The sequence below is a fragment of the Suncus etruscus genome, chromosome 14, assembly GCF_024139225.1.
Source record: "Suncus etruscus isolate mSunEtr1 chromosome 14, mSunEtr1.pri.cur, whole genome shotgun sequence".
Taxonomy (NCBI): domain Eukaryota; kingdom Metazoa; phylum Chordata; class Mammalia; order Eulipotyphla; family Soricidae; genus Suncus; species Suncus etruscus.
The window spans coordinates 64001435-64123330 of NC_064861.1; the positions used below are offsets into that span (position 1 = coordinate 64001435).

The 121896-nt window shown below is 40.1% G+C and overlaps 1 protein-coding gene across 1 annotated transcript; it reads left to right on the forward strand.

Moving 5' to 3' along the window:
* The first annotated feature begins 14093 nt into the window (after positions 1 to 14093).
* Positions 14094 to 121683, forward strand: NFAT5 (nuclear factor of activated T cells 5). Its single transcript, XM_049786327.1, has 14 exons — positions 14094 to 14166; positions 70825 to 70950; positions 87842 to 88400; positions 95941 to 96133; positions 97587 to 97777; positions 100637 to 100809; positions 106117 to 106251; positions 106376 to 106428; positions 107516 to 107648; positions 108032 to 108115; positions 114112 to 114260; positions 117116 to 119603; positions 120989 to 121232; positions 121333 to 121683. The coding sequence occupies exons 1-13, from the start codon at positions 14094 to 14096 to the stop codon at positions 121222 to 121224; spliced, it is 4593 nt and encodes a 1530-aa protein (XP_049642284.1). The 3' UTR covers positions 121225 to 121232; positions 121333 to 121683.
* Positions 121684 to 121896: the final 213 nt, after the last annotated feature.

Genomic DNA, 121896 nt, shown 5'->3' on the forward strand with positions numbered 1-121896 from the left:
CCTCTACCACAATATCATCACCACCATGTTATTTTATTAGAGTTGAGGAGCCATTATTACTTCCCAAAGCCCAGAGTGTATAGTACAGTTTACTCTTTATGAGTATACTACCATTAATTACTCCTGTTGCAGTGCTCTGGGGCTGCTCCTAGTAGTGGTGGGGAGCCATATGGCACCAGAGATTGAACCCAGCCTCTCACACAGAGCTGGTGCTCCGTCCTTTGAACCATCACCCAGGCCCTCAAATTACTTATTTTGAAGGCTCAGTTTCAAGTTTCCACATAGTAATAAACTACAAGACAAAAGGAATCTAAGTTCATAAAATGAGAGATCCTTTTCACCATGAGCCACAGAATGAAAGAAATTTTAGAACTGGAGGGAATTATTTAATCTCAGTTTTTGAAGGGTGTTTGTTTCATATATATATATATATATATATATATATATAAGATTTGATGAAGGATTTGTTACAGTGGTTTCAAATCATTACATCTTATAGTTAGGTTTGGTCTTTGGGACAAATGCAGTTTTAGGAAAGCTTGAAATTTTCAACAATGCCTCAATTCCAATTTCAATATAATTACTGGAACATCTGTGTTATAATATTACACTTTACAAAGCACTGCTTACAACCTACCTCATTTTCTTCTTATGATAACTCTGGGAATGTCAAACAGAGCACTGGGTTTTGGAGTGATTAGGAGATGAATACATTCATGTCTGGAGCAATAATAAAACAGAAAGGACATGTGCCTTGCACACACAAAACCAGGTTCGATTCCTGAGCACAGAACCAGGAGAAAAAACTGAGTATCACCAGCTAGCCTAAACTCCTCAACCCTCAAAAGAGGTTTACATTTAATAAAAGTCATAGTACATGCTAGGATCATGGGTGGAGGGAGGACAACACTGGTGGTGGTGGGAATGGCCTTAATTCACTGTCACTATGTACCGTAAATATAACGTGAGACTTGTAATTCACATTGGTCATAATAAAAATTATTTTTTACAAAAGTCATAGTACAGACTACAAATAAAAGGTATTAGTAGTTTTTGAGCTTAACTAAATTTAATAATACTTTTTCCGGTTTAGTGTAGGAAAATAATCAATGGGACAAATTTGCTCAGGTATATTTTTTTTCTCTTTTTACTTATTGGGCCACATCCAGAGGTGTTCAGTTCTTACTCCTGGCTCAGCCCTCAGAAATTACTCCTGGTAGTGTATGGGGTACCATATAGATGCCAGGACTCAAACCCAGCCCAGCTGCATGTAAGGCATATGCCCTACCTGCTGTACTATAGCTTTGGCTATTCAAGTATAAATTTTTTACGGAGGTATTTGTTTTTGTTGTTGTTATTTTTTTTTTTTGGCAACATTTGGTGACGCTCAGGTGTTACTCCTGGCTATGTGCTCAGGAGTTGCTCCTGGCTGGGGGACCATATGGGATGCAGAGGGATCGAACTGCGGTCCGTCCTAGGCTAGCGTGCACAAGGCAGACAATGCCTTATGGCTTGCACCACAGCTCTGCCCCCCCCCACCCCCGTTGTTATTTTTAATAGATAGCACATGCTTGACTATGTGGGATGATGAAATACAATGGTTTCATTTGAGCTATGTTTTGTGATCGGCACTTCTGCAGTGTTGTGTAGAGTACTGTATTTCCAGGTTCGTGATGCTGTGAGGATATATTTAAACCATCACATTACATTATAGTGTATAAGCCCTGGAACTGCAAGGCAAACACTTTTTAGGTCCCAAAATAATGGTAAAGAGGTCTTGTGGATATAGTTCACTCTGGCCTATATCATATATTTTTTTCTTCTTACTGCTTATCAGAGTATAACTTATTGATGTATATATGAAGAAATAATTAAGAAAAGGCTATAAGCACAGATAAGTTCCAAGGATGTTCATGTTAGTGGTTTTAACAAGGATTTTTGAAAAAGAAATGAAATCAAATACCAAAAGTAGGAAATGATCTAAATAAAATTAAACTATAAATTGTCTGTAATAGAAGATATCTCTGCCATTACCTACTATTACTAATATTTATGCATATGAATGTTCATAGTTAAATAAAAAATTCAGGATTATTGTATGCAAAAGAGCTAATTTTGGTAGTACATGATGCAAATGTGCATGGGAAATTTTCAGAAAGAAATATATACATTGTGATCTTCCCTTTGTGATATTTTTTTCTTTGAAAAAAATCCATATGCTTATTTTCTCAGCTATTGTTTCTGGGTTTTACAATGACTGTGTGTATGTGGTATAAAACGCCCAGTTTATTTTTTATTTTTAAAAAAGCCAGTCAGATCTTTATAAGGTGTTGGTAAATATGTTACCTACTGCGTTCTGCCAACTTAGAGAGCAAAGGAAGAGGAAATGGCTGTGTGCTGACTTTAATTTAGACATAAGCAGAATTTCCTGAAGGTAGTAAGACCTTTAATCTGTTAAAATGGGAAGGGGCCTGAGTGAAGCAATTAGGTGAAGGGAACTGTGTGAAGGGCTGACTCCTGAGGCTGAACTAAATGTACCCATGGTAGAGAGGATTTAAAGGTAGAAAATAAAAGACTTTCTCAAGCTGGCTTTCCAGGATACAAATCGCCTTGGTAATGATGCTGAGATGCAGTTACTTAACAAGCATGTCTTGAGGACAGAGGAAAGAAGAGAAATAAAAAAAATGAGGATTTCAATTATTCATTCATCCATTCATTGCTCAAACATTCCCAATCGCTTACTACAAATCCAGCATTGCCCATGTTAGGCTATGCTCTTTATAAGCTTATAATTTTTTTTTTTTGAGGAGAGAAGATATGGTATCATCTGAGAAGAACTAGAAGCTCAAAGGAGAGAAAGCATGGAACTTAGTTCAATAGCAGAATGGATCCAAGTGCCAAGGATGTAGCTCTGTGGTAGAGCATTCGCCATGCATGTGAGACCCTGAGTTTAATCCCTGGCACTACAAAAGAAACGAACTAAAACAAGGAGCCAAATAATTAGTAGTGGAGTGCATATGTCCTCTGAAGATGGAAATCATAAAGTTTTAAAAAAATTCAGAGAAAAAACAATGCTGTGATGCACAGTATGATATCACACATCCACATTTCATCTCTGAGATGTATCTTTGTATGGCAGTTGTTGGGGTGGGGTAAGAGCAGTGCCAGGGATAGAATCTAGGGCTCCCACACACCAAGCATGAGCTCCAACCCTTTGAGTATTTTCCCCAATTCCCCATTTGTTTTAGATTCTGAAAAATGTATGTCCTTTCCTAAAATCAGCTCTTTTTCTCCAAGAAAGGATATAGTAAAAATAAATACACATGCACACATATATATAATACACACATATATAAAGATAACAATATTTTACTATTATGTGTAATAATAGTCTATAATAATATATAATATATAATAATATAATAATTGTCTATAGCAGAATCTGTAAATGTCTATCCAGTCTCTCTTCTTTCTCCCTTCCTTGCCATCTGACCCTAAGCTGTGTTCAGAATGTCAGTGTACCTATCTTTTAAAGACCCACACAACTTCCTGTCTTCTTTCCAGATAACCCATTTCTAGCCTATGATCAGTAAGAAGCCTCCATATGGATTCTGCAGTGATTTCAGTCATCCCCTAGGCCCTTTTCCCTTCTTTCCTCCTTTCATGTTGAATCTCACCTCCACAACTGCTTGAAGGTGGCTGCTGTCATGTAAGTGTGAGAAGGTGGTTGCTGTCATGTAAGTGTAAGAATAAGGGCCTCCTGGAAAACAGAGGGGAAGGCCTATGAGCCTGATGACATCATGGGATTGTGAGTAGAGCCCTGGATTACTTTATCCAGACTTCTTAAATGAAAAAAAAAAAAAAAAAAAAAAAAAAAAGCCTTTAAGCTACCAGTGTTTGTTATTGCAGCCAAACACAATGCCTGCCTGATAATCTTTCCCACTTACTTCACCTAGAGGAGACAAGAACTTTTTCATAAACCTGGGAAGATTGTGTCAAGTTAAGACTTTCTCACTTTGAAGTGACAGAAGGCCCAACCCCTAAATTCTAAAGAAATAGGGGAGAGAAGTGAGAGGGGATTTGTGTGTGCTATCAACTAGGGCTCAACTAATGCAGGTTCTTGTTGACTCTCTTCCTATCTCTTCAATTCTCCCTTTCCTCAGCCAGGATTTTTTTCTCTTGATGGCAAGATGGTACTCATAGCTCCAACCTTACCTCAGTCAGGATTAAAACCAGAGGGAATGCTAAGACTCCTCTATAGAAAAAGGTCAGACCCCTGAGAAGCAGAGAGACAGCCTGCTGACATCCCAATTATTCTTGCTTAGGAGGTGCCTTGAATTGGCACGTACAACTCCTAGTTCTGAGTCAGTCCACTTTCTATTCTACTAAATCACCTCGGGTAGATGCAACATGAAAAGGTATGTGGAACATCTGTGGGAAATATGCTTCTATCAGATATCTCCTTGGATCATGTGAATTATTGCATTATTATTCTTTGGTAACTTTTAATTTAATTTTTTAATAGGGACCACACCCAATGGTGCTTAGGGGCCACCAGAGTTTGGCACATGCTAAACATGTGCTCTGATACTTGAACAATCTACCTGGCACTGTCCTTTGGTAGTATTTGGCCACTAAAGTATATATGAATACTATAGAAAAACCTCAGCTTTATGTAGAGTACATTAGAACTCATTGGATATCATATCTGAACACAGCCCCACATACTGAAAATCACCTTAAGTTTGGACCTTCAGTTGACTTGTTCAGGAACTTATGCCATTCTTTTTCTTTTCTTTTTTTATTATAATAATTTTTATTTTGGCCAAAGTGGATTACATATCTTTAACAGTAATATTTTAGGTACACATTACCATTGAATCAGGGGAATTCCCATCACCAAAGTTGTCCTCCCTCCACCCCCATTCCCAGCTTGCATCCCATATCACCCACCCTTACCCCCTGGGCTGCAGTATAAGTGGTACCCTTCATTATTTCCCCCTCAATTTGAGAGGCGGAACTAGATGGTTCAAGTTATGTACACCATCCTTTTTCTTTCCCTCTGGAGGAAAGTTGATTTGTACTCATGCTGTTCTCTTCCTAAATGTTTCTTTCCAATTTTCCTTATTCCTCTAGCATAAAAAAGGGTATTTAATAACTACAAAGAGTAGACAAACCCCTTGTTCTATAAGACTTCTTTTCACGCTATCAGAGCAGAGTTAGATCAACATATTTTGTATCTGGCTTTTGGTCCTTGGTTGAGCCTTACACAGTAAATTTTAGGTACATTATTACTCAAGACTTCCATGTCAAATTGATTCTCTTAAACACATTATGACGCTACTTTTTCATTTCTACAAACTTTTGTTCTTTTCAGAAGAATTGCTGACCTTTAGGATTCTTGAAATTCTTCCACATTCAGTTATGATGAAACTAAGCATTTAAAAGGCTTAAATGTTAATGCTCAAGAATGTTTGGAGTGAAAACTGGGAATGCCATGCTCATGTAGATTGGTTTCTTATCAATTTACTCTCTTACTGAGTTTCAGTGAGTTGTATTCACTTGGATTTCCTACCAGTATGATGTAAGTCTAGGATATTTCTTTTCTGATTAGAGATTTTGTTTCCATTCCAGGTAATGAAGAACTCTTCTTGGGTGATTCATGTTTGGTAGTATTTGCTTTTCCATTATACCTAGCTCTCTACTTTTTTTTTTGTAAGTTAAATAATCATTCTAACCATAGACAAAACTATGGTTTCATTTGTGCTTTTCAAAACTGTATTTTTTTATTCTTAGACGTTGATTATTGTTTCTTCCACTTATCATTTAAACAGTTCCTAAGTGCTTTTCATTCTACTTCCATGAAATTTTATTTTGTGTGGGATGGGGCTAGACCTATAACTGTTCACAGGGCTTACTCTTGGCTCTGTGTTCAGGGATTATTCCTAGCAGTGCTGAAGGCACCATATCTTGAACCAGGGTCAACCATGTACCATGTGCAAGTATGTCCAAGTATCAAAGTATCAGAACCTCCTTGTGTTCTCTCTCTCTCTCTCTCTCTCTCTCTCTCTCTCTCTCTGGCCTCTACTTCCATGAAGTTATATATGACTTCTTTCCCCCATTTTTTTCAGACTCTTCTCTTTAAGGTTTCGTGTACTTCACTTATAATCTCCAGGGTCTATTTTCAGGCTCTCAGTTGCCAATTTACTCTTCATGCTGCCACCTCTGTTACTTTCTTTTATTTCATTTAACTTTTTTTTTGGGGGGGGGCCACACCCGTTTGACGCTCAGGGGTTACTCCTGGCTATGTGCTCAGAAATCGGCCCTGGCTTGGAGGGACCATATGGACGCCGGGGGATCGAACCACAGTCCTTCCTTGGCTAGCGCTTGCAAGGCAGACACCTTACCTCTAGCGCCACCTTCCCGGCCCCTCATTTAACTTTTTTTTGAAGTTCAGCAGTTTTATTAAAAGGGAAGGAAAAGAAAATATGTTTCAGGGAAATTATGGACTTCTCCAGAAACAGAAGAAAACTTGAAATAAAAGAAAATAATTATACAATTATGCAATTATACAACCCAAGTTGTAATGCTATCTGTTCCAAAATGATGTGATCAATTTGTTGGGATGCTATAAATTTCAGAATGAAATGCTGTCACTGTCTTTTAAAATATAGGTAATACAGGGGTTAAAGTGCTGCCTTGAACACTTAGTTCTCATCCATCAGGTATGGTTCTCTGAACACCACCAGGAGTGACTGCTGAACACAGAGCCAGAAGTAAGCCCTGAACACCATTGGGTATGGTCTCCAAATAAAACAGTAATAATAATAGCAATAACAATAATAAAAACATAGTCTAATTAGGCCATTTCTTGACTCAAAAACTTTTAAATGAATCCTTGGTACCTAAGTTCTTGGCATATTTGAAGACTTTCTCCTCTGCCCTTATTTTGTTTTGTTTTGTTTTGTTTTGAGTCACTCACACCTGGCTCTGCACTCAGGAATCATTCCTGGGGGTACACAGGAGACCATGTGGGATGCTGGGGATCAAACTCATGTCAGCTGCATGTAAGAGCCTTAACTTCTGTGCTACCTCTCTGGGCCCCCTGACCCTTTTCTTGCCTTCTAGTTTCTTCTTTTATTCCATTAATCTCTGTACCTCATATTATATTCTTATTACTAATATCAACAGGCACTTTGTTGTCACTTTTTCCTGCCTGCCTGCTAAAATATGTGCTCAGCACTGAGCATTAGTTATTTGAGGCCAGGGTAGGCTTTATTTTGTTCTTTTTAAAGACTTTACATTCAAGTGTTTACAATACCTTAGAGACTCCTGTGGTAAAATTCACTGCAATGATCATTTATCAAAAGTTTGAACTTGATGCCATGGGAATTCGGAGGTGAAAACAACTCATATTGCTTGAAAGGGTTCAGGATGTGTCCATATCTGAGTTTACATTGGATGAAAAAGATATCTGAACTGGACTTGGAAGGATAAGTAGTAGAATATTTGCAAGCTAAGACATTGAAGGAACAAGTAAATGAATAGTCTCTGAGATTCATATTTTAGAGCCAGATTCTAACACCTGTAGGTAGATCCATATGGGGCAGCCTGCATTTTGTTCTTCACCTGAAACAAATACTTCCCAGGCATCATATGTTATTTCTGAAGTCATTCTAGTTTATCCAATAACTTCAACTTAGCTCGCCAATCCTAGGCTTAGTTGTGGATGAGCAATTCAACAATTTTATTGTTGTTTCCCTAAACTAAGCATTGAGTCATAATCCTCAGCAAAGCTGAAAAAGACTTGGTGTTTCTTTGACCACCTACTGACAAAGTCCAGTGAAGCCCAGGTATTTCACGGAATATTTGTATCAGTACATAATGGCTGTGATGCAGCACAATGTAAACATTTGTCTATCAGGACTTTGCCCTGTCACTGTCTGGGCTGATGTAACCACTGTAGGTAAGATATTGAGATTAGAGTGAAGAAAAATCAGCGGGAGGGGGGGAGGGTAGATAGTGGGTAGGACAGACTGGGTACCATTGGATGACATTACCTCCATTCCCCATCTGTCTGCAATGAAAGCTAAAGAAGGGATTTTTTTTTGTTTGTTTGTTTGTTTTTAACTTCTGGATAGCTGTAACTGAACTCTAGGACTTGTCATAATGTATTATTTTCACTCAACTCCCGCATCAGGCTGCAAAGTGACTTCATGCATTCACTGTTGTCATATCTCTATGTTTACTGTACCTAGCCTCGTTTCTGCTATTCATTTCCAGAATGAGGGGTGGGAAGAATGGATGTGGTACATTTTTCCATCTTATTTCAATTATGTATATTTTTTTCTTAAAAAAATTTGGGGGGGCCCGGAGAGATAGCACAGCGGCATTTGCCTTGCAAACAGCCGATCAGGTGTTGGTTCGAATCCCGGTGTCCCATCTGGTCCCCCGTGCCTGCCAGGAGCTATTTCTGAGCAGACAGCCAGGAGTAACCCCTGAGCAATGCTGGGTGTGGCCCAAAAACAAAAAAAAAATTTTTTTTTGGGGGGGGTGGGTTTTGAGGTCACACCCAGCAGTACTCCTGGATTTGCAGTTAGGAATTACTCTTGGCAGGGCTCGGGGTTCATACATGGTGTGAAAATCAACCACATGCAAGGTAAGCACTCTCCCTTTTGTACTATTACTCTGCCCCCCCTTTCCTTTGGAAATCTTATGAAAATAAAGACATTTTTCCCAAGAAAAGAGCTGCATGTAGGCATGAGCTTGAAAATATTGTATTGTGTATTGTATACATGTTCCAAAAATGATAGGTTCATTAAGCAGTCATGAATTTCAAGGTAAAATGTTCTAAAGGAAGAGAAAGGGTAATAGGACATTGGAAAACCACCTCTAATCCAGGGCCAGACTGATATTCAATGACGTGAAGCACATGCTTGATTTTTTTTTTTTTTTTTTTTTTTTGGTTTTTGGGCCACACCCGGTAACGCTCAGGGGTTACTCCTGGCTATGTGCTCAGAAGTCGCTCCTGGCTTGGGGGACCATATGGGACACCGGGGGATCGAACCGCGGTTCGTCCAAGGCTAGCGCAGGCAAGGCAGGCACCTTACCTTTAGCGCCACCGCCCGGCCCCACATGCTTGATTTGTAAGAGGCCAGATTTGATATCTGAGCACCAAGTGGGAAGTAGACTTTAGCATGGCTGTATGGCCATGTAGTATGGCCCAACTCATCCTTCAAATAAACTCAAATATATATTTATATGTATATATCTATATATATAAAATTTTGGGGCCACACCAGGTGATGCTCAGGGGTTACTCCTGGCTATGTGCTCAGAAGTCCTCCTAACTTGGGGGACCGTATGGGATGCTTGAGGATCAAGCCATGGTCAGACGTAGGTCATCCACATGCAAGGCAAAGGCCCTATCGCTGAGCCATCACTTCGGCCCCTCAAATTTATATTTTTGTCAAACTAATGTCATGGTCCTGGTGGGACTGCTGGTCTCAAATATGATCATCAGACATGGAAAAGGTGAATATAAGGTGGTGGTATCAGGCCAGTGTCAATTAGGTCTTGTGTGTGTGCCTGTCTGACCTGCTCAGTCTTGGAATAATCAAAAGCCACCTTTTCCTGACTTGATCATCTCAAAGTCTTCTCTTTTCTCTGTTAAAAGTCTTTTTCTTGAGCTACCCTTTCTTTTTCTCTGGCACGTACCTCTTTTCTTTCAGTTCATAAGCCCTCCAGATTCAGGCTAAGATTGTACGATATCTCAGGACTTCAATTATTCTAGATCCTGTGGGACTGAACTGGTCTTTGTAAGACTTCAGATGAACACCCTGACTCAGATCAACTCACAAAGAACAGAAGTGCTTCTTCAAAGCGAATTAGGTGCCTGGTGATCAGATTTAGACACTTTGAAAGATACCAGGGCTGAGAATGTTCTAAACTCCCATGGCAAAACTTCGGAAATGAATTTCACCTTCAGACATATTTGTTAGAACAAGTTCTAAGTGTGGAAATCGAAGGCACATAAACAAATAAGAATCTGGTTACCATTTCCTCACTAATGTGGTCTCTGCTATTTCCCACCACTATCAATTCTCCATTCTTATTATTAAGGAGTGCTTCCAAGGTGGAGCAAAGATAATTTGCGGTCTAAATTTTTTTTTGTGTGTGTGTGTCTCCGACTTGAATCTTTCTGGAAAATTTCCTTTCAGTTGTGTTTGTTTAGCAGGTTCTTTACAAAATACGTGTGACTAAAATTATTTTAACAGCCTTAATTGTATTACAATGACAAAGATTCTGTAGATCTTGTGACAACACATTCCTCTGTTCTGTATGAGTTTATTTAATTCCTTTTCAAAGGTTGATATTTGAGCCTCTTTCATTTAGAGTAGATCCAGCTAACACAATTTACTAGGTGCCTGAACAGGTCCAGGAGGGGTTAAAGACCACACCACCAACATAAAAATTACCACTCTGTTGCATAAGATATACACAACCTTATGGCTGAGTCTGAGTTCTTGTGAAATTTTTAATCAAGTAACTAGGGAATGTGATATATGGCTGGGAAGTGATATAAAGGAATTCTATAAGCTAGTAAATCTGCTTCATGTTTTGTTCTACAATTCTATTGTTATTTTCAATGAGAGGAAATTTCCAAATGTAACATGCTTAGTGTTTTACTTTTTGATTGTAAACAGAAAGTTTTATGAATGTGTATGCATGAGTGATGGGGTGTTTTAAAACATAATTTTTAGGGGCTAGATAGTACAAGAGGTATAAGGTTGCCACGCTGACCCCTTGTAGGTGACTCTGGTTGCTATGATCCTATATATATATATATATATATATATATATATATATATATATGGTTCTATATATTCCATATATAGAATTTTATTTCAGGTGTGTGTGTGTGGGTCACACCTTGCTGTATTTGGGCTTACTCCTGCCTCTATAGTCAGGGATTATTCCTAGCGGTGCTCAGGAACTATATATGATGCCAGGGTTTTAACGGGTTGGGCCCTACTTGCTGCGCTGACTCTGACCCATGTATTTATGTGTGTGTGTGTGTGTGTGTATCTTTGGACTATTTCAAATATCAAATAAATAGGGAAGTGACTGAGACTTTAGTGACCACAAAGGGAAATATCACTGGAACGAGGGGGTTAACAATCAGATAGCTAACTTCAGTGACCTTGAGTTTAAAGATTCATATCATGATATTTTGTGATCAGAGCCAAACAAATACTATTGGCTAATACATTTGCGTTTTCAGTCACTGAAATATTAAGAATGATACATGAATAGGGGAAAAATGAAACTAGGTATCTATACTATTGCAAAGCATGCCTAGGAAAACCACCCAATTTCAACTACGCAATGGAAAAAAAAAAAGGTGAGGGTGTGTGTCTGTAAACGGATAAAGAGGGAGGTCAGTAGATTTTCAAACAGTCCTTTCGAAATAACTGCTGCTTAGTGCAGGACTTGATAGGTGGGATGTGAGTCCAGAGAATCCCCATTTAAGGGATATCAAAGACTGGGTGAAACCTCACTTGGGGGTGAGGAGGAATACTTCAGTTTGTTCTCAGCTAATCAGGGATCAACTTATGAGTAGAGGTAGAAGGACAAAAAGTCACAACAGGGCAGAGAAGTGTTGAGGGAAAGGGGAAGGAAGAGGCCTAGTCAATTCTTGACTTCTCAATTAGGGTCAGAAGACTACTGGGGATTTCCTCTTCTACCCTAAATTCGTTGAATGATCACATAGGTCTGGGGAAAAGGGATGCGAGCAGGGTGATTCATCCTACTTCTTTTTTTTTTTTTTTTTTTTTGGTTTGGGGGCTCTGCCCCTTGCCATGCAATTTCCTCTCCTTACATTATGAGTTGACTAATGGAGGGAGGAGAGGGCTCGGAGAGGTGCTTGTGCTAATTCAAAAGCCTGGACCAGTTGGGCAATGTAGGCTTGGAATCTTCTCCCAAGGAAGTGGGGCTCTAAGCAGTTATGAAGGGACTTCCCATGGGGCTTGTTAGGACGAAGTCCAGCGACTTGGAGATCTGAGGGTCGTTTCCTATTCTGCTTTGCCATCTTGGGGTGGCTCTGTTATGCTTTCTCACTTGTGACAGGAAGAAAATGTTCACAGGGTTGATTAATTGCTACACTGAGTGCAGCAGGGATAATTGGGCAACTACATCAGATGTGCAGATGGAAAGATAGGAAACCTCTGATGACACAAGTTTAAATTCTAGGTCTTCAGGTAAGAGCTTTGCAAAGTACCGCACCCTAGGGGTACTCCCAGTCGACTCCTATGCTTTGGGTTTATTGTCTGACAGCCCCAAACTCCCAACTTTATTGGGGGAGGAAGCTATAAATTTTATATAGAAAAAATAGACATTATATAAGGTAAAAGATAGAGTACAACACACTAATTTTTAGGATCTGTAGCCATATTTGGAGTGGGGGCAGGGAGATAATCCAAAGCTATTTCAAATAACTACAAAATGTGGTCCAGGTGGCTGCTGGCATCAATAGTCTGCAGAAGATTCAACTTATTTACCCAGATGCCTATCTTGCACTTTTTTTTTTTTTATCAATATCTTAATAACTTGATTAGAAAAATCGTCGCAAAAGCTCTATGAAGACTCAGGAAACAGTCTGCAGTATAAGTGAGGATTTTCAGTTTTTGCAATGGAAACTTTGGGCCCAGGAACAGAAATGCAAAAAACTCAAATGACATGTGTCCTTCCTCCATCCTGGCCTGGTCTAACAGGGTTAAAACAAAATTTCCTTAAAGCTAGAAGCATGATGCTGAAGTTTGGTTTTTCTCCACCTTTTCTCCCTTTTAGAACAACCAATTGGGCTTCACAGAACCCAATTTTCAAATGATCTTCTACTTTTTTTGCTCCGAAGAAACCTGGCCTCTCTAGCATCCTCAGAAAGAGCCTTTTTTAATTTTATTATTTAATTTTATTTTTAAATCTCTAGAGGACATAGTGGGGCTGAAGGCGAAAGAGAAGGGAGAGAAGAGAGAAACTTTAATTGACCAAAGGACAAAAACAAACAAACAAAACCCAACCAACCCCCTAAATAAAAACCACCAAAAACTAGTGGTTTGGGGGAGCTGGGCCTGCCATTTCCTAATTAAGAAAGGAGTTTGACAGCCCTTTGGCCAGCTGCATTTTAGACCCCAAAAGACTGGTGACTGTCCCAGTTTCAAGCCTGCGTGCCCCTCAAGATCCTGAGGAGGTTGGGGGGGGGGTCCCCTAGGGCTACGCGTGGACACCTCAGCCCCAGGGGGGGGGGTCATCTTGCACCTCAAGTCGTTTAGCCCGGCATGGGGTCACTGAGTGCAAAAAAAAAAAAATCCCTTTCCCCCCCATCAGCGGGGCCACCTCCCAGCCAGCCAAAACAGCCAGCCAGCCAGCCTCTCGCTCAGGGCCGGCGGGGCGCTTTCCCCGGCTCGGGCCGCGGCGGCAGGAAGCGGAGCCCGTGTTGACGCTGTTCCGCGAGCGCGCCGCCCCGCCCTCCCCCTCCGGCGCCGCGGCCCGGCTCGGCTCGGCTCGGCTCGGCTCTTCCCGCGCCGGCCCGCCCCTCCCGCCGCGCCGGCCCGCCCCCCCCGCCTCCGCGCCTGCGCCGTGGCCGCCAGGGGGCGGGGCCCGGATTCCTGACAGCGGCGAGCGGCGAGCAGCGAGCAGCAGCAGCGGCGGCGGCGGCGGTGGCGGCGCCCGTCAGTTGGGGCCGAGGAGCGAGCGAGGGAGCGAGCGAGCGGCGCGACACGGACCCGGCGGCGCTGTCCCGTCCCGTCCTGCCCGGGAGCCCCCGCGGGAGTCGCCGGAGCTGCCCGCGCCACGCCGCCACCGCCGCCGCCGTGGTGTGCGTCGCCGTCGTGGTGTCCGCGCTCGGCCCGGGGCGCGTCGCGGCCCTCGAGGAGCCGGGGGCGAAGCAGGCGGCGGCGGGTGTCGCGCGCGGTCCCGGGGAGCAGCCGCAGGGCCAGCAGCAGGGGCCGGAGCCGGAGCAGGAGCAGGAGCAAGAGGAGGAGGAGGAGGAGGCGCCCTCCCGCCGCCCTCGGGCCGGGCCGGGCGGAGCTGCGATGCCCTCGGACTTCATCTCCTTGCTCAGCGCCGACCTGGACCTCGAGTCGCCCAAGTCGCTGTACTCGCGAGGTGAGGCCCGAAGAGCCGCCGCCGGGCTGGGGCCGGGGCCGGGCGGGCGGGCGGGCGTGGGGGCGGGGAGGCCGGCCCCGGGGATCGGGCGCTCTGCGTGCGTGTGTGCGGTGCGTGGGCTCGCGTTGGGGGCTTTTGGGGCGCCGAGGAAGCGCCCGATCTTCTTCTCCCCTCCCCTCCCTTCCCCCCGCCGGCCCCCCGAAGTCGCTGCGGCACCCGCACCCCGGCCGGCCTTCGCCCCACCCCGCAACGAGCGAGCCAGCGAGCGATCGAACCAGCGAGCGAACCCCTGCCTTCGCCCCGAGGAACCCCGAATCTTCCTCCTCCTCTCCCCCTCCTCTCCCCCTCCTCCTCCTCCTCCTCCTCCTCCTCCTCCTCCTCCTCCGTCGTCGCCCGCAAAGTTGCCCACCCCTAAGCCAAGACGGGGTGCGGGTTCCCCCATCTGCACCGCCACCACCACCATCCCGAGGGGAATTGTTTTTGTTTTGTTTATTCTTATTTATTTGTTTGTTTATTATTTTTGATCGGAGGTTCGGCCCCCCTGCTTCCCCCCTTCTCTCTCTCTCTCTCTCTCTCTCTCTCTCTCTCTCTCTCTCTCACACACACACACACACACACACACACACAACACACACACACACACACATTCACCCCCAGGGCCTACTCCACTCCCTCCCTCCTTCCCCGGCTTGGGACAGTTCCCCCCCCCTCTTCTGCACCCGTCCTTTTCTTCCCTCCCTCCTTCCCTCCCCGTCATCTCGGCTGGAAGGGTCCTGGATTTTTTTTTTTTCTCCTCCTCTGTTCCCTCCCTCCCTCTCCCCCCCTTTCCTCCACCTCCCATCGCCTTCTAATTACTTTCGCTCTCCTCTCTTTGGCAAAGATGGGGTGCTCTCTCCGGATTACTTTGAGTCCTTTCCTGGCCCCCTGGGGGTGGTGGGGGGATCAGCTCCGCCCCAGGCGCTCGCCTGCCCTCTGAGAATTTTTTTTTTCTCGCCTCTGCCTTTGGAGGGTTTGTTTTTGGGGCATGGAAAACGGGAGGTGGGGGTGTGCAGAGTGTAGACACATACAAACACAACACACACCCCAGAGGTGGACCTAGGGCGGAGATGCATCCACCCACCCACCCACTCCCCCCACGTACCACCTTTTCAAACTCTTCCTCCCAGGATCTTTTTTATTTTTATTTTTTATTTTTTAAAGGGCCTCCCCAGGATCGATCTGCTGAACTTGGGAGCCGGCCGATCTCTTCTGGGGTGAAATTCCTATGCTGGACACCACAAGAATGTGTTAGGACAGGTTTCCCCCGTACTCGGGCCACCGACCCAAAACGCCTTCCTTGGGCGCTGTTCAGCCCGGTGGCTCGCTCTTTTTCTTAGCTAAAAAATTTTTTTTTCTTTTTGAATTATTTTGCTTTAAACCACGGCGAGTGGGGGCGGGGGGGAGGGAGAGAGAGAGGGAGAGAGAGAGAGAGAGAGAGAGAGAGAGAGAGAGAGAGAGAGAGAGAGAGAGAGAGAGAGAGAGAGAGAGAGAGAGAGAAAGGTATCAATTAAGTTGTGAACTAGTCATTTCATCATAGAAAAATAATAGAAAAGTGTTGTGCTTTTGGTGAACCGACTCTCCTTTGCCCGAGAAATTCAGAGACCTCCCCATTGGTTTTGTCCATCCATCCATTCATCCATCCATCCACCAATCCATGCATCCAAGGATTCTAAGAGGCTGGCAGGAATGGGGGCGTGTTGGAGGGGTCAGTGGCTTCTGAACGTGTTGGAGTGACTTCAGTGAATCAGAGTTGCCGTGGTTTGGCTCTGGACGGTGCAGGACTTTATAGACTGCCTGACTCCCCGAGTTTGTACACAGAGCCCCACTTTGTGACTGTAGCCATTGTCTGCTTTGCTCCGATGACTGTAGCTGGCAGTTACCAACTTGTGTGTTTTTTTTCTTTTCGGCAGGTATTACCTGAACTAGTTTAGAAAGGTGGTTAGATTGGAGTGTCTGAAGGGAGAGACCAAATCAAGAGATGGTTCTTTGAAGGGAAAACTGGCACAGTTGGGTGCTAAAAATAGTCATGGTTATTAACACCGTCTATGCAAGTAATCGTCAGATAATTTTCCATGAAACAAATACTTTATGAGAATCGAAGTTAGACATACAAACCGAAGTCGCGAGCGCCAGTTCAACTCAGTCAAGTAATACAGAGTAGGGTCACAAGTATGGGTTTTAAGCTCTTATTTTTATCTTTGGTTTCTTTTTTTTTTTTTTTTTTCCCTTAAGTTCAGCTATTCAGCATTAAAAGTGCTTAATGCTATTTGTGTTTTTCAGATTCTCTGAAGTTACACCCATCACAGAATTTTCATAGAGCTGGACTCTTGGAAGGTCAGCAAAGTGCCATTTTAAAGCTTATTGTGTGAATATGCAAAGGCTTTCTCTGAAATGGACTTTAACTGAGAAAGTGTGAAACTTTGCAGACTCATACAATGTAGTTTTCTCCTAAAGAGCCTGATCCTTCTTTTAGAGCAGCCGAATGTTTCAGTTCATTTCGTTGCTACATTTGATGTGCTTGTTGTTACCTTTTGTAAATACTTTAAGGGGAAAAAAAAACCTTCCCAAATCATTAAAAATTATGTGTTGGGTGTTCTGCTTTAGAATTCCAAGTCTTAAATCTTGCTTTGTACAAACTTGACTGTGAAAGGCTCAAACATTAAGACCCAGAATATAAATAAAAGGGTAACACTAAACACTAATTTGAAAAGCCCAGAATTGCATATGAATACTTCAAAATGACATTTATTACAAAAATAATAATGTCATTACTGTTGCATTAGTGTTAGCATAAGGAAAGGCATAATAAAGATGAAAAAGATTTTGGAAATGTTAATAAAATGTGTAGAGTAATTTAAACAGTTGATTTTAACAGTTGACCTTTACTTGGGAAAGCCTTATTTTGTGTTTGTGTGTGTTTTAATCATTTAAGAAACAAAAGAATATTTGTCTCATATTCGAAGTTTCTAGACTTGATTTCGCATAGATTATCTTTGAATCTTGTAATTCTGGAATTAGCTAGCAAGGATATATCTATTTCCCATTTTAGAGATTGCAGCCTAAGGCAGCAGTAAATAGATCGAGGGGAGGTAGGGAAGGCACGGGAAAAGCAATTGTTAAGAATAATGCTTTTACGTTTTGGCTGGTGCTATTACAAAAAGCTGCTACTATAAAATATAAGTAATGAGTACTTGAACATTTGTAATCTACTTTTAAAAGGCCCTAAATATTTGTCTTGTCTGTAGATATTTGACTTCATATAGAAAGCACAGAGGACAAAAGTGGGTTTTTGAAATTTAGCTCAAGTTTGAATACCAGTTTAGCTACTTTTAGTTTTGTGCCCTGGACTAAGTGATTTTTACTTCCTATGCTTTATTTATTTTATTCCTATAAAATGTATATATTTTAAATTTAGTGAGCTAAAGTGTTTGAAAATGCCGACTGTGGTTGTCTGCCTTAGTATCAGCTAATATCTTAGGTATACTTTAAAGCAGGGGGTCTCAAACTCACGGGCCGTTTGTGGCCCTCTGTACAACATTTTGTGGCCCTGCCCTAGGGGAATCTTTTTTCGTTTTTTTTTTTTTTTTTTTTGTTTTAGTTGTTTGGGTCACACCCCCCCAATATTCAAGGCTTACTACAGACTTTGCACTCAAGGATTACCCGACTTTGCCTCCTGCGGCCCCCAGGTAAATTGAGTTTGAGATTCCTGCTTTAAAGCCTATAAAAGGTTTTTAGATTAATTTTTGATTACAGTTATAAAAATCTCGAGATATGTATTAGTATAAAAACCAACTACAATTTGAAGTAAGGAAGTTTTAGAACTTTTTCCTAATGAATCAGATTTCTGGTTTTAATTCATTTTTTTCAATTTGTAACATGTTGTGGAGTCATATTTATCTGTACAAACCTATCCATTTTGTGGCAACAAACCAGAGTCATAATCATAGAGGCAAGGGGGGGGGATGTGTTAATTACATTAGCAAGTATTTTTAACAAGTTATTTAAAGTAATTATTTTATACATATTTACATGCTGTGTTTAAGTATGATGGGAGGATACTCAATTATTTAAACTAGGATTCCTCTTTTCAGAGTATATATAAATGTAAAATGTAGAATTAGCAAGTATGCCATGTTCTTTTTTTATCTAGATACTGGGTATAATGAAAAACTTGAATATTTATTTTATGTTTCTGTTTGTTAGCCTTTTATTATGGGAATTTTATTTTATTTACTTATTTATTTTGGTTTGGGGACACACCCAACTGTGCTAAGGTTTACTGATCCTGGTACTTTGCTCAGGGAATCACTCCTGATGAGATTCAAGGGACCTTAAGCTATGCTGGGATTGACCCTGCTTGGCTAATTGCAAGACAAGTTCTTTAGCTGTTCTATTGTCTTTTCAATACATTAGTATGAGTATTCTGGGCTATTTTTTGGGGGGTGGGTGGGCACATCATGCAGTGCTCAAGGTCTGTGCTCAAGAATTACACCTAACCAGCTTAGGTCACTATATGGGGTTCCAAGGATAGAATCTAGGCTGAATGCATGCAAGGCAAACCTGTTGTGCTAGCTCTCCAGCCCCTATTACGGACTTTTAAAAGAATAATCAAAAGTAGAATGAAATAAATCCTCTGTATCTATATGCATTGTCAAGCTTTAGCTTTTAGTAGATCTAATCTCACTTCTTTTATTATCTCCCCAAGCAGAATGATTTTAAACAAAAATACCATATATCATATTTTATATGCAATAACTTGTGTGTTACAGTGATTTATAACTTATATTTTAAAGTATTTATTTTATTCCAGGAAATAAGTATTCTAATTTATCTGTATCTAAGTCTCTCATGTTTCTCTTTCCCACTTTTCAAGATATTATAATAGGAGGTTAGTTTCTGGTATATAGTGTACTTTGTAATCTATGTTAACATCAAAGGTCATGATGTCAGACTTAAGTTCAAATCCTTGTTTTGATGTGTATGGCTTCAGTTTAATCATTTAATCCTTTTGTGCTTTAATTTTTCCAAATTAAATGTGGGCAGCATTTTCATCATACATAGGTTATTTTACAGATAACTTTAGGCATATTATTTTTTAAAATTTTTAGGTTGTTTGGGCCATACTTGGTACAGTACTAGGGGCACTTTCTGGCTCTGTGTTGGGAGTGGGGTGGTGGGGCCCATGCCATTCTGAATATTGAAACTGGATTGGATTTATATAGACTAGTGTCTATACTAGCTATATTTTCGTTCAAATTCTGAGACATTCTTATTTCATTTAAAGTATTTAATTTAATCCATAGCAAATTTTCAAATGTTAGCTGAATTAAAAATTTAAACAACTTTGTGTAGTGGTTACTTATGCCTAGAATTTTATACACCAGAATCACTGAATTGTCACAACAACCCCTTGAGATGGTTCTTTTTCTTTCTTTTTTTTTTTTTTTTTGGTTTTTGGGCCACACCCGTTGACGCTCAGGGGTTACTCCTGGCTATGCGCTCAGAAGTTGCTCCTGGCTTGGGGGACCATATGGGACACCGGGGGATCCAACCGTGGTCCGTCCAAGGCTAGCGCAAGCAAGGCAGGCACCTTACCTCTAGCGCCACTGCCCGGCCCGAGATGGTTCTTTTTCATAACAGATGAGGAACTGTGGCATAGGGGCTCTTTTTAACTTAGAGTCATATAGCAATAAATTGTAAAGTTAAGATTCTAGTTCAAGTAGTCTCACTTAGAGTTTATGCTCTTAATTAGTATGCTGTGCTAATTTCCTATGTGAAGTAATGCTTAATATTTATATTTGTATGCTTGACACCAGCAATCTGCTAACATATAAAAACTCAATTCAGGGGCCAGAGCAGTAGTAGTAGCAGGTAGGGCGTTTGCCTTGCAAGCAACCTACGTTTAATCTCTGGCATTCCATTTGTTCCCCTAAGCCTGCCAGGAGTGATCCCTGAGCACTGCCACGTGTGGCCCCGAAATCATAAATACATAAAAATTCTTGGATCATAATGAGGAGAATTTCATTATTATACAACTTGTTAAGTTTTGTGGGGAGAGAGGCCCATATTTATTTGTGCTCAGAAATTATTCCTGGCTCTGCTTTCAGGGATTACTCCTGGAAGGCCTCAGGAGACATATGTGGTGCCAGGGATTAAACCCTGGGTCAACTATATTTAAGGCTTTACCTGCTGTTGTACTCTCTTCACCCCACAGGGTTACATATTTTTTTTTATAGAAGACACACTTACAAATTTAAGTTCTTTCTTTAGCAAAAGACTATGAAGTCTTCAACTGGGTGTTATTTAGCTTTAAAAATAGATTAAGGGGCCAGAGAGATAGTACAGGAGGGTAAGCTTTGCACATAGTCTACCTGAGTTCAATTTCCAGCAGCCCAAATGGTCCCCTGGGCACCTCTAGGAATGATATCTTAGTTTAGAGTAGGATTGGCCTAGAGTAGGAGTAACATATGAGCATTGCTGGGTGTGGCCCCAAGATAAAAACAAAAACCAACCCCCCCCCAAAAAAGAAACCAAAAAAACCAATTGCAACAAACTTCTCTTCTACCTTTTCTTTGATCAGTGGTGGGTTGTTTCTGTTATAACTTTTATTTAATATGATTTTCTAACAATGGAAAAATGATCAAGTTATTTAGCACAATTAATATACAGGTATTAAAATCATGTTTTTAAATAAAATATTATGAAGATACAGTTTTATTTAAAAAAAAAGCTCTTGAGAGAAACTGTTGAAATTGTATTAAAAATAGAATAGGAATGGGACCAGAGTGATAACACAGTGGGTAGCGCTTTTGCTTTGCATGTGGCCAACCCGGGTTCAATTCCTGGAATCCCATATGGTCCCCCAAGTCTGCCAGGAGTGATTTCCGACCGCAGAGCCAAAAATAACCCCTGAGCACCCTGGGAATGGCCCCCAAACAAACAAAAATAGTACAGAAAAAAAAATCAAGGATCAAATGTATTTTATTTTTCTACATATTTTTTTTTTTGCATTTCCCCTACCTTTTAAAAAAGAGATAGCTTATATATAATATGTATATATAAAAAATAGTGTATAGGCAGACATTCTTATTTGAAGGCTAGGGCACTTAGGGGTATCCAGAAAGAAAGTTCAGCAACACAGAAAATGATACCTTTTTTGTTTTTTGTTGTTGTTGTTGTTTTGTATTTTGGTGATGCTCAAGAGTTTATTCCTGGCTCTGCACTCGGGAATCACTCCTGGCAGGCTCAGGGGACCATATGGTATGCTGGAGATCTAATACGGGTTGGCTGTGTGCAAGTCAAAATGCCCTACCTGCTATGTTATTGCTCTAGTCCCCCTGAAAATTATACCATTTCTTATGTCCATATTTTAAAGTATTTTTGCATATATTGTTTCATATATTAAAAAGATGAAAATAGACAAATATTTCTTGAAGTATAAAGATATAGGGCTGGAGAGAGTACAAAAGAGTAAACAAATTTGCCTTGTCCCCAACCAACTCTCGTTCTGTGATCCCTGAGCACAGTGTTGAGTCATGAGTAACCCTGAGCACCTCAGGATATGGCCCCGAATCTTCAAAAGGAAAAAAAAAAGAGCAAATATAAGGGTTTAAAGCAGAAAACCAATAAAAATATAAATAATTTATAAAATATAATAATAACATAACTGGTTTAAGTTTTTTAAAAATTTTTTTTGTTTTTTTGGGTCACACCCAGCTGTGCTCAGGAGTTACTTTTTTTTTTGGTGGTTTTTGGGTCACACCCGGCAGTTATTCCTGGCTCCACGCTCAGAAATTGCTCCTGGCAGGCACGGGGGACCATATGGGACGCCGGGATTCGAACCGATGACCTCCTGCATGAAAGGCAAACGCCTTACCTCCATGCTATCTCTCCCGCCCCTCAGGAGTTACTTCTGGCTCTGCACTTAGAAATCATTCCTGCCAGGCTCGGGGGACCATATAGAATGCTGGGAATCGAATCCAGGTCCCTCCTGGGTCAGCTGTGTTGCAAGGCAAATGCCCTACTGCTGTGCTATCTCTCCAGCCTTTAAAATGCTTTTTAAAGCATGACTTAAAAGATTATAAATTAGGGCCCGGAGAGATAGCACAACGGTGTTTGCCTTGCAAGCAGCCGATCCAGGACCTAAGGTGATTGGTTCAAATCCCGGTGTCCCATATGGTCCCCCGTGCCTGCCAGGAGCGATTTCTGAGCAGACAGCCAGGAGTAACCCCTGAGCACCGCCGGGTGTGGCCCAAAAACCAAAAAAAAAAAAAAAAAAAGATTATAAATTAAAGAACTGGTTAAGGAATAAATGTGATGCAGTTCTACTGGTATGAATGAAATATTTAATGCTGAAAGATACTTTCTTTTTTTCGGGGGTGGGGGAGAACCACACCCTGTTTGCTTAGGGCTTAATCCTGGCACTGTGCTCAGCATTCCCTCTTGGCAGTGCTCAGGAGACCATAAATCTTGCTAGGAATCAACCAGGCTTGGCTGCATGCAAGGCAAATACCCTTATCTGCTCATTTACTATAGGTCTGGCCCAAAACTAGAAGATTTTAAAAGGAAAATATAAAATATTAAAACAAGGGGAAATAAACTTTTTTTTTCAGTCTTCATACAGCATCATGTATTTTGCAGTTCACAAGTAGAATCCTAAAAAGTAGTAACTTTTTTACTGATTTTATGGAATATATCTGAATTGCTCTTATACTAGATTTACTTATTTCTCTTATAGGATTTGTGTTAGTAGTTAGGCAATTAACTTTTTTATTTCTTTAAGTTTTTATGGTCCCATTTGGCTGTGTTTCTGGACTTATTCATGGCTCTGTACTCAGCTATTACTTCTGGTAGTGCTCATGGAGCCATATGTGTGGGGGTATTTAAACCAAGGACAGCCATATGCAAAGCAAATGTCTTACTTTGTACTTTGGCCCTCTCTTTTTTGTTTGTTTTGTTTTGTTTTTGGGCCATACCTGGTGGCGATCAGGGGTTACGCCTGGCTCTGCACTCAGAAATCATTTCTAGCAGGTTCCGGGAACCACATGGGATGCCAGGGATTGAACTTGGGTCAGTGCCGGGTTGGTGCAAACAAGTCAAATACCCTACCACTGTGCTATTGCTCTGGCCCCTGGCCCTGTAACTCTTAAATAATGAAATGTATACAGAGATCTTAGAATTCAAAGGATTTCTAAAAAAACTATTGAATATTTAAAATAATCTTTGTCCTTTGTTTTTTGTTTTGGTAACACTTGTAGCAGCTCATACTCCATGGTTCTGAGCCCAGGGATCACTCCTGACAGGCTCTGATATGAGTGACTGCCAGGGATCAAATTTGGGTTGATCAAATTGGTTGTACATGGCAGTGTCCTACCTGTTGTACTATCCCTTTCACTCCTAAAAATAATCTTTTGAGTTCCTTTTTTGTTTAATTGCTGTTAGTCTCTATTGCACATGTGTAGAAAAAGATATTCACGCCGGATAGATAGCACAGCGGTAGAATCTTTGCCTTGCACACAGTCAGTCCAGGACAGATGCTGTTTCGATTCCTGGTTTCCCATATGATCCCCTGAGCCTACCAGGAGCCATCTCTTTTCTTTGTTTTTTCCTTCCAGCCACACCCGTTTGATGCTCACAGGTTACTCCTGGCTAAGTGCTCAGAAATTGCCCCTGGCTTGGGGGGACCATATGGGACGCGGGGGGATTGAACCGCGGTCCAGATCCTTGGCTAGCACTTGCAAGGCAGACACCTTACCTCTAGTGCCACTTCGCCGGCCCCAACCATCTCTTTTTGTTGTTGTTGTTTTGTTTTTGTTTTTGTTTTTGGGCCATACCCGGTGATGCTGAGAGGTTACTCCTAGCTATGCACTCAGAAATCTCTCCTGGCTTGGGGGACCAGATGGGACGCCGGGGGTCGACCCACTGTCCCTAGGTTAGCACGTGCAAGGCAAACACCCTACTTCTTGCATCACCGCTTCAGACCCCAGGAGCGATTTCTGAGCACAGAGCCAGGAGTAACTCCTCAGCACTGCCAAGTGTGACTCTTCCCCCCCATAAAGATAATCATATACAGTACAAAAATTATATCTAGCTCATTCCAACTGTTTTAGAACCTATTTTTCCTAGCATTTGTTTTTATCTTTTCCTAAACAGTTTTTTTTTGTTTGTTTGTTTTGGTTTTTGGGCCACACCCGGTAACGCTCAGGGGCTACTCCTGGCTATGTGCTCAGAAGTTGCTCCTGGCTTGGGGGACCATATGGGACACCGGGGGATCGAACCGCGGTCCGTCCAATGCTAGCGCAGGCAAGGCAGGCACCTTACCTTTAGCGCCACCACCCGGCCCTCCTAAACAGTTTTATTTATATTTGTAATTGAAATTTTATTGTTTATTTAACAAGAGGATAATAATTTATGTTTATTTGATTTTTATATTGTTATTCAATCTTTTTTCCAAAATTCCCTATAAACTTTAAAGTGATAGGTAATATAGGAAAGTATATCTATATTGCATATAAAAATAACTTTTTACAAGAAAAAGCTTACTTCAAATTGTGTTTTCTGTTAAGAATAACAATTTGAAAAAAAAACAGTGAAAAATTAATTTAAAATATCAGCTGGGCTTAATTATGTAGTGTTATGGAATGGTACTATTAATTAGAAATCAAAAAGATTGTCTTCAGGCTTTGGGATGTTGTTGCTCAGTGACATTGTTTTTTCTTTGCTTGTGTGAGGTCCTGAGTTCAGTTCTGGCACCATACAGGCCTGTTAACACTGCAATGCCCATTAATACTGCAGTGGGTGACTCTTAAACTCTTAACAGGGAGTAGACTGCTGGAAATGGCCCCAACAAACAAAAAATAAGACAGTCTTCATTAGAGATGTTGGTTATTATAGTTGCTTTCACTAATATTTAATTTCAAGTTACATAATAATTTAAATTTTTATTTGATGTTGTCTTATTAAAAACCAAAGATAGGGGCCAGAGCAATAGCGCAGCGTTAGGGCATTTACCTTGCATGCAGCTGACCCAGGATGGACCTGGGTTCGATCCCTGGCATCCCATATGGTCCCCCAAGCCAGGAGTGATTTGTGAGCGTATAGCCAGGAGTAACCCCTGAGCGTCACCAGGGGTAGCCCAAAAACAAAAACAAAAAATAAAAAAATCAAGGATAACAGTATTGTAAATCATGATGCCTAAAATAAGTTAAATATCCAAGCTTAAAAAAATGAGTAAGATACAATACACTAATTTATGAACAATACTTGAATTAAAAAAAATATATTTTTTCTTTTCTTTTCTTTTTTTTTAGTTTTTGGGCCACACCCAGCGGTGCTCAGGGGTTACTCCTGGCTTTCTGCTCAGAAATAGCTCCTGGCAGGCATGGGGGACCATATGGGACGCCGGGGATTCAAACCAACCACCTTAGGTCCTGGATTGGCTGCTTGCAAGGCAAACGCCTCTGTGCTATCTCTTCGGTCCCGATATTTTCTTTTTTCTTTGGTTTTTGGGCCACACCCGGCTTTGCTCAGGGGTTACTCCTGGCTGTCTGCTCAGAAATAGCTCCTGGCAGGCACGGGGGACCTTATGGGACACCGGGATTCAAACCACCCACCTTTGGTCCTGGATCGGCTGCTTGCAAGGCAAACGCCGCTGTGCTATCTCTCCGGGCCCGATATTTTCTTTTTTTTTTTGGTTTTTGGGCCACACCCGGTGGTGCTCAGGGGTTACTCCTGGCTGTCTGCTCAGAAATAGCTCCTGGCAGGCACGGGGGGACCATATGGGACACCGGGATTCGAACCAACCACCTTTGGTCTTGGATCGGCTGCTTGCGAGGCAAATGCCGCTGTGCTATCTCTCCGGGCCCGATATTTTTTTAATAGGTATTTTGTTTATAGATTCAGCTTCCAAATATATGTAATATGAGATTTTTCATTAGTACGTTTTTATTCTTGATAACTTATAAATACTATGCTTTTGCTTTCACTTTTAGTAGTATTTACTTGACATATAAGTGATACTGATAACTGCTGCCAGCCATGAATATTTCCATTTAGAAATACTATGGCTAGTTCTTTTTTTTGGGGGGGAGGGGTCACACCTGGTCTCCTGGCTCTACGCTCAGAAATCACTCCTGGCAGGCTCTGGGGACCATATGGGATGCCAGGATTCCAACCACTGTCTTTCTGCATGCAAGGCAAATGCCCTATCTCCATGCTATCTCTCCAGTCTTTAGTTCTTTAGTGAATTTAATACTTGTGAGTCCAGGGATCAGACCTGGACCTTTGGCAGTCCATCGGTCTTATACATAGTGAGCTAAGTTGTTGAACTCTTTTATAAATTTTATTTTAATTTTAAAAATATTTAAAGCAGGGGCCAGCGAGGTGGCGCTAGAGGTAAGGCGTCTGCCTTGCAAGCGCTAGCCAAGGATCAGGACCATGGTTTGACACCCCCCACCCCTGTCCCATATGGTCCCCCCCCAAGCCAGGGGCAATTTCTGAGCGCTTAGCCAGGAATAACCCCTGAGCATCAAATGGGTGTGGCTGAAAAAACCAAAAAAAAATATTTAAAGCAATTTTTTGTAAAACGCATGAAAGGAAAAAATATTGATAGTTAAAAGAAGAATACATCTCATGATATTGTAAAAGGCCAAATGAAAACTAGATAGTACCAACATGATATTAATAATTGAAACATTTTATTTGGATTTTTGAGCCAGACTTATTGGTGTTAAAGGATTTCTGGCATTGCTTAGAACCTTCTGCAACCCATTGATCTACCTCTTTTAGGGGAGCACACCTGATGACACTCAGGGGTTATTCCTGGCTATGTATACGCTTAGAAATTGCTCCTGACTTGGGGGATCATATTGAACAGCAGGGAATAGAGCCGCTGTCTGTCATGGGCTAGCGCTTGTGCCACCGCTCTAGCCCCGATCTACCTCTTTAGTTCAGTAGTTAAAGAATATTTTTAGCAAGTAACGTATACTTGTATTTTACATATTTTTAAATATTCAATCTCAACAATTTTATGAGGTACTATATATTTTATATATGAGCAAACTCTGATATGGGTGAATCTGATAATTTTCCCAAGAAAATTAGGACAGTTTTATCCCAGGGTTTTCGATTAATGTGTTTTAAAAGTACAAACATTTAATAATCTGCTTTTTGGGTTTTTTTAAATTTTTTTGGAGTGTCACACCTGGCTGCGCTCAGGAGTTACTCCTGGCTTTGCACTCAGAAGTTGATCCTAGCAGGCTCGATGGACTATATGGGATGCTGGGATTTGAACCGAGGTCTGTCCTGTGTTGGCCACATGCAAGGCAAACACCTTACCACTGTGTTGTCGCTCCAGCCCCTAATAATCAGCTTTTTATATTTTGTTTATACATTTTTATTTGTTTGTTTTGTTTTTGGGTCACACCCGGCAGCGCTCAGGGGTTACTCTTGGCTCTGTGTTCAGAAGTCGCTCCTGGTAGGCCCCGGGGACTGTTTGAATTAGCTTCGTGTAGGCAAACACCCTACCGATCTCTCTGGGCCCAGCCTTTTACATTTTAGGCCCCAATAATGTGTACAACTGATTAGGAGACATAATAAGCTTACTTTATGTAGGATTCTTTAGTTTATTTCATTCAGTGAGAAGGATTTTATACTCAAAAGGAGAAAATCTTACCTGACTTTGGATGTCATTAAAGATACCTTAAGATTTAGCTGAAGCTACCTACCTCTGTCTTCTCGAATAATGATATGCAGAAATGAAAAGTAGGGAAAGGCCATTTCAAAGAAGAATTGCTCTAGGAGTGAGGGATTCCATGGAATTATCGATTTCCTTGACACTAGTTTTATGGAAACTCAGAAACCGTTGTGCCCTATTTTTGCTGATATATTTCAGAGCCAGATTAAAATTGAGAGAAGCAATAAAGAAAAAAATTTCCTGAAATTTCTGTTACATAAATGACAATGATTTCAATTCTGAATTAGTCCCCATAAATGTGAAAAATAATGTACATTTTCTTTTTCTTTAGAGAACATTATCTTCAGTAGAGATTGTTGTTATTGCTTAATAATAGTTACAAGAGTGATCAATGGAAATAATGAGGAATTTGAAAACTACGAAGTGCTGTTTGAATAGCGATAATGCTATTAACTTCAAATTCCCACCCCCTTGCCTTAAACCCTTGATTTAAATCCCCTAGTACTGTGTATTCCTTATGTGTATTACTGCTTGCATCCCTTCTCTCCCCACAGCCCTTTGTTTTCGGGGTCACACCCGGCAGTGCTTAGGGGTTACTCTTGGCTTTACAGTCAGAAATTGCTTCTGGCAGGCTCAGGGAACCATATGGGATGTCAGGATTAGAACCATCGTCCTTCTGTATACAAGGCAAATGCCTTACCTCCATGCTTGCTTATGTTTTTTTTTTTTTTTACCTCCCTACCCTTGTTTATGTTTTTCCCCTCCCCTTGTTTATAGGGTGCTTATGGAAGCATGCTCGTGTGTTAGTTCTGTGCGTGTGCGTGTGTGTGTGTGTGTGTGAGTGTGTGTGTGTGTGTGTTAGTTCTGTGCCCAGGAATCATTTCTGACAGATTTGAGGAAACACCATATAGGGTACCAGGGATCAAATCGGGGTGGGCTGCATGGAAGGCAAGTGCTCTGCCCTCTGTACTATTCTTCTGGTTCCTGGTAGTTCCTCTATACCAGGTATAGAGGTTTACTGTGGGATATTTGTTGTTGTAGTTTGTTTGTTTGTTTGATTATGCCCAGCAATTCTCAGGGTTTACTCCTGGCTCTGCACTGAAATCACTCCTGGCAGTCTTGGAGGACCGTATGGGATGCTGGGGATCCAACTTCGGTTGCCATGTGCAAGGCAAAGCACTCTACCCGCTGTGGTATCACTCAGGCCCCGGGTTTTTTATAAATTTATGCTTTTGTGTATTCATCACAGTCATAAGACATTTTAATCACTCCGCTTTTGTAGTCAGTTCTTCCCACTCCATTTTCTTGGAACTGAACTTTTTTTACTTACTGTAGATTAAGATTTGCCTTCTCAGGGGCCAGAGAGATAGCATGTAGGTAAGGCCGTTCATGCAGAAGGTCGGTGGTTGAAATCCTGGCATCCCATATGGTCCCCTGAGCCTGCTAGGTGTGATTTCTGAGCATAGAGCCAAGAGTAACCCCTGAGCGCTGCCGCCGGGTGTGACTCAAAAAAAAAAAGAGAGAGAGAGAGAGAGAGAGAGAGAGAGAGAGAGAGAGAGAGAGAGAGAGAGAGAGAGAGAGAGATTTGCCTTCTCACTGGAATTTTATGTAAATAGATTTTTACAATGTGTACTTTTCTCTGTTAATCACTAAAACCTAAAAGGGAAAGCATTTATAAAATATATTAAATCATGGGCCCGGAGAGATAGCACAGCGGCGTTTTCCTTGCAGACAGCCAGGAGTAACCCCTGAGCACCATACCCAACATGTTCAATGGACTATCATTCCTGGTGTGCTCAGGGGATTATAATGAAGTTCCAGGAATTCAAAAGTGGAGTTGGCAGGATGTGAGGCAAGGACCTTACTCTTTTTACTATCTTTCCTACTTGGCTTTTGCCACTTGAATTAATTCTTCGGCCCTGAAAATAGAAAACCTTTAAAAAAAGCTTAAGAAGGGGCCGGAGAGATAGCATGAAGATAAGGCATTTGCCTTTTATGCAGAAGGTCGGTGGTTTGAATCCTGGCATCCCATATGTCCCCTGAGCCTACCAGGAGCAATTTCTGAGTGTAGAGCCAGGAGTAACCCCTGAGTGCTGCTGGGTGTGATCCAAAAAAGCAAAATCCCGGTGTCCCATATGGTCCCCCAGTGCCTGCCAGGAGTAACCCCTGAGCACCTGCCGGGTGAGACCCAAAAACCAAAACCAAAACCAAAAACAAAAAAAAAATTTAAAGTGCTGTACAGCTTGGACTATCCAAGAATAGGAATTTTTTTGTTTGTTTTTGTTTTGGGGTCACACTCAGCAGTGCTCAGGGGTTACTCCTGGCTTTATGCTCAGAAATTGCTCCTGGCAGGCTCAGGGAACCATATGGAATGCCGGGGGATCGAACCTGGACTGGCTGGGTACAGAGCAAATGCCCTACCCACTGTGCTATTGCTCTGCCCTCCAACAAATGCACATTTCTTTTTGTTTTGTTTTGTTTTGTTTTGGGGCCACACCTGGCACTGCTCAGGTACTCCTGGCTCTACGTTCAGAAAAAGCTCCTGGCAGCCACGGGGGACCATATGGGGTGCTGGGATTTGAACCAACGTCAGTCCTGGGTTGGCGGCAAATACCCTATGGCTGTGCTATCTCTCCAGCCTCAGATAGAATTTTTTTTTTTTTTGGGCCACACCCGTTTGACGCTCAGGGGTTACTCCTGGCTATGTGCTCAGAAATCGCCCCTGGCTTGGGGGGACCATATGGGATGCTGGGGGATCGAACCGTGGTCCATCCTACGCTAGCGCTTGCAAGGTAGACAACTTACCTCTAGCGCCACCTTCCCGGCCCCAGAATTTTTTTTTTTTTTGGGTTTTCGGGCCACACCTGTTTGATGCTCAGGGGTTACTCCTGGCTAAGTGCTCAGAAATTGCCCCTGGCTTGTGGGGACCATATTGGACACCAGGGGATCAAACAGCGATCCTTTGCAGACACCTTACCTCTAACGCCACCTCGCCGGCCCCAGATAGAAATTTTTGTTTTTGTTTTTGTTTTTTTTTGTTTTTTGGGCTACACCCGGCAGCGCTCAGGGGTTACTCCTGGCTCTGGGCTCAGAAATCGACCCTGGCAGGCACGGGGACCATATGGGGCGCTGGGATTCGAACCGATGACCTCCTGCATGAAAGGCAAATGCCTTACCTCCATGCTATCTCTCCGGCCCCAGATAGAAATTTCTTAATAAGTATTTTTTTCTTTTCAGGAATTAGATGTAGAACATGGTCATGTGTTTGTTGCTTATAGTTTATTACAAGAGATTATATGTGTTGGACTGGAGTGATAGTATGGTGGATAGGGCACTTGCCTTGCATGGAATGACCTGGGTTTAATTCCTGGTACCACATAAACTCCCCTAGCCCAGCCAGGAGTAATCCATGAGTCCTGAACTAGGAATAAGCCCTTGAGTACCTCTGGTTATGGCCCCAAAACATCAACCTCCACTACAGAAATAAAAAAACAACAGGGTGTGAGAAGAGAGAAAGATGTAAGTAAACACTGATAAAAGTTCACTTCCTAGCAAATCATGTTTCTTCAAGCTTTGCTGGGAAGATCCCCAACAAATATCCCCAAACATTGCTTGGACCCTTTAATGCTCAAAGTACATAAATAAAAATAAACTGGGTAATGAAGTAGTTGAAGAATAAATTATCATTAGTTAAATAAATTGCCACTAAATAAACACTAACATATATGGGCCTTTTTCTTCACATGGGCTTAATTCTTTTCTCATTCATCTCTCTCTCTGTCTCTCTCTCTTTCTCTCTGTCTCTCCCTCTGTCTCTCTCTCTCTTTCTCTCTCTCTGTCTCTCTCTTGTTTCTCTCAGTCTCTCTCTGTCTGTCTCTGTCTCTCTCTCTGTCTCTCTCTTGTTTTTGGGCCACACCCATTGACACTCAGAGGTTACTCCTGACTATGTGCTCAGAAATCTCTCCTGGCTTGAGGGACCATGTGGGACCCTGGAGGATTGAACCATGGTCAGTCCTAGGTCAGCTGCATGCAAGGCAAACATCGTATTGCTGCACCACCGCTCCGGCCCCTATACATCTGTTTTAATGCCCCACTATACTTGATTACTGTAGTTTTGAAGTTTTGGCATTGGCATAGTGTCTTTCAATTTTAGTCGTCTTTTACAAGATTAGGCCATTTGGATTTCTTTAACATCTATATGGATTTTTTATTTTCTCAATTTATACCAAAAATGAGCTGATTTTAATAGGGATTATATTAAATGTATAAGTGAGTTTGAGGAGTATATCATCTTAGTATTAAATTTTCCATCTATAAGTCTGGGATTCTTTTATTTAGATCTTCTTTAATTTCTTTTTTTTTTTTTTTTTTTTTGTTGTTTTTGGGTCACACCCGGCAGCGCTCAGGGGTTACTCCTGGCTCCATGCTCAGAAATTGCTCCTGGCAGGCACGGGGGACCATATGGGGCGCCAGGATTCGAACCGATGACCTTCTGCATGAAAGGCAAACGCCTTACCTCCATGCTATCTCTCCGGCCCCGAGATCTTCTTTAATTTCTTTCAATGATGTTTCATAGTATTTTGTTTTGGCTTGATTTGGTTTTATCCTGATATACTTGAGTAACTCATGCCTCTGAACTTGACTTACTTTTGGTGATGTTTGGAGGACCATATGGGATGAGGGTATTAAACCTGAGTCAGCCACATGCAAGACAAACACTTTTTTTTTTTTTTTGGTTTTTGGGTCACACCCGGTGTTGCTCAAGGGTTACTCCTGGCTGTCTGCTCAGAAATAGCTCCTGGCAGGCACGGGGGACCATATGGTACACCGGGATTCCAACCAACTACCTTTGGTCCTGGATCGGCTGCTTGCAAGGCAAACGCCGCTGTGCTATCTCTCCGGGCCCAAGACAAACACTCTTAACTGCTGTACTATTGCTCTGGTCTCTGTTTTGTAATGTTTAGAGAAGTGTTAAACCTCTTTTAAAATTTTTATTTTAACATATATTCTTTTTTTTAGGGGCTGGAGTGATAGTACAATGAGTAGGACATTTGCCTTGCATGTGACCAAATCAGGTTTGATCCCTAGCATCCCATATGGTTTCCTGAGCCCACCAGAAATAATTCTTGAAAGCAGAATCAGGAGTAATCCTGGAGCATTATAGGTGTGGTCCAAAAAACCAAACCAAAACAATTTCATTTTTAGTTATAGTTTAAAAGTGTTAGTAATATAACAGTTGAGAAAAAGTGTCTTAAAACTTTGTGATTTATAGGGCCAGAGTGGTGGTGCAAGTGATAAGATGTCTGTCTTGTCCGAGCTAGCCTAAAACAGATCACAGTTCCATCCCCTCACGTCCTATATGGTCTCAAAAGCCAGGGGTGATTTCTGAGCACATAGCCAGGAGTAACCCCTGAGTGTCACCAGGTGTGGCCCCAAAACATAAACAAAACAAAAAAAAAAAAGGATAAAAAAAAAGAACATCTAAAGTTTAGTTTTATTTACAAAGTATGCTGATTGTAATTTTATCAGAGCAATTAATAAACTGCATTCTCATAGTGCCTGACTCAAACATTTTATATCTGAAAGGTGCTTGATATTAATGAGTGAATGAGCGAATAAATGCATACCCCTTTCAGAAAGTTATAGTTATATACAACCATGTATATAAAAAGCTTCAATTTTAAACAAATGCATTATAAATATTATAGATGGAGGTCCAAGCTTTTAAAGAATTTGAGCAGTTCACTCTGTGAACACAAAAACTTAAATAAGATAAAAATACTCAAGAATGTTCTTTTAAAATTTGAAAATAACAGCTTTAGTGCAAAATTTATCATTGTAATACAATGTGTAAAAGTTCTCTGTTCTCATATTGAAGAAAAATCAATCATTGAAGAATTGCAGAAAATAATGGAAGGAAAGTCTATAATTGGTTACTTAAATTAATATGTAACAGCACCATCATAATTGTGGAAGCTAGAGTTGTCAACTTAGTTTTGTGATATAGATGATGTCTGTTACCTTTTTTCAGAAAATAAGGGAGGTTTATTTTGGGAGAAGTTAAGTCTGTGCTTCATAGAGTGGAATAACCAGCTAGTGTAAGGTGATTGTAGAGTGGAAATCGACCTTATTAATAATACCAACTCTGCATATTAGCTTTCTCAATTCTTTAGCTTGGGACTTTCTCTGGGATTTCAGATACCGTATTTTCCGGCGTATAAGACGACTTTCGAAACAAAAAAATGTCAACCGAAAATCGGATGTTGTCTTATACGCTGAGTATATCCCGAAAAATGTTTCAATATGCCACTAAACGAAAATTGTCTGAATATTGCCACAAAACGAATTTTCCAACTCGATCCTGCACCAATCACTGCAAGGCTGCTCGGACCGCCTCTCTAACTCAGCCAATCCAAGCAGGCTTTATTTGCATGCAAATTTGACAGTGTTTTGGACCCGAATCTACACTGTAAAAAGCCTGCTCAGATTGGCCAGAGTCAGAGAGGAAGTCTGTTACAGTATAACCTTTGAACCTTTGCTTGTTGTGATTGGCTCACTGTGGTACATGAGCACAGGAACACATGCAGCACATGCAGCACAGGAACGTTCTGTCTGATACAGCGAATATAGGCCTAAACCTATGTTTTAACTGCAAAATTAGGGGGTTGTCTTATACACCAGAAAATACGGTAAGTAGAATGTGGAGTATATGTGTAATAGAATGTGAGGATCAATTTTCTTAAAACCCATCCCAAATACTAGTAGATGGATCTCCTGGGCCACATAGGTATCCAAAAGGGTTAATGTGTGCATGTCTTGAAGACCTGGCTTTGGTCCCTGGGACTGCATGACCCCTCCAAGCAATTCCAAAAGTGGACTCTGAACACTGAACTAGGAGGAGCCATGAGCACTTGGGGTTTTTCTATATGACCTCTCCTCCCTCAAATTATATTAATTTTATATTAATTAAAATACACTTCTATTATATTATAAATTATGCCATAATTTATATATTATACATTTATGTTTATATTATAAATTTATACCATTATTTTAAACTTATTCTAAGTGTCAAATTCAGGAGCCTGAGCGATAGTATAGAGGTAAGGTGTTTGCCTTGCATGAGGCCAACACAGGACAGACTGGTTGGAATCCCAGCATCCCATATGGTCCCCCGAGACTGCCAGGAGTGACTTCTGAGTGCAGAGGCAGGAGGAGCCCCTGAGCGCTGCTGAGTGTGACTCAAAAACAAACAAACAAAACAAAAAACCAAGCAAGAGTCAAAATCACTTTTGAAAGATCACTGGAGAGATTGGAGAGATAGTAAGGGGTTTAAGATGCTTGCTAGCCTTGCATGCAACCAACCACAGTTTGATCCCTGGTATGACATATGACCCCTTGAGCACCATTGGGAGTGACTTCTGAACACAGAGCTAGGAGTAATTCCTGGGCACCATTGGGTATGGACCAAACCCTCCCCACTAGATGTTTTAAAATAAGAAAATGTATCAGGGCCATAGAGATAGAGCAGCAAGTAGGTTGCTTGCATTGCATGTAGCTAAGCTAGGTTTGATTCCCAGCATCTCATATGGTCCCCTGAGCACTGCCAGGAGTACAGAGCTCAAAATACCGAGTTTTGCTGAGTGTGGCCCAAAAACAAAAATTTTAAATTAATAAAAAAAATGTCACTGGAAATATGACTAGCCAGCAGCATCCTGAAAACAGAGCCTGGAGTAAGCCCTGGGCACTCTTGGGTGTGGGCCAAACGTTTTCCCTCCATAAGTTTATTTTAAAAATATGTCACTGGAAGATATTTTTAAAAATATCACTGGAAATAAAACTACAGTATGATCCAGAAATCTCCCTTCTGCACATATATCCAAAAACCATAAAAGCATCAACTCAAAAAATTAAATCACAAGCAATTTTTTTCAGCATTGTTTATAATAGCTAAGAATGGAAAGAATAAAAGTGGTGGTCAGTAGATGACTGGATAACACACAGAGACTATAATTTGACTATTAGTTATAGGAGAGACTACATTTATACATATACACAATGAAATAGTATTCAACTACCAAAAAAGATTAAAATTTTACCATTTGTAGGTATCAAAAAATGAACAAACTCAAGGGGATTATGCAATGTGAAATATATCAGAATGATCAATAATCCATGATATCAACTCTAATGCAATAAAATTGATGGACAAAAATATAAATTAGAAATGATAATTGTTGATACTGGAGTAGCAGAGGATAGGCATGGGAAAAATGGAGAAAAATTTATAGGGGTGTAAGAGAGGGTTCGAGATTATTATTATTATTATTATTATTTGGTTTTTAGGTCACACCCAGCAGCGCTCAGGGGTTATTCCTGGCTCTATGCTCAGAAATCGCCCCTGGCAGGCACAGGGGACCATATGGGATGCCGGGATTCCAACCACTGTCCTTCTGCATGAAAGGCAAACGCCTTACCTCCATGCTATCTCTCTGGCCCCGAGAATATTTTTTAATATGCACAGAACAGGGTCCAGAGGGATGGCATGGAGGTAGGGCATTTACCTTGCATGCAGAAGGTCGGTGGTTCAAATCCTGGCGTCCCAAATTGTCCCCTGGGCCTGCCAGGAGTGATTTCTGAGCATAGAGCCAGGAGTAACACCTGAGCGCTGCTGGGTGTGACCCCAGAACAAAACAAATATGCGCAGAACATATAAATTGGGCCAGGAAGGTAGCTCACTGGGCTGAAGTCAGTGTTTTGAATTTTGGAATTAGGATTTGATCCATGGTACCATAAAACATTGCTAGGGATAGCCCTCAAATAATAACCACAACGACAACAAAAATTTGAGTGTGTTAATACAGAAATAAGCAATATTATTTATAGGTTGATGTTTTCTATTTTAGCCTTAAATTTCTTTAGGTCTTAAGAGTTTTTAAACATCTAAAATGCCCATTTCAGGGGATGGAGCAATAGTATAGTGGGTAGGGAATATGCTGAGCCAGGTTCGATCCCTTGCATCCCATATGGTCTCCTGGGTACCTCTGGGTATGACCCCAAAACAAACAAACAAAAAACAAATAAATGAAACACTAATTTCCACAGCTGCACTTGTTTTAATTTCATTGGTATATAATAACTGGAATCACTACTTTTCTTAGATTTTATAAAAATAGTGCTGGGTGGGGCTGGAGAGATAGCACAGTGATATCACAGCACAGCTGCCTTGCACGCAGCCAATTCAGGACAGACAGTTGATCCTAGTATCCCATATGGTCCCCTGTGCCTGCCATGAGTGATTTCTGAGTACAGAGCCAGGAGTAACCCCTGAGTGCTGCTGGGTATGACCCAAAAACAAACAAACAAACAAAAATATTAGTGCTGGGGATCAAAGCCAGTGATCCAAACATGCAAAACTAGTCTTCTTTTACTAAACTGAACCCCACCCCCACCCATCCTGACGAATACTGTTAACTTACTTCATGGTACTGGTCAGTGTGTGTGTGTGTGTGTGTGTGTGTGTGTGTGTGTGTGTGTGTGTGTGTATAAATTAAAAGTTTGTAACTTTTAATCACCTTCACTCAAAACCCCATCCTTTTTCTACTTCTTGTGAACTACCAATCTCTTCTGTATCTGTAAATTTAACTTAAAAAATTTTTTTTAATAGTCCAAACTCACTGATGCTTAGACAAGACCTACAGGTTTTATGCTCAGATCAGTAGTAGTCAGGTACACCATGGTTAGATGAGGGAGTGCTGGGGAAGTGTCAGGGATTAAATCCTGGGTATTGTACATATCAAGCATATGCTCTACCAATAGAGTTGTTTTTTGGATTTTAGTGCCCTTTTTCTTAGAAAGTAAGATTCTATACATGGGGACTGGAGAGATAGCTTAACTTGTTGAACACATACTTGAATTAGGAGGCCCTGGTACCAGTGAACCAGAGGGCACTGTTGGGTGTTTGCCTATCAACACCCCAAAAAAACAACAAAATAGATTCATCATACATGTGAGATTATATAGTATTTGTCTATTTTTGTCAGGCTTACTTTACTTAGCACAGTACCTTTGGAATTCATTCATGTTTTTCCACAGGCAAGTTTCCTTTTCTTAGGGGTGGGGGGCATAAGCAGCAGGGGCTTGGATTCTTGGCTCTGGGATCAGGAGTCATCCCTGACAGTGCTCAGAAGACAATATGAGGGTGCTAGGTATTTGAAGCTGGGACAGCAGCTTGCAAGACCAGTGCTTCTTACCTCCTGTACTATCTCTTCAACCTCATGGTTTCTTTCTTTTTGAATGACTACATAAAAAAAAAACCATTAATAAATAGAACCGATATGATTTTGTTTGCTAGGACAGCTATTATTTGGGGGGGGGGGGTTGAGGCCACACCCAGCAGTGCTCAGATGTTACTCCTGGCAGGATCAGGAGACCATATGGATTGCTGGGAATCAAACTGGGTCAGCTTCATGCAATACAAGCACCCTACCTGCTGTACTATCGCTCCAGCCACCTCCGCCGCTTTCCTCTTTGGATCTGACAACAATTACAAATATATAATTTATAATGGCAATAAGTATATTTAAAAACAGTGATTCTTTTTTATTGTAAAGCTAATGTTACAAGTAATTTGTGGTAGCATTTGGAAAGACTTTCACTTTAACATTAAACAATATTATTTTTATTGTCAGAATTTCATAGTTATTGTCTTCTGTTTCTTTTTTTTTTTGTTTTTGGGCCACACCCGGCGTTGCTCAGGGGTTACTCCTGGCTGTCTGCTCAGAGATGGCTCCTGGCAGGCACGGGGACCACATGGAACACTGGGATTCGAACCAACCACCTTAGGTCCTGAATCGGCTGCTTGCAAGGCAAACGCCGTTGTGTTTTCTCTCCGGGCCCCTTGTCTTCTGTTTCAACATGTGAATTTCTTTTGCTTGGGCCCCTTGTCTTCTGTTTCAACATGTGAATTTCTTTTGCTTTTTGTTTAGGATCTGAAATCTTTAACATTAAATATAAACAGAATGATCTAAACACAGATTAGTGTCTTAGATTTTGGATAATTTAAAAATGTTTGTACCAGCAACTTTGTAGAAAATTCATCAAGTACACACATTCATCTTCAGATTGGAAATTTTTTTTACTATTAATTTGTTTGATTATTCCTGTAGATTTTTGGAAAGCCAATGTTTATACTTAATAGTAGTAAGAGAATTGCAAGTTTTCTGATAAATGTAACAGGAGTGTGGCAGTGAGCCAAGAACAGGAAAAGCTGCATTAATGAAATGAGACATACTTCTGTAACTATGGAAACTATAAAATGTTGCTAAGTGTCAAAAAAGTATTCTCTTTGTATTTGTAATATTAATTGGATGTTAGTAGAGGTTAATGAGAACTGTTGCTAGTTTGTTAGATAAAATTTCAGTATAATTCCATTCACCAGAAGAGGGCCTCTATAAGCGTCAGTTTTGTATAGTTCAGTATTTGTTTTGTGTGAACAGTAAATGCTTAATTAGAGGCTTGAGAGATAGTACAGCAGGTAGAAGGTTTGCCTTGCATGTGGCTGACTCAGGTTCAATCCCTGGCATCTCATATGGGTTCTCTAGAATCCACCAGGAGTAATTTCCGAATGCAGAGCTAGGAGTAATCCCTAAGCACCAGTTTTGGCCCCCAAACCAAAGTAATAGAAATGCAGTGCTTAATTAATTTATCTTTAATTTATTAAGTACTAAAATACCTTCTTGTTTTGCTTTGTTTTTGGGCCACACCTGGTGGCACTTGGGGGGTCACTCCTGGCTCTGTGCTCAGAAATCGCTCTAGGCAGGCTCGGGAGAGCATATGGGATGCTGGAGACGAACCCAGGTTGGCTTTGTGAAAGGCAAACACCTTATTAGAGATTAAATTAAAGCCTAGATATAATTCAGTTAGTAGAGATAAATTAACCTTGACCAGAAATTGTATGTTTTCTAATAAACCAGTTAGATTTTAGAAAATAGTGTCTTAGGTATAAATTAGGCTCTTTAGTAATTTACAGTTATTTTGAATAAAATGATTAATACTTTTCTTCATAATTTCTTGATTGATACTTGACTAGCTTATAGGCTTAATATTTTTTCTAATTATATATAGAAAAACCAACTTATTCCTAAAATATTTAAGGTTGAGGCATGTAATGAGAGTGCCTACAATAAATAATTTGGTGGTTGTAGTGGACTCTGGAGTGGCAAACATCAGAAGGAAGGTGATGGTTAATTTAATTTTATTATTTAATTTCTCATTTTTATTAAAGCGCCCTCACTTAGCTAAAAATTGTTAACTTTTAATCTTTTCAAAAAACAAACATGCAAACTTTTGGTTTTATTGAATTCTCTGTTCAGTTCTCTATTTCATTTCTTTCTACTCTTATTTTCCTTCTCACCTGTGCTAACTTTGGACTTGTTTTTTTTGGAGGGATCACAGAATGAGGACAGGTTTGTGCCAAACCTGGCAATGTTCAGTAACTATGCTGCTCTGTGCTGCATGGTCACTCTGAGTTGTTGGGATGTGGAAGCATCTCATGTTGCATGGTCTGCTGTGGACAAGGCAAGAGCTTTAATCTCTATACTATTTCTTCAGCCCATAGTGTCTAGTTTTGTTTTGTTTTGGTGGGTTTTTTTGGTGTCTAGTTTTTATTTTATTTTGTTTTTCTTTGGGGCCACATCCAGCAATGCTTAGCGGTCATGAGTAGTCAGAGCTTGGGATTCATATGTTGTGTTAAGGATCAAACCTGGGCTGATTGCATGCAAGGCAAGGGCCTTATCCTCTGTATTATTTTTCTTTCTTTCTTTTTCTTTTTTTGTTTTTGAGCAGGGGTTACTCCTGCTCTGTCCTCAGAAATCACTTCTGACAGTGCTCAGAGGATCATATAGGATGCCTGGTATTGAATCTGGGTAGTTTATTACCTTTTTTAAATAGTCTCTTCTTTTTTGATGTTATTTGTTTTTGTTTTGGTGTTTTTGGGTGATACCTGGCAGTACTCAGTGTTTACTCTTGACTCTGTCTTCAGGAATCACTTTTGGCAGGCCCAGGGGACCTTTTGGGATGCTGGGGATCGAACCTGGGTTGTCTGCTTGCAAGGCAAGCACCCTACCCACACTGTACTAGCTTTCCAGCCCACTTCATAGTAAGTTTCTGACTTCCATATTAGAAATCATTGATATCCCAGTTATCTAAAGAAACCCCTATCTGGATATTTGTAGATCTTCTCTATAGACAATTATATATATATTTTAGGATTCTGGGTATCCAATCCAAGTTCTCATACTTGTGAGGCTCACACTGTAGCCCCCAAACAAACAAACAAATCAAATGGAAAAAAAATACCTAAACTTTTATACTACTGATTTTTTTAATTTGTTTTTGGGCCTACTAGCTGGTCCTCAAGGATTACTCCTGGGACTGGAGCAGTAGCACATCGGTAGGGCACTTGCCTTGCACACGGCCCACCCAGAATGGACCCAGATTCGATACCCGGCATCCTGTATGGTCCCCTGAGCACTGCCAGAAATGATTTCTGGGGACAGAGCAGGAGTAACCCCTGAACACCACCAGGTGTGGCCCAACCTCCACACCCCCCAAAAAGAAAAGGATCACTCATGATGGACTTGGGATTTTATGGGATACCAGGGATTTAAATGTTTTTTATTTTTTTTGGTTTTTGGACCACACCTGGCTATTTTCAGGGTTTGCTATTGGTGCTCTGGGGACCAAATACAGTGATGAGGATTGTACCTGGATCGCTGAGTGCAAGGCAAAATAGTGCCTTATATGCTTATTGGTCTTGTCTTTATTTTGAGAAACCTCATTGTATTATATGGATCTGCCTTCATTGCCACAATCTGTTTATCCACTCTCCCATTGATGACATTTAAGATGCTTCAAGTTTTTGTTTTTATTAAAATGTGATAGAACACATCCTTATATGTGCATTATTTTGACATTGAACATCTAATCCAGTTGACCAAGTGCTACTGGCACTAGCATTTGGGTCTTCTACTGCTTAGGAGTTCCTTCCCTACCCACCCCTCAAAGAAGTTGTACCAGTTTCTATTACAATGTCATTTTCTTTTTTTTTTTTTTTTTTTTTTTTTTTTTGGTTTTTGGGCCACACCCGTTTGACGCTCAGGGGTTACTCCTGGCTATGTGCTCAGAAATCGCCCCTGGCTTGGGTGGACCATATGGGACGCCGGGGGATCGAACCGAGGTCCTTCCTTGGCTAGCGCTTGCAAGGCAGACACCTTACCTCCAGCGCCACCTACCCGGCCCCTACAATGTCATTTTCAATGATCAATCATAATTTCCAAAAATCTTTGTTAGTATCATGTATTACCTGAAAGCTTTCCACTATTGGCAGTCTTAAGTTTTAATTTATTTGTAATTTTGGAAATTCTATGCTTCTGTCTTTTAATTTTCTTTTTGATTTTTTGGCCTATACCCAGTAAGCTCAGGGGTTACACCTGACTGCACTCAGCAATTACTCCTGGAGAGCTGGAACTATTTGGGATGCTGGGGATTGAACCTGGTTCAGCAGTGTCAAAGCAAGCTGTACTATTGTTGTGACCCCCTTCTTTTTTTTTTTTTTAAGGCATACATCGAGAAATATATGTCATTAATTTCATATATATTGCTTCCTCTTTGCCTCAGAATTGGAGACTTGCTATTTCTGAACTTGTACTTGTAGTCAAATACTGTACTGTGGGGCCGGAGAGATAGCACAGCGGTAGGGCATTTGCCATGCACGTGGCCAACACAGGACAAACCCTGGTTCGATTTCTGGCATCCCAGATGGTGCCCTAAGCCTGCTAGAAGCGATTTCTGAGAGCAGAGCCAGGAGTAACCTGAGTGCCGCTGGGAGTGACACCCCTCTCAAAAAAAAAATACTATACTGTACAGTATAAGTGCCATAATTTTTGTGTAGTATCTGATATATTAGTGTAAATATAACTCTGAGGTATAATTGCTCATCTAAGTTTGCTATACAATTGTTTCTTTAAAAATAATTATTTTAGGCTGGTCTTTTAACTTTCTGAATGGAGTGATTTACTCATGCAGTAATAGTAGTGTATTTACTTGGAAGTTAGAAACTGGGCAGAATTCATTTCCTACTGAAAAATTAAAAAAATGTATCTTGTTTGTTTTTGGAACACACCTGGTAATGCTCAGGGATTAGTCCTGGCTTTACACTCGAAATTACTCCTGGCTGGCTCAGGAAGCCATATGGGGTGTCAGGGGAGAGCCCAGGTTGGCTACATGCTAGGTAAATGTTCTACCCATTGTACTATCATTCCAGCCCAGAATGTAATTTTTACAAAGCAAAATGAATGTCAATTTTATTTTAGTTTTTGTGAGGACTCATGAAAATGCCAAATATAACTCCATATATTTTTCTAGTTTATATTAATGCCCAAGTGAATACACTATAGTTTTCCATAAGATGACATAGAGGTTAGGCGTTTGCCTTGTATGCCTTGTATGCAGAAGGTTGGTGGTTTGAATCCCAAGCCTGCCAGGAGTGATTTCTGAGCATAGAGCCAGGAGTAACCCCTGAACGCTGCAGGGTGTGACCCAAAAACCAAAAAAAAAAAAAATAGTGTTATTAACATACACTTACTAAAATGAATAGATGAATTTAAAAATTAACATAGTACAAGTACAGCAGGTAGTTCACATAACTAACCTGGGTTATTCTGTCCCCTGTGGTTCCCTGAGCACTGCCAGAAATAATTCCTGAGTGCAAAGCTATGAGTAACCTCTAATCATCACCAGGTTTGGCCCAAAAACAAACAAAAAGACAAGCAAACAAATGAATCTTGGCTTAAAAATGGTCTACCCTGGGACCAGAGAGATAGCATGGAGGTAGGGCATTTGCCTTGCATGCAGAAGGATGGTGGTTTGAATCCCGGCATCCCATATGGTCCCTCGAGCCTGCCATGAGTGTTTTCTGAGCATAGAGCCAGGGATAACTCCTGAGTGCTGCTGAGTGTGACCCAAAAAAACAAACAAATCTATCCTGGGGGCGGAGCAGTGGCGCAAGCGGTAGGGCATTTGCCTTGTGTATGCTAACCTATGATGGACTGTGGTTCGATCCCCTGGCATCCCATCTGGTCCCCCAAGCCAAGAGCGATTTCTGAGCACATAGGTAGGAGTAACCCCAGAGCATCACCAGGTGTGGCCCAAAAAAACAAAAAAGGGGGGGGGGGGGGCTTTACCCAGCACCTTGAATGCTGTCAGGAATGATCCCTGAACACAAAACTGAGTCTAAACTCTGAGCATGTTCTTAGAATTGTAGTAAAAATGTCATTTTTACTGTTATATTTCTCTTTCTAGATGATGTAAACTTGTACATGTAAGACAGAAGTTGAAATGCATATGCCAAATTAATTCACCTTTAGTTTTTGTAGCACAGTTACATTTTTAACAAAGTAAGTTTGAGATTACACTGAGGGAATATAAAACTAAAGTGGTGGTGTATAGAATGAAGTGAAGAAAAGGAATCAAATTAATGGAGCAAAATGGTTAATTGAGTTTGAGATTTTATTATAAGAAACTTGCATTTTGTAGTATATAAGTTCATATAATTTAAATATAAAACTTGTATTTTAGGGCTGAAGAAACAGTAGGTGTGGACAGGGCACTTGCCTGCATGTGGCTGACCTGGGTCAGGAGTGATCCCTGAGCAGAGTGGGTGTGCCTCAGAAACAAACAAGATCTTATTTTAAACTCTTTTCATGTCAGAAATATTTTGTGGGGGGAGGGGTCACTCGTGGCTGTGCTCAGGGATCCAACCTGGGGTAAGTGTGTGTTAGGCAAGCATCCTTCCTGTTGTACTATCTCTATTACTCCCTCATGTTAAATAGTTTTTCTTGCTATTTTTAGTTATAGTTATTGATGGGCTGGACTTATTCCAGTTGTTTTATTTTTTTTTTTTTTTTTTTTTTTTTTTTTTGTGGTTTTTGGGTCACACCCGGCAGTGCTCAGGGGTTATTCCTGGCTCTGTGCTCAGAAATTGCTCCTGGCAGGCACGGGGGACCATATGGGACGCCGGGATTCGAACCGATGACCTTCTGCATGAAAGGCAAACGCCTTACCTCCATGCTATCTCTCCGGCCCCTATTCCAGTTGTTTTAGTTCATTTAGCATTTGATTACTTAAACAGGTTTGGGAAAATATTAATACTCTTTCATTGAAATTACTAAGAACTGGAATTGAAGCTCTTTTATTTCTAGTATATACATCAAATTTTATTTCAATTTGATTTTTTGGGGGGAGTCATATCCAGCGGCACTCAGAGGTTACTCCTGGCTCTGCACTCAGAAATCACTCCTGGCAGGCACGGGGCACCATATGGAATGCCGCGTGCAAGACAAATGCCCTACCACTGTGCTATCACTCCGGCCCCAAATTTTATTTCAATTTGAGAAGTTAGTTTTCACTATAACTGACTGATATGTTATAATGAACAACAGGTAAGATTATGTTAGATAAGAGTGGGCAAGTAGATAGTTTACACTAGTCTTGTATCATATTTAGTGCAGAATTTTGTGGAACACTTTATATTATTATTCAATTTAATCTTTTTGACACATGAGAAAGTTTTCATTTCTATTTTATAGATAATAAAATTAAAACCACAGATAATTAGAAGAATTGGCCTTTGTTTTGCTTTGAGGCCACATCCAGAGGTGCTCAGGGCTTACTCCTGGTTTTGTTTTTAGGAGTCATTCCTGGCAGTGCTCATATTCATTATGGTGCTTAAAGCATGTGATTAGGGAAGGAAAGTTAAGTAGGACAGAAAAGTATAGATCTATGAAAGATTAATAAGGGCCGGGGCCGGGCGGTGGCGCTGGAGGTAAGGTGCCTGCCTTGCCTGCGCTAGCCTAGGACGGACCGCGGTTCGATCCCCCGGCGTCCCATATGGTCCCCCAAGAAGCCAGGAGCTTCTGAGCGCATAGCCAGGAGTAACCCCTGAGCGTCACAGGGTGTGGCCCAAAAACCAAAAAAAAAAAAAAAAAAGATTAATAAGGGCCCTGTATAAGAGACAGAATTATTAGAGTTGGGATGGGAAGAGGACCGTGAATCACAAAAAGTCCAGTAAATGTGATAGAAATGTTATCATCAACAAAAGCATTTATTTGGATAACATATTAACCATTAGCATATGGTTACTACACATTTCTTGTGCTTCCTATGTATCGTAAAAGCCACATGAGCCTGATTATTGAAAACCAATAAATCTATACTCTTCGTCATGATGATCCTGTAAAATTCCTTTAGCTCTCAGATTCTCTTGCTAGCTGGCACCTTCAATCTTATGTCTGAATCAATCATATGTCCAAGGATACCAAAAGTAGATCTTTGAACTAAGAAAGGTTTACTCTTGCTAGGCTTTAGTAATTATTGTTGTACAATAATTAAATCATTCATACACTGAATGGGGAAAATAGCCATTTATTTATTGCATTTCATGCTCAATGTCTAAAATAAAGGGGCTTACCATTGTTAAAAGGGCAGAAAGTCACAATTTCAGCATAATTAGTAAGAGCTACTTTAACACAGATATTTCATGCTGAAAAGTGAGGCAGCATATGATAGTTTAGTTTGAGATATGGTGAAATTAAGTGCTTGTGGGATGTTGAGCATCTCAGTGTGCACCAAAATACTGCTCTAGGTGCAGAAGATACAGACATTAAAAAAAAAAAAAAAAACGAAGAAGGGGGCCGGAGAGATAGCATGGAGGTAAGGCGTTTACCTTTTCATGCAGGAGGTCATCGGTTCGAATCCCGGCATCCCATATGGTCCCCCGTGCCTGCCAGGAGCAATTTCTGAGCACTGAGCCAGGAAAAACCCCTGAGCACTGCCGGGTTTCACCAAAAAACCACAAAAAAAAAAAAAAAAAAAAAAAAAAAAAAAAAAAACGAAGAAGAAAAGTCCCTGCCTTTGATGTTTTATATTCTGGTGGTTGGAAACAGACAATAAACAAATAATTATCAAATGTTAGAGGGTAAGAATAGGCAAATCCATAGAGACCAAAAGTAAATTAGAGGTTGGCTAGGGACTCAAGGGATCAGAGACTATGCTGACAATGGGTATAATAAGTATAGTGGATGTAGCTAGAAGTAATGAAAGACTGGACATATATTTTTTAGGAATAGTAGACAGAATTTGTTTATGAAAGGGATGAAATAAGAGAAAAAGAAGTGAAAGATTATGAGCCAACTTTTTTTTTTAATGATCAGTTATAAGAAAAGATTCTATAATGAGACTGCAGAGTCAGCCTGGTGGGCTGGTAGATGGAAGGGAGTAAATGAGATTGACTTTGGTCATATTAAGGATAAAAGATCTATCTAAATTTCTTTTTTTTTGTTTTTTTGTTTTGTTTTGTTTTTTTGGGTTTTGGGCCACACCCGGCGGTGTTCAGAGGTTACTCCTGGCTGTCTGCTCAGAAATAGCTCCTGGCAGGCATGGGGGACCATATGGGACACCGGGATTCGAACCAACCACCTTTGGTCCTGGATCGGCTGCTTGCAAGGCAAATGCCGCTGTGCTATCTCTCCGGGCCCTCTATCTAAATTTCTAAGTGAAGATACTGAAGCACTTTTATCTGTGGACCTACTCATCAACATATAGATATTGCATGGGTTTTGTTTATTTGTTTTCTCTTTTTTGGTGTGGCATACTCCCTCTGTGTTCAGGGCTTACTCCTGGCTCTGTGCTCACGAATCACTCCTGGTAGTGCTGGGCAGGGGCATATGGCATATGAGGGATCAAACTCAGGTTGGCTGCATACAAGGCAAATGCCTGACTGGCAATTCTGTTGCTCTGGCCCCAGGATTGCAGACTGAAGTTGAAATTAACTATCAAGCAAGAAAACTTAGGGGCTGGAGAAATAGCACAGCGGTAGAGTATTTGCTTGCTAGTGGCCAACCCATGACCGACAGTGGTTTGAATCCTGGCATTTCATACAGTCCCCGTGCCTGCCAGGAGCAATTTCTGAGCAGTCAGGAGTAACCCCTGAGCGCTGCCGGGTGTGGCCCAAAAACCGAAAGACAAAAAAAAAAAAAAAGAGAGAGAGAGAGAGAGAAGAGAGGAGAGAGAAGGGAGGGAGGGAGAGAGGAGGGAGGGAGGGAGGGAAACTGGAGAAAGACCAAGCATCATAAAAAAAGAAAGTAGACTACAGAGCCAATAAGAGAAGAAAGTGCTTCAGAAAATAATGGGGAGAGAAGTTTCCAGAAAACAGGAATAGCCAGTAGTGGCAAAAATTGTAAATGGGTCAGTTAATAGGTAACAGTAAGAATAATAGAAACAGAAGCCAAATAGTAACAATATATTTGAGTAGAGGAACTGAAGGAAGGTGACTAGTGAAGTCTACTTCACTTCTATTAAATGTAGTTGTGACAAGAAAGAGAAGTGGAAGCTGAAAACTAGATTCCACAGGACTAGAAATCTGCATGAAATTCCTGCATTGAAGAGAAAGAGAAACATTTAATTGATAGAAGAGTTTAGGAAGACTTCAGAAAGGGAAAGTACATACAGGATTTCTTTTCTTGAACCTAAAGGACAGAGGAAAGGGAAAAAAAACTGGAAGGGGGTCACACCCAATGGTGTTCAGGGGTTGTTTCTGGCTCTACATGCAGAAATTACTCCTGATGGTGCTTGGAGACCATATGGGTTGCCAGGGATGAAACCTGGGCCAGCCATGTGCAAGGCAAGCTATCACTCTGACTTAGTAAGGACATTTTATATGTGGCCAAGAAGGAATAGGAAATTCATGCCCTGTAGTCTGGTTTGTTTGTTTGTTTGTTTTTGAAATAGAATTATTTGCTGGGTTCAGTGGGAAGACTGAAATGTTTGGGGTTTGCCGTTGAACAAAGAATGGGGTCAGAAGACTGCAGCTTGGCATCTCTGGGTTTTCAGTGATTTCTTCATAATTTGAACACTTGACAGTTGTCCCTTTTAATTTATTTGAAGCGCTATTTTTTTTGTTTGTTTGTTTTTTGTTTTCGTTTTTGGGTCACACCTGGCGGTGCTCAGGGGTTACTCCTGGCTGTCTGCTCAGAAATAGCTCCTGGCAGGCACGGGGGACCATATGGGACACCGGGATTCGAACCAAGCACCTTTGGTCCTGGATCGGCTGCTTGCAAGGCAAGCACCGCTGTGCTATCTCTCCGGGCCCAGAGGGCCTGGATTTTATCTTTGGCGCACACACTGAAAGTTTGGCAAAAGTGTGGAACAGGAACAAATGTTATGGGAATCTGCTTCAAATTTTTATGACTACTATTATATTGGTGGTTATTTTTTCACATTTTTGTATACTCATCTACTTACTTGTGCATTTCTGCATAAATGGGTTATTGTATATCCAGTTTTCTCAGCTATAAATTTATTATTTGTAGTAAGAATAAATTATGTTTAAATGTACTGGCTCCTTATTGATGTGCTCTAATATTTTTACTTTGTTTTGGGACCACACTGAGCACTGTTCAGGTCTTACTCCTGGTTCTGTGTCCAGGAATTACTCCTGCCAGTGCTCAGAGGACTATATGCAGTGCTGAGATGCAGTGTTGAGGATTGAATCTAGGTTAGTCCCAAGCAAGACAAGAGTCCTCCTTGCTTATACTGTGTCTCTGGCTCAGTTTTCTTTTTCTTTTCTTTTCTTTTTTCTTTTCTTTTCTTTTCTTTTCTTTTCTTTTCTTTTCTTTTCTTTTCTTTTCTTTTCTTCTCTTTTCTTTTCTTTTCTTTTCTCTTCTTTTCATTTCTTTTCTTGTCTTGTCTTGTTTTCTTTCCTTTCTTTCTTTCTTTCTTTCTTTCTTTCTTTCTTTCTTTCTTTCTTTCTTTCTTTCTTTCTTTCTTTCTTTCTTTCTTTCTTTCTTTCTTTCTTTCTTTCTTTCTTTCTTTCTCTCTCCCCCTCCCTCCCTCCCTCCCTCCCTCCCTCCCTCCCTCCCTCCCTCCCTTCCTTCCTTCCTTCCTTCCTTCCTTCCTTCCTTCCTTCCTTCCCTTTCTCTTTCTCTCTTTCTTTCTTTCAATGTCTTTATATAAGCACCATGATTATAAACATGTTTGTAGTTAGGTTAGTCATAACAAGAACACCCCCCTTCACCAATGCATCATTCCCACCACCAGTGTTCCCTTTCTCCCTCCCCCAACCCCCTGCCTATATTCGAGACAGGCATTCTATTTTTCTATTATTCTACCAATGTCATGATTGTTAGAGTAGTTATTTCTCTAACCATTCTTTGTGGTAAGCTTCATATTGCTTTCTTATTTTTATTTGATGGGCCCCAAAGAGGTGCTCAGGAGGTTGGGGGCTTCATTGGCTGTTGGTTTGCTGCAAGGGCTTGAGAATCTGATGCTTCTTGGCCCTGCATAGAGATAGATACCCAGGCCAACTATGGCCACAAGCAGCAGTGTTCAGGTGTCTCCAGAGCTACAAATTGTGATGCTCAGAGGGACTCCATGATATCAGAAATTGAACCAGGTACCATAATCATTGAACTGTCTCCTAACCCCAATATATTTTTATATTTTAGGCCACACCCGTTTGATGCTCAGGGGTTACTCCTGGCTAAGCGCTCAGAAATTGCCCCTGGCTTGGGGAGACCATATGGGATGCCGGATTCGAACCACTGTCCTTCCGCATGCAAGGCAAACACCCTTTCTCCTTGCTGTCTCTCTGGCCCCAAGTTTCTAAATTTTTCTGTTATGTTTTAAGGTAAATCTTTAAGACTTGCATCTTTTGCCGGAGAGATAGCACAGCGATGTTTGCCCTGCAAGCAGCTGATGCAGGACCTAAGGTGGTTGGTTCGAATCCCGGTGTCCCATATGGTCCCCCGTGCCTGCCAGGAGCTATTTCTGAGCAGATAGCCAGGAGTAACCCCTGAGCACTGCCGGGTGTGGCCCAAAAACCAAAAAAAAAAAAAAGACTTGCATCTTTTAATTTTTTTTTTTTGGTTTTTGGGCCACACCCGGTGACGCTCAGGGGTTACTCCTGGCTATGCGCTCAGAAGTCGCTCCTGGCTTGGGGGACCATATGGGACGCCGGGGGATCGAACCGCGGTCCGTCCTAGGCTAGTGCAGGTAAGGCAGGCACCTTACCTCCAGTGCCACCGCCCGGCCCCGCATCTTTTAATTTTATCTTGAAAATGGCACACTAAAATATCCTCATGTTTTATGTCTACAACCAAATTTGTCCACAAATACAGTGTATAGTTAAAGGATTCTAAAGTAACATTTCAGTTTGTGAAATGAAAGAAATTAAAATATAAGACCTTTCCATTGAAATATTTTTATAAGTAAATAAAAATAATTTCTAGGCATTATTTAGCAAATTACTTTATATTGAAATAGCAGTGTTGTATTTCAAAAGTAGGATTTTGAAGTGATTTTGTGTTTACCTTTTCATATTTCCCATAATATATTCTTTTGTTTGGGGCAATACTCAGCTGTACTCAAGGGCTACTCCTGGTCTGTTTTTGTACATCACTTCCAGTTGTATGAGGGACCATGCAGTGCTGGATATTGAACCAAGGGACTCCATAAGCTAATAGTAATCTATCTATCCTTTGATAAACCTTCAGTCTACTAATTTGTTCTTCTTCCCTTCTTCCCTTCCTCCCTTCTTCCCTCCCTTTCTCCCTCCCTCCCATTCCTTTCTACTACCCTCTTTCCTTTCCTCCTTCCTTTCTTATGTTTATTTTGGTTTTGGGGTCACAATGGTGGTACTCAGGGGTTACTCCTGGCTCTACACTCAGGAATCACTTCTGGTAGACCTTGGGGGACCATATGGGACACCAGGGATTGGACCTATGCCATCATCTTACACACCATGCTGTCTCTCTGATCCCACATAAATCTGTTTTAAAATGTATGCATTTATCATGCATTACAGTTATAACATTTATAACAAAATTTATTCTTTAAGGTCTGATTCTGTGATATGTAATAATTCTAGGTTCCAGTCTTTATATATGTTCCATTTTTTTTCCTTCAAAGCTAGATGCTGTAAACCAGGTAGAAACCTGTTATGTTTGATGTGTTATCAATTGAGCTACCTGAGCCCCCCATATAGATAACTTTAATTTAAAAAAAAATTTTTTTTTGAGATTTGAGCAATTAACTTCTAAGTGCTAGCCCCTCTTGGGGATGGAGAAACTTACTAGTTAATAAATTTCAGTGTCATTACTATTATTACTAACAGACCAGGGAGATAGCTCAAAGGGCTGGAGTGCAGGCCCAAAGTTGATTTCCTGGCACCCCTGGCATTATATTATGGAGACCCTCTTAATATTTAGCATTAGATATATTATTGATAACCATAATTAATATTAATAGATAAAATTAGATTAGTTTTCTCTAAGAACGTGGGTCATTGGATCTTTACATTATCATGTCAATCCTCAGAACAATTTTAAGAAGCGAGGACAAATTAGAAATAACTTGTTTGGGAGTACTTTGGAATTCATATGATACCAAAAGAAAAGCTATCTTTCATTTTCCCCCTTGATAGATTGATCTCTCTGGATTATGTGTGAAATTTGATGAGATAAATATCTATTTAAAGCATCTAACACTGCATTCAAAAACCTAGTTAGTGCTAATCTGTTAGTTGTCCCCCCACCCACCCATAGGCAGAGTGGATTTTTGAGTTAGGTAGCATATTCCACCTGGTGGTCAAATAGGGAATTGTTCTTAAAATGTGTTTATTGAGTTGAAAATAAAATATAATCAGAATCTTAAATTTTTTTTTTAACTTTTGGCAATATTAAGGGGTATAATACCACCATTTTCAGTATTTCTCTAAGGTTCAGTACCACTTCCCCCACTTTACCTTAGCAAACTCCTTTTTTTTTTTTTTTTGGTTTTTGGGCCACACCCGGTAACGCTCAGGGGTTACTCCTGGTTATGCGCTCAGAAGTCGCTCCTGGCTTGGGGGACCATATGGGAAGCCAGGGGATCGAACCGCTATCCATCCAAGGCTAGCGCAGGCAAGGCAGGCACCTTACCTCTAGCGCCACCGTCCGGCCCCTCCTTTTTTTTTTTTTAAGCATGGTTTGTGTCTCTGTGTTTAAAAAGTGTTGAATGCTTATAGGTTTTCTTTCTTTCTATTCTTTTCTTTTTTTTTTTTTCTTTTTTTTTTGTAGGGAGCCACACCCAGCAGAGCTTAGGGGTTACTCCTTGCTCTATGCTCAGAAATCATTTCTGACAGTGCTTGGTGGGGGACCATATGGTATGCTGGAGATCAAAGCCAGGTTGGCTACATGCGGCAAATGTCCTACCCACTGTACTATTGCTCCAGCCCCAGAATACTTATGGTTATTATGTAAACAGTTACCTTATCTCCACCAAAGTGCCAAGACCCATGACCATTGTCTGTATATTATCCAGTCCATCGTCCTTTATATTGTCTGTTGTTCTCCTTTATACTTTCATTCTTCCCTCTTGGTATTTCCAGTTCTATAATCTAGTGCCAAAGATTTGCTATCATTTTATACTTTTATGTCTTTGCCTCATATATATATATATATATATATATATATATATATATATATTTGCCTCATACAGCAGGAAGCAGGGAATGTTGGGAATTGAACTTGGATCTCCTATGTACAAGGCATTATGCATTGAGTTCATTGAGCACTCTGCATATAATTCATTGAATTTTTTCTCCTGCCTCTGTTAATTGTAGTTTTACCTTGTTTTCCTTTCCTTAAAAAAGTGAGGTAACTAGGGCCAGAGAGATGGCATGGAGGTAAGGTGTTTGCCTTGCCTGCAGAAGGACGGTGGTTTGAGTCTTGGCATCCCATATGGTCCCCCGAGCCTGCCAGGAGCGATTTCTGAGCTTAGAGCCAGGAGTAACACCTGAGCACTGCTGGGTGTGACCCAAAAACAAAACAACAACAACAACAACAAAAAGTGAAGTAACTTGGCCTTTATGGAAAAAATATGGAGAGTCCTCAAAAAACCAGAAATGGAGCTCCCATATCATCCAACTATACCAGTCCTATACCCTAGGAACACAAAAATACAATTCAAAAATCCCTTCCTCACATCTATATATTTTTCTTTTTTCAGTTTTTTTTTTTGGGGGGGGGGGTCACATCCGGCGGTGCTCAGGGGTTACTCCTGGCTGTCTGCTTAGAAATAGCTCCTGGCAGGCACGGGGGACCATATGGGACACCGGGATTCGAACCAACCACCTTTGGTCCTGGATCGGCTGCTTGCAAGGCAAACACCGCTGTGCTTTCTCTCTGGGCCCCACATCTATATTTATTGCAGTGATATTTACAATAGCCAGAGACTCTGGAAACAACCAAGATGCCCTTCAACAGATGAATGGCTAAAGAAACTGTGGTACATATACACAATGGAATATTATGCAGCCGTCAGGAGAGATGAAGTCATGAAATTTTCCTATATGTGGTTGTACATGGAATCTGTTATGCGGAGTGAAATAAGTCAGTGGGGGAGAGAGACACAGAATAGTCTCACCCATCTATGGGTTTTAATAAAAAGTGAAGACATTATTGTAATAATGCCCAGAGACAATAGAGATGAGGGCCAGAGGACTGGTTCATAATATGAAGCTTACCACAAAGAGTGGTGAGTGCAGTTAGAAAAATAACTACACTAACAATTATCATGACAATCTTTTTTTTTTTTTTTTTGGTTTTTGGGTCACACCCGGCGGTGCTCAGGGGTTACTCCTGGCTGTCTGCTCAGAAATAGCTCCTGGCAGGCACGGGGGACCATATAGGACACCGGGATTCGAACCAACCACCTTTGGTCCTGGATCGGCTGCTTGCAAGGCAAACGCCGCTGGGCTATCTCTCCAGGCCAATCTTTTTATATATATATTTTTATGTTTTAATTTTTTTTGTTTTTGTTTTTATCGGCCACACCCGGTGACACTCAGGGGTTATTCCTGGCTATGTGCTCAGAAATTGCTCCTGGCTTGGGAGACCGTATGGGATGCTGAGGGATTGAACCACGGTCTGTCTTAGGCTGGCATACACCTTACCACTTGCACCACTGCTCCAGCCCCTGTCATGATGATCTTAATGAGTGAGAGAAGTAGAATGCTTGTCTCGAATACAGGCAGGGGTGGGGAAGGAGGGAGTGGGCGCATTGGTGGTGGGACTGTTGCACTGGTAAAGGGGGTGCTCTGTTTATGACTGAAGCCCAACTATAATCATGTTTGTAATCATGGTGCTTGAATAAAGATTTTATATTAAAAAAGAGAGAGAGGGGCCGGGAAGGTGGCGCTAGAGGTAAGGTGTCTGCCTTGCAAGTGCTAGCATAGGACGGACCTGACCGTGGTTCGATTCCCCGGTGTCCCATATGGTCCCTCCAAGCCAGGGGCGATTTCTGAGCTCATAGTCAGGAGTAACCCCTGAGTGTCAAATGGGTGTGGCCCAAAAACCAAAAAAAAAAAAAAAAGAGAGAGAGAGAGAGAGAGAGAGAGAGAGAGAGAACTAATTATTTCTGGCAACGGTCCTCAAGTAGTGAGAGTAGTGAGTTGGAAGTAGCCCCCAGCATCACTAGTTGTGGCTCCAAATCAAATAAACAAGCAAAAAAGCACCAACCACATTAATAGATATTACTATCTTTTGAGTCTTTTTAGTTTTTGTTTTGTTTTTGGGCCACACCCCTTGACAATGAAGGGTTACTCCTGGCTCTGTGCTCAGAAATCGCTCCTGGCAGCTCGGAGTACCTTATGAGTTGCCAGGGATCAAATCTGGGTTTGTCCTGGGTCGGCTATGTTCAAGGCAAACACCCTACCACTCTGCTATTGCTCCAGCCCCATTTGTTGAGTCTGTGTTTCAGCTTTGAATTCTGTTACATGCAACCAATCCTGCTCATTAATACTAAAAAACATTAGCTTGACTATCAAAAATGCCAAGACCCTGCAAGATCTACCCTTCATTATCCACTCATTAATCTTACCTCATTTAGGCAAAGGTACCCTTCTGAGTATGATATTTTGCCCCCTTGTGCATCTTTTTGTTATTCAAATGTGTCATATCTTTGTCATATCTTTTACTGCTGAAGGACTTTTGTACTTGTGTTATTCCTTCATATAGTGAGCTCCAGATCCTTCTGATCTGAGTACTGATTTTTTCATACTGTTGGGAACTTCACAGTGAAGCTTTCTTTGACTATTTTCTCTTAAAGTAATTCCCACATACTCTTGATTTTATATTTTAGGCACCATGATTTACAGTACTGTTAACGATAGGGGTTTATATATATATTACAACCTCAAATCTACCCTTTCCCTTGACCCCTCACCATGATAAGCTCAGTTTCTAGCTAGACTGATTCTCAAGCTCTGTTGTTGCCTTTTTCTAGTTATTTTTCCCTCACTGTGTTTTGTATATCTCACCTATGAGAGAGATAATCTTGTATGTGTTCCTATCCTTCTGTTCATCTTCATTCAGCATACTACCCTCCAATTCCCTTCACATAGTGACAATTGCATGATTTCATATTTTCTTATGGCTGTTATAGTATTCTATTGTGGTTGGTGGGGTGAGAGTACACACCACTGTTTCTTTATCTGATCGGCTATGTTTGAACTCTGTTGTTCCATGTCATTTCCATATTTTGGCTACTATAAATAGTGCTGTAGTGAACATAAAATACAGGTGTCTTTTCTGAATAGTTTTTGGGCTCTTTCTGTAGATGCCAAGTGATAAAACTACTGGATTATACGAAAGCTCAATTTTTAGGTTTTTTTTTAAGTGCCCATATTGTTCTTTTTTGGGAGAGAGTGGGAGGCTATACACCTAGTACCAATCAGGGCTTACTCCTGGCTCTGCATTCAAGCATCACTCCTGGCAGGCTTGTGATGCTGGGGATTGAATCCAGGTCAGGTTGGCTGTGTGCAAGGCAAGCACCCTACCCACTGGACTATTGCTCTGCCTTGAAGTGTCCATATTGTTTTCCTAGAAGATTGAACCAGTGAACATTCCTACCAGCAGTGGATGATTTTCTTCCAACTTCTGTGCCAACCTTGGTTGTTTTTGTTCTTTTTGATGTGCCTGAATTATTCTTTAGTGCAGATCCTTGAATTTTTCCCAAAGTTTACGTTCCACTTTGAACTTCTAAAAATATTTTCTTAATTTCTGTCTTTTCATTTTAGAAAAGCTCAAGGACAAGGACAGTTTTGTCATGTTCAATTTTGTATCCTTGACTCACAGTAAATTGCTTTTGAATGGATTATTAGCAACATTATCATATCAAATATGCACCCTATATTGGACAGTGCATTCTAGACATGTTATATACATTATTGTTAGCATTCACAACCCTAGAAGGTAGACAGATATTACTGCCATATTATATTTGAGACAAAGTAACTTGCCCAAAGCCACACAGAAATGAAGTGATAGAGCTATAATGAAAGCTCTCTGACATGCTGCTACCTACCTTTTACTTACTGGACAAAATATTGGTATCCTGACTACAGCGGTTGTACTGGTTTTTAGATTAGTGATTAAAGACATTTCCAAGGAACCTGTGGCTTCCTTTTCTTTTCCGCTTATGTAATATACTAGTTGTTTACTATATATAGTATTGCATGATTACTATATATAGTATTGCATGAAAAGATATCATGGAGGTAAGCGTTTGTCTTGCATACAAAAGGACTGCGGTTCGAATCCTGGCATCCCATATAGTCCCCTGAGCCTGCCAGGATCAATTTCTGAGTTTTGAGCCAGAAGTAACCCCTGAGCGCTGCCGGGTGTGACCTAAAAACCAAAAACCAAAAAAAAAAAAAACAAAGTTATTTAAGAAATGTTCTCCCGGGCCCGGAGAGATAGCACAGTGGCTTTTGCCTTGCAAGTAGCCGATCCAGGACCAAAGGTGGTTGGTTCGAATCCCTGCGTACCATATGGTCCCCCGTGCCTGCCAGGAGCTATTTCTGAGCAGACAGCCAGGAGTAACCCCTGAGCACCGCCGGGTGTGGCCCAAAAAACAAAACAAAAAAGAAATGTTATCCCGAGTCTGAATTCTTTAATTATTCCATAAAATGTAGTTGATCCTTTTTAGGTATAATAAAAGGTTTTCTTATCTGCCTAACACATTTGTTTCTAGAACATAATCATTGGCAATTGTAAATAATTGAGATCTCTTCTAGAACACAATTAAGTTATCTCAATGAAGTAAACTTTTTACTTACTCCTCTCATATTTATTAGGGTCTTCTCATTTTTTTCTTGTGCTTTTTTGTTTGCTTTCTGGAGGCCATACCTAGCTGTGCTCAGGGTTTACTCCTGGCTTTGCACTCAAGAATCATTCCTGGTGGACTCAGGGAGCCATAGGTGGTGCTGACATTGATAACAGGGTATACCAGCAAGCACCCTACTCACTGTACTATTTCTCTGATCCCTACATTGAATTCCTTTACAAGTTTGCTTCATTTTTTAAGGCTATTCCCATAAAACTACACTCATTCCATTTATCTTTCTCGCTAACTCTTTATACTTAGTCTCTTTTTTTTCCTACATATAATATCATTGTCTTGGTACTGATTTAATAAATTATTTGTGTACCTACAGAATGTTTTATCTAACTGTTAACTGTTTGAAAATAGATCCCGGTCACTTTAAGATCTGCATCTTTGCACAGAAAATGAATTGTTAGAATTAAAATTAGGGTGGTTGGGCCTGAGTGATAGCACAGAGGATAAGGCATTTTATGAGTGCAGAGCCAGGAATAATCCATGAACACACCTAGGTGTGGCCCCAAACCAACATTCAAGTAGTGTGGGATTTTTATTTATTTATTTATTTATTTGTTTATTTATTTATATTTTGGTTTTGGGGTCACACCAGGCAGCACTCAGGGGTTACTCCTGGCTCTACGCTCTGAAATCGCTTCTGGCAGACTCGAAGGGCCATATGGGATGCCTGGATTCGAACCACCATCCTTTTGCATGCAAGGCAAACGCCTTACCTCCATGCTATCTCTCCAGCCCCGGGATTTTATTTTTGTTTTTTGGTGAAATAAACTCCTGCGTTACCTTGTAATTCAAGGTATGCATCTATGCAGTTAACACTTATGGGCCTAGATATAGCACAAGGTTTAAGATGCATACCTTCCATGCAATTTATATTGATTTATTTCCTGGCACCACATAGTCCACTGAACATTACCAGTACTGTCCTGGAGGCCCCCAGCACTGCAGAGTTAGCCTAGGTATTCAAAACCCAAGCAGCGCTGAATCCTTTCACTGAACCACCAGGCCAGTTGACTAATAATCTCATGCAATGGTCCTTAGACCTTGGAAGCACTGCTTGAATCTTATTTTTATTTGATAGGGTATTACATAGATATGTAAAGATTTTGTTTTACTAGTTTTGTTTTGTGGAGGGCCCACAAATAGTGGTGTTCAGAAGATCAAATGTGATGTCAGGATCAAGCCTGAGTCTCTTGTATACAAAGAATGCATTCTAGCCAATTGAACTATTTCTTTTTTTTTTTAATTTTTATTTTGAAAAAAAAAAAAAAACAAAAAAAACAAAAGGGGCCGGAGAGATAGCATGGAGGTAAGGCGTTTGCCTTTCATGCAGGAGGTCATCGGTTCGAATCCCGGCGTCCCATATGGTCCCCCGTGCCTGCCAGGAACAATTTCTGAGCCTGGAGCCAGGAATAATCTCTGAGCACTGCCGGGTGTGACCCAAAAACCACAAAAAAAAAAAACACATTTTTTTATTTTGATCATATTGGCTTACATATTTTTCACAGTAGTATTTTAGGTACATATTAACATTGAATCAGGGAAATACCCATCACCAAGTTTGTCCTCCCCCATCCCCATTCCCTTCCTGCAACCATATGGGCTGCTAGAGTAGGTGGTCCCCTCTTTGTCTAGCTTACTATTAGTGATCATATATCTGTTTGGTCCTGGTACCCTCCCTTGTTTCCCCCTCTTTTTGAGAGGTGGAGCTCAATAATTCGAGTTATGTGGTTTCGTTTGAAGGAAAGAAAAGCAATAGAATGGGCCCGGAAAGATAGCACAGCGGCGTTTGCCTTGCAAGCAGCCGATCCAGGACCAAAGGTGCTTGGTTCGAATCCCGGTGTCCCATATGGTCCTCTGTGCCTGTCAGGAGCTATTTCTGAGCAGACAGCCAGGAGTAACCCCTGAGCACCACCGGTGTGGCCCAAAAACCAAAAACAAAAAAAAACAAAAAAAAAAAAACAAAAAAAAAAAGAAAAGCAATAGAATGAAGTAAAAAATAAGAAAAAAAAATCAATTAAGCTGAAAATGGGCAGAGTCCTTGCAGGGGTCCTCAAACTTTTTAAACAGGGGGCCAGTTCACTGTCCCTCAGACCATTGGAGGGTCTGACTATAGTAAAAACAAAACTTATGAACGAATTCTTATGCACACTGCATATATCTTATTTTGCAATGAAGAAACAAAACAGATACAAATACAATATGTGGCCCGCGGGCCATAGTTTGAGGACCACTGTAAGAGGCTTTCAACCTCAGTTTGAGCGAGGACATGAAAAGGTAATTGAAACACCACATCAATACTGAAAGAAATACCAAATTAAATATCCAGTGAGCTACAGCAATAAAGACAAGCACCACACAATAGTCTCGGTTCTGAAATCAAACCATGCCGGATTCAACTATTTCATTGCCTCAGATTTCATTATTTTAGTTTAAAATTAATGATTTTTAAATATATGATTATATAATCTGATTGTTAGGCAATGGCACAGATTCTATTCAATATTAATTTTATAAATATTTAAACTATAAGTCATAGTATACTTTATACTGTATTCTTTATAGGTTTTTTGTTTTTGTTTTTGTTTGTTTTTGGTTTTTTTGGGCCACACCCAGTGACGCTTAGGGCTTATTCCTGGCTATGTGCTCAGAAGTTGCTCCTTGCTTGGGGGAACTATATGGGACACGGGGGGGGGGGGGGGGGGGGGGGGGGGGGGGGGGGGGGGAGGGGGGATCAAACCAGGGTTCGTCCTGGGTCAGCTGCGTACAAGGCAAACATCCTTAACACTGTGCTATCGCTTCAGCCCCGTGTATACTTTATAGTTTAAAAATAAATGTCTGGGGCTAAAGCAGGTAGGGTTCTTGCCTTTTACAGGCCAATTCAAGTTCATTCCCATGTGGTAGCCCAATCACTGCCAGGAATAATTCCTGATTATAGAACCAGGAGTTATTCTTGAGCACAGCCAGGTGTGGCCCCAATTCCTCTCCCTCAAAAATATGTATGTTTACATTTTTCTAATGCTATGTTCCAGAGAAAAATGTCAGTTTAGTTATGGTAGAAAATTAAAGAATATGGGAGCTTCCTTAGTTCTCTTCATTTAGAAAGTAGTGAGCTATCACAGAATAATTTCCACTCAGAATGGAAGTCCATAACAGATTTTTTAGTTTTGTCATTAGTGTACCCTCAGGATTTAGGACCATAAAGTAATCAGAAGTATTTAAGTGAATGAGGTTGCATGAATAATGAATGAAAATTATTGAATTATTACTCATTTGATAACATGCAATATTATTGACTTTTATCACTGATGCTATTTATTGCTTTTTAAATTATCAGTGTTTCTGAAATAATAGAAAAATTACAAATTTTCCTAATACTTATTTCACAACTTAGAATTATTACCCAGAGGGGCCGGAGAGATAGCTCAGCGGCGATTGCCATGCAAACAGCCAACCCAGGACCTAAGGTGGTTGGTTCGAATCCCGGTGTCACAAATGGTCCCCCGTGACTGCCAAGAGCTATTTCTGAACAGATATCCAGGAGTAACCCCTGAGCACCACCAGGTGTGGCCCAAAAACAAAAACAAAAAAAAGAAAAAGAATTATTACCCAGTAACTTTATCAAGTATCTTGATTAAACTCAGCAAACTTGTATGCCTTTTTATATGTAAGGTAGTGCTAAATTTTCTCCCAAGAATGTATGCCATTATTTCTGCCCTTCAGCTTATTGGAGAGAAAGGAAATAGATATAAAGGTAATTGCATTGCAAGAAAAAAAATGCATAGGCAAATTTAATTTTTATTATGCCTGTTTTTCTCAATCGAGCATTAACTAACTGGATTAATAATTTTCTATGCTAGTTTGAGGACAGAGTGTTTAAAAAAAGAAAAATAAAGCAGATAATGACTGGGAATATAGTTCAGAGGGCTAGAGCACATACTTTGCATATGGGATCCCTTTATTCCATCCCCAACACCATCTGCCCTCCCAAACATCACTCGTAGCCCAGGATGCTGCTAGGATTGGCCCGAACCAAAATAGTAAATAAATAGGACCAGAGACGTAGTGCAGTGGATAAGTTTTTGCCTTAGATCTAGTGACCTGGGCTGAATCCCTATAACTCTCAGAGAAATCCTTGCGCACCATACGGTGTGCCCCTTCAAAGTAAATAAAGTATATAAGTACCTCAACTATAAGTATCTCAACTTTTCTCAAAGTAAAATTTTTTTCAGATTTATTCTTCTATTTTAGGAAGTAATACTTTCTAGCTAGAATTCCTATGAGCTTCTTAGTATTCTTTTTCCTCTTCAACCCCCTGTTAATCTTCTTGTACTCTTCTTTTTTTTTTTTTTTTTTTTTTGGGGGGGGTCACACCTGGCGGTGCTCAGGGGTTACTCCTGGCTGTCTGCTCAGAAATAGCTCCTGGCAGGCACGGGGGACCATATGGGACACCGGGATTCGAACCAACCACCTTTGGTCCTGGATCGGCTGCTTGCAAGGCAAACGCCTCTGTGCTATCTCTCTGGGCCCTACTCTTCTTTCTTAACCCAAACAGCTTTTCTGTGTAGACATCCTCTGTTGCTTGGGTTCTTGGAAGGCTATATGGTGCTTAGGATCTAACCTTGCCTGCTTTGAATGTATGTTCGTTCTCTCTCTCTCTCTCTCTCTCTCTCTCTCTCTCTCTCTCTCTCTCTCTCTCTCTCTCTCTGTCTCTGTCTCTCTCTCTGTTTCTCTCTCTGTCTCTCTCTCTGTCTCTCTTTCTCTCTCTCTCCCTCCCCTCTCTCCCTCTCTCCCTCTCTCCCTCCCCCCCTCCCCACCTTCCTCTCCCCATCACAGGGAAAAGGTTATAGTTGGAATTAAAAGCCAGACCTTATAATTCTTGAACACTACTTCTTTATTGTTTATTTTTGGGCCACATACAGCTATGTTTATGGATTACTGCAGGCTTTGTGCTCAGGAATTACACTTGGTGGGCTCAGAGGACTATATAGGATGCCAGGATTGAACCTGATCAGCCGTGTACAAGGCAAGCACCCGACCCACTGTACTATTGCTCCTACCCCTGGACATTACTTCTGATTCTGCTCAGGAACAATTCCCAGTAGTGCTCAGGGGACCATGAGGAGTCAGGAATTCAACTAGTGTCAGCCTCATTCAAGCCAAGGACCTTAACCCCTCTACCATCTCTCCAGTTCTTCTATGATCTCTTCATCTTACCTTCTTGATCTCATTCTCTGCTTGATTCATCTTTTTACTCTCCTTATGTTCTGCCTCTTTCTTGTTCTCAAACCCCCATATATTCCTTTTTTGTTTGTTTGTTTTTGGACCACACCTGGTAGCACTCAAGGCACTCCTGGCTCCATGCTCAGAAATTGCTCCTGGCAGGCTTGGGAGACCCTATGGGATGCCAGGGATTGAACCCTGGTCTGTCCCAGGTCGTCTTCATACAAGGCAAATGCCCCACTGCTGTGCTGTCGCTCTGCCCCCCTCCTTATTTTTAATGTGGTCACTGTGAAGTTACAATTTTTTTGTTGTTGTTGTTTTATTCGGGCCACACCCCGTTTGATGCTCAGGGGTTACTCCTGGCTAAGCGCTCAGAAATTGCCCCTGGCTTGGGGGACCATATGGGACACCGGGGGATCAAACCGCGGTCCTGATCCTTGGCTAGCGCTTGCAAGGCAGACACCTTACCTCTAGCGCCATCTCACCAGCCCTGAAGTTACAAAATTTTTATAATTGGGTTTCAGCTATACAATATTTCAACAACAATCCCTTCACCAGTGTTCACTTCCTCCCACCATTTGTCTCCCGCCTATTAGTCTGCTTTTAATAGAGGTGCCCATTAAATACATTTTTTTGCACTGTAGTTTACTGTACTGTTGCTCACAGGGTTTTCCTACTGACTACCAGTTCTTTATTTACCAGTTCATTATTTGCTTTGTCTTTGGGTATTCGTTATTCCACCATGATGTTTCTTTATATCCACATTTTTTAATGCTTATTTTGACTTGGGGCCCATACCTAGCAATGTTCAGGGGTTACTTCTGGAATCAGGAATCATTCCTAGTGGTACTTGGGGAACCATATGGGATGATGTGGGTTGAACCAGATCAGCCACACTTGTACTATCACCCTGACCTCTATATTCCACACATGAGAGAGATTATTCTATGTTGTTGTCTTTCCCTCTGGCTATACTCAGCACTACACTCTGGAACCTTCCATGTAGCAGCAAATTTCAGGACTTTTATTTTTCTCCTTGGGGGTTCCATTGTGGATATGTACCATTGTTTCTTCATCCACTCATTTATTCTTGGACACTGGATCAGCCCACCATAGTTCTTTACCCTCTTTTGGTTCTATACTTTTTCGTCTTCCCCATTAATGTTTTCTTCAAGCTGTATAAGAAACTGTATATTGAAACGCCTGGGTAAGGCTTTTCCTCTCTCATATATACTCTCCAGACTTCTGACACTCAGCCTGGGTCTTCCTTATTTTTGTTGGACCCAGTTCTTAAAGCTATGTTTCTTCTGAGACAGCTTTAAACTTTCTTAGGAAATAGCATCAGCTAAAAATGAAAGGAGTTGTGGGACCAGAGAGGAAAGTGAAAGTACTACCTTCTAGGAAAAATGCTATATTTAATTATAGAACGTAAGTTTTATTCTGCTTTATCTTATTTTAGATTACCGTAAAACACCATTTAAAGAAAATTTTAATAAGATACAATCAGGAGACGAGCTTTCATGGAGTTCTGGATTTTATCCCAGCACCACATGGTTTCCTGAGTATTGCTGGATATAGCCTACCCCCTAACAATATGCCCCCAATTTCTTCACTACAGTCAGGAATAAATGATACAGTCAAGTAAATATGACAGCAAATTAATAAATTGACTTAGAGAATATTCTTGGACTTCATAATTTTTTAGAAACCAAATATCCAGTAGATCTGCAGCCAGTATATTTTTCCATTGGAGAAGCCAAGTATGATGACTGTCAAGCCTGAAGAGTTTTTCACAGAATAAATGCTGTCTCTTCAAATGCAGAACTATGTTGGCATTGTGGAACTGACACTTTGTTTAGAATGTTTGACATAACCATATCCTTGGTATGGACTACCTTATTAATAGAATTAATAGAGGGATGCAGAAGTAAGGCAGTTCATTCCTAAATCACATTCTAAGACATTCTGAAAATCTTTTAACTTTGTATTTAGAAACTTTATTTGATTATTCTGGGCTTTGGTGGGGGGGCATGCTTGGCTGTATTCAAGGCTTACTCCTGGCTCTGTACTCAGGGATCACTCTTGGCAGCTTGTGGGTAAGGGGACATTAGATTTAGGGCCTTTTTGTTGTTATTATTCCGTGACCACACCTGGTGGTGCTCAGAGCTTACTCCTGGATCTGTGCTCAGGGACCACTCCTGTCAGGGTTTAGGGGACCTTATGGGGTGCCAGGGATCAAACCTGGATTAGCTTTATGCAAAACATATGTCCTATCCATTCACTGTAGTCTCACTGACCATTTTATTCCATTTTATTTTTAAGGTACACTTAAAGATTTTTATTTCTGTATTTTAGTATTTAATACTAGAAACATTTATTATTGAATAGTAACTGTACTAGATATTAATTCACTTTTTTATGGGCCACCTGTGGTAGTACTCAAGGATTCCTCCTTGCTCTTTGCTTAGCTGTTATTCCTGGAGGTGTTTAGGGGACCATATGAGATATTGGAGATCGAACAGTTATTGGCCACATGCAAAAGCTAATGCCTTTACCCTTTATAATACCACTCCATCCTCTAATACATTTTTTCTTAAGAATCTAGGCCAGGGACTGGAGTGATAGTACAGCAGGTAGGGTGTTTGCCTTGCACATGGCTGACCCAGGGTTTGAGCCCCAGCATTTCATATGGTCCCCCATGCCTGCTAAGAAAATTTCTGAGCTCAGAACCAGGAGTAACTCTTGAGCACCACTGGGTGTGGCTCAAAAACTTAAAAAATAAATAAAAGGTTAAAAGTATCACTTTACCACAAATATTTCCAGTTAGCTTCTTGGCAGTTGAACAAAATCTAATTTATAGAGCTTTTTTATATTGTTTCTCTAGCATAATTTTTTATTACTAGTTGTATATAACTTAATTTTGTTGCCTAAAATAAATAAGTAGTTTTCAGAAAAAAAATTGTAAAGTAGTTTGGCTCAGAGAGACAATTGTGTTTTGTTTTTTGTTTTTTTTTTTCATTTCTGGCCTTAAAGCAGATATTAAATGTTATTAGCTCGACAAGGATGGGTGGGGATAAAAATTCCAAAAAGGATAGTCCAGAATAAGTACAGTGGCTCTTGCTTTAAATGTGGGTGATCCACGTCTCTCCCCAGCATTGCTTATGGTCCTCCAGACACTGGTGACAGGGAGTGTTCTGTGAGAGCAGAGCCAGGAGTAAGTCCTATGCACCACTAGGTGTCGCCCCCACCCAAAACTTTGAATAACGTAATAAATACAAGGTAGTTTAGCTACACCTGTGAGTATACTGGACTACTACCCTGAGCACTGCTAGAGCTCTTTGCTCAGGTCATTTCTGCTGGTGTTCAGGAGATCATATTTGTTTTCTGAGGACCAAATCATGTTAAGTCACATACAGGGCGGAGGTGCCAAAACCCCTGAACTATCTCTCCAACCCTAATATATAATAATTAAGAGTTATTGAGTCCATTGGTACTGAGTAGCCAACAGGGCTACATCTTGTATCACTAGGAGGAGTGAAGAAATGGATCAAAGGGACTATTTGTTACTGGATATCAAACTTGGATCCTAGTATATGCAGAACATGGGGTCTACCTTAAGCAATACACATACCTGATCCCCTAGAATTTTTTTAAAAACAATTTTTTTGGGGGGCATGGAGCACTAGTACAACAGGTAGGGCACTTGCCTTGCACAGCTGACCCAGGTTTGATCCCTGGAACCCCATTTAGTCCCCTGAGCCCACCAGAAGTAACCTGTTAGCACCACCCAATGTAATTAAAATAACAATAACAGCAACAAAAACCCCAGATTATTTATTCCTTAAAACAATTCTGTGAGACTATGCACCATCCATCCATGTATAGTCTTTATTGTTTATATAACTTAATGTGATTTTATATATATATATATATTTTGTTTGTTTGTTTGTTTGTTTTTGGTTTTGGGGCCACACCCGGCGGTGCTCAGGGGTTACTCCTGGCTGTCTGCTCAGAAATAGCTCCTGGCAGGTACGGGACGCCAGGATTCGAACCAACCACCTTTGGTCCTAGATCGGCTACTTGCAAGGCAAACGCCACTGTGCTATCTCTCTGGCCCCGAGTGATTATATATTTTAGTAAAAGGAATGCTACCCTGTCTCATCTCCTTTTCTTTCGATCAAAAGGAAACTTGTCTTAAACTTCTATCATTCCCTTCCTTTGCTTCATCACATTTATTTTTCTTTTTTCATACAAATCTAATTGTTTTATTGGTAAAACCTCCCTCACAGGATTGTTTTGCAATTAAGTAAGGAAAATGTATATGAAGAACTTTGCATGGTAGCCCTCTACCTTCTTCCACCCCCATACTCAATAATGTTTGGTGTAATTGGATTATAAATATCGTTTGCCGTGAGGGACAAACAGGAAAAGTATGTCTTCTCAACTGCTTCCTTCATTTTCTTTGTGGACTCTTAGGGAGGTGGGGAGGGAATGAATATGCTGTTTTGAAGTTCTTTTCATCTTTTTTTTTTAAAACTAAGCAGTTTCCAGAATAAAGCAGTAGAGAAACAGGATTGAACAATCAGCATTTAGAAGACTCTTCCACTAAGAAGGAAAATAGTAGCTGCAGTATTTTTTAGCTTCAATATTAAGTTATAATTTTTTCTTTTCACTTTTACTATCTTGCACCCTCAAGATAGGATTTCTGTGTATTTTGAACTTCATGTGTTGTAGTGAAATCCTCATTCCTTAGTAATTATTATTTAAGGATAAAGGTTCAAATTGACTCAGAAATAGTAATGTCAATAAGTCAATTTAATTTTACTAAATGACTAAGAAAATACTGCAGTCGGGGCCGGAGAGATAGCATGCAGGTAAGGTGTTTGCCTTTCATGCAGGAGGTCATCGGTTCAAATGCCGGCGTCCCATATGGTCCCCCGTGCCTGCCAGGAGCAATTTCTGAGCCTGGAGCCAGGAATAACCCCTGAGTACTGCCAGGTGTGACCCAAAAACCACCACAAAAAAAAAAAATATATATATATATATATAGCAGTCATCCTGTTTTTACATTATATATATTCTCACAACATTGACAGGAATTTGTTTAATATCTGAAAGTATTCATTTCTTTTCTCTTTTCTCCCTGATTTCCCTGTGCTATTTCACCAATAAGAAATTATAACTGGGGGTAGAACAATAGTATAATGGATAAGGTACTTGTCTTGCATTCAGCTGACATGGGTTCAAACCCTGGCATCCCATATAGTCCCTTGAGCCCACTAGGAGTAATTCCTGAGTGCAGAGCTAGGCGCAGTCCCCAAGCACCACCAGATGTGGCCCAAGAACTGGAAAAATAAAAAAAGATTTTCATCAGTTATTTTACTGAATTTTGTTTTCAACATGAAAACCTGCAGCATTTTTCCTTAAAAAGCAAATTACATTTTCTAGTTTTTTGAGGAGTGTCCATATTGTTTTCCCAGAAGGCTGAACCAGTCTGCATTCCCAGCAGCAGTCAATAAGAGTTTCTTCTTCCCACATCTGCGCCTGTACTGGTTATTCTTATTCTTTATGATGTGTGGTAGGCAATCTTTACTCCTGGGAATAGACCTTAGTGACCCAAAAACAATGCAGGAAAGGCATCTGCACTCCTAAATTTATTGCAGCACTATTCACAATAGCCAGAACCTGGATTCAAGCCATCTGGGAAGAGATGAGTGGATAAAGAAATTGCAGTACAGCTATACAATGAAGTACTATACAGCTATTAGGAAAAATGAAGTCATAAAATTTGCTTATACATGGATAGATATGGAAAGTATTATGCTAAATAAAATTAGTCTGAGGGAGAGAGGTAAACATAGAGTGATCACACTCATTTGTGGGCTATATAACGAGATGAGAACAATAACAATAGAGATGAGGGCCAGGAGGATTAATCAGTCCATGGTAGGACATTTTCCACAAAGAGGAGGAGGGGCAGTGCATTTAGGGCAGATAATGGGCCACTATGGCTGATAGGTGAAAATGGTCACTCTGGATATGAATTAGATGGTAAAAAGACATAAAGTGATATATATGATACTCCTTCAGTAACAATATTGCAAACCACAGTGGGAGGGGGAGTTTACTGTAGAGGCAGAAGGAAACTGGGGAAATTGGTTGTAGGAAGTGAATACTGGTGAATGGATGGGTGTTGGCTAGAGAGAATAGTAAAGGAGTTGAGGTGCTTGCCTTGCACACACTGACACTATAGTTCAATCCTTGGCATCATATATGGTCTGAATACTGCCAAAAGTGTTTCCTGAGTACAGAACCAGGAGTAAGCCCTGAGCACCATCAGGTTTGGTCTCTAAACAAAACAGCAGCAAAATAACCCCTGACACAGTTAGATGATAATCATCTTGGGATATTTGACATTTCTCCTATTATTGTCACATTTTATCCATTTAAAAAAACTTAACTTTTCCTGCGGGCTTTCATCTTGAACATAAGGGATAAATCCAAGAAAGAAAGAGGGCAGAATGAATTAAAAATTTATTCTTTCAGGGCTGGATAGTACAGTGAATAGGATACTTTACTTGGTATACCTGTGTTTGATTCCCGGCACCCCATATGGTGACCAGAGTCAAGAATAATCTTTGAGCACTACCAAGTATGGCCCAACCTGCCAACAAGTTTGTTTTTTACCTAGATTATGCTTGAAATAATATACTTAATTTTTTTTGGTGTTTGGTTTGGGCTACACTTGGCAGTGCTTAGAGGATATTCCTGGTTCTGTGTTCTGGTATAATTCCTAGTACAGATCCATATGGAGTGCTAGAGATTGAGCCACCTGCAAGGCAAACTCCATTCCCACTGTACTCTCTCCAAACCCTTACTTTATGATTTTTTACAGCAGTAATAATATGGATGATTATTTTTTAGTTAGGTGAGTAATGGTTTTCCTTATAAGTAAAAAGACACTCTTTTTTTTTTTTTTTTGGCTTTTGGGCCACACCCGGCAATGCTCAGGGGTCACTCCTGGCTGTCTGCTCAGAAACAGCTCCTGGCAGGCACGGGGGACCATATGGGACACCGGGATTCGAACCAACCACCTTAGGTCCTGGATCGGCTGCTTGCAAGGCAAACGCTGCTGTGCTATCTCTCCGGGCCCGAAAAAAAGAGACACTCTTAATTTTCTTGCTCATCTACCAAGTTGTTGACTTTATTTTTGTTTTGTTTTGTTTTGGGGCCGTACTCAGGGATTACTCCTAGCTCTGTGTGCAGGAATCACTTCTAGCAGGCTCGAGGGACCTTATAGGATGCTGGAGCTCAAATGTGGGTTGGTGGCCACATGCAAGGCATGCACCCTACCTGCTGTACTTACTAGTGTTCTGTCCCCAAGGTTGCTGACTTTTAATACTCAAATGTTTTTCTTCTCTTCCCTACAGAATCTGTCTATGATCTTCTCCCAAAGGAGTTACAGTTACCTCCATCTAGAGAAACATCTGTAGCATCAATGAGTCAGACAAGTGGTGGTGAGGCAGGCTCGCCTCCTCCAGCTGTAGTTGCTGCTGGTATGCATTTTATTTCTTTATTAAAGAAAAGTAAAATATATATGGCCAACATGAACAGTGCTGGCAAATTTCAGCTCAAAAAGAGTATGATTTGAGAGTTTATTTTTATGAAGTTTTAAAATACATATTTTTTCTTAAAATTTTATATTTGTACTTCTCTTACACCTTCTCTCAGAAGAGACCATATAGTCAAAGATGAGAATGGTTTAAAGTTCATTTTTCATCTCACATTTAAAAAGGTTTTAAATACCAAGATATGGATAGAAAATTGAATTTGAGTCTGGTGATTTTTTTTAAATTAATTCAATTGGAAAATATTTTGTATAATTTGAGAATGGTTTCAGGTACTCAATTATCTTTTTTTTTTTTTAATTTGTAGCATATTACTGTCACCATTTCTCTTTATTTAAAAATATATGACTTTGGGGGCTGGTGTGATAGATAGTAGAGCGGGTTGGGCTCTTGCTTTGCATGTGGCCAACCTGGATTTGATCCCCAGTATTCCAAAAGGTCCCCCAAGCACCAAGAGTGATTCCTAGTGCAGAGCAATGAGTAACTCCTGAGCATTGCTGGGCATGGCCCAATAACAAAACCAAAATATATGACTTTTAAAAATTTAGTCAACAGTAACAAATTTCAATGAAATATTTGTAATACCAACACAATTTTTTATACTCATAAAAAGTAGGAAATACTGTTGGAAATTTTATTTTTACTGAACTCTCAAATCATACACTTTATAGTTTTATAAATTATAATTCAATTTTTTATTTTAAATTAGATGAAAGATTGGCAAGCTAATAACTAAGTTGATCAATTAATAAGAATGCTTTCAATTATATTAGATTTCCCAACTCCAGTTAGCTCGCTAAGTTTGTTGGTATTTTAAAGAGGAAAATTACATATACATATGCTCCAAAGATTTTTTTTTGCCTTATTAATGGAGCACATAAAGTTTATTAGAGCATTGTAATAAAGAAATTCTTTTTATTAAAAAATAAAAAGTAAAGCAGAAGATTGCCATTTAAATTAAATTTTTGGTACCCTAGAATACTTTAGATATTTGTCCCATATGCATTGACCTATGTACCCTTAACCAGTCTTTTCCCTGTGCTGTATCATGCTGCCCATAATCTTCCTGGTTGAGCTTGGCACAGCTTAAGATATGTTAAAGAATGTAAACCGGCCCTGCTCCCTGTTCATATGTTGCCAAATATTTTTTTAACAGAATCTGTGGATTTAATTGAATAATTAAATTGGCAAGATGACTGTTTTCACTTTGTATCCTCTGGATTTCGAAATGTCCCTGAAGATTTTTTTTAATGAAATTTAAAGTTTTAAGTCTAGTTTTAAAGTTATTTTATAATGAATGTTAATGTTAAAAAGACTGTAATAAAATAATTCACTTTAAATCCACAAGTAGAAATTAATTGATGTCTTTAATACATTTTGAGATTGGTTTTTAAAGATTTGCTGAATTTGAATAGAACTAAAAGTCTGTTTCTTCTATGCTGTGTACCATCTGTTGACAGTAGCTCCAGTTCCTTTTACAAGCTGAAAAATGTTAACTAGGCTTGGAGAACAAATACTTTCTTTAAAACAGTAATAAATTCAGTTGCTAAAGAGTTATAAATATTGAAATTTTATAAAGTTGAGTCACTGATAGTGATTTTAGATAAATTAGCTTGGCTGATATGAGTTGAAAAATGATTAAAATGGGACCAGAGCAATAGCGCAGCAGTAGGGTGTTTGCTTTGTAAATGGCTGACCCATATGGTCCCCCAAGCCAGAAGTCATTTCTGAGTGCATAGCCAGGAATATCAGGTGTGGCCTAAAAACAAACAAACAAACAAACAAAGAAAAAAAAGAAAAATTATGAAAATAAGAAAATTAACCAAAAAGAGTATCCTGAAGTAATAGAACCTTTCTAGATATAAAAGTTACTGAAATTGTGAAACATGATGAAGAGAATAGATAACTTTCACTAATCTTCACAGTTTTCTTCTAGTTAAACAGAATATTTTTATGATCTAAAACCTAAATCAGGTGCCAAAGAGATTGCACAGCAGTAGGGCATTTGCCTCGAAAGCAGCCAACCCAGGACCAACGTTGGTTCAAATCCCAGAATCTCATATGGTCCCCTGTTCTGTTCCTGCCAGTGACAGTTTCTGAGCGCAGAGACAGGAGTAACCCCTGAATGCCATCGGGTGTGACTCAAAACCAAAAAGTATTATTTATATTGCATAAATAAAACCTAAATCTAAAAGTATTTTGATATAAAGAATTCTATGATCTAAAATTACAATTTATTTGTAATTTTAAACTTAATAATATTGTATTTAGGAACAAAATAGCCTTATTCTAAAATTCAAATATTGTAGGAACTATCTTTGTCAAATTTCATATGGATGAGAGGATTTAAGTTATAGAATAATTATTGTAGGGAGATCAGTTAGTAGAGTTGCTTTTTTTTTTTGATAGTACTATCTTCTGTGACATATTGTCAACTTAATCTTAATTTAACTTATTGAAGTTAAATAACTCATTACTTGGTGTTTCCTGGTTGAATATGAACCCTGGTATCCCAGATCACCCCCCAAGGCCTGCCAAGCCAGGCGTAAGCACTGAATACTGCAAGGTATGGGGGCTGAAGAGATAGCACAATGGTAGGGCGTTTGCCTTGCATTCAGCTCATCCAGGACGGACAGTGGTTCAAATTCCAGCATCCCATATAGTTCCCTATGCCTACCAGGAGTGAGTTCTGAGCACAGAGCCAGGAGTAACCCTTGAGCACACCACTGGGTATGACCCAAAAACAAGCAAAAAATAAAAATATAAATAAATGACACCCCCCCCCCAAGAAAACAAAAGACTGGATGTCTAGGGGGAAAAATTTAATTTAGACATTGAGAGAATTAAAAAAATATTGATAGCATTTGCTGTTTAAATATGAAATGGTTAAAAATGATGACTCCTAACAGAGTTTTGAAGGAGAGCAGGATTGGCTGCTATCAGGTATGAGGGCCTGAAACAGACTTCTAGTTCTGCAATAAAGGTTTGTGTTTCACAAATTCTAAGTCAATTTAAAATTTAGAAACTGGCATATAGGTATTCATGTACATTCTTTATTATTTAATTGTTAAAAATGTATTTTCTTAGATTCACCAATCTAGATTTTTTTCCCTTTTACATACTACTGAGAAAGTGAGTAAGCATGATGCTGCTAATCCATAATCCAGAATATTGGATAAAAGAGTGTCTTTCAAACCTTTTTCTGCCTCTAATACTACTCACAATTTCACATATTCTCATCAGTAGCAACTTTTTATTGGTAAGTTCTGGGGGTAGGGTGGCGGGAGGACATACTTTTGCAAAACTTCCCTCTCCATTGAGCCCAATATCAAAATCAGTGGGATGTAGTGAAACTCACCCATCTGAAATTTGTACTCCTCCCCATTTTCAAAAAAAAGATTTCTATTTTTGTCTTATTGGAAAGGTAGCTATGAGTTTGAAATTCAACTCATATGTGAATGAATCAAGGTTTTAGAGATATACTTTCTGCATAATATTATAAGCTCTCAGTGACTAAGACAGAATATTTTCCTAACACAGAAAGTTATCTTAATGAATTGAAGGTATTGTTTTTTGCAAAATATGGAGTTGAAGAAATAGAAATCTTGAAAGTATTCTTTCTGGTATTTTAGTTGATATTTAGAAGAACTAAAATGTATGCCAAATTTGGGGTTTTGAAAAAATATGACAGGTATTTTTCTTAAATTAAGTTTACTGAGGTCTAGTTCACAGGAAACAATTATTGTTTTAAATCTATTTGTGTGCTAATAGTTTTTATTCTTTGGTTCGATTGATTTTTTTAAATTAATACTTCCTTTTTTAAAACCAGGAAATCCTACTGTCAAGAGATAGCTCAAAGAGCAGGAGTGAATACCTACCAAATACAAGGAACTGGTTCAGTCACTGGTATTTTTTGGCCCCTCAGGCAATACTAAATGAGCCTAGCCATCTAGAGAGGCACTCCACAGCAACACATCCCAAAAGATCTAAATAAATAAAATTGAAATGCTTTCATAGAGGTGGATATTGAACTTTATCTTCATTTCAAGAATTCCAAGTATGGGTCAGGGATACGAGTCAATGTTCTCATGTTGATCTTGGATTCAACCTAGCACTCAAAAAAAAAAAAAAGAAACCATCACATTATCTTCTTATTTAATTCTAGACTCTGTCTACTCTGTCTTTATTTTGGAATATGGCATTATGTTTACTCATTTTTAGCAAAAAACGTCTTGCTAAAGTTACTATTAAAACGTTAACATTTTAGGGCCCGGAGAGAGCACAGCGGCGTTTGCCTTGCAAGCAGCCGATCCAGGATCAAAGGTGGTTGGTTCGAATCCCAGTGTCCCATATGGTCCCCCATGCCTGCCAGGAGCTATTTCTGAGCAGACAGCCAGGAGTAATCCCTGAGCATTGCCGGGTGTGACCCAAAAACCAAAAACCAAAAAAAAAAAAAAAAAAATTAACATTTTAAAGCTGGGGAGATAGTATAGCAGGTAAGGCTATGACATAGGTTAGATATTCAGCTTCACCTATGACCCCTCACGCCCCAGCAGAAACAGTGCCTGAGCACAGAGCCAGAAGTAAGCTCTGAACACAGCCATGTGTAGCCCAAAAGGAATAACTGAAAGGGTTTGCCACATTCATAAACAAATGGCTTTTTCTCATTACTGATGAAGATCTAAACAGTAAATTATCAGGCCTAAGCATTGAACTGTTGGCCTGCCTTAACAACCAGGCCAAATATGGCAAGCAGGTGAGCCCCCAGGCCTCCCCTTCAAAAAAAAATCTGGGACCAGAGAGATAGCACGGAGATAGGGCATTTTGCCTTGCACACAGCCGATCCAGAACAGGATGAATGGTGGTTTGAATCCTGGCATCCCACATGGTCCCCCGTGCCTGCCAGGAGTAACCCCTGAGCGAAGCTGGGTGTGACCCCAAAACAAAACAAAAACAATCTGATGCTGGAGAGTTAGTATAGTGGGTAAGGCACTTGCCTTGTACTTGCACATGATCTACCCAGGTTAAATTATGCTTTATTTGTAAATATTTCCTTACTTATTATCCTCACAATAATTTTAGAAACTCCTTGATAACTTTCTCAGTTACCTAAATCTTTAGAAAATAGCCTTTTTTCTTCCTGTTTTAGGACCACAGCTGTTACTAGTTGGGAGCCACTCCTTTCAGTCTTTGGGAAACCTTATAGTGTTGGGGATCAAAGCTGAGCAAAGCATGAGCCATCTCCCAGTCTTAGGAAATTCTCATATTTCAATCATTCCTAGAGCAAAATATGTGTATAAAAACATAATTTCTGAGGTCAGAGAACTAGTACAGCAGGTAAGGCTCTTGTCTTGCTCATGGCCGGCTGACCCAGATTCAGTCTCTGACATCCAAAATGGTCTCCAAGCCTGCCAGAAGTGTTTCCTGAGTACAGAGCCAGAAGTAAGCCTAAACAACTGGGTGTGCCCCCCCAAAAAGATACAATTTTTATTTTTATGTTTTTTTTACATATTTTCACATTAAGAAATTAATATAGAGTGGGCTCATTTTTAATTGCCAGTAAGTATGATCATATTAGAAGCAAGAAGTAGTGCCATCACTAACAATTAGATACATAGGGACTGAAGAGATAGCTGAATGAATCGAGTGCATTCTTTGCATGTGGGAGACCTGGGTTGAATCCCAGACACTTACGGTTCTCTAAGTGCCACTACAGTCACAGAGCCCTCATAGAGCCACTGCAGTCACAGAGCAATCACAGCGCCAGAGAAGCTTCTAGCTGCTGCTTTTTTGTGGGTGACTCCCCCTTAATTAATTATATAAGTCATACTCATAAAGTTGTAGAAATAATACTCTAACTGGGACAGATATTAGAGGAATGGATTGGGTTAATAAATATTTTACCAATTCAGATGACATTTTTCACTTAAATATAAAAATCACAATGAAAACATTTGTTTTTTTGTTTTTGTTTTTTTTTTTTTTTTTTTTTTGAAAACATTTGTTAAGTGTTAGCACAGAGACCTAGGTTTAGTTTTAAATATTAAATAGTTCTTTTTAAAACAGTGTGGGGTCAGATTGATATACAGTCTTAGGGTGCTTGCCTTGTGGACTGATGACCCCATTCAGTCCTTGGCATTACATATGGTTTCCTGAGCATTGCCAAGTGTAGCTCCAAAACAAACAAACGAAAAAGGACAAATATACACCAAGTGTGGCTAAAGGAGGTTTTTCAAGTGGTAGAGCATATGCCTACCCAGCACCACCAGCCACAGTAGTCTCTGAACACCATTGGGTGCAAGTATTTTCAGAAGTGGTCTCTCTTAAAACAATAATCTTAGGGGGCAGAATAAAAGTACACTGGATCAAGAATTTGCTTGCAGATTTTTAAAAAATACCAAAATGCGGGGCTGGAGAGGTGGCACTAGAGGTAAGGTGTCTGCCTTGCAAGAGCTAGCCAAGGAATGACCGCAGTTCGATCCCCCAGCATCCCATATGGTCCCCCCAAGCCAGGGGCAATTTCTGAGCGCTTAGCCAGGAGTAACCCCTGAGCATCAAATGAATGTGGCCCTGAAAAAAAAATATCAAAATGCCCAATGAACTGTACTCTTAAAAAGTAACAGAAAATGGTGCTGTAACTTATCAATCCCCCTCCCCTCAAGATAACAGATATATTGGATACATCTTGAATTTATCTTTGACATAAATATTAAATTTATTAACTTTATTTCTAATGGATGTATATGTTCATTGGCAGTATTTTAGTCCACTGAGACAATCTTAATTCTTCTCTTTTCCCTCCTTCCCCAAATCCTCTTAATTAAAGTAAATTAGGGCATCTAAAGTGATAGTACAACAGGTAGGGCTCCTTGCACCTGGCCAACCTGGATTTGTTCCCCAGCACTCCATATAGTCCCCCTATTTCTGCCAGGGTGATTGATCCCTGAGCAAACAGCCCACCATAAGCTCTGATTACTGCTGAGTGTGGCACAAAACAACCAAACAAAAAACAAACAAACGATCGCCAAAAAAAAAAAAAAAAAAGGGTAAATTTGGTGCCAAGAGACTGTACAGGGCTTAAGGCATCCTTGGCCCCCTTGTTTTGCATTTCACTGATCCCAGTTTAAATCCATAGTACCACAAAAAGTTCTCCAAGCATTGCCAGGGGTCAGTTACTCCTGAACACAGCCAGAAATAGTCTTAGAGTACTCTGGGTATGGTCATTTCTTATATTAAGTCAGAAAATATCACATTAAAGCCCCTCAAAATCTTTCATGTTCCCTTCCACTCCTTCCATGCATTATAGATTTACTTGTTTCTACCTATTTTTTCCCCACATACCAAATCTAATAAGATTAGTGTGGGTTTTGTGAATCACAAAAGTCTGAATTTGAATCTGATTGCTATATTTTTTCTATCATAAAGATCATAGGTTTCCAAACTTAGTTGACCTATTGTGCCCCACTTTTCAAAAAAAAAAACCATTCCACAAGCCTTCTTTAAGTAAACAGAAAGCATTTCCAAAATTTTTTTTTTACAAAACTGATTTGTTTTATATTGTTTTGAAGTTAAATCCAGGTACAACTATACCTGGGCCATGGAATCTACTTTCTGACTTATCCTTACCTCATTGGGGCACTGTAGGCTAAGCACATACTTTGTCTTAGAGTCCCAGCTCACCTCTAGCACTGTATGTTTTCCTATGGACCACCAGTTTTACCCCTAAGCAGAGGACTAGGAATAACCCCATATACTGCCTAAAAACAAAGAAGGAACATGGATTGAAACAGATAGCTTCTGAAAGGATGATTCTGTCTGCAGGAGCCTTGGATTCAATCTCTGGTAACTTATGATTCCCTTACCACCAGGACCAAACCCCTCACCCCCAGTCTGGTTCCAGGTCCTGAATACCACCCACCAGGTGTGACCCCAAAACAAAAAAAACCATACTATATTTTTCAATTTTTAAAGAAGGAATATGATAAAAAGTGTCTGATCAATTATCAGAGCTTCTAGTAAAGCAATTATAGTTTTTGTTTTTCTACCTAGATTATTTTGCTTATAGTTGGGGGTCTAATAAATAATCTAATAAAGGCTCAGTGTAAAACCTATTAATTAAATTAACTTAGAAGATTTCAGTGACACAGAGAAATCTTTGAGGAATAGTTGTCTTTTTTATTTATGAACTTCCTGCAGACTTTGCAATGCAATAAATGTAGTTATCAACTACTATAATGATTCCTTTTCTGTGTTTAAATAAGAAGAAACCATCTTTCTTTTTCTATTGAAAAGGATTTAAAAAACATACTTTACCATGCTTACCTATAATGCTTATTGTGCTCAAATACTCTGAGTTGAAAAAAAAAGCTATATTAAAACATTGCTCAAAATTAAGTACTTTGTTTTTCAGGAAACATTAATAAATATTCTGTGAAACTATTTTTATGCTTTCAAAGTAAAAATAATTTTAAGAAAAATCTTATTAAAATTAGAAAAGTTACTATTATGGGGCCAGAGAGATAGCATGGAGGTAAGGCATTTTTGCCTTCTATGCAGAAGGTTGATGGTTCGAATCCCGGTGTCCCATATGGTTCCCCGAGCCTGCCAGGAGCGATTTCTGAGCGTGGAGCCAGGAGTAACCCCTGAGCGCTGCCAGGTGTGACTCAAAAACAAAAACAAAAGAAAAGTTACTATTATGTAGTATTACAACTCTAGCATTTAAATAGACTGAAAAAGACATAAAGGTCTCCAGTACATAAGTAAAAAACTTTTTAGCTCTGATGATGGTGCTGTTGGTTTTTGTTTTTAAGGGTTTTTGTTTTAAATAATACTTGGTGCTGCTTGGGACTTACTCCTGGCTCTGCACTTAGGAATCATTTCTGGTGGGCTAGGGAGCCATAATGGGTATTAGAGATTGAATCACAGTCTGCCAGAAAGAAGGCAAAAGCCCAACCCACGGTACTATATTGCTCTGGCTCCAAACTCTTTTTAAACAAAACTTGTATGACCAAATTTTTGTGCACATGTCATATATACCTTGGAAAATGTAAAGTGATAATATTATTTGAAAGAATATGTAGGTGTATAAATTTGTGAAATTAAAAAAAGTCTCTTACCTTTAAAGTACAGATAGTTTTTACTGCTTGAGTGTGTTAGTCAGATCATACTATCTTCTACTGTTCTTTTTCTTTGTTTTGTTTTGTTTGAGCGGGCACATCCAACAAAGCTTATGGCTTACTCCTGGTTCTGCACTCAGCAATCACTCCTGATGTTGTTTGGGGGACTAGATGAGATTCCAGAGATTGAACCCAAGTCAGCTGCCTGAAAGGCAAACTCCCTACTCACTACAGCTCTCCAGCTCCTTTCTTCCACTATTAAGAGAGCTTGCATAAGAGCATACTCTAAAAATACCTATCTGAGAAAAAAAAATTCTGGTTTATGGATTAGATTGTGTTATAAATGGGAGAACAAATTGGTGAATATGAATTAGCAAATAGTTTTGATAAGAAATTTACTCACATAATTTTATTATGATGTTTCTAACTTAAACTTTTAAAGCTTGTTTTTATAACTTTGCCTATTGTAGCTTGTAAACTTGCATTGGTTGGGGAAAATACAGGTGAAAATTAAAACCATTTTAAACGTGTAAATGAAATTATCACCCCTACAATTTTTGAGGTTTTATTTTGGGGGGTGTTGCTTTTGTAAAATAATCTGGATTGCTTATTTTATATGCTGGGATGCTAGTTGTTTTTCTATTAATACACTTAACTTGCATTCTAGCTTCGTCATTCAGAGACAGGCATCGTGTGGTGGGTTATGTGACAGTGTCTGTCAATAGTGAAGACAAATAGTACCAGAAACATTTAACCCATCTAATTTCACCCAGGGTATAGGTTGGTCTTATTTTTTAGACTTCTCATAAGTCTTTTTCTTTCTTTCTTTCTTTCTTTCTTTCTTTCTTTCTTTCTTTCTTTCTTTCTTTCTTTCTTTCTTTCTTTCTTTCTTTCTTTCTTTCTTTCTTTCTTTCTTTCTTTCTTTCTTTCTTTCTTTCTTTCCTTCCTTCCTTCCTTCCTTCCTTCCCTTCCTTCCTTCCTTCCTTCCTTCCTTCCTTCCTTCCTTCCTTCCTTCCTTCCTTCCTTCCTTCCTTCCTTCCTTCCTTCCTTCCTTCCTTCCTTCCTTCCTTCCTTCCTTCCTTCCTTCCTTCCTTCATTTCTTTTTTTTTGTTTGTTTCATTGTTTCTGAATAGTGGGCTAATACTGATTTAAACTAAACATTTTATGAACTTTACATTAATATTATAAGAAGAAAATAGAAAACAAAAGTTGGCATGTAAGGTGTTGACAAAGCAGGTTTGCAGCCACTTTGTGTGTTCTAGATGTTTTCGGTCCCTTGACAACATAAATGTTGTCTGTAATTACTGTTTTTTTTTTCCCTTAAATATCTTTCTTCTTTGATTTTAAATGTCCTTATATTTGATGACTTTTATCAGGCAAAGATTTCAAAGATTTGGAATTATTGTTACCAACAAAAAATATTTGAATAACTAAGGTTGAACAGTGTTTTTTGACAAGAAATTGTTTCCAATTATTTGTGCTGATTTTTATTACCATTTTCTGAACAGGCAACAATTTACCCCTTCTCCGTTCCACTATTGGTTCACTTAACACACTTGGCAGAATTTTAATGTTTTTATGGCTTTTAAAGCAAACTCAACTGATTTTGCTTTTTGTTAAAATGTTATATATGAGCATATTAAAATGGCAGAAATCACACACTTGGCCTTGAAAAGTCAGTTAAATGTGATTTGTCACATTTTAAATCCATTTGTTTCTTTTTAGGACTAATGTTTCTAATTATAAATTTTTCTATAAGGAATTATGTATAAAGTATATCTCTTTAAGGTATATTAAACACTAAAATCAAATGTTAGTTTGAAAAACAACTAGTAAGGCCTGGAGAATAGTACTAAAGATAGGTCACTTTTCTTGATGCAGCTGCAGTGACTCAGCTTTGGCACTTTGTATGGTCCCCTGTGTACCACAAGGGATCATTCCTGAGCATAAAACCAGAAACAGCCACTGAACACCACTGGTGTGACCCACTCCCAGCCCCACATAACATTCTTTTTTTTTTTTTTTTTTTTTTTTGGTTTTTTGGGCCACACCCGTTTGATGCTCAGGGGTTACTCCTAGCTATGTGCTCAGAAATCGCCCCTGGCTTGGGGGGACCATATGGGACGCCGGGGGATCGAACCGTGGTCCTTCCTTGGCTAGCGCTTGCAAGGCAGACACCTTACCTCCAGCGCCACCTACCCGGCCCCACATTCTTGCCCATGAATACTTTCAATCTTAAAATTTAATCTAAGCATAAGATATATTAAAACATTGGTTTCTATATGTACTTTTTAAAAGTACTTTTTAAAATGCTTTTTGCTTGGAATGATAGTCCAGCTGTAGGGCCTTTGCCTAGACACAGCCAACCCGGGGTGGACCCGGGTTCAATTCCCGGCATCCCATATGGTCCCCTGAGCCTGCCAGGAGTGATTTGTGAGCACAGAGCCAGGAGTAACCCCTGAGCACCACTGGGTGCGGTCCCAAAACAAAACAAAACAAAATAAATAAATAAATAGATAAATAAAGTAAAATGCTTTTTGTGTGTGGTGCATGGGATCAAACTCAGGTCTCATACACATGTAACACATGTAAGGCACAAGATTTACTGTTGAACACATTCCTAGTCCATAAAATACATTTTAATTTTCACATAAAGTTAGTAAGTAATACTTGTATGTTTTCATACAAGTAAATTCATAAATTCCTTAACTGGATCACTGCAAGATACACAGTTATAAAGTTGTTCATGATTAGGTTTCAATCATATAACATACAACACCCTTACCAGTCCAAATTTCTTGCCATCAATGTCCCTCGTTTCCCTCCCACCCTTCCCACTGCCCTCTCCTCTACCTGCCTCTGTGGCCGACATTTTTCTTCTCTCTTACTCTCTCTTTCTCATTCTCCCCCTCTGCCTCGTCCCTCCCCCTCTCCTTCCTCCCATTTTTTTTCCTTTTTAGATACTCACACATACAATGCAAGTTCATTACTAGCATTTAGTGTAATTGGCTATTGCTAATGGTAGAATTAGATTTACATGTGGAGGACTTTGTGTTCCCTCCCTTTGCTTATAAATTTTAGAATTAATATTTATAGACTATAATTTTCTACTATTAAACTGTAGGAATAGTTTTATACAGTTTTCTATCAGTTATCTCTTTGTTTTACTGTACTGTCTGATCACAGGAAATGCTATAGAAGCATTTGACTCTCAGTCAGGACCAAAGAGATGGTTCAGGGGTCAAGACACTTTTCTTGCCTGTGACCGACCTTGGTTTGATCACTGAGAATCTCATATTGGTCTCTCAGCATTACCAGGTGTGGCCCAAAAACCAAAATAGAAAAAAATATAAAGTAGTAGAAAAATAATAAAATAATTTTTCATTAAAAAATTATTCATGGGGGGGCAGTCAGGTGGCGCTAGAGGTAAGGTGTCTGCCTTGCAAGTGCTAGCCAAGGAAGGACCACGGTTCGATCCCCTGGCGTCCCATATGGTCTCCCCAAGCCAGGGGCGATTTCTGAGCACGTAGCCAGGAGTAACCCCTGAGCATCAAACAGGTGTGGCCCCAAAAAAAAATTATTCATTGGGCCACAGCATTTCTACAGCAGGTGGGACACTTGCCTTGCATGTGATTGACCTAGGTTTGGTCCCCTGCAGAAATGATTTCCTGAGTGCAAATAGAAATACATCTCTATTTCTGCTCAGAGGGAAAAAAAGCAAATAAAATGTTTTTTTTTAAACACTTCTTAATTGGAAGTTTTATGTTTTAATATGTAGCAATTAAGCATTGTCCCTGAATTTCTAACATAAAAATAAAGTAAAAAAAGAATTTTTATATTTCATTTTAAAGAACTTAAATGTCGGGGTCAGAGAAAGTACAATGGGTGAGGCACTCAACTTTCATGCAGTTGACCTGGATTTGCTCTCCTGCATCCCATACAGTCTCATGAGCCCACTAGGCATGATCCCTGAGTGCAGACTAGGAGTAAGTAAGCCCTGAGCACTGCTGGGTATGGGACAAAGGGCAAAAAAAAGAGGAAGAAGATTTAAAAAAATTAAGTATTTAAAAGTATAGATGAAACAGTATGCACCAGCATTTTACTTCTGTACAAAGTCAGTTAAACTATCTATTAAATGATGCTCTGAATAGTCTTTTGAGCACCATTGGGTATAGTTCTGGGGGCTCTTGAGCACCAAGAAAACCTTATTACCCTGGTTTTGAGGGCCCTTGTAGTATTAAATTCTTGAATCCCAAAACTGAACTCTCCAGCCTGTTACAAAAACCCCAGGGATTCTTGAGCACTGCTTGGGAAAGCAAAACAATATACATTATTCATAAGGGGACCACAGGGTTTTTTTGGTGTTTTTTTTTGTGTGTGTGTGTGTTTTGTTTTTTTTTTTACAGTTTTTATATTCTATTTTGCCTCACTACGTGGGGTTACTAAATTTAGGTGATGCCTTGATAAACAAAGTGTAACAACTCTTTCTCCCATTTTTTTGAAGTACCATAATTTATAATAGTGTTAATAATAGTTTCGTCCATGCATTGTTCCACACCCACACCTGACTGCCCTCTTTTTCTCCACCACTGTCCCTAAAGAAGTAACAACTAGAAGAGATAATCACCACCAGCAGAACAACAATGATAATCTTGGAAACAATCTTACAAATTACCAAAAAAAAAAAGTTTCCCTTAGTTGCAGTCTTAAAATGAATAGAATATTTGTACTTCAGGTTCAAACAGATGTAGATTTTTTAAAGTAATGTTTTTATTTAAAAGATGCCAACTGCTGTCTTCTGACAGTTTGTTTTCAGCTTTATAGTTTTGTGCTAAAACCTTTCTATTTGGGGCTGGAATGGTGGCGAAAGTGGTAGGGCTTTGCCTTGCACACAGCTAACCTAGGACAGGCTGTGGTTTGATTCCCCCGGTGTCCTATCTGGTCTACCCAGCCAGGAGCAATTTCTGTGTGCATAGCCAGGAGTAAACCCCGAGTGTCATTGGATGTGGCCCAAAAACCAACTGCCCCCCAAAAGAAACCTTTCTATTTAATACCATAAACTTAAGGTAAAGAAAAAAAATTTTATATTAAGTACCCAAGGGAAAATGTATAGCCTATTTCTATTCATATAGGGTATAACAGCTTGACAAACCTGTCCCAGAACATAACATTTTATTATTATAATATCAGTTATATATATGACTAGGGGGCTGTGATAAGATTTGAAAGATAAGATCATATCTAGCGCAAGCAAAGAGTGATGTGAAGTTATGATTGTTTTTCTCTTACACTTGCCATCTAACAGAGATCCCTGAGATGTTAATATTTTCCGTTTTCGTGTGTACGTTACTTAGATTTAAGTGAGTGGGTGGAGGGAAGGAGTCATAGAAATACAAGTTCACAGCATTTATGCTGCATGTTTAATTTGCTCTTCTGTAAGTATCACATACTGCATACTTGTATTTCTCTGAAAATGAAGCTCATAGACTCATACACACACACACACACACACACACACACACACACAAACAAAATTAGGTTCATGTTTGCCAATAGTTGGAACAGATGGAGGAATGTTACACCTAATATTTTAATTTCTAAAATATATAGTGTTTTTCAAAAAAAATCATTATTTAAACCCAAAGTGGCTACAAATCAGCTCCTAAACTGTCACTGACATTAGAACATAGATTTTGTAGTTTCTACAAATTTTTAAAAGATTTATTTACTAAGAAAACACTGCTTTATTGCATGAAACAAAATTGATAAATTTTTCTTTAAATTGGAATGCAGTTTAAAGTGACTGAACTTTCCCATTTCAGCCTCTGCATTTGACAGAATATAAAATGGAAAATGGAACTGGTATTATCTAATTGTTCTAGACTCTGATGGTAGTTGGGGAAAATCTTTCCATGTGGCACTACACAGACCATATTATTGAAAGTGAATATTAATTACTATGCTTTTCAGCTTTGACCACAATGAAAAATTATCGATGAATTAAATTCTTTCAAGTGATTTGTTTTGGTACATGTTTTCATTTTAACATAGATCTTTGGGGATTGGAGAAATAGTACCTGGGGTAAGGAACTTGCCTTGCACGTGGCCACCCTGGGTTCGATCCCCAGAACCCCCATATAGTATCCCAGCCCTGCCAGGAGTGATCCTTGAGCTCAGAACCTGGAGTAAGACCCGAGCACTGCCGGGTATGGCCCAAAAAACTAAATAATAAAATAAATCTTTGGCATTTGGCTTTTTAATTACCTAAGCATTGACATTTCTAGATTTTATTCTTTGTTATTGTAATGAATGTTGCAGTTCCTATTACTGCACATCACAGCTTTAAGTTTTATCATACCACCTTAAAACAGTGGCATACTTTGCTATAGATAATATTTTAGACTTAAACATGTCTTTCAATTGTCTGTCACATGTAAATCTGTTTTTGGTTATTTTTTTGTGTATGATCATAAGTGTTTTCATATCTTACACAAGGTAAAGCAATTTTTCTAAAATTTTAGGGTTGATAACTTTCAACCTTAACAATACTAGCATACCTCTTATCATATATTGTTAAAGTTAAAGTAATATTTTCATTGAGCTGTCCTGCCAGTTGCCTTACATTTTGAAAAGAACTTTTTTAAAAGTTAGCCAAAATGGATAAATGGTTTTATAAAATAACCACTTTATAGGAACTAATTTTGGTACTCTTCAGAGATATTTTTCCAGCTTAACCTTTTTGCTAGACTTTAGCTAATAAATTTACTGTTACTCATATTAGAAAATTTCTTTACTATTTAACATCAAACAGATGTTAGAGATGAAATGGGTAGCGGTAATCAGTTGTTGAATGTGTTATCAACTACTTTATGAGAGAAATCCATCCATCCGATATTGATCTTTACATTTTTTTACCATAAAAGATGGATTTATTCATTTTAGAAATCATAGTTTTGAATTGCCACTTCCAATTTCTGGACACCCTTGCTGATTAACTCATTTATTCTCTACAGCCCAGCATGTTTCAAATCAAACCTTTCCACTTTCGTTTCTGTAGATTTTATAGCAATCCTAGTGATGGTACCAGTTCCATTTTACCTCCAGTTCAGTTGATTTTATATTTTTCTATTTATTTATCATTTTATAATTGATATCTGGAATAACCAGCAGCTCTTTTCTCATTTACTTTCTCATATTTTTATTCCAGGATTTGCCTCTGAAGCAGGGAGTGTCTGCATTAAAAATGACCTGTAGTTCTCTGCTTCATAGGTTAGAAACTTATTTTAATATTTTGTGGCTAAGCACAGTCCCACTTTTCAAATTCTATAATGAATTATTTAATTGGCATTGAATATGGACCACAAGCATATATTTTACATTGGGGTTTTCTTTTATTATTTATAATGAAATCTGGCTGAGGCAATAAAATCTTTATTCTTGCTTTACAGCTTAAAATATTAAATTAGATTTTTTTTTAAAAATCTATCAATTATAACAAGTAAAATAATGCTATTTGGACATTTTAAAAAATTCACTTCTTAGGCCTTGTATTGCTTGAAGCATTTATATCTAAAATGTAACCAAATTCCAACTATTCATTTTGGGGAAAAACAATCAGTTCACAATCACATTTTCAATGGGACTGCTAGCCAGTGTAGGCAAAAACATGTATTGTGTATTTACTCTTAAATTATACACTGCAGATGCTTCTTCAGCTCCCTCCTCTTCCTCCATGGGCGGTGCTTGCAGCTCCTTTACCACCTCTTCCAGCCCTACCATTTATTCTACCTCAGTCACCGACAGCAAGGCTATGCAAGTGGAGAGCTGCTCCTCAGCCTTGGGGGTAAGTAACAGAGGGGTAAGTGAAAAGCAGTTAACCAGTAACACAGTTCAGCAGCATCCATCAACACCGAAGAGACACACAGTCTTGTACATCTCACCACCACCTGAGGACTTGCTGGATAACAGTCGGATGTCCTGCCAGGATGAGGGGTGTGCATTGGAATCTGAGCAGAGCTGCAGTATGTGGATGGAGGATTCCCCCTCCAACTTCAGTAACATGAGCACCAGTTCCTACAATGATAACACTGAGGTACCTCGTAAATCACGAAAACGAAATCCAAAGCAGAGGCCGGGGGTCAAACGACGAGACTGTGAAGAATCTAATATGGATATATTTGATGCCGACAGTGCCAAAGCACCTCACTATGTGCTTTCTCAGCTTACTACGGACAACAAAGGCAACTCAAAAGCAGGAAATGGGTTGGTATTCACATTTTTTTAAAGTTCTATCACCATAATGCAAAACAAAGAAAAAAAATCATTCCCCACTTTTCTTAATGGCTCGTTCGCATATAAAGCAAAGATAATAATTTTTATCACTAAATACATGAAAAATTTAAATTACCTAGTTTTACTCTAGAAAAGATATTAATTTAGCAATAGGTCTTATTTTATGAAAATTAAATATAGAAAAATCTGCTTGAAATAATTTTCAAATGGATGTATACTTTTAAAAGATTTAAAAGACTCTCAGTCATAGAAATAGCTATTAATAAAGTATCTGAACTCAACTTAAAATTTTCACAGAGGCTACTTCATGTATTCTTTCATGTTTCCATTTCTATGAGGATTTTTTGAGTTTTTTGCTTGTTTTGTTTTTTGTTTTTGGACCACACCCGGTGGTGGTGCTCAGGGGTTACTCCTGGCTCTGTGCTCAGAAATCACTCCTGGCAGGCTCAGGGGACCATATGGAATGCCAATAATTGGACCCAGGTCGTCCGGATCAGCCTTGTGCGAGGCAAATGCCCTACTGCTGTGCTATCACACAGGCCCCTCTGTGAGGATTTTTGGACTTTTATTTATATAGATAAAATATATGTAAATAAGAAAAATTAAATCTAAATGTTACTTATCAACATTTAGATTTGTGTACTTTAAGATTCAAGATTATTTGTCCTGATGTATAAGTTCATAAAATGTTTTAAAAGCTATTTCTCATTCTAGGCAACTTATTTGAGATGTGATAGAACAGGGTTGTTAGATGTTACATGTTAGAGGATTTCTTTAGTTTTGTAAGTTCATTCAGCACTCACTATATCAGCACTATGATAGAGTATTCTTGGCTCTACAGAATTGTCACCTATTTTTAATTTTTTAATTTCTTTAATGCATTCATTCTAACACTTAATTGCTAGCCTTTTTGACTGGATTTATTGGATTTGAAAGATTACTTTTTTTGGAGACAGGTATGGCACTTTAGTATTACCCACAATCTTCTGCAATTTCCAAGTGCCCCAAAGTAATAGAGAGTTTTCCACTGGTTTGCTACTTGATGACATCATTGATAATATTTTTAAATATGGTTCATTATAATAGATTATTCTTAATGTATACCAAATAGCTTTAAATACATCCTCAGTATATTTTAAAGCAATAGCTGCCATTTAAGTAATAATTATTTTATAATTCTATAATTATAATTCTTCTATGTTCTCAAGTAAAAGGGGTTACATATTTACACACTTTTTTTGTTGGTTTTTTTTTTGTGTGTGTGTGCGGTTCCAGGGATCAAACCCACGTCTCATGCATGCAAGGCAAGTGCTTTGTTACTGAGCCACATCCCAGCTTGGGTGTTAAGTTTAAATTTTAAAAAAAATGCACACTAAAATGTTTTTCACTTTTAGAAAATCTGGATTAGCAAATGAATTTAAAAACCTTTCTTAAAATGATAAATTCTAGAACATAACATTTGTAGATTATTATTTATAGAATAATAATCTTAAACATAATAGCACAGCTCTGTAAGATTCGTGTTTATCATAAATACTGGTATATGTTTACTTGGGCTTTAATAAAGGGAGGTCTATTTTTAAGTTCCAGGAGAGATTTTCATTTTTATACTGAAATCAATGTTAAAGTTTCAAATAAAAGATAAGTAAGATTTTGACTTAAGAGATAGTCAACACACATGATTTGCAGTTGCTATTAAAGAGATAACTTGACCTACATCTTTTCTGCTTCTACTTTTGTATGATAGATATATCTTAGAAATGATTTGAGGTTACCCAGGGAAAGTATAATAATATTTGTCAAGACAAAAATCTCTCATGAAATAATTCATGGAACAGAAACTCATCAAGCAGCAGAAGAAATGTCCAGCTTCTTAGGTAATGGAAAAATATTTGACACTGGCATATATGGAAATGATGGAAGCTTAAAATTTGAATTTATAAAATGGTATTAATAATAAAACCATATATAAATACATAGAAAAGTAAACCTTTGGACATACTTAAGAGGCTCTCAAAATTATGTTTTTCAATGAGAAAAATATTAGAAGTGAAAGAAATGCAGAAATGTTTTGAAAGACAAACTCAGATCTAATGTGCCATAAATTTGCAAATATATAGTGCTTAAAAAAACCTTTTTTTTCTTAGTCTTGGGTCACACTCGACAGTGCTCTTGGCTCTGCATTCAGGATCTACTCCTGGTAATGCTTTGGGACTATAAGGGATCCCAGGTATTAAATCCTGGTCCGCCATGTGCAAGGCAAATGCCTTACCCATTATACTATCACTCCAGCCTCATTTCAGCCCTTATTTTTAAAATTGTTCTCAAATATATTACTACAGCAGTTTATTGAGCTTCATGATGGACATAACATTTTGTATTATTAAAATATTATATGCAGTTACAATTTATTAAGAAATTTACCATGTTTGTAAAGACTGCTTAATGATTCAGACATTCCAATCCATGTTATTTTTCAATCCTTTTTCTTTGGGGGGGGGGGGTCCACACCCGGCAGCGCGCTCAGGGGTTACTCCTGGCTCTATGCTCAGAAATCGCTCCTGGCAGGCTCGGGGGACCATATGGGATTCCAGGATTTGAACCATTGTCCTTCTGCATGCAAGGCAAACGCCTTACCTCCATGCTATCTCTCTGGCCCTATTTTTAAATTCTTTTTTTTTTTTTTTTTTTGGTTTTTGGGCCACTCCCGGCAATGCTCAGGGGTTACTCCTGGCTGTCTGCTCAGAAATAGCTCCTGGCAGGCACGGGGGACCATATGGGACACCGGGATTCGAACCAACCACCTTTGGTCCTGGATCGGCTGTTTGCAAGGCAAACGCCGCTCTGCTATCTCTCCGGGCCCATAAATTCTTTTTTTTTTTTTTTATTTTTTTTTTTTTTTTATTTTTTGGGCCACACCTGTTTGATGCTCGGGAATCACTCCTGGCTAAGCGCTCAGAAATTGCCCCTGGCTTGGGGGGACCATATGGGATGCCAGGGGATGGAACCGTGGTCCTTCCTTGGCTAGCGCTTGCAAGGCAGACACCTTACCTCTAGCGCCACTTACCAACCCCTATTTTTTTTTTTTTTGGCCACACCCAGCTTTGCTCAGGGGTTACTCCTGGCTGTCTGCTCAGAAATAGCTCGGCAGGCACGGGGGACAATATGGGATGCAGGGATTCGAACCAACCACCTTTGGTCCTGGATCGGCTGCTTGCAAGGCAAACACCGCTGTGCTATCTCTCCGAGCCCTATTTTTAAATTCTTTTTTTTTTTTTTTTTTGTGGTTTTTGGGTCACACCCGGCAGTGCTCGGGTTATTCCTGGCTCCAGGCTCAGAAATTGCTCCTGGCAGGCACAGGGGACCATATGGGGCGCTGGGATTCGAACCAATGACCTCCTGCATGAAAGGCAAACGCCTTACCTCCATGCTATCTCTCCGGCCCCTATTTTTAAATTCTTAAATAAGTATCTCAAGAGTTAGTAGCATTGTTTTTTCTAGGTATTCTAAAAATAAAGATGATGTCATCTAGATGTGAAACCTATTTTGTGTTTTGTTGTAAAATTCTTTTTGTAACATAGAAAACCAAAAGTAGGACAGAGAGTGTAGAAACACTAACAATTCTAAGGAGAATATGTTAAGTGGGGGGTTACCCTCTAAATATTATTTAGAAGTAAATTCCCATGTGTTAATCAACCTCTATTTTTTTCTTTTTTGATTTTGGTTTATTTTATTTATTTTTTTTTTTTGGTTTGTTTTTGTTTGCTTTTGACCACACTTGGCAATGCTCCGCCTGGTTGGTGTTGGGGATTATGGTGCTTATGGCATAAAATGCTCGGAATCAAACTCGGGCCTTCTGCAGCCAGGCTGCATGTGCTCCAGTATGCGGAGCTATTTTCCCAACCCTTTTTCCTTTTTTTTAAGTCATCATGTCTTAAAGTAATTTAACTATTCCTTAGAACTAGTTGGGGTATTTTTTATTTTACTTTTTTTATGGTTTTACAGCTAAATTCAAATCGGTTTTCCATTTTAAAACTGAGTTTGAAGTAATTTTAAGGAACTTTTTTTATGGATTTGTTCCAGAAATTTTTTTACTTATCTGCATTCTTAAACCATAATAATATGTAGACTTTGTCAGCTCATACCATTTTTTTTTTTTTTTGGTTATCCTGGGATCAAACATAGGAACTCACACATACAAGGCAAATGCTGCTACTGAGCTATATCTGTGGCCCTTCACATAAGAGTCTCTATCCCAAATATTTTATGAAATAGTAAACATCATCATCATCCACTTACCCTAATAGATATTAGTTTGGCTAAGGAAAGAATATAAAATCCATATTTTGCCAAATTGGTACTTTAATTTTTCTATTTTTTGTAATATAAATACTGATTTTAAATACCTGAAAGATGCAAAAGTAGAAGAAAATAATTTATATTCTATTTACTCATTACATCTATTACTGTTGCATCAATCAGTTTTTTCAGTGCATATTTAAGGAATGTCTTTACATAGTTCCAGTAAATAAAATTTTTTAAGTTTTATTCTAAAATAAGTCAAAAGCAGTTACATTGTAAAATTACATATAAGGTTATACTGTATATTCATTTTATTGAGAGCAAGTGTTTGAAGTTTTATGCAGAAGGATTAAAAAGAAACAAGGTTTCATCTGTAGTTGCAGCTTCAAGTTAATACTTTAGTTTATAGAACTTATTCTTCTAGACTCTTTTAATATACTTAATTATGTGAGATTTACATGAATAGCCTTCATTAACCAATTCTGTAGGGTCTATTCTTTTTCATTTTAATTTCAGAAACTCCCTGATTTCTGTTCTTTACCCCTTTTTTTTCCTATTCCCCTTCACCAGCAAATATTTTTCAAGAACTTTTGCAAGGTTCAGAGACTATTGATGTGATTGATCACATCTTTTTATTAGTTTGTTGGTTTGTTTGGAGTCACACCCAGTGGTGCTTTGGGATTACTCCTACTCTGCATTCAAAAATCACTCTTGTCAGGCTCAGAGAATATATGGGATCCTGGGGATCAAACCTGGGTTGACTCTGTGCAAAGCAAACGCCCTACCTGTTATGCTATCACTCCATTCCCTGATTGATCGTATCTTTTTGTTTTGTTTTGTTTTGTTTTTGGGTCACACCTGGCAGCGCTCAGGGGTTACTCCTGGCTCTATGCTCAGAAATTGCTCCTGGCAGGTTCAGGACCATATGGGATGCCAGGATCCGAACCAATGACCTTCTGCTCGCGAGGCAAACACCTTACCTCCATGCTATCTCTCTCGCCCCATATTGATCATATCTTAAGGACATGAGTCTCCATCTTATCTAGTCTTTTTTTTTTTTTTTTTTTTTTTGGTTTTTGGGCCACACCCGTTTGACGCTCAGGGGTTACTTCTGGTTATGTGCTCAGAAATCGCCTCTGGCTTGGGGGGACCATATGGGACGCCGGGGGATCGAACCTCGGTCCTTCCTTGGCTAGCGCTTGCAAGGCAGACACCTTACCTCCAGCGCCACCTACCCGGCCCTTTATCTAGTCTTAATACTTTCCTGTGCATCCTTTCTTTTTTTCTTCTATCTCCATCTTGACAATAAGGTTTCAGCCAGCTCTGGTTGCAATGAATTATTACTCTTCCTCTATTTGTAAGGGATGGTTGAGGCAATAATGTAATTAAAGTTAGAAGGATAAACATTAGAGACAGATTTAAAGTTGCTAAAGTATCATTGTTCTTTTCATGTTTGAAGTGACATTTTTCTTGGGGCCTGTTTGCTTTTGGAGGCTTTGTACAGTCGCATCTTGGCTTCTGGATCTTCAGTGTGAATCTAAATCTCAGGAGTCATACAGGAAAAGGGATATATGACTTAGTGATAGAGTGCTTACTTTGTGTACTTGATGCTTTAGATTTGATCTTTGGCATCATGCATTGAGAAGACCTTTTAGGCCCAGACTCTGTGGCTCTATATTTACTTTTTTTTTGAATGCCAGCTGTCAAACTTAGGACCTCACACGTGTGAGGCTATGTGGTGTACCACCAATCTACATCTAACTTTATTTTTGGTTTTTGGGTCACACCCGGCAGCGCTCAGGGATTACGTCTGACTCTTTGCTCAGAAATCACCCCTGGCAGGCTCAGGGGACCATATGGGATGCCAGGATTCAAACCACCGTCCTTCTGCATGCAAGGCAAATACCTTACCTCCATGCTAACTTTCCGGTCCCTTGATTTTATTTTAAAATGCATATTGATCATTTTAAATCTGTATAAAAATTAACAGTATTTTCTATTTATATTTTTTTAATTTTTGAACTTACATGTACAACATGAAATTCTATCCTTTGAAATACTTTTCTCTGGACATACATTCCACATAGTGAATATATAATAAATGGATTTTAGAAATGCATTTTTAAAATTTGTATCACTTTAAAACCTGTTATAAAATTTATATATATATATTGACGGATTTACTTAATGTCAAATAGAAATTGCAAGCTTTAGTAAAAATAGAATAAAGCTAATTTTCCAATGAAAATTGAATCACTCATTTTTATTATAATTTTGTTTAAAATATCTAGTAAAACATACAAAAGAACATTTTGCACATGGTTGAGTTTTTTTAAGGTCTTCTACTTGTTCGTTTCCTTTTATTACCTCTATCTTTTTTTTTTTTTTTTTTTTTTTTTTTTTTTTGGTTTTTGGGCCACACCCGGTAACGCTCAGGGGTTACTCCTGGCTATGCGCTCAGAAGTCGCTCCTGGCTTGGGGGACCATATGGGACGCCGGGGGATCGAACCGCGGTCCGTCCAAGGCTAGCGCAGGCAAGGCAGGCACCTTACCTCTTTGCGCCACCGCCCGGCCCCTATTACCTCTATCTTTTAACTGCTTTGCAAACCTGAATAATAGTGATGGTTAATCTTGTAGCTTCATATAATATCTACATAGATCACTTAAGAATTTTATTTTGGGGCCGGAGAGATAGCATGGAGGTAAGGTGTTTGCCTTTCATGCAGGAGGTCATCGGTTCGAATCCCGGCGTCCCATATGGTCCCCTGTGCCTGCCAGGAGCAATTTCTGAGCCTGGAGCCAGGAATAACCCCTGAGCACTGCCAGGTGTGACCCAAAAAAAAACCACCAAAAAAAAAAAAAAAAAAAAAAAAAAAAAAAAAAAATTTTATTTTGACCAAAGTACCTGAAAAATGATAGTGACATTAATTGTTCTCTTTCCTATCATGCATTTAATCTTCCTCCTACCACACATATGCCTTCTTTTTCTTCCCTGTCTAGTTTAGTCTCTTTTAGTTTTGTATGTCATAATTAAATTTATTATAAGTTTTTAAAGCTACTTTGTTTATTAAGTGTATATTCCCTTAGGTTTTGTTTTATTTTGTTACTGGTTATTTTTAATATTGCCTATTCTGTTTCTTCCTTTATCTTAAGTAACTTAATAGAAAGCATTCTGATCTTTTTCTCTGTTGTGTTTTGACTTTCTCAGAACATTAGAAAACCAAAAAGGGACTGGAGTAAAGAAGAGCCCTATGTTATGTGGACAGTATCCTGGTAAAAGTGAGGGAAAGGAGCTGAAGATAGTTGTACAACCTGAGACCCAGCATCGAGCTCGGTACCTAACTGAGGGTAGCCGTGGCTCTGTAAAGGATCGAACACAGCAAGGCTTTCCTACAGTAAAGGTATTACCTTTATTCAACAATATATAAAAACCTTTCTTGTTTTACTTACTAGCTCTTTTAAATTTATTATAGTTTAGTTAGATAATGTGTTTCTAATGATGTTGGCATTTAGTTTTTTGCTTTTAATTAGCAAATACCTATAATAGAAGGGGAAGAATTCATGTATGTCTAATAAAAATAAAAGTAAACATCTGCGGGCCCAGAGAGATAGCACAGCTGTGTTTGCCTTGCAAGCAGCCGATCCAGGACCAAAGGTGGTTGGTTCGAATCCTGGTGTCCCATATGGTCCCCCGTGCCTGCCAGGAGCTATTTTTGAGCAAACAGCCAGGAGTAACCTCTGAGCACCACCGGGTGTGGCCCAAAAACAAAACAAAACAAACAAAAGTAAACGTCTGCCTAAGGCACAATCATAGTATTGTCACCGTATTATCTAATTTTTGTTTTGTTTTTTGGTCACACCCATTGAAGCTCAGAGGTTATTCCTAGCTATGCACTCAGAAATCGCTCCTGGCTTGGGGGACCATATGGGACGCTGGGGGATCGAACTGTGGTCCATCCTAGGCTAGCGCACGCAAAAGGCAGAGATGCCTTACCTCTAGTGCCACCACTCTGCCCCCCATTATCATCTAATTTTTATTTTATTATTTTGTTTTTGTTTTTGTTTTTGGGCCACACCCGGTAATGCTCAGGGGTTACTCCTGGCTATGTGCTCAGAAGTTGCTCCTGGCTTGGGGGACCATATGGGACACTGGGGGATCGAACCGCGGTCCGTCCAAGGCTAGCGCAGGCAAGGCAGGCACCTTACCTTTAGCGCCGCTGCCCGGCCCTAATTTTTATTTTAAATAAAAGAAGAAATTAAGGGTCCGGAGAGATAGTACAACAGATAGGGCATTGCCTTACATGCAGCCGACCCAGGACGGATGGTAGTTCCGTATGATCTCCTGAGCCTGCCAGAAGCAATTTCTGAGCGCAGAGCCAGGAGTAACTCCTGAGTGACGCCGGGTGTGACCCCCCCCCCCAAAAAAAAAAAAGAAGAAGAAATTAAGTGCCAAAGAGATAGTGCAGAGTTGTTAAGGCACAGGCACTTACCTTAACCACCACAAGGAGTGATCCCTGTGAGACAAAAATAAGCCCTGAGGGACCAGAGTGATAGCACAGCTGTAGGGCAATTGCCTTCCATGCTTCTGACCCTGGTCTGACCTAGATTCCATTCCCAGCATCCCATATGGTCCCCCAAGCCTGGAGCAACTCCTAAATGCATAGCCAGGAGTAATCCGAGGGGTTCAGGGTGTGGCCCAAAAAAAACAAAAACAAAAAAAAAGAAGTAAGCCCTGAGCATCACTGGGTGTTCTCCAAAATGAAAGAAAGAGTAGAGGATAGAAAGGGGGAGGTAGGGGAAGGGAAGGGAGAACTAGACTAATTCATATTTATGTTTTATGTTATTTTACTCCAGTTGGAAGGCCACAATGAGCCAGTAGTGCTTCAAGTGTTTGTGGGCAATGACTCTGGTAGAGTGAAACCACATGGATTTTATCAGGCCTGCAGGGTAACTGGACGAAATACAACACCTTGCAAAGAAGTAGATATTGAAGGCACTACTGTTATAGAAGTTGGCCTTGATCCAAGCAACAACATGACACTGGCGTAAGTACTTGGAAAATATTTTTTATTTTACAATAAATACAGTTTTGCAAGTGGCAGAGAGAGAAAATTTCGAAGTGTATGAAATATACTGAGTATTTTATTAAAATGTTTTGAACAGGGGCCGGAGCAATAATACAGCAGGTAGGGTACTTGCCTTGCATGTGGCAAACCTGGGTTCACTCTACAGCAGGGGTCTTCAAACTTTTTAAAGTGGGGGCCGGATTATGGTCCCTTAGAGAGCTGGAGGGCCGGACTATATGAGCTACTAATTCCTACTCACACTGCACATATCTTATATAAATAAAATGAAAACCATTTATAAATAAACAGATCACGCACCAGTATTTCAGTGGGAACTGTGGGCCTGCTTTTGGCTAAAGAGATAGTCAATGTCCGGTTCCATATTTGTCACTGCCAGCCGTAACAAGTGATGCAAGTGGGCATCAGTTAATCTTGATCTGGTTGGAGATTTCAGATGTTTCATTCTTGAAAAAGCCTGTTCACAGGCATAAGTGCTACCAAAGATGGTTACCATTTTGAGTGCATGGTTCCTGATATTTGGATATACACTGAGTGTATATGCTGGCAGGTATCTTGGCAACCAAACAGCGCTCACTGCTGGCGGGCCGGATCAGACTCCTCTGTGGGCTGCATGTGGCCCACAGGGCCATAGTTTGAAGACCCCTGCTCTACAGCATATGGTCCTCAAGAATTGCCAGGATTAATTTCTGAGTGCAGAGCTAGATTAAACCCCTGAGCATTTCCAGATGTGCCTCCCCAAAATAAAATGTTTGAACATTGCAGATAAAAGCTATATTACTGCAAAATGAATGATGAGCTAAAATTAATTCTCTTGCCCTTTGCTAAAGAAGTCACATGGTGAAAGTAAAAGAAATGAAAGCCAAATAAATGCTGGTTTTTATTTCTTTGAGTTTTCAATATTAACCTTAAAAGCTAAAATTGCAATGTGATATGTGATCCTAAATTTCTCTTTTTAGTATTTGCATTAGAAACTCTTTAAGAGAGGTTATATCTGATGTCTTGGCTCATCTTTTTTTCCTAACACTTCATTTAGATACCATGATTTACCAAGTTGTCATTATTCAGCCAGGTATTCAATATTCCAACACCACTCCCACCACCAGAGTTCCCCAGTTACCCATCCCTCAGCCTACCCCTTTAGAAGGCACAGAATAGGGGCCAGAGAGATAGCACAGCGGTGTTTGCCTTGCAAGCAGCCAACCCAGGACCCAAGGTAGTTGGTTCAAATCCCGGTGTCCCCCGTGCCTGCCAGGAGCTATTTCTGAGCAGATAGCCAGGAGTAACCCCTGAGCACCGCCGAGTGTGGCCCAAAAAACAAAAGAAGGCACAGAGTAACTTGTTACTTGTTACAATCTATATCTCATAATGATATTATTAAAATCATTGTTTGAGGGATTTGCTGAGCTGTTAGATGCTAATTAAGCCTTTTGTGCTTTTGTTTTTACTCACTGAGCTTAGAAGGCTTCTACACAACTATCCCATCTAATTTTCTGTATTCCTACTGTGCTGTCAGTACTGTGAACTTGAGAGATGTTGCATGGCCACATAAGTGGCGGCATGCTCCAGCAGCTGTGGCATTAGAATGATTCAACAGCATGGCATCTTGGGCCTACCAGGTTTGGCTCTGCTGCAACTTCTCTTCAAGATGGGTCATGGTGCTATGCTGCTTAATGAGGGCAGAAGCAGGTGTGAGTGGATGGAGCTTTGGGCCCTCCAACAGGGCATAGACTTGGTTTGCCCCATCCCAAGACAATTCCCTGTGACCTGGGTCCTGCCTGAGATAAGACCTCCCAGTTTCAGCTTGTCTTGACTCATCTTGATGTGAAGAACTTTGCTGATCTAAATTCACCTTCTGTTTTTGTCTTCCTACATTAAAAAAATAATGTTCTGGAACTATTATTCTGAGAAAGATATAGATGTTGTATGAGGGATCAGATTCAGGGCCTTACACATATGCACAGTGTGTGTTCCACCACTGAGCTATAAACATTTTTCTTTTTTTTTTTTTCTTTTTTTCTTTTTTGTTTATTTGTTTTTAATAACTTATCTGAATGCACCTGTTCTCTGGGGGGAGGGGGGTTATAAAGCCTGAACTAGTTTTCATTTCTGCCCTGGTCCTACTGTCTTTCCCACTCGCCTATTCCCACAGGGACAGCGAGCTTCTGGGAGAGAGATCTGCCTCTTTATGGGCAGTGGTCAGTAGGAGAGGATGAGGGGATGTACAGGGAATAAATGGGTTATAAATTTTTTGACACTAAATTTTTAAAGTAAAACTTATTTCCTTGGGGCCGGAGAGATAGCATGGAGGTAAAGCATTTGTCTTTCATGCAGAAGGTTAGTGGTTCAAATCCCTGCATCCCATTTGGTCCCCTGTGCCTGCCAGGAGCGATTTCTGAGCGTAGAGCCAGAGTAACCCCTGAGCACTGCTGGGTTTGACCCCTACCCAAAAAAAAAACTTATTTTCTCAGCATTAGAAGTATCTGGATAAACTCAAAAAGAGACTTCTTAATTTATAGTAACAACTAAAGCATCTCATTGTAAATCATTATATTCTGATTTTAGAATAACTATTTTACTTCAGTATTATTTTTTCATTATTATATATAAAATTGACAAGATTTGATATTGTAGGTACTTTCAATTATATCCTTATACACACATTTTGAATTAGGAAACTTATATTATAAACACAGAATTAGGAAGTTCATTTTTAGAACAAGAAACTATTAACAGAACTATACAATAAAAAATATCTTAATGTATCGTGTGTGTTTGTGTGCTTGTGTGTGTGTGTCTCTCTCTATATATATATATTAGGGTGGACTGCGTAGGAATACTGAAATTGAGGAATGCTGACGTTGAAGCCAGAATTGGAATTGCTGGTTCCAAGAAAAAAAGCACTCGTGCCAGATTGGTTTTTCGAGTTAATATCACAAGAAAAGATGGCTCCACTTTGACCTTGCAAACACCATCTTCTCCAATTTTGTGTAGTAAGTAAGAATATGTATATATTAAACACATGGCGTTTTTTCACTTGCTTTTTATCTTTATTAGATAGTACTAAATTTCAAGTGTTTACTTGTGATGAAGTAAAATTTGAAACATTTTAAAATCACCACAAAACATATAAATAATAATACAAAGTAAAGCAAAAGACCCCCAACTGTTTTTATTTAAAGTTAAAAAAAATTTTTTTTTTTTTGGTTTTTGGGCCACACCCAGCGGTGCTCAGGGGTTACTCCTGGCTGTCTGCTCAGAAATAGCTCGGCAGGCACGAGGGACAATATGGGACGCAGGGATTCGAACCAACCACCTTTGGTCCTGGATCGGCTGCTTGCAAGGCAAACACCGCTGTGCTATCAAGTATCTCAAGAGTTAGTAGCATTGTGCTATCTCTCCGGGCCCTAAAGTTAAAATTAATAATTTTTTTTCTGGAAACGAGATTGCTAAAAGACTGGAACACATGCTTTACCTATTTTGGATTTCAGATTTGTGTTTATTTCCATGAATATGACTTTGCTTTTTTTTTTTTTTTTGCCAAGTTTAGAAGTTAGGGTAGAATGACAAACGAAAAAAGAAATGTTAAAGGTTAAAGCTGAAATAGGAGAGAGAAGGAAACAGCAAAATAGAGTGGAAAGAGGGGCCAAAAGCTGATAAAAGTGGATGGAAGAAGAGGAAATAGGCATACTATTTTCCACTTAGAGCCATTCTCTGGAAAGATCTGATGCCACAATTCATTGTTATGCAGTGTGACCGTAAAAAAAAAAAAAAAAAAAAAAGCCCGGCTGGAGAAATAGCCTAGAGGTAGGGCATTTGCCTTGCATGTAGAAGGATAGTGGTTCGAATCCCGGCATCCCATATGATCCCCTGAGCCTGCCAGGGGCGATTTCTGAGCCTTGAGTCAGGAGAAACCCCTGAGTGCTGCTAGGTGTGACCCAAAAACCAAAAAATAAATAGGGGTCGGCGAGATAGCATGGAGTTAAGGCGTTTGTCTTCCATGTAGAATGACAGTGGTTCGAATCCCGGTATCCCATATGGTCCCCTGTGCCTGCCAGGGGCAATTTCTGAGCATTGAGCCAGGAGTAACCCCTGAGCGTGTCGGGTGTGACCCAAAAACCAAAAAGAAATAAATAAAATTTAAAAAAAATTGCCCTGCCTCCTACTTCTGTTTTAGCATTGACCATTGAATCCATTTTTTCTTTCTTTTCCTTTTTGTTTGTTTTTGGGCCACACCCAGTGATGCTCAGGGGTTATCCTGACTCTGTGCTCAGAAATTATTCCTGGCTTGGGGGACCATATGGGACGCCAGGGGGTTGAACTGTGGTCCATCCTAGGCTAATGCAGGCGAGGCAGACGCCTTACCACTTGTACCACAGCTCCGACCCTTCATTTTTATTTTTTAAGGGCATGAAATAATCCGTTTCTACATTACATCTTTAACATTTTTATATTTTGTCTAAATAATAGAGGTATATACTATTTTGATTTTTGGTGTATTTATAGTATGTTCTATAACAGTAATTTTCTATTTAATGTGAAAAAATCATAACTTCAATATATGTGAGATTTTCTTGTAATGCCTATATTAAAGCTGATTAATTTATTTCAATCTATCCCACAACTTTAGGAAAATCTTATTATCGTTGAATTATAACAAACTACACCTTGTTTTTTCTTTTTGCCATACCTAGCAGTGCTCAGACAATACTCCTGGCTCTGTGCTCCAGGATTGTTGAATTAAATATTAATTATAGAATCCTTGGTGGTGCATGGATGGTGGATCCTTTCTTGGCCCGGCACAGCACCTGCAGCTTCTTTGGCCTGGCTGGTCTGAGGGTTCAGGGTAACAGCGAAGAAATGATCCACAGCATCAGGTTCAGGAGACATTAGCTTTATTTCAAGGCTCTAACCACCATGTGCATATCTTACATGGCTTCTAAGCTAACCTTTTAAGCAGCCTCCTTCAGCTGCCCTACATCTAGCCATCTCTCATCTCTCCATGCTGCTGCTTCCTGCTGAGGCTCTGTCACTGAATCTCTCTCAACCCCTAGGCACCCCCTTAAATTACCAACCACAAACACCTCCCAACTATAGGAGGTCTCCCTTCCCAGGTGAGATCAGAGGAACTTGAGGGGGAGGGTTACACAGGATCACTCTGACAGGTGTGGAATGCCATATATATCTTGTCTAGTATTGAACCTTGGTCAGCTGCATGCTAGGGCATTGCATACCAGCTCTACTATTGGCCTCTTCACTTTTTTTCTTCCCTTCACAAACATTTTTATAAAGCATTACTTTATACAACTTAAAAAGATATTACCTTATATATTTTTTGGTATTCAAATATTTTTATGTTTTATTTTATTTTTTGTTTTGTTTTGTGTTTTTTGTTTTTGGGCCACACCCGGCATTGCTCAGGGTTACTCCTGGCTGTCTGCTCAGAAATAGCTCCTGGCAGGCACGGGGGATCATATGGGACACCGGGATTTGAACCAACCACCTTAGGTCCTGGGTCGGCTGCTTGCAAGGCAAACGCCGCTGTGCTATCTCTCCATTATGTTTTATTTTTGAAACTACTGAGAAAGTGTCTAAAGACAGTGCTTTTTATCATATCAGGAAGGTGGCTGATTTTTTTGTTGTTTTTGGGCCACACTCGTGTCATTCAAAGTTTACTCCTGGCTCTGTGCTCTGAAATTACGCTGGGGTCAGAGCGGTGGTGCAGCGGTTGTGCATTTGCCTTGCATAACCCCTAAGTACTGCCAAAAACAAAAGCAACAAAAAGTTACTCTGGTAGGTTTGGGAGACCGTATAGGATGCTGGGGATCTAACCTGGGTCAGCCGCATGTAAGGCAAACATCCTACTCGCTGTGCTATTGCTCTGCCCTCCCTTCATTCAATCTCCCCTTTTAAATAGTTTTTTTGTTTTTTTGTTTGTTTTTTTTTTTTTGTTTTTGGGTCACACCCAGCAGTGCTCAGGGGTTACTACTGGCTCTGTGCTCAGAAATAGCCCCTGGCAGGCTCGGGGGACCATATGGCATGCTGGGAATCGAACCATTGTCCTTCTGCATGAAAGGCAAATGCCTTACCTCAATGCTATCTTGCCAGCCCCTTAAATAGTTTTTTAAGCAACGTGATAACTTCCAAGAGTCAGCTTACAAGCTGACCCACCAACTACATTATCTCTCTGGCCCCTTGAATATCTTTTTGTTTTGTTTCGTTTTTATGGTTTTGGGGCCACATCCCGTGATGCTCAAGGAGTTCTGGCTGTATGCTTAGGTATCACTCCTGGCAGGCTGCGGGGGGGGTGGGGTGAGGACCATATGGGTTGCTAGGGATCAAACCTGTATTGGCCACATGCAAGGCAAATGCTCTACCAACTGTACTCTCACTGTAGCTCTTCTTGAATATCTTTTATAAACAATTATCTAGATCCAGTTACGTCTAAAATTTGTTTTTAATTTAAAAAGTTGCTGTCGGGGCCGGCGAGGTGGCGCTAGAGGTAAGGTGTCTACCTTGCAAGCACTAGCCAAGGAAGGACCACGGTTCGATCCCCCAGCATCCCATATGGTCCCCCCAAGCCAGGGGCAATTTCTGAGCGCTTAGCCAAGAGTAACCCCAGAGCATCAAATGGGTGTGGCCAAAAAAAACAAAAAAAAAAGTTATTGTCTGGGGCCGGAGAGATAGCATGGAGGTAAAGCATTTGCCTTGCATGCAGAAGGTCATTGGTTTGAATCCCGGCATTCCATATGGTCCCCCGAGCCTGCCAGGAGTGATTTCTGAGCCTGGAACCAGGTGTAACCCTTGAGCGCTGCCGGGTGTGACCCCCCCCCCCCCCAAATAGTTATTGTCAGTGTATGACCATTTACCACTTTCACTTTTAATACATTAACTGTCAGTTCTAGATAGTGTATATCTATATATTCATAATCTCTCTTAAACTATTAGACAATTGCAAAATTATGTCAAATATTTTATAAAATGAGTAGTATACAAATGTCAGTAAGTATGGTTAAGTGATGCTGCAGAACTTATAAAAAAATCTTTAGTGGCTTAAAATGTTAGTTTTATTTCTCTTTCACTTTATGATAATGGTTGCATTTTAGAAGCAGATTCTTTCTCTTCACTTTGAAATTCAGGCCTTCTCTGGGATCTTGTCATTTTGTAGTGAAGGAAAAAGGAGTTGAAACCACGTGATTTTTAAAACTTTTAAAACTATTTTTTAGGGCTGTAGTGATAGTATAGCAAGTCTGGCATTAGACTTGAATGTGGCCAACCTGGGTTTGATCCCATATGTCATCGCATATGGTTCCCCAGCATCATCAGAAGTAATTCCTGAGTGCAGAGCCAGGAGAAAGGCCAGAGCACTGCTGGTGTGGCCCAAAAAAAAAATTTTTTTTTTGCTTTTATAGCTTTTGCTTGGAACTGAAATATTTCATTATTCAAGCATAATGGAGAAAAACTTTCTGTGCCAATTGAGATAGTACAGTGCGTAGGGGGATTGCCTTACATGCAGCTGACCCAAGTTTAATCCTGTCATCCCATATGATCCCCTAAATTTCATCATGAGTGATCCCTAAGTGCAAATCTAGAAGTAAGCCCTGAGTACTACCAGGTATGGCCCAAAACCAAAATAATAATAACAGCAACAACAATAACAACAACAAAATGAAATAAATTGGGGAAACTGTGGGCCCAGAGAGATAGCACAGTGGTGTTTGCCTTGCAAGCAGCCGATCCAGGACCAAAGGTGGTTGGTTCGAATCCCGGTGTTCCATATGGTCCCCTGTGCCTGCCAGGAGCTATCTCTGAGCAGACAGCCAGGAGCACCGCTGGGTGTGGCCCAAAAACAAAAACAAAAAAAAATTGGGGAAACTGTGCAACACTTACTCCTTAGATTTGTTTGGTTTTGGACCACACCTGCCATGCCGTGGCCTGGCTCTACACTCAAGAATTACTTTTGGGGGCCGGAGAGATAGCATGGAGGTAAGGCATTTACCTTTCATGCAGAAGGGCGGCGGATCGAATCCCGGCATCCCATATGGTCCCTATGCCTGCCAGGGGTGATTTCTGTGCCTAGAGCCAGGAGTAACCTCTGAGCGCTGCCGGGTGTGCCCCAAAAACCAAAAAAAAAAAGAATTACTTTTGGTAGCCAGAGAGATAAGTAGGAAATACAAAATGTAAATGAAATAAAGTTCAGTGGTAATTAAAACAATAGGACTGAATAACTGAGCACTGAGTTTAGATGGGAAATAAATGTTGGTGGCTCTTGTTTATTCAGTGTTTATGTGTGTCCACAGCTCAGCCAGCAGGAGTGCCAGAAATTTTAAAGAAAAGCTTGCATAGCTGTTCAGTGAAAGGAGAAGAAGAAGTATTTTTAATTGGCAAGAATTTTCTCAAAGGAACTAAAGTTATTTTTCAAGAGAATGTCTCTGGTAAGTCATAATACTGGCATATAGAATATTTATTGTATGTTTCATTTGGTTACAGATATATAATCAGCTAAAAGTAAAATGTTTTTCAAAAATTTACAAATTTATTTATTTATTTATTTATTAGATGAAAACTCTTGGAAGTCAGAAGCTGAAATCGACATGGAATTATTTCATCAGGTATAATTTAAACATTTTAGTAGTTTGTTTACTCTCAAAAATCATTTTGTGGGGCCGGCGTGGTAGTAGAGGTAAGGTGTCTGCCTTGCCAGTGCTAGTCTAGGACGGACCACGGTTCGATCCCCCCGCGTCCCATATGGTCCCCCAAGCCAGGAGCAACTTCTGAGCGCATAGCCAGGAGTAACCCCTGAGCGTCACTGGGTGTGGCCCAAAAACCAAAAAAAAAAAATCATTTTGTTTCAAAATTTTCCAAAATCATTAGATTAAATTTTCTCCTAATCTGTGACTGTTATAAATCATTTAAATATAATGATTATTTTGGGGCCGGAGAGATAGCATGGAGGTAAGGCATTTGCCTTTCATGCAGAAGGACAGTGGTTCGAATCCCGGCATCCCATATGGTCCCCTGAGCCTACCAGGGATGATTTCTGAGCATAGAATCAGAAGTAACCCCTGAGCACTGCTGGGTGTGACTCCCACCCCACTCCCCCCAAAAAAAGATTATTTCTTTTTTTTATTTTTCGGGCCACACCCGTTTGATCCTCAGGGATTACTCCTGGCTAAGCACTCAGAAATTGCCCCTGGCTTGGGGGGACCATATTCGACGCTGAGGGATTGAACCTTGGTCCTTCCTTGGCTAGTGCTTGCAAGGCAGACACCTTACCTCCAGTGCCACCTCGCCGGCCCCATATTTCTTGACTTTCCTTAACTGACATTTTAAGTCTTGATGAATAAATGACAATTTTCTGTATTGGAGTAGGAAGTGGGACTCACACCTGAGAGTACTGGGATTACTCCCATCTTTGTTCTGGGGGTCTCTTCTAGCAGTGTTCAAGCAAAATGGCAGTGCCAAGAGGCAGCACAGTAGTACAGTGGGTAGGATTTTTTCTTGCATGCAGCTGACACATGTTCAATCCCCAATATGAAGATAGTGCCCTACCTGCTGTACTAATGCTCGAGCCTCCAAATTCATTATTTTCTATTTATACTTTCAAAACTTTACAGTTAATTGGAAATGCACTTAATTATAATTATAATTATTTTAATTTTAATATTATTTTCTGACTCATAATTTTTTTTAAATTAGAATCATCTTATTGTGAAGGTTCCTCCATATCATGACCAGCATATAACCTTACCTGTATCGGTGGGAATATATGTAGTGACCAATGCTGGAAGATCTCATGATGTTCAGCCATTTACTTACACTCCAGACCCAGGTATGTTAAAGGAGAAACATCTGACGGCACAGGGAGAAGAGATGATTTTGAAATGCTTAGAGTCATCATTAAGTAATGTCACTTATTATTTTAATTACGGTATCATAATTGAATTTACTGTTTACATAGTTGCTATGTATGACTATTCCAGTCATTTCACAGTTATCCCACTTGTCAGGTGTGGCCCAAACATTGCCCCCGGGGCCCCCCCCACCCCACCCCCCCGTGAAAAGTTAAAAAAATCTTAGCCTAGAATTGTTTTTAAATAATTTAATGTTTTAAAAAATAATAATAATTTAATGTTTTATGATAAAGTTAAAAAATGTTTCAAGATACACATTTTGTTAGGATGAATAAACTTGAATACAATTACTTTTTTTTAGCAGCAGCTGGTGCTTTGAATGTAAATGTGAAGAAGGAAATATCTAGTCCTGCTAGGCCTTGCTCTTTTGAAGAGGCCATGAAAGGTACTTAGTTGATTCTTCTCATAAATTTTAAATGTTTGGTTCTTTATATTTTCTCTTAGAAATCTTACTATTTTGTTTAGAAAACTTAGCAAATATCTTCCATATTGTTAAATTAATATTTCTTTAACCAGATGCAAAGACTTTTCTCAACTTTATATTTTCTCATTCTCTATTAAAATCTTGAAAGTATATATAAATAATGTATATAAAGCAGCTTCTTGATATACTAAGTTTAGTACTCAACATGGAGACTAAAGAGACCAGATTATTATATATTCAATTACTTAATAGTTATGCTTGTATGTTTAATTTAATTTGCATGTTTAATTTAATTTATGAGTGTTTAATGTATGGCTTTTCTAAAATTCAGAAGTTAAATTTAAGAATTAATGGACTGAGGGACTAGGGCAGTAGCATAGCAGTAGGGTGTTTGCCTTGCATGTGGCTGACCCTGGACAGACCCAGGTTTGATTCCCAGCATTTCATATTGTTCCCCGAGCCTGCCAGGAGGAATTTCTGAGTGCAGAGCCAATAGTAACCCCTGAGTGCCACCAGATGTGGCCCTAAAACAAAATAAAACAAACAAAATTAAGGGACTGGGGAGATAGTAATAGTAGAGAGGTTAGAGTGTATATGCAAAGCATGCTAGGTATGGCCTGTAATGGTCCTGGTACTATAGGCCCTGACCTTTACCATATCATCCATCAGGCATTAGTATTCAACTGGCCAAGAATTGGGGGGGGGGGGGGTTTGCAGAGATAGTACAGCAGATAGGGTGGTTGACCTGAGTTCCTTCTCTGGCATCCCAGTATGGTCTACCAAGCACTGTCAGCAATCTTTCCTGAGTGCAGAGCCAGGAGTAAGTAACCTCTGAGCACTGCTGGATGTGACCCAAAAACAAAAAACAAAATTGTTGAGAATTGGGAGCTGGAGCTGGAGCTGGAGCAGTACAGTGAGTAAAGTGCGTATCTTGCATGTGGCTGGCCTGGGTTCCATTTGAGCATCCCATATGGTCTCCCAAGCAACACCTGGAGTAATTCCTGATGCAAAGCCAAGAGTAATCACTGAGTATTACTGGGCATGGCCCCAAAACAAAATAAAAAAGAACTGTTGAGAGTGAGGTGGTTTTATTTTGTTTTTTTGTTGTTGTTTTGGTTTTTGGGCCACACCCGGTGAAGCTCAGGGGTTATTCCTGGCTATGCACTCAGAAATCACTCCTGGCTTGGGGGACCATATGGGATGCCAGGCGATTGAACCGTGGTCCATCCTAGGCTAGCACAAGCAAGGAAGATACCTTATTGCTCGGGCCACCACTCCAGCCTCGAGAGTGAGTTGTTTTGGGTCTCTATGTACTGCTTGGAAGATAATTCTTTTTTGTTTTGTTTTGTTTTGTTGGGGGGGGGCACACCCGGCAGTGCTCAGAGGATACTCCTGATTGTCTGCCAGAAATAGCTCCTGGCAGGCACGGGGGACCATATGGGACACCGGGATTTGAACCAACCACCTTTGGTCCTGGATCGGCTGCTTGCAAGGCAAATGCCGCTGTGCTATCTCTCCTGGAAGATACTTCTACTCTCCCTGCCAAATTAAAAGTACTTGTTTTTATGGGGCATAATGTGTTATGTTTTGGGATTTTGTATTTTGGGATTTTGGGATTTATTTTTGCAGGGAGGTTGTTTGATTTATTCCAGACTGATCTCAGGACTTACTCCTAGCTTTCTGCTCAGGGATCACTCCTGATGGTGGTTGGGGCACCAAAGGAGGTTGGAGACATTGTATTTAGGTCTACCATGTGCAAGGCAAGTGCCATACTTACTGTACTATCTCTCCAGCCACCCCAGCATAGTATGCTTTAATAATTTACATCTAGCACTATATTTCTTTTCTATTGTCAGTAGTAAAATTCTGTACCTTATTTATTTATTTATTTATTTATTTATTTATTTATTTATTTATTTATGTTTTTGGTTTTTGGGCCACACCCGTTTGACGCTCAGGGGTTACTCCTGGCTATGTGCTCAGAAATCGCCCCTGGCTTGGGGGGACCATATGGGACGCCGGGGGATCGAACCGAGGTCCTTCCTTGGCTAGCGCTTGCAAGGCAGACACCTTACCTCCAGCGCCACCTACCCGGCCCCCCTTATTTATTTTTTTATGAAGAAAAGTAGTTTGGGGTTGTGGGTTTTTGAGTTTTTTGGTTTGTTTTTTTTTTTTTTTTCCCAGTTTTTGGTTTTTGGTTTTTGTGTCACACCCAGCAGTGCTCAGGGATTACTCCTCACTCTTCCCTCAGAAATTGCTCCTGGCAGGCTCAGGGGACCATATGGGATGCCAGGATTCGAACTGCCATCCTTTTGCATGCAAGGCAAACACCTTTTTTTTTCTAATTTTTAATTGAATCTGCATGAGATACAATTACAAAATTATTCATAATTGAATTTCAGTCATACAATGTCTAGTATCCCAGGCTGGAGCAGAGCAATAGCACAGCGATAGGGCATTTGCCTTGCACACAGCTGACCCAGGATGAACCCAGATTTGATCCCCAGCTTCCCATATGGCTCCCCAAGCTTACCAGGAGTGATTTCTGAGTACAGAGCTAGTAGTAACCCCTGAGTACCTCTATGTGTGACCCAAGCTCCCCTCAATCATAAAAATAATGTCCAATACCCATCTCTTCATCAGTGCACATGGAAGGTAGTTTTTATTGACTGGAACTAGCTTAGAAAGATGTGAGAGGCGAGAAAGAGGAAAATGAAAGAACACAAGGGGCCAGAGCACAATGGGGAGATTCTTTTGCTTTGCACTGGATCAACCTGGGTTCTATCCCTGGCATCCTATATTATCTCCCCAGCACTGCCAGGAGTGATTTCTGAGTACAGAGCCAGAAGTAGCCTGAGTGCCGCTCAGTGTGGCTCAAAAAATAACAAAGAGGGGAGAGTGAGAGGGAGAGAACACGAGAACGAGAACATAGGCTTCCTTATAGAGTAGATTATTGAGAAAATCTTGATTTAAGCAAGCTTTCATGATTATCTGATCCAGCTTCATGAATATTTATAAATCCTAATCATGGATAGCCATTGCTAATATTTGTTGAACATATATTAAGTCGCTCAATTCTTTATCGGCATTATCTCATTTAATCTTCTAAGTTCTATGAAGTATGGCCAGAGAGATAGCATGGAGATAAGGCATTTGCCGTGCGTGGAAAAGGACAGTGGTTCGAATCCCGGCATCCCATATGGTCCCTTGAGCCTGCCAGAAGAGAATTCTGAGCGTAGAGCCAGGAGGAACCCCTGAGCACTTCCGGTGTGACCCAAAAACAAAAAAACAAAAAACCTAAGTTCTATGAAGTAGATCATTTTTATTCACATTTCATAAACGAGGAACCAAGGTTCCATAAACTAAATCCAAGATCACTTATGTAGGATTGAAAAATGGTAGGTTAAGTTTTTATGTGTAAGCTAACATAGCGTAGCAAAATATGCATTTCTCAGAGTCATTAAACATAGGGTTTCAGGGCTGGAGAGATGGCATGGAGGTAAGGTGTTTGCCTTTCATGCAGAAGGTCGGTGGTTCGAATCTGGGCATCCCATATGGTCCCCCGAGCCTGCCAGGAGCGATTTCTGAGCTTAGAGCCAGGAGTAAGCCCCTGAGTGCTGCTGGATGTGACCAAAAAACAAAACAAAACAAAATAAAACATAGGGTTTCAAGAGAATATTACTCTCTATCTCTCGGTACAATTAATTTTCATGATATTTGTTTCCTTTACCTATGAGATAACTTCAGGTCAGACCAGAAAACTTCAAATGTGGTTGTTTTTTGTTTGTTTTTTGGCCACACCCAGTGACGCTCAGGTTATTCCTGGCTATGTGCTCAGAAATTGCTCCTGTCTTGGAGGACCATATGGGATGCCAGGGGATCGAACCACAGTTTGTCTTTACCACTAGCACCACTCTGGCCCCAGTTTCAAATGTTCCATTTTGGTTTTTCAGCCTCACCTGGCTTAGGTGCTTAGGACTTAACTCCTAACTCTGAATTTAAGAATTATTCCTTGGGGCTGAAGAGATAGCATGGAGGTAGGGCGCTTGCCTTTCATGCAGAAAGTCATTGGTTCGAATCCCGGCATCCCATACGGTCCCCCGAGCAAATTGCCAGGAGCAATTTCTGAGCATGGAGCCATGAGTAACCCCTGAGCGCTGCCGGGTGTGACCCAAAAACAAAAACAAAAAAACAAACAAAAAAAAAGAATTATTTCTTGTGGGGTCAGGATCATATGGGTTTCCTGGAATTGAATCTGTGTTGGCCACATACAAGGCAAGTGTCCCACCTGCTATATATCTCTCCAGCCCCTAAGTGTTATTTTTTTGATTAAAATACTTAGAAGTGTATCTCTTCTATGAGATATAACATTTTGAAATCTGCTTTGAGGGGCTAGAACAATAGCACAAAGGGTAGGGTGTTTTCCTTGCACGCAGCTGACCTGAGTTCTATCCCTGGTGCCCTATATGGTCCCCCGAACCGGCCAGGGGCTTTTCTGAAAGTAGAGCCAGGAGTAATGCCTGAACACCACCAGGTGTGGCTCTAAAAAACTGCTTTATATCTAGAATTTATTCTCGGCATAAGTGATAATACAATGGGTAGGATGCTTACCGTGCATGCCAACCTGGGTTTGAGCCTCAATACCCCATATGATGCAACTGCCATCAACTCTCTGAGCAACTGCCAAGAGTGACTACTTAGCATTGCCAATATGACCCAAAAAACTAAACTAAACTTGGGGCGTGAGCAGTGATGAAAGTGGTAGGGTGTCTGCCTTGCATTTGCTAATTGTGGTTCGATCCTTCGGCATCCCATATGGTCCCCCAAGCCAGGAGCGATTTCTGAAAAACTAAACTTGTTTTGAGACTTTAAAGTCAGAAATGAAGCTTAGTGGTAAATCACCTTGCCTTGTACATATGAGGCTCTGAGTTTGATCCCCACTACTGGGGATAAAATGTCTTGAGACTTTATTCCTCCAAGCTACCATATGCTAAGAGTGAACAATGATAATTAAATGGTTTTAACTTCTTGAAGATTTTTGTACAGGTATATGTTTCCTATAATATATTGTAAGTGCTGTTAAGCAGTACAATTCCTTCTTGCTTAATGATACTGGAGGGCCCGGAGAGATAGCACAGCAGCGTTTGCCTTGCAAGCAGCCGATCCAGGACCAAAGGTGGTTGGTTCGAATCCCAGTGTCTCATATGGTCCCCCGTGCCTGCCAGGAGCTATTTCTGAGCACCACCGGGTGTAACCCCTGAGCACCACCGGGTGTGGCCCAAAAACCAAAAAAAAATTATACTGGAGAGGTCCCGGAGAGATAGCACAGCGGTGTTTGCCTTGCAAGCAGCCGATCCAGGACCAAAGGTGGTTGGTTTGAATCCCGGTGTCCCATATAATCCCCCGTGCCTGCCAGGAGCTATTTCTGAGCAGACAGCCAGGAGTAACCCCTGAGCACCACCGGATGTGGCCCAAAAACCAAAAAAAAAAAAAAAAAAAAATAGTACTGGAGGGACTAGAGAGAGAACATACAGTGATTAGGGTGCTTTCCTTGAACATGATTAACCCAGATTCAATTCCAAAATCCATATGGTCTTTCCTACTACGTAGCTCCAGGAATAATTCCTAAGTACAGAGCCAGAGTAACAGTTGAGCATGCTGATTGTGGCCCAAAATTATATATAATATAATAACAATAGCCCAGGGATTAAGGGGCTTGCCTTGCACATAGCCAACCCTGGTTTAATCCCCAGTATCACATAAGCCCCACACACACACATATATACACACTGTAGGGTGTGGTTCAAAAACAGAAAGAAAACTGAACTGCTGTTGATATTGTACCTGCAGTGTTTGGCCCTTATTAGGAGTCTTTAAGCTAATGCTGTTTTAAAGGGAGTCCACATTGGAGTGGTTAATGATTTTTGTGATTTCTTTCTTTGTGTATATATGTGCAGCAATGAAGACTACTGGATGTAACTTGGATAAGGTAACTATTCTCCCTAATGCTCTGATCACTCCACTCATATCAAGCAGCATGATTAAGAGTGAAGACGTTACACCAATGGAAGTAACAGCGGAAAAAAGATCCTCCCCTATTTTTAAGGTGAGCTACAGTGATATTCCACATCTTAAGTTCAGATGAAAACTACTATATTTTGAGTTGTTTGATTTCTCTATCTTTATGCTTTTCATTTTTTCTGTTTCTACATTTGTTTTTTTTGGATGCACTTAATGAATTTTGTTTTACAGGTGAATGTTTTTATGTTCCAGTCAAATAACTTTAAAATGCTTAACTAAGTGTGTGTGTGTGTGTGTGTATTTTTTTTAAGTTAGACAAAACTGTATTTCATCAGTCACAATCCCCATACTGGCCAATTGGGGCCATCTGTGTGTATTTTTAAGTTAGACAAAACTGTATTTCATCAGTCACAAGCCCCATACTGGCCAATTGGGGCCATCTGTGTGTGTGTGTGTGTGTGTGTGTGTGTGTGTGTGTGTGTGTGTGTGTGTGTGTGTGTGTGTGTTTTAAAGTTAGTTTACAGGTGAATGTTTTTATGTTCCAGTCAAATAACTTTAAAATGCTTAACTAAGTGTGTGTGTGTGTGTGTGTGTGTGTGTGTGTGTATTTTTTTTAAGTTAGACAAAACTGTATTTCATCAGTCACAATCCCCATACTGGCCAATTGGGGCCATCTGTGTGTATTTTTAAGTTAGACAAAACTGTATTTCATCAGTCACAAGCCCCATACTGGCCAATTGGGGCCATCTCTGTGTGTGTGTGTGTGTGTGTGTGTGTGTGTGTGTGTGTGTGTGTGTGTGTGTGTGTGTGTGTGTGTGTGTGTGTGTTTGTTTTAAAGTTAGACAAAACTGTATTTCATCAATCACAAGCCCCATTCTGGTCAATTGGGGCCATCTCCCAGAGAAGACTACTATGCCCAAGTGTCTAACTTTAAAACACACACACACACACACACACACACACACACACACACACACACACACACACACAGATGGGATGTGTGTGTGTGTGTGTGTGTGTGATTTAAAGTTAGACAAAACTGTATTTCATCAATCACAAGCCCCATTCTGGTCAATTGGGGCCATCTCCCAGAGAAGACTACTATGCCCAAGGTTGCAAATGAGATTATATAGGGAGGGGATATAGGGAGGTTCTAGCTTCTGATGATCTTTAAAATGATTGGCTATTGTCTAGGTACCTTCCTACTACCCTTTTCTGTCCTTTCCAGAAGGCTACCTGATAAAACAGCCAGGTAGCTTGGGGTGGTGGTAATGGAAAGATGTTTGAGAAAGCCTGCTTAATGTGTGGCTTACAACATGTGGTCCTTACAAAATGGTGTTCCTCTTTGTTCAGAACCCAGGGCCCCATATTCCCTCCTCTTCTTATGAACCTGAGTCAAATCCTTGACTCTCCTTGAGGTTCCTCCTCCCTGTTTCTGCTTATGGGCATATACTGGGACCTTAGCACACGCATCTTTTTATTTTTATTTATTTTTTATTTTTTGTGCACTCCCCCACCCTCTTTTACTAAGTTTTGGTTTGGTTTTGGTTTTTGGGTCATACCCGGCATCACTGGGGTTACTCCTGGCTTTGTGCTCAGAAATCCCTCCTTGCTTGGGGGACCATGTGGGATGCCGAGAACCGAATCATTGTCTGTCCTGGATCGGCTGCATGTAAAGCAAATGCCCTACCATTGTGCTATCTCTCCTGCCCCTACCACAAGCATCTTAACTGCATCTATGCATACCTGAATAAAGTGGTTGAGGAAATTAATTATGCAAGTACCTATTAAGAGCATCATCACAAAGGGGGGTGGTGATGGAGAGATAGTACAGTGGTAGAATGTTCGCTTTTTACATGTGTGACCTGGAATGGGTCTGGGTTCGATTCCTGGCATCCCATATGGCCCCTGAGCCTGCCAAGAGCAATTTCGAAGCACAGAGCCAGGAGTAAACCCCTGAGCACTCCTGATGTGGCCAAAAATAAAACAAACAAAACTTACTCAAAAAACTTCAGATATTGTCCAGGATGTAGTTTAGTGGATAGAATTCTTGTTTTGTATATTATATGTAAAGGCCTAAATTCAATCCCACAGCACCATAGAAGGGAAATTCCAATTACTATTAGACATCTTTTTTCTGACAATCATAGCCTTAAGTCTTATTTTTTTTTCCAAAAAAAAAATAATATAGAGTGAGGCCATACTTGTAGCTCAGGGTAGTGCACATGCTTTTTTTCTGTGAATTTCATTTTAATTCCCAATACTACCAAAAGAATTTTTTTTAATATGAAGGATAGGGGGTTGGAGAGATAGCATGCAGGTAAAGCATTTGCCTTGTATGCAGAAGGTCGGTGGTTCAAATCCCGGCATCCCATATGGTCCCCTGAGCCTGCCAGGAGCAATTTCTGCACATAGAGCTAGGAGGAACCCCTGAGCGCCACCAGGTGTGACCCAAGAACCAAAAAAAAGGAGAATAGAGGGTCGTAGATATTGTACGAGGAGCAAGGCACTTCCCTTGTATGTGGCTGATCTTGGTTCAATCTCCAGCACTTCTATACCCGAGTACAGAACTAGGAGTAGGGGGCCTGAGCAGTGGTGCAAGCGATAAGGCCTCTGCCTTGCCCACTCTAGCCTAGAACGGACTGCGGTTCTATTCCCTCCCCCCCCCCAATCCCATATGGCCTCCCAAGCCAGGGGTAATTTCTGAGCTTCTAGCCAGGAGTAACCCTGGGTGTCACTGGGTGTGGCCCAAAAACAAAACAAAACAAAAAAAAAAAAATGAACTAGGAGTAGGCCCATAACATTGCTAGATTTAGCCACAAAACTAAAAAAAGGAGGAAGTAACATCGATTTTACATATCAATGTTTTTTAAATAATATTTTAAGTATGTTAGGAACTCTTCTAATGTTTATATTAACTCCATCTCTTATTTTTTTAAGACTACAAAAACAGTTGGATCAACACAACAAACATTAGAAAATATCTCTAACATGCCAGGAAATGGATCTTTTTCATCACCATCTTCCCACTTACCACCTGAAAATGAAAAGCAGCAACAGATTCAACCCAAGCCATACAACCCAGAGACCCTAACAACTATCCAAACACAGGATATTTCACAGCCTGGTACCTTTCCCACTGTTTCTGCTTCTAACAGTGAAGCATTACTACAACAGGCCACACAGTTCCAGCCCAGAGAAACTCAATCTAGAGAGGTATTACAGTCTGACGGGACAGTTGTTAACTTGTCACATCTGACTGAGGCATCACAGCAACAGCAACAGCAGTCACCACTCCAAGAACAAGCACAAGCTTTACAGCAGCAAATGCCGTCAAATATTTTCCCATCACCAAGTAGTGTGAGTCAGCTACAGAATACAATTCAGCATTTGCAAGCAGGAAATTTTACAGGCAGTACTCCTGGTGGCAGCAGTGGAAATGTTGACTTGGTCCAACAAGTTTTAGAGGCACAACAACAGTTATCTTCAGTTTTATTTTCTGCAACAGATGGAAATGAAAATGTTCAAGAACAGCTTAGTGCGGACATTTTTCAGCAAGTTAGTCAAATTCAAAATAGTGTAAGCCCTGGAATGTTTTCCTCAACAGAGCCAGCAGTCCATACCAGACCAGATAATTTAATAGCTGCAAGAGCTGAGAGTGTTCACTCACAGACTGAAAACACATTATCTAATCAACAGCAGCAACAACAGCAGCAGCAAGTAATGGAATCATCTGCTGCAATGGTGATGGAGATGCAACAGAGTATCTGCCAGGCTGCGGCCCAGATTCAGTCAGAATTATTTCCTTCCTCTGCTTCAGCAAATGGAAACCTTCAGCAGTCACCAGTGTACCAACAGACTTCTCATATTATGAGTGCACTACCTACCAACGAGGAAATGCAAATGCAGTGTGAATTATTTTCTTCTCCTCCTGCAGTTTCTGGAAATGAAACAGCTACAACCACCACACAGCAGGTTGCAGCCCCTGGCACTGCCATGTTTCAGACATCAAATTCAGGAGATGGAGAAGAAACTGGAGCACAAGGAAAACAGATTCAGAACAGTGTCTTTCAGACCATGGTTCAAATGCAGCATAGTGGGGACAATCAGCCTCAAGTTAACCTTTTTCCATCTCCCAAAAATATGATGAGTGTTCAGAATAGTGGTACCCAGCAGCAAGGCAATGGCTTATTCCAGCAAAGTAACGAGATGATATCACTCCAACCTGGGGGTTTTTTGCAGCAGTCTTCTCATTCACAGGCTCAGCTTTTTCATACTCAGAATCCTATTACTGATGCTCAGAATCTTTCCCAGGAAACTCAAGGTTCTATTTTTCATAGTCCTAGCCCTATTGTCCACAGTCAGACTTCTACGACTTCTTCTGAACAAATGCAGCCTCCACTTTTTCATTCTCAAAGTACCATGGCTGTGCTACAGGGCTCTTCTGTTCCTCAAGACCAGCCGTCGGCCAATATATTTCTTTCCCAAAACCCAATGAATAATCTTCAGACTAACACAGTTGCCCAGGAAGAGCAGATTTCATTTTTTGCAGCTCAGAACTCAATATCTTCCCTTCAGTCAACTCCAAACACTGAGCAGCAAGCTGCTTTCCAACAGCAAGCTCCAATCTCACATATCCAGACACCTATGCTTTCCCAAGAGCAGGCACAGTCCTCTCCCCAAGGTCTATTTCAGCCTCAGGTGTCACTGGGCTCCCTCCCTCCTAACCCAATGCCTCAAAACCAACAAGGAACAATCTTCCCATCGCAGCACTCGATCGTTGCCATCCAGAGTAACTCTCCATCCCAAGAGCCACCACCGCAGCAGCAGCAGCAGCAGCAACAACAGCAGCAGCAACAGCAACAAGGCATCTTATTTAGTAATCAGAACACCATGGCTACTATGGCATCTCAAAAGCAGCCATCACCAAACATGATGTTCAACCCAAGTCAAAATCCAATGGCCAATCAGGAGCAACAGAATCAAGCAATTTTTCACCAACAAAATAATATGGCCCCAATGAATCAAGAGCAGCAGCCTATGCAATTTCAGAACCAGCCTGCCGTTTCCACAATTCAGAATCCAGGTCCTACCCAATCTGAATCATCACAAAGTTCCTTGTTTCATAGTTCTCCTCAGATTCAGTTGGTCCAAGGTTCACCCAGTTCTCAAGAGCAACAAGTGACACTCTTCCTCTCTCCGGCATCCATGTCTGCACTGCAGACCAATATAAACCAACAAGACATGCAACAGTCTCCTCTTTATTCTCCTCAGAATAACATGCCTGGTATCCAAGGAGCAACATCTTCGCCTCAACCACAACCTACTTTATTTCATAACACTACAGGAGGCACAATGAACCAACTACAGAATTCTTCTGGGTCATCTCAACAGACTTCAGGAATGTTCTTATTTGGCATTCAAAATAGTAAGAAAATTCACTCTATTTTCTCGTTTCTTAAAATCCATTGATTGCAATGGTCAGGTTGTTGTTATTAGAAGGAAGCAAAATTCAGTGGCTTAGAAAGTACAGATTGTGCTTAGAACTGAATTAAAGTGCCTGCAATTGTAGCACTTGTAGACTGAGTTCTTGGGCAAATTATATAAGACCTGCATAAACCTCAGTTTTCACATCTAAAATGATAATGCCACATACTTGACTAGGATATTGGGAGGATTAAATATGGTAATGTATATGTGTTTGCCTTTTTTCTTTTTTTGTTTTTTTCCCTTTTGGAGCAGTGGTGCACACCTGGTGGGCAATCCTTATATGTTACTCCCAGTGGTGCTTAAGGGAATGTATAGTGCCAGGGATTGAACCTGGTGCTCCTACATGCAAAACATGCTTGTGTTTGCCATTTTAAGTTATGAACTTTATAATGATTTACAGTGACAGAAATATCTCAGTCTTAAAATACTTAAGGAGGTAGACATCCACCTTTAATGTTTATATACCAAGGAAATTATATACAACCCACGACAATAAGAAAAGTTGTAATTTTGCATAGTTTAGAGGAAAACCCAAGGATTTTAGTATGGTTGACCAAAAACATTTGGGGCAGCTATAATGGCATAAACTATAAGCTTAAATTATAGACATTTAAAAATATATGAGCAGGGAGGGGCTGGAGAGAGCACAGCAGTAGGGTATTTATTTGCCTTGCACGCTGCCAACCCAGGATGAACCTGGGTTCAATCCCCAGCATCCCATATGGTCTCCCGAGCCTGCCAGGAGTGATTTCTGAGTGCAGAGCCAGGACTAACTCCTGAGCGACACCAGGTGTGGCCCCAAAACAAACAAGCAAAACATATGAGCAAAAATAAGCATATATATTATAAGGATATGCTCTTTTAAGTTGTAAGCTATGTGGGGCTGGAGTGGTGGCACAAGCGGTAAGGTGTTTGCCTTGCACACGTTAACCTAGGACAGACTGTGGTTCGATCCCCCCAGTGTCTCATATGGTCCCCCAGCCAGGAGTGATTTCTGAGTGCATAGCCAGGAGTAACCCCTGAGCGGCACCGGGTGTGGGCCCCCACAAAAAAATAAGTTATAAGCTATAAACTGTCATTTTTAGCCATGTGCCTAGTGAACACAAGAATGAATTTCTTGGATGAATTCACTTGGATGCAACTAACTGGGTTCCCTCCTCAACACTGCATATAGCACCCTCAGCACTGCCAGGGGTTACTCCTGAGCACCTAAATGCACACCCCTCCTCCCCGAGTTTCCCTAGAAATTACTAAATATCTTTTTAGTAAGCTAAACAGAAAGTTACTGATCTAGAATCTTCTTGATCTTAAATATCCCTGCAGACTGCAGTCAACTTTTATCTTCCGGACCAGCCACATTGCCAGATCAGTTGATGGCCATCAGTCAGCCAGGTCAGCCACAAAATGAGGGCCAACCACCAGTGACCTCCCTTCTTTCTCAGCAAATGTCAGAGAATCCTCCAATGGCATCTTCCATGAACAACAACCAGAACATGGAAAAGATTGATTTGCTTGTTTCATTGCAAAACCCAGGGAACAACCTGACTGGCTCCTTTTAACTGTCGTTGTAAGTGTTGGATTTCTATCTGTGGGTCTGTGTATGTGTTCTCAGTGGTGCTCACTAACTTATATTAAACTACTTTTTTGTTGTTGTGTTTTGTTTTTAGAAATTCCTTGAAGAAAATTGATTCCAGGAATGCCCTGAGATCTTGTGGTTCCATGACAATTATTGAACTGTTCCTTTAAAAACAAAAATATAAACTGTGACTGAGTAAATGGATAGACTTTACCCTGACTGCAAAAGAGCACATCTGTGCTACCTGTTGCAGTGATTAGTCACCATTAAAATTTTCATATTTAATTTCTAATAACAGGGATAACTGGGACTTTGTGTTTCCAGCTGACATAGTTCATTGTGGCTATTTTCCTAGGCACTGTTCCTTTAAAAGTACAGTTTCAACTCAAAAGCTGGAGAGCTCAGTTATAATTGCTATTAGAAAATATTCATGTTTACTTTTGTCATTATTTTCCTGCATTGTTTTAGTCAAGTAATGGCTTTTGAAAAAGTAAGATTAAAACTGAACCAAGGCTGTGTTAAAAAAACACAACTGTTGGCCAAAATGAAGGAATTTCTTTTTTAAATTTTCAGTTTTTATACAGAAACTGAAAAAAAAATGAATATTCTGAAAAATAAGCTGTATTAAGAGCTCTCCTCAAATAAGAGACCTCTT

Excerpts from the sequence above, each read along its gene's own strand:
- NFAT5 (XM_049786327.1), top strand. The coding sequence starts at position 14,094 with ATGCCCTCGGACTTCATCTCCTTGCTCAGCGCCGACCTGGACCTCGAG. Across the intron at positions 96,134-97,586 it reads AAGGCTTTCCTACAGTAAAG|TTGGAAGGCCACAATGAGCC; the intron begins GTATTACCTTTA and ends ATTTTACTCCAG. Across the intron at positions 107,649-108,031 it reads TACTTACACTCCAGACCCAG|CAGCAGCTGGTGCTTTGAAT; the intron begins GTATGTTAAAGG and ends ACTTTTTTTTAG.